This window comes from Acomys russatus, chromosome 19, assembly GCF_903995435.1.
Source record: "Acomys russatus chromosome 19, mAcoRus1.1, whole genome shotgun sequence".
In the NCBI taxonomy this organism is placed as follows: Eukaryota; Metazoa; Chordata; class Mammalia; order Rodentia; family Muridae; genus Acomys; species Acomys russatus.
In genome coordinates this window covers 37,493,573-37,633,886 of record NC_067155.1, presented here as the reverse complement: position 1 = coordinate 37,633,886, position 140,314 = coordinate 37,493,573, and the positions used below count along the sequence as shown (strand labels likewise).

The following is a 140,314-nucleotide window of genomic DNA, read 5'->3' as shown; positions in this document are numbered from 1 at the left end:
GAAAGAAAGAAAGAAAGGAAAAGAAAGAAAGAAAGGAAAGGGAACAGTCCTAGAGGGCGGTGCACGCCTATAATCCCAGGGTTGGGGAGGCTGAGCCACAATAGTGTGTTAGAGACCAGAGCAGGCTACCAGACCCGTGTAGATCACATAGAGATCCTATCTCCAAAACCCAGAACCTCTTTCCAAAAGAAGTGAACACACATGGGGCCCCTGAGGCCCTGGGATCCTGTTCCCTGGGGCTCCTATCTATGAGCCCCGCTGGAGTCAGGAGTGCTGCTGGGAGTGCAGGGGCATAAGAGGATGAAGAAGCCCAAGTGGGGGAGGCTGCCCACTGTGTTATTTCTCCTTCAGGGAGTCATCAGACCCCCATTTAGATGGCAGTGTCTGGCCCCAGGCAAAGGATGCCCCCTCCTCAGCTGATGGTGCTAGCTGTAGTCCAGAGCACAGGCCTGAGGAAGCTCTGGACCCCTGATGGAGGAAATACATTTTCCCCTGGTCTCCTCTGCTCACACCTCTTCCTTCTGCTCCTTAGTCCCTTAGTCAGGCTCCTCACTGCTGAATTCTGTCCCCCCCCCCCATTCTGCCAGCAACCCACCCCTCTGCCCCCAGCTGAGATGAGGGGTACACACAGTAAGTGCTCTCAAGGGCCATGCTGCCTGGCCAGGCCTAGCATACAGGATTGCCATGGCTGAGCTGTGTCTTCAGAGCCCAGTGTGCATGTGTTTGTGTGAGGGTGTGCACGTGCACACCACATGTATACAGGTGGTGAGCCTGGAGAGTCTAGAAGAGAGTGTTGGAGCCCCTGGAGCTGGAGTTACAGGCAGTTGTCAGCCTCCCAATAAGAGTGCTGGGAACCGAACTCTAATCCTCTGAATAAGCAACAAGTACTCTTAACCACTAAACCAGGCCTACTTTTTTTTTTTTTTTTTAATGTAAGTTCTGGAGATTGAACTCATGTCCTCACACTTGGAAAGGAAACACTTTTTGGCTGAGCCATCTCTCCCCACCCTCATCCTTGCTTTAGTTATAACACCGTAGCCCAGGCTGGCCTTGAATTTACAATCCTCCTTTGTCCTCCTGAGGGCTTCTCTGCTACACCTAGTGCTAACAGGATCCTGAGTGGACCTAGCCTGGGGAGACCCTGAGTGACCATGATGTCACCATCTCCTCAGCCCTATGTATAACCTAGAGATTCCCAGGCTTTCAGTGAACCTAAGTACTTGGCACCAAGACCTAACCAGCTGCAGCATGCCTGCTAGTCCTCCAGTCCGCCTTGGTTCTGTGGCCTGTGTGCACCCCACTTCTAGAATCCAGATCTCCATTCTGCCAGGACCAGCCTGGTTCCAGAAACAAGCATGTGACCTGGGCACCCCCATCTCCTCAGTCATGACAGGCAAACACCTAATCAGGCCAGTCTGACCAATGAGGTGAGACTTCCTGCTCTATGCGCTCTGTTCTTCCCCTCCTCCGAGCCCTTGGGAACAAGAGGTCAAATTTGGGCCAGTTAGAGCAAAGCTGCCCCTGGAGGGTTCAGACATTAGTCCAGAAAAGCAGAAGCAGAAGGCAGAGGCACCAAAGTCAAGTCTGACATGGCTGCTTAGACACTTAGACCAAGTTGTGCCTGTCGCAGCGATGCTTATGGGAACCTATCCATTCTCTTTGTTGAGCCGTCCCTGTTGATTAAAACCAGAGGGTGCGGGGCGTGGTGGCGCACGCCTTTAATCCCAACACTCGGGAGGCAGAGGCAGGTGGATGGCTGTGAGTTTGAGGCCAGCCTGGTCTACAAAGTGAGTCCAGGACAGCCAAGGCTACACAGAGAGACCCTGTCTCGAAAAACCAAAATAAATGAATAAATAAATAAAACCAGAGGGTACTGACAACAGCAGAGGCGATATATGCAGCGACATTTCCACTGTTTAGCCCACACCACCTGACATCAGGTTATACGCTGTTATAAACTGCTCACACGGGAGGGCGCGATAGCCCACACCCTTCAGTGCCAGCTTCTGCCCAGCAGAAGCAGGCAGACATGTCTGAGTCTCAGACCATCCAAGGCTACAGACACATGGAGACTGTCTCAAAACAAACAAATACAAATAGTAAATAAACAGCTAAGGTGCTTGTGATGAGGAGGAAGCACATGGGGCTGACTGGCGCTCGGTCCCTTTCAGAGACCCTGCAGTGTTACCAGGTGATGGAGATACTGCATTGAGGCCATGTGGGCTGAGCACTGAGTGGGTCGGGAGTGAGCCAGGGGAGGGGAGCCGGGCCCGACACTCTGTGGTGAGGGTGGGGGAAGGCTCCCACTGCCACACGCAGCATCCTCTTGGCCTCGCTGCTCGGAGGCCAAGGGCCCACCTCTAGAGCAAGGGAAGGGGCAGATGGCTTTTGGATGGACTGGCATGGAGAGGGAAGGGGAAAACTCCCACGTAGCCTTGCTCACAATTCACTTGTTCCAGGTAACACAAAAGGATGGAATCAGACAGAGCCTTGGAGAGATGACTGAGAGACTTTGGTGGTGGTGAGGGGGTGGGAGTGGGAGAGTGGGGGGCTCGGGGGGTAAAAGGAGGGTCTGAGCCAGCAAGCAATGAGAACCCTCCTGCACACAGCCCCTCTGCCTTCTCCCCGACAGTGCCAGAACTCATTCCTTCCCACTGACGTTCAATTCTTCAATTCCATCATGGGTGTGGCATTGTGGGATCCACACCTTTAGTTCTAGAACATTCTGCTCACCCCAAAAGAGAGCTTGTGACGGCACAGGATTGTCAAACCTCTCATTCTTGTGGCACGCCATTGTCTCACCCCTCACCGTGACTGACGCCACTCTGCCTGGATGGTGCTGTGAGATTTTTCCACTCCTGGGGGACAGCCACCCGGGAACTTCTGCCTCGTGGCTACCCAGCAGTTCCACTGTGGACACCTGTGCTCAGGGCTCCACTGCTGTTCCCAGTTCACTCTTCTGTGGAGGACACTGAAGGGTGAGGGAACTGTTGTGACACACGGCAGCCTGCTGCTTAGTGTTGTGTGTACCCCAGGTGGATACAGGTTCTGCAAGCAGGGAACTGTGCTTGCATCAAAGATCCCTGCGGTGGCTGTTCCTGGTTGTCCATCTGAATACATCTGGAATTAACCAAATTCCAAGCTGCTGAGGGCACCAGAGAGGGATTGTTCTTCACCGGATTATTCAAGGTCGGAAGAACCGCCCTAAGTCCAGACCTTTTAAGGTGAGAAGATCCACCTTAAATCTGGGCCACTCTGGAGCCGGGCGTGGTGGCATGTGCATTTAATCCCAGCACCCAGGAGGCAGAAGCAAGAGGACCGCCATGAGTTCGAGGCCAGCCTGGTCTACAAAGTGAATTCAGGACAGCCAAGGCGACACAGAGAAACCCTGTCTCAAAAACAAACCTTCACAGTAATAAAAACCCTAACTAAGACGGACAGGAACTGCTTGAGACGTGTAGAGCTGTCCAGGGAACAAGATGCCTACTACATACCAAATACACAGGCATCAAGATGGTCCCCAGCCATCTCAGGCTGGAGGACCCATGGAAGAATGCAAGAGGTTAGATGACACACATTTAATAAATAAGAACCTACTACGGGGTAATCCATCAACCAAGTGAATGATTGAGAGATGAACACCAGAACTCTGATAACCCTGCTCTCTGCAACATGGTTCCATCAGACCCTCTTTACAAAGCCCCAGAACCTAGTGGAACCAATAGCATTGGGCAGGCCCAGTGGAGGCAGTAGCCACTGACCCAGCTGTCTCATCTGCCAGTGTGGGCAGTCTGGCCCACAGCAGTCCCTTCTGTCTCCCCACATAAGCCCACAGCCCTCCTGAAGCCCCTCAAGGGGAGAAGGTGGTCTCAGACCCTCAACCTCCACAGGCCGACACTACCACAGGTGTGGAACACTGAGCCAGTCTGAGACACTGGGAAGGGCACAGCTCACCTGCGGAGTATGGCTCCTGCTTCTCCACGTGAAGGAATTCTTGCCTCTCATACTTGGCACGGATCCACTGCTCGCGTAGGAGTCTACAAAGAGAGAGGAGGCTCGGATGCCTACATGGACCCCAAGTATCTATGCAGAGAGCCACCATAGTCCTGGCTACCCCTGATAACTAGCTTTCAGGAGCCAGAGGTCAGCATGGGTGGCTACCTTTGTCAGCTTCAACTGTTCACAAAGGATGCTCTCCATTCTACTTTCAGGGGTCCCTACTACCCCTCCTGGCCCTGCTGGTCCTCCAAATCCTGCCTCTTCATCACTAAAACTATCACGTTGGCAGATGGGGAACCTGGGGTCTGTTCACCTGAAACACCCCCACAAGGGCCCTTACTTGGTTCTGATCCTGTGTGATGGTTAGTGTTTTGTTGTTGTTGTTTGTTTGTTGTTTCGTTTTTTTGATTTTTTTTTTCTTTTGAGACAGGGTTTCTCTGTGTAGCCCTGGCTGTCCTGGATGCATTTTGTAGACCAGGCTGGCCTGATGGTTAGTTTTTCTCATTGTCAACAGGACACACCTAGAATGATCTGAGAAAAAAGTCTTCATTCAGGGCTTGTCTAGATCAGGTTGGCCTGTGAGTGTGTCGGTTGGAGGGGCCTGTCTTGATGGTTAACTGCTGCTCGAAGACCCAGCCCACTGTGGGCGATACCATTCCCTAGGCAGGAGGTCCTCAGCTGTGTAAGACAGGAGCAATCAAGCTGAGAGCAAGTGAGCAAGTGAGCCTTTGTGCATCCATTTCTGTCTGCTCTTGACTGTGGGCATATATGACTAGCTGCTCTGAGCTCTTGTTGTGACTTCTGTGCTCTGGTGGCCTGTGACCTGGCCTTATAAGCCAAATGTCTTAGCTAGGCTGTAATGAAACATCATGACCACAAGCAACTTGGGGATGAAAAGATTTATTTGGTTATGCCTCCACATTACTGTTCATCATTGGTGGAAGTCAGGACAGGAACTCAAGCAGGGCAGGAACCTGGAGGCAAGAGCTGACGCAGAGGCCATGGAGGGGTGCTGCTTACTGGCTTGCTCCTCATGTCTTTCTCAGCCTGCTTTCTTTCTTTCTTTCTTTCTTTCTTTCTTTCTTTCTTCCTTCCTTCCTTCCTTCCTTCCTTCCTTCCTTTCTTTTTCTTTCTTTTTTGTTTTGTTTCGAGTCAGAGTTTATCTGTATAATAGCCCTGTCTATACTGGAACTCTCTTTGTAGACCAGGCTGGCCTCAAACTCACAACGCTCTGCCTGCCTATGCCTCCCAAGTGCTGGGATTAAAGGCGTGCACCACCATGCCCAGCTCAGCCTGCTTTCTTCAGAACTCAGGACCCCAAGTGGCCTCACAATGGGCTGGCCCTCTCACCTCAATCACTAAGACAATGCCCTATAGGCTTGCCTATAGCCCGATCTTTCTTAACTAATGTTCCCTCCTCATAAGTGGCTCTAGCTTATGTCAAATTGACATAAAAAAAAAAAAAAAGCTGGGTGGTAGTGGCGCACACTTTTAATCCCAGCACTCTGGAGGCAGAGGCAGGCGGATCTCTGTGAGTTCGAGGCCAGCCTGGTCTACAGAGTGAGTTCCAGGAGAGCCAGGGCTGTTACACAGAGAAACCCTGTCTTGGAATAAACAAAAACCAAAAACAAACAAATGACCTGGGAGCCGGGCATGGTGGCACAACGCCTTTAATCCTAGCACTCGGGAGGCAGAGGCAGGTGGATATCTGGGAGTTCGAGGCCAGCCTGGCCTACAAAGTGAGTCCAGGACAGCCAAGGCTACACAGAGAAACCCTGTCTTGAAAAAACAAAACAAAACAAAACCAAAAAAAAAAAAAAAAAAAAAAAAGGAAAGAGAAAAAAAATCAGCTGGCACACCAAACAGACCCGTTTCTCCCATAAGTTGTTTTCTGTCAGGGTATTTTTATCACAGCAACAGAAATGAAACTGGGATGCCATGTGACCCCCTGTGGTTTGGGCCACATCTCCACCTTCTCAAGCCTTGGCTCCCATGTGGGACTTCCCACTGTCAAGCCGGGCATCCCCTCACAGAGGCCTCAAGTACAGTGACTGTGACCATCCCTTCCCCCCACCCCAGTCCCTCATGGAATCCTCTTATCTGGCTGTGTGAAGGTGAGTTCCCAAGCTCATAGCAGGTACCATCCTGGCCTTACTGGGTGGATGGATGGCTCAGCAACACCCCCCGCCCCCCCGTCTCCTGCCTTCACTCCCTTTCACTAGCCTCATGAGTCAGGCCTTGAAAGTGGTCTCCCAGCCGATACAAGGGCGATAGTTCTCAGAAACACGGAGGACTGGGGAGATGGCTCAGTAGGTAAAGTCCTTGCCTTGCAAGCATGAGTTCAAGCCCCAGCACCCACCTTAAAAAAGTCAGGTATATCCCTGTAATCCCAGCATGAGGTGCTAGAAAACAGGCCCAGGCAGCCTAGTGGAACTGTTGATTCCAGGACAGCAAGAAACTCCATCTCAAGAAATAAAGTGGACAGTGCCTAAGGAGTGACACCCAAGGTTTCCCTCTGGCTTCTACGTGCATGAACACACAGAGACAGACAGACAGACAGACAGACAGACAGACAGACACACACACACACACACACACACAGTTTCTCTTTGTAGCCCTGGCTGTCCTAGACTCGCTTTGTAGACCAGGCTGGCCTCAAACTCACAGAGATCCACCTGCCTCTGCCTCCTGAGTGCTGGGATTAAAGGCGTGCGGCACCATGCCCCGCCTGGCAAATCCTTTCAACCTGAAACAAATCCAGAGGTGGACCACAGCTGGCTGCTGTATCTGGATCCAGAGACAACAGAGGGCTGGACCGATGCTTGACGGTATACCTCTGGGGTGGCTTGAATGAACATGTCCCCCATAGGCTCGAATGTTTGAATACTTGGTCCCCAGTTGGTGGAACTGTTTGGAAAGGATTAGGGGGTGTGGCCTTGTTGGAGGAGATGTGATATTAGTGGTAGGCGCTGAGGTTTTGAAAGACTCGGGCTATTTCCAGTTAGCTCTCTGCCTCCTGCTGGCAGGCACATTAAGAGGCAAGAGCTCTCAGCGCTGCCCCAGCTGATTACCACTGTGCCTTGGCTCTGCCCTCATAAACTCTAAACCCCTGAAACCAGAAGCCCAATTAAATTCTTGATTAAAAAAAAAGTTCACTTGGGCCAGGCATGGTGGCGCATACATTTAATCCCAGCACTCAGGAGGCAGAGGCAGGTGGATCACTGTGAGTTTGAGGCCAGCCTGGTCTACAAGCGAATCCAGGACAACCAAGGCTAACACAGAGAGACCCTGTCTCGAAGGGGAAAAAAAAAAAAGTCCTGCTCCTAAAGAGCAATAAAAAACCGGGTGCAAACATTATTCAAAGGGAGCCAGGGCCCACGGCAAGCAGGCAGCTGAACCTGGCAGTGTTGGCTGTGTGGTTCTGGCTTTAGAATCCTGAAGGATACATTGGTAAAGGGGTTGGGCCATGTTCTCCCATGGGTTTGGATAGCTACTGAAGCCGGCCGGAGTGTGGCAGGGGAGTCCCTGCACGGAGGCCCTGAGAAGCCATCTTACGAAGCTGTGAAAATGGAACCTGGATTGTGTTGGAGACCCCATGACGTTGGAGATTCCAGAGCTGTGGGACACCTGCCAAGGAGAGCTACAGACAGGGAGTGGAACCAGCTACAGGATTTGGAGTTTGCTCCGCTGTTGTGGTCTGCTCTGGGCCTTTGTTTCCTCGCTGTGCCCCTATTCCTCCTCCGTTTTGGAATGGTAACATGTAATCTGCGCCATGGTTTGTTGGAAGTACGTGCTGTGCTTTTGATTGCACAGGGGCTTACAGTTAAGAGATTGCCCTGAGTCTCAGAAGACATGTTGGCTTTGAACTTGAAAACGTTGAAGCCAGGCGTGGCGGCGCACACCTTTAATCCCAGCATTCCGGGAGGCAGAGGTCTACAAAGTGAGTCCAGGACAGCCAAGCTAGGCTACACAGAGAAACCCTGTCTCAAAAAAAAAAAAAATGTTCCAGCACTCGGGAGGCAGAGGCAGGTGGATCTCTGAGTTCAAGGCCAGCCTGGTCTACAAGGTGAGTCTAGGACAGCCAGGGCTACACAGAGAAACCCTGTCTCGAAAAACCAAAAAAAAAAAAAAAAAAAAAAGTTGTTGGGCCTGTGAAAAGTTATGCGGACTTTTGAAGCTGGACTGAATACACTTTGCATTATGATATGGGCCATGAGCCTGGGGCTAGTGAGGGACTGGTTGTTTGACTGAGAATGACTCCCACAGGCTCATATGTTTGAATGCTTGGTCCCCAATTGATGGAATTGCTGCCTGTGGATCAAGATATAAGCTCTTAGGTGCTATTGCAGTCTTTGCTCTGTCTGAAACTCTAACCCTCTGGAACCATAAGCTTAATTAAACGCGCTTGTTTATAAGTTGCCTTGGTGACAGTATTCTGTCACAGCAACAGAAAAGTAACTAATCCAACCTCCCAGGGTACAGGTCCAGGAGGGGACAAAGCCGTACATCCCTGCCAGAGATGTCCTGCTCAGAACCTGAAGGCTTGTCTCCTGTCATGACCCCCTCTAAAGCTCTTAGCTGCTAGAAACCTTTGGAGACTTTCACATCCCTAGGACACATCCCACCCTGGCCCTGAACTTGCCTCATGAATGAGGTGACCAATACAACTTTGCATCTCTTTGAGCTCCCATTTCTCCAGCGTTTGTTACCCTCCCAACTCTAACCCTCCTTGAAGAGGGATGAATTGTCAAAAACCACAGCTGGAAAGTAGAGCACACACTGGGAATGGCGCTTGTGTAGCTTCCTTCTCCAGAGCCCCTGCCTAGAATCCCCCAGTGAGGGGCTGGGGTATGGCTCAGTGGTAGAGCCCCTGCCTAGAATCCCCCAGTGAGGGGCTGGGGTGTGGCTCAGTGGTAGAGCACCTGCTTAGAATCCCCCAGTGAGGGGCTGGGGTGTGGCTCAGTGGGAGAGCACCTGCCTAGAATCCCCCAGTGAGGGGCTGGGGCATGGCTCAGTGGTAGAGCCCCTGCCTAGAATCCCCCAGTGAGGGGCTGGGGTGTGGCTCAGTGGTAGAGCACCTACCTAAAATCCCCCAGTGAGGGGCTGGGGTGTGGCTCAGTGGTAGAGCACCTGCCTAGAATCCCCCAGTGAGGGGCTGGGGTGTGGCTCAGTGGTAGAGCACCTGCCTAAAATCCCCCAGTGAGGGGCTGGGGTGTGGCTCAGTGGTAGAGCACCTGCCTAGGATCTCCCAGTGAGGGGCTGGGGTGTGGCTCAGTGGTAGAGCCCCTGCCTAGAATCCCCCAGTGAGGGGCTGGGGTGTGGCTCACGGGTAGAGCCCCTGCCTAGAATCCCCCAGTGAGGGGCTGGGGTGTGGCTCAGTGGTAGAGCACCTGCCTAGAATCCCCCAGTAAGGGGGTGGGGTGTGGCTCAGTGATAGAGCACCTGCCTAGAATCCTCCAGTGAGGGGCTGGGGTGTGGCTCAGTGGTAGAGCCCCTGCCTAGAATCCCCCAGTGAGGGGCTGGGGTGTAGCTCAGTGGTAGAGCACCTGCCTAGAATCCCCCAGTGAGGGGGCTTTAGGCTCAGTGGTAGAGCCCCTGCCTAGAATCCCCCAGTGAGGGCTGGGGTGTGGCTCAGTGGTAGAGCACCTGCCTAAAATCCCCCAGTGAGGGACTGGGGTGTGGCTCAGTGGTAGAGCACCTGCCTAAAATCCCCCAGTGAGGGGCTGGGGTGTGGCTCAATGGTAGAACACCTGCCTAGAACACCCCAGTGAGTGGTTTGAAGTCCGGCCTAGCAGTGAGTGCTTACTTATGATCTGCCAGTAAGTGGCAAAAGGTGTGGCTAAGTGTGTCTTCCCAGCATGTATGAAGCTCTGTATTGTGTTCTCAATAACACATGCGCACAAGCACACACACACAGGGGCCCCATTACCCAGGTGCTCTGCTAATTTAACAACCTGCCTAGGGAGCTCACATGTTCCTTTTTATTCTGGGAGCACAGCAAGGACTTCCTAAGCTTATCTCCACCCATCTTAAGTGGGCCAACCTGTGTGAATTACGAGGCTGTTGTGGCTGAATTCCCACCAAACTCCAGGTCTTACGGTATGGTCCTGAACCCCAGCACCAATGAATCTGCTTCACTTGCAAACAGATTAGACAAATCTCGTCAAGGGGAGGTCATCCTACGGCCTTTGGCCAATGCAGTACCACTGGTGACACAGACACCCACAGAGGGACCGTGTTAGAGCGCAGGGGCAGCTCAGGAGGAGCTGATCTGGATCTCAGGCTTGGAGCTGAAGGAGCTGGGAGAGTGGTTTTTTTTTTTTTTTTTTTTTTAAAGAACAGCCCTTAATAATTACTTTTTCTTTCTTTTTTTTTTTAAGATTTATTTTTTTAAAAAGATTTATTTATTTATTTATTATGTATATAGTGTTTTGCCCTGTGTGTACACCTGCTGGCCTGAAGAGGGCACCAGATCTCATAACAGATAGTTGTGAACCACCATGTGGTTGTTGGGAATTGAACTCATGACCTCTTAACCCATGAGCCATATCCCGAGCTGGAGTGAATTTTTTTTAATTTTCTAGGTGTTCGGCATTGGACCCAGTTCGCTAGGTAAGCACTCAGCCACAGCAATACCCCTGGGTCCCTGCTACTCTCACTTCCATGGTTCCCATTGCCGGTTCAAGGAAGCTGCAGCGGAACACTGCCTGGGTGCTGGGGGACACTGTTGGGGAAGCCGAGGATTTCACTGTGGCCACTGGTTTTCCCCGGCGTGTGGCTCCGTCTCAGCCCACACAGAAAGAGGATCTCGTTTCACACGAAAGTGTCAGAGGACAGCAATGTGCCTACTGACATTGAGATCAGAATTCAAGAGCACACGGAGCAATCACAGCTAGCGTGTCTCCGGGGATAACACGTATCATAGGACCCTCTACTAAGCTCCTGGTTCAGAGCCCCAGGAAAAAGGACAGGTGGAGGAGTCACCCTGGGCACACCTGGACCTCTGTCCTAGCTTATCAGGGACACAGTTTGAAGACACAGAATAACCTCTCCAGGCTGGCCCAGGAAAGGGTCCTTCCTTTGAAACTCCCGTCAGCAGAAGGCCACATGTCTTAAGACCTACACCTCCCGAGCAATGCGAGATGTAGCTCTATCTCCAAAGCCACCATGTGCCCTCCTGAACTGGGGAGGAGGCAGACCAAGGCTGTAGCTGGGGCACGCTGACGGCCCAGAACCTGCTCAGACAGGCCCTAAGGCTAGATAGAGCTCAAGGCTTCATTCTTGCACTAGATAGTGCCAGCCCATGGTACCCCCTCAAACAGCTACCCAGCACTCTACAGTTTACACACAGGCATCTCCATTCCGGCTTGCCATTCTGGAGAGTCACATCCTAGTCACACACTGTCCTCAACGGTGATCTGTGGTCAGATGTCCTCAGTGATTACTGTATGAGCCCTGCACTTTACGCACAGTCTCCCTGAGCCACTGGTGACCTCAGCCACCCATCACATTGTACATATCACACAACCACACGTGTCACACTTCACAGAGGCTTACGCATGGCATGGCCTCTTGTCACCGCACCCACAGTTAAGTTTTTTGTTTGTTTGTTTGTTTGTTTTGTTTTGTTTTGTTTTTTGAGACAGGGTTTCTCTGTGTTAGCCTTGGCTGCCCTGGACTCGCTTTGTAGACCAGGCTGGCCTCGAACTCACAGAGATCTGCCTGCCTCTGCCTCCTGAGTGCTGGGATTAAAGGCATGCGCCACCATACCTGGCTCACACCCATAGTTTGTACAAGGACTCATATACCACCTCTGGTTCAATGGTATTAAGACCTAAGAGGCTCAGTTTAGGATGCTCAGTCAGTGGGGAGGGCAGGGGCCAGGATGCTCAGTCAGTGGGAAGGTTGGAGGCCAGCACCAGGTAGAAAGGTTTTGCCAGGTGACCTTCCTGAGCCAGCGTGGACCATTTCAGCTCACGCCAGGAAGTGATGGCAGCAGAAAATGCAAATGACCCAGACCACAGAGCAGTTGGTGACAGAAACCAGACCTCAGAATAGCTAGTTACAACACGGGGGTTCCTGACCTGTACTGCGAAACTGGCAGGTTGGGGTCAGATCCCTATAGATGAGGGCTAGATTTCCCCCACCCACCTACCCCATCCCTGGGACAGCCCATGTAAAGGTGAATGCATGGGGTAGGGCAATAGGGCCTGAGGCCCAGCAGGGCTCTCTGTCTTCTCGCTCAGGAGACTCTCTCTGGTGAGATGCCAAAAGATGGCACTCGCGAGTGTTTACTGACGGCGCAGAAATGCAGAGGGGGTTGTCTGTCGCCTTGTACATCCAGCTTCTCTTCACAGAATGGTAGAAGGGTCCACATTGGACCCTTGGCATATGGCCCAGTGACTCTCCCTCCTGCGTCTCCTTCTCTCCCTCCTCCCCCCTTCCTTTTTTTCTCCTAACACTCCTGTCTTTTCCTCCCTCTCCCCCTCCTCCCTTTTCTCTCTCTCCTTACCCTCCCCTCTCTCTTCAGAGTCCTCCCCCTCCTCCTCTTCTTCCTCCTCCCTCTTTGCTTTCCTCCTGCTTTGTCCCTCTCCTGCACTCCTGCCTCCTTCTCCTTCCTTCCCTCTCGCTACCCCTCTCCCCTTCCTCCACCTCCTCCTCACACTCCTTCCCCTCCTCCTTCTCCCCTCTCCCCCGCACCTCTGCTTCCCCCTCCTCTCCTTTCTTTCCTCCTCTCTCAGCTCCCTCCTCCCTCTCCTCACACACCTGCCCCTTTCCTTTCTCTTCTTCTTCCCCCTCCTCCCCACACCTTCCTTCCTTCTCCTCCACCCTTCGCCTTCCTCCCTCACCTCTTCCGTCTAAGTCCCTGTTCCCCAGACACACCCCAGCCTCTCCTCTGCAATCAGGAAATCAGGACTGTGGCCCTCCCCCTCGCCTACTGCCCTGCAGCTTCTTCCTTTCTCCCTTCCCAGCATCTTCTCTTCTACAGATTCAAGGAGATCCCTCTTCTCTCACTGCCTCGGGTCAGACCCTGCGAAACCTAACACAGGAACGACCGAACCCCGGGGCAGCCATAGTTCCCACCAGCTCCTCCAGGGGCACATGAGGAGGGGGCGCAGGCTGCTGTGACCCCCCCCCACAAGTCAAGAGTTGCAGAGGTGACTCTGGGAACCTCACTGAGGAGCTGCAGCCTCCCCCCCCCCCAATGCCAAGTGCTTGGAGGTTCCTCTACTGGGGTGTGTTGGGTGACCTTGGGTTTACAAAGTGAGTCAATCCAAGAGAAAAAAAAAAAAAACGCTGAGCAAACACAGCATGTGGGTGGGGCTCAGGTAGAGCCAGAGCTAAACCACACCAGGCCTGGGAATGAGGGGGCAGAGGCAGGGTGCAGAGGGAGCTTACGGAGGGGTCAGAGGGGTCGCTGCACTCAGGACGGGTCCCCACCCTATTTCTATGAAAGGGAAAGTATCTCCTGGTAAGATCCAGAAGGGCATGCCCCTTGCACAGTCATGCAGCTGGCCCAAAGCTGGCCTCTCTCTGACCTAAGTCAGGGTGGCCTCTGCCTGCCCACAGAATGGGGATTTCCAGTGTGGATTCCTGCCCCCTTTGTCCTCCAGGAGCTCTCTCAACCACTCTGGGTCTCAGAGTCTCTCATCAGGGGCTACCATGGGTGGAGGGAAGGGCCTGTGCCTACATGTTGGGTCTCTGCGGCAGTACACCGTGGGTCATGACTGACCTCAGTCTCACTCTGCTTAGAGAATACAGTGAGCTAGCTACTGTGTGCTCTGCTGGGGGAAAGAGAGACAGGGAAGGCCAGGCCCAGAGGCTGTCCAGGGGTTGAAAAAGGGAGAGATGGCCAGTGTGGCAGTCAGCACCCAGGCACCCAGGTGTGCACAGCTGCCCCAGTGGCTAGGCTTACTTCCTGAACCTTCAGGGGTGGCTGTTTGTGCCAGGCACCCAGAAGACAGATATGGTGGGTTGCCCTGCCCCGAAGGGGCCCTGAGACCACTAGAAAAGTCAGTGAAGAATCGAAGGACTGTGACTCTAAAGGGCCCCCCAGCTCAGGGGGACTGAGGTGCCATACACAGCCAAGCCCTGGGAGCTGGAGACAGAACCAGACAGAGCTGGAAAGGGGCTCCATGGAGGTATATCCTCGGTGAGGGCCGGGGGGGGGGGGGTGGGGGCATACAGTTCCCCATCCCCTCACACATGCCAGACAGAGGGGTCTTACACAGACAGCTGAGGCTGAGAACTAGGAGAGAGGGAGGGAAGATCAAGGCCACAGTTGCCATTGCCTTATGATCACTGTCTTTGTCACTGTCCCTGCTAAGCTTGGAAAGATGAGGAATCCGAGGCTGAGAGAAAGTAGGTAAATAGCTCCTTTGTCTCTCTTCCTGCAATTTCTCAATACCAGGTGGCTGGCCTCACCAGGTCACTTCCGTCTTTATATCCTCCACCCAGGCCACTAGGAGCATCCATAAGGCCCCAAGACCCACTTAAGACTCCAAGGAGAGCCTCTGATGGCCCCCGGCGCACTCAGGTGCACTCAGCAGCTACAAGCAGTAACGCCAGGGTGATGGTTCATGCCTGTTTCTAGTACTCAAGAGGCTGACACAGGAGGATGAGGAGTTTCAGGCTAGCCTGGGCTACATACAGATCAAGACTCTTCCATGAAAGAAAAACAAACATAGATAGATATATAGATACATAGATAGATAGATACATATACATACATACATACACACATACACACATACACACATACATACACACATACACACATACACACATACATACATACACACATACATACATACATACATACACACATACATACACACATACACACATACACACATACACAAATACATATGCATGCCCACACACACACACATGGATAGAGGCCAGGCAGCGGAGACAGCCCAGGCTCCTGGGGACCTGTGCCATAGCTTTCTCCAAATACTCAAAGTCACAGCTCCCACTGACTGCCCCCCTAGACCCGCCCAGTGCCACCCGGGGCCAGGACCAGCGATGTTTACCAGCGCCCTGACAGAGCCCTTTGTGTACTCACTGACAATCGGAGAACGTAGGCCGGTAGTAGAAGGGCGGTACTTTGGACTCGAATGTGGCTCTGGCGGCTTCGTTCCCGTGGGATGCCATGAACTGCAAGAGACCGGGAAGGGGGGGGGGGCGGTAGGGTCAGAGCCAGGGAGCCTCCAGATCCAGGGACAGTGGTGGCTGCTTGGTAACACTACAAGGTCATCTGACCCCAGGATGTTGGGAGCTTAAACAATCCTTGGGATAGGACGCCTGGAACCCTCCTGTCTCAGAGACATGGGCTCCCAGGGAGCAGGGAAGGGCAGTATATAGAGGGGCACCCTAAAGAAAAATCCCTGAGGGGCCAGTGATGTAGCTTAGTAGGTTAAAATATGCTTTTCACACAAACCAGAGGAGCCAGCTTTGATCCTTAGGGACCCCCTGGTGGAAGAAAGCGAACTGAATCCTCAAAGTTATCCTCCAACCACCCACATGCACACCACGGCATGCATGGGCCATCACGTATTCACACATCACACACACATGTTTGCACAGACAATGATATAATAAACTAAATTTGGGGACCAATGATGTGGCCCAGTGTCACCAAGCCTAAAGACCTGAGTTAGATCCTTGGGACCTAGACTATAGAGAGGACCAGCTCCTAAAGGTTGTCCTCTGACCGCCACACACACTTGCACCTGCACACACATGTACACGAGGCGGCAAACAGCCAGCTCTCGAGTCTATCTGAGTATGCTGTAAACCACAACAACAAAAAAATTTTGAACAGTTTGACTAAGCCAAGATTTAAAAAAAAAAAAAATTTCCATGACAAAACCCACCATGAGTAAAACCAAGACACCCTTGAAAATCTATTTTCTCTGAGCTTGCTTCTTAGTGGTTGAGTTTCCTGAACACGTCAAGAAAGCCCAAGATGGTGAAAGCAGTGAAGACTGCGAGGCCACCAAGCAAGCAAAGAGAAGGCTGAGGTGAGAAAATTCTCTCGGGTCCTTCAGCTCAAGATGAGGGAATTCCCAGCCTCCTCGGGAAGATTGCCCACATTGTTCAGTCAGCATGGGCCAAGGGTCAGCTGGGGGCGTGGCTCAGTGTTAGAATCCCCCAGTGAGGGGCTGGGGTGTGGCTCAGTGGAAGAGCACCTGCCTAGAATCCCCCAGTGAGGGGCTGGGGTGTGGCTCAGTGGAAGAGCACCTGCCTAGAATCCCCCAGTGAGGGGCTGGGGTGTGGCTCAGTGGAAGAGCACCTGCCTCCTCCAGTGTTGCTGGAGCCCTGTAAGCAGCTATGGTAGGGACTGGCAAGTCTTTCACAAGCTGCCAAGCTGCCTAGCCTCTGACCTTCCACCTCCACCTCGAAGAATTTAGGCCACCAAGGAGTTTCCAGAAGCACAAATGTCAACCGAAGCAGCCTGGAGGACACACAATGATGACGGAGAGAAAGGACTAAGAGCATCCTGACGCTTACTCAGGAGGCTGAGGCAGGAGGATCCTGAGTGCAAGACTGCTCTGGGCTATAGAGAGCCACTAGGTCTGAAAAAAAAATGAAAGAGAAAGTGAAGAAAGACTTGCTGTTGCCTAGGTAACCTCAGCAGGCAGAGGTGGAGACAAGAAGATCTAGAGTTTAAGGTCATCCTTGGCTACATAGTGAGCTAGAGCCAGCCTGGGCTACATGAGACCCTCTATCTAAAAAAAAAAAAAAGTGTGTGTGTGTGTGCGTGCACGCGCGTGAACATCCAGAGGGGTGTGAGTAATGCCATGGTGGCCCACATAGTCTAGAGATCATGGTGGAATACAGGAAACAGGAAATAGTCCCCATTTTGGGGTTAGAGACCCATGCATGCTCAAACAGGCACACACCTCTCCAAAGAGACACAAAACACTGGTCCCTGGTGGCTCTTGGGGTGAGGAGGAGGTGAGAGGCCAAAGTCCGGGGTGGGGAGAGAAGTGTTGGGGGTGGGGAGGGACTCTCACTCCATCAGTGCTCAGCTGAACCTGGTGAACGTGCCCTGTGCACAATGGTAGCAAATAATTAAAACACACTTAATAGGGCTGGAGAGATGGCTCAGAGGTTAAGAGCGCTGGTTGTTCTTCCAGAGTTCCTGAGTTCAATTCCCAGCAACCACATGGTGGCTCACAACCATCTATAATGTGATCTATTGTCCTCTTCTGGTGTGCATGTGTACATGCAGGCAAAACACTGTATACATAATAAATAAATAAATCTTAACCCCCCCACACACACACACTTAATAGCAGGCTCAGGGGTGCATGCCAGTCATCCCGACTGTTCTAAAGGTGGGGGATAGGAAGACTATAAGTACCAGGCCAGCATGGGCTACAGCAAGATCCTGTCTAAAGAAAACACATTTCTTTTATGTTTATTTATTTTACTTTACTTCACTTTTTAAGTCAAGGTTGAGCCGGGTGTGGTGGCAGATGCCTTTAATCCCAGCACTCGGGAGGCAGAGGCAGGCAGATCTTTGTGAGTTCAAGGTCAGCCCTGTCTACAGAATCTAGGTAGCCAAGACTACACAGAGAAACCCCATCTCGGGGGAAAAAATAATAAAAATAAGTAGATAAGTAGATAGATAGATAGGTAGATAGATAGATGGATGGATGGATAGATAAAGGTCAGGGTTTCCCTATGGTTGAACTGACTGGCCTGGAGCTTGTTATGTAAATCAGCCTGGCCTTGAAGTCTGCCTGTCTCTGCTTCCCAAGTGGTGGGATCAAAGGCGTGCACCACCACATTCAATTACATTTAATTCTGTGTGTGTTTATTTACTGTGTGTGCGCATGCCCGTGTGCCACAACACACATGTGGAAGTCAGAGGCCAGCCTGCAGGAGTCAGTTTTCTCTTTCCACTGTGTGGGCTCCAGAGATTAAACTCACAGACTGAACTCATGGTACCAGGCTTCACAACTAGTGCCTCTTGTTTTGTTTTGTTTTTCTTTCTTTGTTTGTTTGTTTTTTGGTTTTTCAAGACAGGGTCTCTCTGTGTTAGCCTTGGCTGTCCTGGATTCGCTTTGTAGACCAGGCTGGCCTCGAACTCACAGCGATCCGCCTGCCTCTGACTCCTGAGTGCTGGGATTAAAGGCGTCTGCCACCATGCCTGGCTTGTTTTGTTTTTTTAAGATAAGGTTTCTCTGTGTAGCCTTGGCTTGCTGGAACTCTCTTTGTAGACCAGGCTGGATTCCAACTCAGAGATCAGCCTGTCTCTGCCTCCCAAGTTCTGGGATTACAGGCATGTGCCACTATGCCTGGCTAGCCAGTGCCTTTTTTTTTTAAACCAGTCATACCATGCTGGAGAGTGGCACAGAGGTTAAGAGCACTGACTGCCCTTCCAGAGGTTCTGAGTTCAATTCCTAGCAACCACATGGTGGATCACAACCATCTATAATGTGATCGGATGCACTCTGGCATGCAGATGTACATGCAGACAGAGCACTGTATATATAATAAAATTTTAAACCTGCCATATCATTGCACTGGCCACAGAAAGTAACATTTTTTTCCCCTCCCATGTGTTGGGATTAAAGGCGTGTGCCACCAAGCTCAGCTAGAAAGCAACATTTTTTGGTTTTGTTTTTTTGTTTTTGCTTTTTCGAGACAGGGTTTCTCTGTGTAGCCCTGGCTGCCCGGGACTCCCTTTGTAGACCAGGCTGGACTCGAACTCTCAGAGATCAGCCTGTCTCTGTCTCCTGAGTGCTGGGATTAAAGGCATGCGCCACCACCGCCCTGCTAGAAAGCAATTTTTTTACTCCCCAGAGGTTGGTACTCTCTTTTTGTCATGCACTCTCTGCAGTGCACTCTTCCACATCTCAAGGCCTGTACACCGTTCTCAGTGTTCCTTTAGTTGTTTGGTTCTCAGAGACTGAGTCTCGTGTACCTCAGGCTATCCTGCTGCTGGCTATGTACCCAAGGCTGACTTTGAACTCTGATCCTCCTGACTCTGGATCCCAAGTTATAGGATCCCAGGCATACATCACCACTCTTGGCTTAATTTTGTCAAGATTTTTGTACCTCCTTCTGGGAGGGCCTCTGTGGTCCAAGCCCAGATTCCCCACGAGCCTGGGAACCTGCTCTCTGGCCTAGGCTAATGCTCCCCTTCCCAGTTAGAGTCGGGAAGGGCCAGAGGCTACACCCTCTGCCAGGATTGCCCCCACAGAATCACTAGATCAAGGTCAACCTGCATTAACACAGAGTCTGAGACCTTCTAATTTGGCTGCTTCCTCTAGAATGGTGAAAAGGGTGACTTGGAAGCTGGCCAAATCTAACTGCCTAGACTCCTCCAGCAAGGGGTTGAAGTGTGGCTCAGTGGTAGAGCACCTGCCTAGAATCCCCCAGTGAGGGGCTGGGGTGTGGCTCAGTGGTAGAGCACCTGCCTAGAATCTCCCAGTGAGGGGCTGGGGTGTGGCTCAGTGGTAGAGCACCTGCCTAGAATCCCCCAGTGAGGGGCTGGGGTGTGGCTCAGTGGTAGAGCACCTGCCTAGAGTCCCCCAGTGAGGGGCTGGGGTGTGGCTCAGTGGTAGAGCACCTGCCTAGAATCCCCCAGTGAGGGGCTGGGGTGTGGCTCAGTGGTAGAGCACCTGCCTAGAATCCCCCAGTGAGGGGCTGGGGTGTGGCTCAGTGGTAGAGCCCATCATCACATACTGGGAATATGCTTCCCCAGCACATCAGTGTTTCTTAACACTCCATGTGGATCTGTCCTATGCTGGCCCCACACTCTGCCACTATGCCTGGCACCATCACACCAGCTGTCCTGTGTCCTGGCCTTGTGTTCACGATTTCCCACCCCTACTTTTTCAGAGGTCAGTAATGCCTCTGCCTTGCTCAGTCCCCCAGCCTGGCACACAGAAAGTGTCCGTGTGCTTTTGTGAGATGAGTGGATAGGTATATGTATCTATGGGTGGATGATGACTGGTTGGCTGGCTAAATGAATGGATTAGTGGGTGGGTGGGTAGATGAGTGAATGGGTAGATGGATGGAGGGATGAGTGGGTGGATGGATGGACGGATGGTTAGATGGAAGCGTGTGGGTGGACAGAGAGACAAGTGCTTTGATTTTTGTTACTGCATGGCTCCCCAGAAGGATCAGAAACGAAACTGTCAGTTTCAGCTACCTCAAGTCTCCTTGAGCAACGGAAACCCTCATAGGTCATTGCCCATGACAGCCCAGACTCCCCATGGACCCATCATCTGGAGAGGAGGGAGCTAGGGTCACCCCACACATGGACACAGGGTTGCCCACGCCCCTCGCTCCACCCAGCATCCCTCTCCTGACCCATACCTCAACTTGGGCCTCATCCCAGGCATCCAGGCGGACTGACTTCACCTTGCTGACCTGGGGGATGTTCCGGTGGATCCCAGAGCAGCTGAGACAGATGAACACACCCAGGGTGTAGGACGCCCAGTCAGGATCTAGAAGGGAAGGGCAGAGGTCAGGGAAGCTCGGCCATGATTCCAGAGCGTGCCCACAAGGAAAGCTCAGTCTGATACCAGGAGCGTAGACAGAGTTCAATGGAGGGCCATGGCAGAAGGTGGTGGGGATGGAACCCAGGGCCTTGTGCACACTAGGCAAGAGCTCTGACACTAAGCCACACCCCAGCCACTCACTAGGGCAGTGCTTCTCAATCTGTGGGTCACAAATGACCCTTTCATAGGGGTCATGTATCAGATATCCTGCATATCAGATTATGAGCCATAACCATAGAAAATTACAGTTATGAAGTAGCAACAAAATAATTTTATACTTAGGAGGGTCACCACAACATGAGGAACTGTATTAAAAGGTCACAGCATTAGAAAGGTTAAGAACCACTGCACTAGGAGATTCTAGGCAAGAGCTCAACACCTGAGCCACACCTCTTGCCTATTGCTGGGGCCTCTAGGTAGGTGCTCTACCACTGAGCCACACCCCAGACCCTCTAGGCAGGTGCTCTACCACTGAGCCTCACCCTAACCCCTCGCTGGGGGAGTCCAGGCAGGTGCTCTACCACTAAGCCACACCCCAGCCCCTCCCTGGGGGACTCCAGGCAGGTGCTCTACCACTGAGCCACACCCCAGCCCCTCACTGGGGGATTCTAGGCAGGTACTCTACCACTGAGCCACACCCCAGCCCCTCACTGGGGGATTCTAGGCAGGTGCTCTACCACTAAGCCACACCCCAGCCCCTCACTGGGGGACTCCAGGCAGGTGCTCTTCCACTGAGCCACACCCCAGCCCCTCACTGGGGGATTCTAGGCAGGTGTTCTACCACTGAGCCTCACCCTAGCCCCTCCCTGGGGAATTCTAGGCAGGTGCTCTACCACTGAGCCACACCCCAGCCCCTCACTGGGGGATTCTAGGCAGGTGCTCTACCACTGAGCCACACCTCAGCCTCTCACTGGGGGATTCTAGGCAGGTGCTCTACCACTGAGCCACACCCACAACCCTCTTCATTTTTTATTTTGAGACGAAGTCTCACTAAGTTACTGAGGTTCGACTTGAACTCACTCTGTAACCCAGGAAGACCTTGAACTTTTGACTCTCCCACTTCAGCCTCCCAGGTTGCTGAGATTACAGGCCTTCCCAGTCCTGTTGCTGCTGGGAGGAAGAAGCAGGCGGATTGCTGTGAGTTCGAGGCCAGCCTGGTCTACAAAGTGAGTCCAGGCTGGCCAAGGCTACACAGAGAAACCCTGTCTCGAAAAACAAAACAAAACAAAAAAAAGAATCTCTAAAAAAAAGTTTTAAATTATATTTAGTTAAAAAAATCTTATGTTTATGGGTGTTTTGCCTGTATGTAATTATGCCAAGTGTGCTTGTTACCCAAGGAAGGCAGAAATCAGATCCTAGAAGTGGAGTTGAAGATGGTTGCGAGCTCCCATATGGGTACTGGGAATCGAATCTGTGTCCTCTCGAAGAGCACCAAGTGCCTTTAGCCACTGTGCCATCTCTCTAGACCCTGGCTTATTTGTGTGTGTGTGTGTGTGTGTGTGTGTGTGTGTGTGTGTGTGTGTGTGTGTGTGTGTGTGTGTATGCACCATGGTGTAGAGTTCAGAGGACAACTTGTAAGAGTCAATTTTCTCCTACAATATTGGGCCCTGGGGAATTAAACTCAAAAGGTTTAATTTACTTAAGGCTTAGAAACAAGTGACTTTACCCACTGACCCATCTTGCCAAGGAAGAATTGTCTAATTATTAAAAAGACTGATGTGGCCAAGAGTTGACACGGGTGTAGAACATCTGGAATGATCATGTGATCTGGGTAGGAACATGGATTTTCTTGTTGCCTTGAACTCAGCTTGGCATTTCCTTCCTTTCTCCTTTTTTTTTTTTTTTAAACCAGGCCTCAGATAACTCCGGCTGGTCTCAGACTTGCTACATAGCTGAGGATGACCTTGAATTCCTGATTTTCCCAAATAACTGTAATTACAGGCAAGCATCCCTAGACTCACCAGCAGCATCTGCTATAGCTGAATGTGGAATGCTGATGCCATACTGAATATAATATACTGATATAGAATATTATAACCTGTATATTAAAATACATTATGTATTATGCATTATGTATTATTAATAAACCTGCCAGCTCACTACTAGGCCCTCACCTAACAGGTATTAAAAACGTGCCCATGAAGGGACACTTATCTGTGGTGCTCATGCTTTTAGTTATTGGTATATTTTGTTTTCCTATGTGTGTTGTTTGTATGACTATGCGTGTGCTTGGCTGCACACGTACATGCGGAAGCAAGAGCCTGACGTCAGGCACCTTCCCTGGTTCCATCTCCGCCTTGTCGTTTGACACAGATACAAGGTGTCTCACTGAACCTGGAGCCATTTCAGTTAAGACTGCCCAGGCATCCAGTTCCGGGCTATGTCTGTCTCAGAGGAGGGATAGCTGGACTGCTGCCTTGAGTAGACCAAGAACAGCAAGAGCGGGCAGCGCAAGGTTGCGGGAGTAGAGTCCTGTCTCGCTAAGGGACCAGGCTTTTACATGGATGCTCAGGATTCGAACTCAAGTCCTCATGCCTGCATACTTGTAAATTTTGATTTTTCAATTTGAGTTTGTTACTAGCCAAGTCCGCTTTGGTTTGTGTGTGTGTGTCTGTCTGTCTGTCTGTCTGTCTGTGTCAGCATTTTTAGGATCTTGAGGGCTCTGATCCAGGCAAGAGATTATTAGTTCCTTGATGGCGTTCATAACAGGACACCATTATTGGGAGGTAGGTAAAAGCAGGGAAGAGTCTGGTTAGAGGAAGCAGGGTGTGCTCTTGGGGACATGGCTCACTCTAGCCCCTTCTAGTACTTTCCTCCTTCCTTCCCATGGTGATGTGAGCTATACTGCGCCTTCATCCTGTCCCCAGAATGACGGACCGACACCTCTGACTTTCGCTGCTTTAAGTGAAATACTTTCTTGAGTATTTGGTCACGGTCACACAAAAGCAGTATCCAACACAGTATCCAACCATATATAAACGCTATGAACAACAGGGGCTTCTACCAGAAATTCAAAGCTGGTTTAACACTTGAAAATCCAGAAGCTATAGCTGGGCACTCCGGAGGCAGAGGTAGGCAGATCTCTGTGAGTTCGAGGCCAGCCTGCTCTACAGAGTGAGTTCCAGGCACAGGGAAATCCTGCCTTTGAAAAACAAAAAGAAAGAAGGAAAGAAAAGAAAAACCACAGGATCACCTCGATGCAGAAATAGCATTGGACAAATCCACAGGATCCTGATTTCAAACAAACAAACAACAAACAAATCTCTCAGGAGACTAAAAGCAGGGAGGCTGTCCCTACAGAGCAGGAAAAATATCTTTAGTGGGTAGCATAACTACTCCTTCTATGGCTAGGATTCTACTCTGCACTGTACTGGAGACCGTGGCCAGTGAAATAAAGCAATAGAAAGAAATAAAAAGTGCCAGGAAACTGGGCGCAGGTGGTGCATGCCAGTTTGAGGCTAGCCTGGTCTACAAAGCAAGTCCAGGACAGCCAAGGCTACACAGAGAAACCCTGTCCAAAAAAAAAAAAAAAAAAAAAAAAAAAAAAAAAAGTACCCAGATTGGGAGAGAAGAGATAAGCCTGTTTTAATTTAGGCAACACGAATCATCTGTGTATACTGAAAATCTAAGCCAGATCTGGCGGCTACAATCTCAGCATTCTGGGGGCTGAGGCAGGGGGATTATGAGTGCCAGGTAGCCTGAGTAGACTCCACAATAAAGTCTTGCTCCAAAACACAACATGTAAAATCTTCTGGTAAGATTTCTATTATGTTCTGTTTGGTTTTGGTTTTTCAAGGCAAGGTTTCTCTGTGTAGCCCTGGCTGTCCTGGACTTGCTTTATAGACCAGGCTAGTCTCGAACTCACAGCGATCCACCTGCCTTTGCCTCCCGAGTGTTGGGATTAAAGGTGTGTGCCCTCCCCCCACGCCCCGCCTGGTAAAATTTCTAAAACTAACACAAGTGTTCAGCAAAGTTTCAGGACATGAAACTAACACAAAAATCAACTGTGTTTCTATAAAAACTGCAAACAATTGGAATTTGAAAATTAAATTAAAAAAAACATTCATATGGGGCTGGAGAGATGGCTCAGTGATTAAGCGCACTTGCTGCTCTTGCAGAGGACCTGGGTTCAATTCCCAGTACTCACTCACAAGTGCTGCAATTCCAGTTCAAGGGGACCAGACACCCACTCTGACTTCCACAGGCATTAGGCACACACGTGGTGCTCAAACATACATGCAGGCAAAACACCCATACATATTAAAAAAATCAAATATGTATTTTTTAATCCTATTAAAACCCAGGCATGGTGGCATAGGCCTTTAATCCCAGCACTTGGCAGGCAGAGGCAGGCAAATCTCTGAGTACGAGGCCAGCCTGGTCTACAAAGAGAGTTCCAAGATAGCCAAGGCTGTTTGTTATACAGAGAAACCCTGTCTTGAAAAAAAACAAAACCGAGGGTGTGGTGGCCCATGCCTTTAATCCCAGCCCTTGGGACGCAGAGGCAGGAGGATTGATGTGAGTTCGAGGCCAACCTGGTCTTCAAAGGGAGTCCAGGACAACCAAGGCTACACAGAGAAACCCTGTCTCGAAAAACCTAAATAAATAAATAAATAAATAAATAAATAAATAAAAAGAAACTAAAACCCCCAAACCAAGCCAAAACAAAAACAACCCTCTCCCTCACCCCCCACCCTCGCCAAAAGAAAAGAAAAGAAAGAAAAATCCTACTGTTAAATCTCAAACCTGGGACAAGTGGCTGAGGTGCCTATTTAACATATCAAAGTGGACCTGACCTCTAGGTTCTCCCAGCATCCCTCAGTCCCTACCTGTTACAGGATATAGCTGGCATATCCTGCCCTCTACCCTGAACTTCCAGGCCAGGCCTGGGCCACCCTTTCCCCCAGAGGCTCTTCCTTACATAATCCAGACGTTTTGGTTCCCCAGCCCACACCTTCTTGTACTGTTTGTACCTTTGTCTCCTGGCTGCTGTCCCTTCTTCCCTGCCCGCACCCCCTTTTCCCCACATGGTTCAGGGTCATGACCACTCTGGACTCTCCCAGATGTGTCGGCCTCTGGTTATGTCTCCTCCATATTTATAATAAACTTTCTCTTCCATCATAACTAGGAGCAGCCATGTCCTTTCCTTTTTTTCTTATTTCTTTTCTTTCTTTCTTTCTTTCTTTTTTTTTCCTTCTTCTTTTTCTTCCCATCTATACACCTTTAATCCCAGCACTCAGGAGACAGAGGCATATATATCTCCGAGTTTGAAGCTAGCCTCGTCTACATAGCAAGTTCCAAGCCAGCAGGGCCATATAGTGAGAGTCTGTCTCCAAACAACAACAACAATAAAACAAAAACAAAACCCCTATAAAAACATGAGATACCACCTTTAATCCCAGCACTCAGGAGGCAGAGGCAGGTGGATTTCTGTAAGTCCAAGTCCAGCCTGGTCTACAAAGTGAGTCTAGGACAGCCCTGGCTACACAGAGAAACCCTGTCTCTAAAAACAAAAGCAAAACTAAAACACATGAAATACTTCAGGATAAATATGACAATAGATGTGAAATACAATATTTAGAAAACTATGAACTATTGTGCATAGAAATTAAAGATCTGTAGCGTGGAAAGAAGCCGTATCTGGGTTGGAAGAGGCAGGATTGTCAACACGTTTACTCTTGGCAAATTAATCTGTGGGCTCGCTGTAATTCCCACCATATATCCAACGGGCATCCTAATGAGGTAAAATTTCAAATGAGTCTAGAATTCATTCATGAGCTCAAAAGGCAGAGATACTCAAGGCTGGGGCATGGCTGGGAGGCTAAAGCCCTTGCAATGGGAGGGTGAGGACCTAAGTGTGGATCTCCAGGATACACACAAAAGCCATTGGCATAACATGAGCATCTGTGATCCCTATGCTCCTGTGGGGAGATGGGACGCAGAACCAGGAGGACCCCTTGAAGCATATGGGCCAGGTGTCTGATGTACACTGCAAGCAGCAAAGAAACCTGCCACAAACAAGGGAAAAGATGGGGAGTGACACCAGAGGGTGTCCCCTGACCTCCACAGGGACGCTGTGACATGTGCGCATCCTCGTTCACACACATAAACGCATCTCCATACATATGCACACATTCTGTACATAAACAAATAAACAGTATTAATAAATAGATAAGTCACCGGGCATGGTGGTGCACGCTTTTAATCCCAGCACACGGGAGGCAGAGTCAGGTGGATCGCTGTGAGTTCGAGGCCAGCCTGGTCTACAAAGTGAGTCCAGGACAGCCAAGGCTAACACAGAGAGACCCTGTCTCAGAAAGCCAATCAATCAATCAATCAATCAAACAATAAATCAATAAATGACACCAAATCATCAAAACAGCCTAGAAAAGAGACCAAGCCAGAACCCAACAGCATTTGTTTTTTAGAAGTTATCATTGAATTACGGTCCTCAGAACAGTGTGGCATTGGTGATAGAAACAGAGAAACAGACTGACGAGCCAGAATGGAGTCCCCAAGCAAACCTGCCCTACAATGGCTTCTGAGAACTGAGTCAGCCAAGAAGGTAGAATCTTCCCACTGGTGCTACTGATGTGAGAAAACGCCTGCAAAATACAATTTGCTGTGGCATCTACAACAAGAACTTAGCTGTGACTCTTGGGTTAGTCAAAGAGCTGTTGAGTGTGTATGTGTCTGTGTGACTGTGTGTGTGCAGACGCACATGCTCCTGTCAGACCAAAGGATGACATCGAGCCTCCTGTCTAACACTCTAGCCCTTATTCTCTTGACACGAGGTCTCTCACAGAACCTGGAGCAAGGCTGACAAGGTCTCTCACAGAATCAGCAAGCCCCAGAGAGTCTCTTGTGTCCCCACTACCGTCTCTGGGAGGGGACATGCATGGTTACACACCTGGCATTTTACATTGTATGCTTGGAACTCAAAGTCAGGTCCTGATGCTTTCCCAGAAAGCCTGCTGAACTCAGCCTAGGAGGAACCCCCCCACAAAAAAAACTCTATAATTTTGGTTTAGAAAAAGATGGAGGGTTGGGTTTTTGTTTTGTTTTGTTTTTTGAGACAGGGTGTCTCTGTGTAGCCCTGGCTGTCCTAGAACTCACTCTGTAGTAGACCAGGCTGGCTTCGAACTCACAAAGATCCACCTGCTTCTGCCTCCCAAGTGCTGGGATTGAAGGCGTGTGCCACTACTTCCTGGCGTGAAAAAGATGTTTGTTTGCTTTTTTTTTTTTTTTTTAATAAGCAGATGCACGGTTAGGACTGCAGAGATGCCTCAATGGTTAAGAGCACTTGCTGCTCTTGCAGAGGACACGAGTTTGGTTTCTAGGGCAGTTCACAATTGCCTGTAACTCTAGCTCACACACTACACACACACACACACACACACACAGAGAGAGAGAGAGAGACCACACCTGTAATCCCAGCACTTGGGAGGCAGAAGCTGGAGGATCTCTGTGAGTTTGAGGCCAACCAAAGCTACATAGTGAGGCTCTGTCAGTCAAGCAATCAATCAATGTCAACTTTAAAAATTTTTTTAAATCTTATTTTATGTGTATTGGTGTTTTGCCTGCATGTGCATCGATGTGAAGATATTAGATCCCCGGGAGCTGGAGTTACAGACAGTTGTGAGTTAGCATGTGGGTGCTAGGGACTGAACCCAGGCCCCCTAGGAAGAGCAGCCACTGCTCTTAACCGCTGAGCCATCTCTCCATCCCAAGTAAAACACTACTAGAGGGTCTAGACTGATAAATGTGGTCCTCACCCTTCATTAAGATGACTTCTCTCTGCAACAGATGGAGACCATTACAGAAAAACCACAGCCAATCGAAACGCATGCAGAGTGGCAGAGCCCAGTCCCAAAGGATATGTCTACAAAACAGTCATCACCTAGGGCTCAGGGGACAATGCAGAAAAGGGAATGCAAAGATCGGCAAAGCCAGATGAGCAGGGGGTCTGCGGTGAGATCAGGCTCCTTAGTAACATCAGGAGCTACACCCATGACAGTCTCACCAACACGACCGTCCAAGCAAGACCATGCCAAACGGGATGCGGGGAGGGGGGAGGGGACGGGGAAGCCCACAATGCCTCAGTCAACCCTACACAAGGAACTACAGGAAACTGAGGAAAGCTGGGAGTCGGAGGGGTGGTCCTCTCCAGGGAAGAACGCTCCAATTGGCTGTCCAGTGCCAAACAGTCAGCCCTGAAAATATACCTACAAATAACAGTATATGGACTAATATGTCTAATATGTCTATATAAATGCATATGTGCACGCAGTAACAACTGACGGGAAGGGGATCCATGCATTTCGAGAAGAGTGGCAAGGGCTATGTGGGAAGGCTTGAAGGGAGGAAAGGGAAGGGAAAAGCGCTGCAATTAAATTACAGTCTCAAGGCCGGGCATGGTGGTGCACACCTTTAATCCCAGCACTCGGGAGGCAGAGGCAGGCGGATCGCTGTGAGTTTGAGGCCAGCCTGGTCTACTATGTGAGTCCAGGACAGCTAAGGCTACACAGAGAGACCCCCGGCTCGAAAAACAAAACAAAACAAAAAAAATAAATTACAGTCTCAAACTAAATAGCAGAAGACGCGTTAACAAAAGCAGACTAGGGTCGGGGGGGGGGGGGGGAAGTGGTCGAAGTAAGTTATCCCGATGAAATTAAAAAGATCTGCTTGCTCTTTGAAAACTCCTGTCAAGAGAAGGAAAGGTGAAAGGGCGGCCACGACTGGAGGAGACCAAGTTGATGAAAACAGGGCTGGAGCTCAACCATACGACAAAGAACAGAGGACAAAAATAGGCCGAGCAGCAGATGCTTGCCCAAGGGGATTCTGTGGGCTACAGAAGGGCCCTCAGTCACGGGGGCTGCAAAGGGGCTCGGACACTGTGTTTTGGTGTGTGTATGTGTGCACGCGAGCCTGCGTGCGTGCGTGCATGTGAGTGTGTGTGTGTGTGTAAAAGCCTGCTCATATGTGTGCATCTGTGGGAGTGGGGCAGAGGACAGCCCAGAGGGTCATCCCTCAGGCCCCACCCACCCTTGATTTGGCTTTTGAGGCAGGGTCTCACTACGTAGCCCAGGCTGGTGTCAAACTCAACAGAACGTGTTTGCTTCCCATGCGCTGGCATTAAAGGTGTCTCTCACTTGAACTGTAATCAGCTAGGCTGGGTAGCCAGAAAGGCCCAGAGAATTCTCCTGTCCCCACTGTCATGTTCTGGGTTACAAGTGCCTGCTGCCACTCCTGGCTTGTTTTTGTGTGGGCTCTGGGCATCGAAATCAGGTCCTCGCGGTTGCCCCACATCGGCTCGACTAACTGAGTCGCTGCCCCAGGCCCTGAGGGTTCTGTAAGATCATAAAAATTATCAGCAGCTGAACTGTGACCTTAGTCACTTCCTCCAGCTGTCCACGACAGACTCACTGCGGTGGTGCGTAAAGTCTCCACAAGGGCACCCGGTAGGGGCAGCAGGAACACATAGCCGCCTCCCTCCCTCCCAACCACCCGCTCAGGGCAGCCAGCTTGTCCAGGTGCTGGCACTGGGGTCCAGCCATAGGTTGGGCTTCCCGTGGAAGAAAGACTACTGGCGTGACCAGTAGGGCACATGCGGCTTGCCTGCACATCCAGGCTGCTCCAATATAGCATCCTCAAGAATTTTGGGAAAAAAAAAATAATAATAATAATAAAATAAAAAATAAAAAAATAAAAAGAATTTTGGATACAGCCAGCACCCTCCTCCCCACAAGCCTGCCCCTCCCCCACCACATAGGCCAGATGCTCAATGGAGCCCAAGACTGAGCCACGGGGTCTCACTCCATCTCCATGTGACCGCCACGTGCACGCAAGCATGTGTTCCCACATATGTGCATGTGTGTGTGTGCGCATGCGTGTGTATGCATGTTTGTGCATGTGTGTGTATGTGCATGTAGGGTCCAGAAGTTGATGCCAGATGTCCTCCTCAATCACGCCGCCTTATTGAGACAGGGTCTCTCACTAAAACATGGAGCTCACCAATCCAACTAGCTGGCTGGCAAGCCTCAGGAATACACACCTGGTGTTTCGCTTGGGCTCTGGGATCTGAAGTCAGGCCCCTCCTGCTTGCATATTCAGCTCTTTACCAAGAAAGCCAGTTCCCCAGACCCATCACAGCCCTTTAAAAGTGAAATTCCGTCACTGGCTCAGTTTATGGAATAAAAGAAATATAACTCAGCTAGGGGTCAGACACGTGCCCAGAGTCATACTGTGGTAGATCTGGGCCTCGTGAGCCAGGACCCAACACTGTCCTTGGGTCACCTTCCTGGTACCTGCGGCTGACCCTATTGGGACTGGGGATGGGGGTGGGGGTAGGAGTGGAGAGGATAGAGACCCGGAGCAGAAGGAATTCCCTTACTGAGACTTTTGGCCTGGTTACCTGGAAGGACTTCCTCTCTCACCTATGATCTCACAGGGCCCCCGTAAAGGCCACCAGCACCTGGCCAAGAGGCAGATCTCTTGCTTCAGGTCTGACCCCGAAGGCTCAGAGATGGATGACCCCCAAGGCTCTGAATTCTTATCACCTCAAAGCATCTAACCAGGAACTAACCAGGTAGTGTGTCCAAAACCCCATGCTTGGAAATGGAAGGTGACAGGGCCCAGGACTGGCTGCAGGCCAGGCCCAGTTGGAACTCCAGCCGAGATATGTCTACTCCCTGCCTTTCCCTCAGGCAGACAGGGCTCAGCGTAGTGCGGGAACACCAGTGTCTTCCCTGTCCCTGATAATACTATCCTACCCTGAACCTCTGGCTCCCTGGAGTCTGGGAAGTAGGGGGAAAAGGCAGAAGGAGGCGGCGCCCTGACCTCTGCCCCTTCCTTCTGTATCTAAACAGTCCCCAGTGTCACTTGGTGCCAGGACACTCATGAACAAATGAGTCCCAGCTGGGAAGGCCTGAGCCTTAATCCCAGAAAACTACATTGATTTACACCAAGGAAGCGTCACAGAATGGTAGCTGTGGTATGGCCAGGAGCCAGCAGTGGGAGGCAACTGTGGGCAAGAAGCCAGGAGGCCTTCCTGGAGGAAGCGCTCTAGCGGTGAAGATGGGGTGGCAGTGGCTGGGTGGCAGGAACAGCAACATGCAGAACCTGGCAAAGGACAGAGCTTAGCCAAGCCCTGCCCCGCCCCCATCCTGAGATTCCCCGGCAGCACTGACCTTGTACTATAAGGGCTTGCTAAGATTCCACCCAGGCGAAACCTTGTAGGCGAGCAAGCGGCTTGGCCTGAAGCCAGCCAGGCCAGTGAGGTCGGTCAGCTGGGTTCCAGCCTCCAGCGAGTGGTTGTTAGGCTGCCCTAAGCTCTGTTGCAAAGCCATGCTTTGCCTTGGAAACTGCGGGGAGAGGCAGAAGCAGCTCCTAGGCTGGCAGCCCCGGGCTCTGCCCAAGCCCTTCAAAGTCCCAGCCTTGGACACTTCCCGACAGAGGCTCTAATTGTTTTGTTACTTCTGGGAAGGGGCCTCACTATGGAGCCAAAGCTGGGACTTATGGGTGTTCTTGTCTCCCTAATGGCGAGATCTCAGGTGTAAGCAGCTGGTTTTGAGGCTGGTGTGTGTGCATGCGCGCATGCGCGTGTGGGACCATAAGCGCTTATGCAGAAGCGAGAAGAAGACACTGTTCTACCACTCTCTACCTTATTCCCTGAAAGCTGGGTTCCTCACTAAACCTAGCCCTAGGCTGGCAGCCAGCAAACCCCAGAGCTCCTCCTGTTTCTGGATTCACACACACCAAACTGGGGTTACAAGTATCATGGGTGCTGGGGATTTGAACCCGGGTCCATGTGCTTGTGCAGCAAGCCCTTTTACCCATCAGGCCATCTGAGGGTAGGTTTTAAAAGGTCCTGAGCATTGTGGGTGACTCTGGGCAGCACAGTCCTAGAAGCTGCTGGTACAGAAGTGGATTCCAGCCAAATTGCACCCAACCCAGCTCTAAACTCAATGGCACCAAGAGATGGACGGCTCCTGCACAGCCAAGTGTGTAGATACCAAGTCAGCTCTTGATTAGCCGTGTCCCGACCACCTTAGGCCTCAGGTGCTCACCCTGCAGACTCTTGGCCACCAAAGGCCACTTTGGCCTGTCACTTGAGATTCTTGCCCTCCAGGGTGGACCAATGAGTAGAGGGAAGGTCAGGTTAAAATCTGCACACAGGGCTGGGCATTGGGGCGCACGCCTTTAATCCCAGCACTCAGGAGGCAGAGGCAGGCAGATCGATCACTGTGAATTCGAGGCCAGCCTGGTCTACAAAGTGAGTCCAGGACAGCCAGGGCTACACAGAGAAACCCTGTCTCGAAAAAACGAACAAACAAACAAGCAACAAAAAAAAACATGCACACAGAACAAAAACTACCTAGGTCCTTTAGGAGAGCAAGCCAAGGCCCCATCAGGCCCTCGCTACATGAGTCCTAGCTCCAACAGATGCACTTTCCCCACAGGGGCTAGTAACCACCTGCTTACTGAAATCTCACTGCTAATGTCTGGGCTACTTCTTAGCCACCCAGGACCCCAGAATACTCTCTCCAATAGCTTGGAGACTGTTCTAGAACCCATGTCATCCCAGGACAAGCAACAAAAGTGCCCTGGGTCAAGAGTGGCCAGGGGTGTGGAACGCGAATCAGAGATCCCAGGTAAGAAGCTGAGTCCTCGCTGGGCAGTAGTGGCACATGCCTTTAATCCCAGCACTCAGGAGGCAGAGGCAGGTGGATCGCTGTGAGTTTGAGGCTAGCCTGGTCGTCTACAAAGTGAATCCAGGACAGCCAAGGCTACACAGAGAAACTCTGCCTCAAAAAAAAAAAAAAAAGAAGCTGAGTCCTCAGCACCCACCACCTGATTGCTCAGTTCTCACTCCAGCTGAGGCCACCACTCTGACTGCCCAAGGCCATCAGCCTCTCACTGGGCCCTCCTCTTCCTGGCTCCCTAAAGGCTAACGCACCCACCCCCTGCCCTGCCTCTCCTGGTCCCTTCAAGGTGACTCAGCCCCTTGCTGCTACTTCCGGGAGCAGCTCTCAGGCACCCGAGCAGGTCAGGCATGTACTGGGGCTGAGCCAGGTGGGGCAGGTGTGTCCCCCTTGGCCAAGGCCTAGGCAGGAGGGGAGGAGTGGAGCAATGGGCCCTATTGGTGGAATGTGGCTCTGGCAGAGGCCTGTGGCTCAGCTTTAGAGACCTTTGCTCTTCCAAAGGCTGATGCACAGCTAAGAAGGTGGCCAGAGCCTGTTTGCTACCCAGGCTGGAGGCAAGTAGGCAGCTCAAAGCTGAAAGGTAGAAGCCCTTCAAGGGAGATGGGATATAAACGTCTCTGGAGGTGGGACGTATGCATAAACAACCCCCAGCAATCTACCCATATGGAGGTCTCTTTTCCTGGCGTATCATTAGCTGGGTATTTTCCCCTATCTCATCGGCATGCGAACCCCATCTTTTTATGTAGTTGGTGTTGTCAGCTTCAGGACCCTAGATGTTGGAGGGGCTCAGATTCTCCTTTAGGCAAGGCCCTCCATACCCAGGAGTAGGGTACCCCCTTGCCCTTGTACCCCCCTCCCTCCCATTCAGATGAAAACACAGTGCCTGCCTCCCCACACGGCACAGTTTCTTCCCTGACACCTCTCCTTTGGGCTATTGACATCTTCCCCGCCCCCCCCCCACTGCCTCAGGTGCTCAGGCTCCCCTGCTCTGCACCTCATCTGGCCTGATGGATGGGAAACGTATTTTAAGAACTGTCTAGGAGCCAGGTGGTGGTGGCATGCGCCTTTAATCCCCGCACTCGGGAGGCAGAGGCAGGCGGATCGCTGTGAGTTTGAGGCCAGCCTGGTCTACAAAGTGAGTCCAGGACAGCAAAGATAACACAAAGAGACTCTGTCTCAAAAACAAACAAACAAACAAACAAACAAACAAAACAAAAACAAACAAAAAACCAAACAAACAAACAAAAAGGAACTGGCTAGGAGTGATAGCTCCATAAAAGACTGGGATTTAAACGCCACTGCATTTTCATGTAGTCGGTTAATTTTATCATATGTGGATTGTGCTGGGAGGGCTCTTAAGAGGGAGAAAGGACCATTTACATGCCAGTGTGTCCCAGTTCTGTCTCTCCTCAGAGCTACACCCAACCCCACCCATGAATCACAACATCCCAAGTCCTTAGTAGCAGCCTGTTCACTCTCGGATTATTAATTGATTGGGGGGGGGTTGGGTTTTTTTTTTCGAGACAAGGTCTCTCACTATGTAGCTCTAGCGACCTGAAACATACTATGTAGATCAGGCTGGCCTTGAACTCACCGAGATCTGCCTGCCTCTGCCTCCCAGGTGCTGGGATGAAAGGCCCGAGCTAACTACACCCAGCTCATTATATTTTTGAGACAAGATCTCACTTTTGTGACTCACATCGGCCTCAAACTCATGGTAATCCTTCTGCCTCACAGCATCCCGAGTGCTGGCATACAGACATATGCCACCACACCTGGGTTCCTGGAGGCATCCTGTCTGCAACAGTAGCAGGTGACGCTTCTACTCAGTCGAAGGCTGGGACACTTCCTAGTCGCTGTGCTTCGTGGGTCCCAGTCCCAGGTAAAGCGACAGTGTTGACTATATCACTTCATACGTATACTGGTCTGGCTTCTCCGACTCAGAGTCCGGAATACGGAGTAGAACTCAAGGCTAAATCCCAGCCGTCTTTTTTACTTATTTGGACACAATTTCACTAAGTCCTTTAGGTTGGCCATGAACTTGTTCTGTAGCCTCTTTGCTTAGGGCTGAATTTGTGAATCCTCCTGCCTCAGCTTCTCAAGCGTCTATGATTATCAGCCGGCGGCACCGGCTACATACCATACAGCAGAGACTCTAGGCCACTTTGTGTCACATCCAACTCTCTTTAGGCTATGTAGTCCCTGTGAGCTCCCTATGTCCTCCCTCCTTTCTGATCTTAAGTCCTCTGTACCTATGGCAATGCTTGAGCCAGCACTCCTTGGGAGAACCTCTATGGTCCTTCCTATAGGTGGGGTGCTCCCAGAACCACGGATTAGTGTTCTATGGGGGAACTCTTCGAAGACCGTCTTTTTTTTGGGGGGGAGGTTCGAGACAAGGTCTCTCTGTGTTAGCCTTGGCTGTCCTGGACTCACTTTGTAGACGAGGCTGGCCTCGAACTTACAGCGATCCGCCTGCCTCTGCCTCCCAAGTGTTGGGATTACAGGCATGAGCCACCATGCCCGGCTCAAAGACCATCTTTAAGAGGTAGGCATGGCTGAGTCTGGTGGTGCACACCTTTAGTCCCAGCACTCAGGAGGCAGAGGCAGGCGGATCTCTTTGAGTTCGAAGCCAGCCTGGTCTACAAAGCAAGTCCAGGATAGCCAGGACTACAAGAGAAACCCTGTCTTGGGGGGGAAACAACAACAACAACAAAAAAAAACAGGCATGGTGACACAGGCCTCTCATTCCTGCATTCAGAAGACTAAAGCAGTAGGGAGCTCACCTACCATGCATAGTGCCCTTGGTCCTATCCCCAGCATTCATAAAACAAGGGTGGTGGTGCATGCCTGTAATCCCAGCACTCAGGAGGGGGGCAGAGGCAGGAGGATGAGAAGTTCAAACTCATCCTTAGCTGCACAGTGAGATCCAAGCCAGCCTGAGCTACATGAGACCTTGTCTATAAATAAATAAACGCCAGGCTGGTAAGATGGCTCAGAGGTAATTGGCACATCCTGACAAACTTGATCTGAATTCGATCCCCATGACCCACACGGTAGAAAACAGAGAGCCAACTCTTGCAAGTTGCCCTCCGACCAGCACCCGTGTGCTGTGACGTGCATACACACGCGCACTCATACACACACAAAACAAATGAGAGTGATTAAAAAATGTAATGCAGCTGGTCGCTAGACTTAGCCCGCCCTACATCTCTGCCCTGTTGCTCCAGAGCCTTCCACACACCCAACTTGCCTTTTCCTGGTTGCTCTGCCTCTCCGAACCCAATAGCCCCCTCCACCAGCCATCCCAGCGGCAGCATTCCTCCCTAGCTTCTATTAGATACTGTTGGGTAATATCAGGGTGTTGGCTCCCCCTTACTCCCTGCCAACTATGTGGTAGTGGCCATCTACCACCAGCGAGCTGCCAACTCCGCCCATATCACCTTCTGCCTGCCTGCCTCTCTGTGAAGGCCCTGCCTGCCTCAGTCTCCCCGCCCTGGGCGCTGCCCATGCACACAGAGCTAGGGGGCGGGGAGACTGATCAAAGGCTCCATCCAAGAACTCTTTGGCCTCCTCCCCTGCTGTGGATAGCACGTCTCCCACATCCACAGCCACACTTCTCATGCCTTCTAGCCACGCTGCACCCTTGGAGGACCTTCCTGCCCGGTGCCAAGTAAGAATTAGCAAATGACCCTAAATCTGAAGTTGCCAGGAGCCTACGAGCCAGGGGCTTGGGTTGGAAGCAATGTCATCCACACTTAACATCCGTGTGGGCCTGGTCACAGTGCCCGCACGCAGAGAGAAGCCTGCAGGCCTTGTGGCTGGCCCAGTGACCCAAGGAGTTCACTCTGGGGTAGGCACAACCAGCATATTTCAGGGATGGAGGGCAGAGGACACTGTTTAGGTCCTAAACAGGGGTTCTCAATCTTCCTAACGCTGCCTCCCTTTAATACAGTTCCTCCTGTTATAGTGATCCTCAACCATAAAATTATTTCGTTGCGCCGGGCGGTGGTGGAGCATGCCTTTAATTCCAGCACTCGGGAGGCAGAGGCAGGCGGATCGCTGTGAGTTCGAGGCCAGCCTGGTCTACAGAGCGAGTCTAGGACAGCCAGGGCTACACAGGGAAACCCTGTCTCGAAAAATCAAAACAAAAAACAAAAACAAAAAATTATTTCGTTGCTACCTCATAACTGTAATCTGGCTACTGTTATGAATTGTAATGTAACTATCTGATATGCGACCCTCCCCAAAGAGGTCATGACCCACAGGCTGAGAACCACTGGTTTAGGAAGAAGGGAGGCTGGCTGGCCAGAAGTGGGCCAGAGGAACAGGCCCCTAATCCTTGACCCTGAGTGCAGACTGTCTGCCAGCACTGAGCCACAGCGGGGCCGGCCTGACAAGCTCACACAGGGAGACAGTGGTTCTTCAGCCAGCAGCGTTCTCAAAGGCAGGTGAATGGCTAAGCACAACTGTGTCCATATCAGAGTGTGATACCCCTCCACTCTAAAAGAGGAGGCATCCTGACACCTGCTCCAACACAAAGGGACGCAGTGCCATCAGCACACGGCCAAGTGAATCAAACCGGACCCCAACCAGACAGCTGTGGTGTGAAGGCTCCTTGAGAAGTCAAGCAGGATGGCGGATCTCAGGAACAGGGAAGTGGAGGGACAATCACTGCTTCATGTGTGAACGAGTTTCAGGTTGGAAAGATGAGAAAGTCCTGCTGGGATGCTGGTGGCAGGTTGCATAGAATTGTGAGTGTGCTTCATGCACACACGCGCGCGCGCGCGCGCGCACACACACACACACACACACACACACACACACACACACGTAGGCCTGATGCTGGCGGCACATGTCTACCATCTCAGATACTTGGAAAATTAGCCAGAAGAATCACAAATGCAGGCCTGAGCAGCTAGATTATAAAGCAAATTTGTGGCCAGGCCAGGTAACTCAACGGACTGTCTCAAAACAAAAGGTTAAAAAAAAAATAGGGTTATGGATATAGTTTCATGATAGATCCCTTGCCTAGAGTGCCCCAGTGAGGGGCTGGGGTAGAGCACCTGCCTAGAATCCCCCAGTGAGGGGCTGAGGTGTGGCTCAGTGGTAGAGCACCTGCCTAGAATCCCCCAGTGAGGGGCTGGGGTGTGGCTCAGTGGTAGAGCCCCTGCCTAGAATCCCCCAGTGAGGGGCTGGGGTGTGGCTCAGTGGTAGAGCCCCTGCCTAGAATCCCCCAGTGAGGGGCTGGGGTGTGGCTCAGTGGTAGAGCCCCTACCTAGAATCCCCCAGTGAGGGGCTGGGGTGTGGCTCAGTGGTAGAGCCCCTGCCTAGAATTCCCCAGTGAGGGGCTGGGGTGTGGCTCAGTGGTAGAGCACCTGCCTAGTATACCCAGGGCCTTGGCTTCTATCTACAATACTACAATGGGGACACAAGGGGGAAAAAAAGAGCCTTCTGGGCCACTGCTCCAGACATAGTGTGCTCTGCCAGACCCAGTTCTCAGGCCTGGACCATGCCCCCCAATACATCCCCAGGGACCCTCTCCTAACCCGAGCCATATTCCTGAAACCTTTTGTACTGGGGACTGGACCAGACGCAGTTTCCGAGTGCCCCGAAAGCCTCCAAGTGTAAAGAGGAGCCATGCTGTTTCGTCAGGTCTGATCCTAGGCTCATTTCCCCTAGCCTATGCCTGGAACGTCAAGAAGCTTGGGGTGTGCGGCCCCAGGGGCAGTGTCAAGCAGCAGTTCCTGGCCTACCTAGTTAGATGCCAGCACTTCCTTCCTCTTCCTCACCCCTCCGGAGCTGCAGGTCAGGGCTCCTGGGAGTGCGGGCTTGGCCAGCATTGAAGCAAGAGTGAGTGACTCTAAAACCTTCCAGGCCATTTACTGGTCAAAGGCTTGCAAAGAGAGCCTGCCGCCTTCATGGACAGCTTGGGGATGCACCGAGCACCTCTCCCTCTCGCATAGCCCTTGACAGGGCGGGACACCAATGGAGTGCTACAGGGGTAAAGATCACATTCTGGCAAAAGCCCACTATAGCTGGGGTGAGAGGGCATCTGTGCCGGGTGGTAGATGGACCCCAGGTTCAAGATGCAGACCTGTCTCCCTTCCTGGCCTCCTACAGCCAGGTGAGAAGTGCTCAGGGCTGCCCCAGAGCCCCCAGGCCTGGTGGTCAGAGGTGACCTAGGCCCTGGCCTGATGCCCTGCTGTGCAGGGAAGATGTCATCACTTCCCAAGTACCCTTTGTCCCACTGGTGTGGTCAAGAAAAACAGCCATGGGGCTGGAGAGATGGCTCGGCAGTTAAGAGCACTGGCTGCTCTTCCAGAGGTCCTGAGTTCAATTCCCAGCAACCACATGGTGGCTCATAATCATCTATACTGGGGTCTGATGCCCTCCTCCGGTGTGCATGCATGAAGATAGAGCATTCATAGACATAATAAATAAATAAATAAATAAATAAATAAATAAATCTAAACAGAGAAGAAGAGCCATGAGCCAGTTCACATGACAACATGGAACACACATGTCTCCGCCCTCAACAAGGCCACCACAAGACAGGAGGCTCCAGAACCTCACAGCATCTCAGGACACAGGAAGTCCCAATTCCCGACTCCCTACGGAGCGTCAGAGGCCTGTGTGGGCATGCCATAGGGGGTCACAAAGCAGGCACTGTGGCTGAGCCCAGGGTCAAGACAAAGATGGAAAGTTTGCATAGATAGTGGAGGCGGGTGGGGGGGGGGGGGGAGGGGGGCCCAGACTGGGCATCAAGAAACCTGCTCAGCCTTGTGGATGCTCAAGACAGTTTGTTGAGGCCTCAGTTTCCCTGCTTGTAAACTGAAAACAAGCCTCAGACCTTGTCTGCCTCACATGTAAGGGGGGTGGGGAAGCAAGCTGCTGTTAGAGGCCAAGTCTGGAAATGGGTGGCTTGGCCTATAGCCAGCAAGGGCTGGGCCCTGAGAGGGCAGCAGCTGAAGCAGCCAGTGCCCTGGGACTAAAGGCCTGCCAGGAGACTCCATAGGTGAAGGGCCATAGGGCGGTTTCCACTAGAGTTTAGGAAGCCTCTTCTTCCTCCTGCCAGGCCAGGAGGTCTAGGAGTGTCTGGAAAGCAGCTGTGTGTTCTGAGAAGCTCATCCTGGGCTGGGTGGCCAAAGAATATGAGGACGGGCCAGCCTTTCTCCTGGGGTTCACCAACCCCCCCTAAGTCAGGCTTGGAGGCTGAGCAAGCCGAGCAACCCATTGGCCTCTTTTTTTTTCTTTCTTTCTTTCTTTCTTTCTTTCTTTCTTTCTTTCTTTTTTTTTACCACCGGCTCCAGCCCAGCTTTCCTGAACAAGGCTGGCCTGAGAGAGGGAGGTGGGGAGACTCCACCGAGCCAGCCCAGCTGGCAACAGTACCACATAGCACCAGGGAGCCACCACCTCACTGCAGCATCGGCAGGGCCCTGCAGTGCCACAAGAGACCCAGGAAAAGGGCTACTTCATCTTGCCTAGCTTCCCACTAAAGCTCCATCAGTGTCTCCTCTCAGGGACACCAGGGCCCTTGGGGTGGCACGCACTTACTATTGACAGGCACTCTTCAGGCCAGAGGCGGGGATGTGGGGGAGAGATGGGAAGGGAAGTCCTATTTACAGGCTGTGGGCCTTCAGCCTGCATCTCAGGGAGGCAAAGTGATATTCCCCAAGGAATTGGTATGCTCTGAGGGGCACGGGCTAGACCTTCTATATCCCTGAAAGCTCTTGCGGGCCTCTACCCACCTGCATACCCAGATAGGATCAGCCTAGGAGTACCAGCTCTAGGAGACCACCAGCTGGTAAGAGAACTCCTCGGCCCTTTCTTCATAGCCAGTCGTAAGACCCTGTGTTCTGGCCCCTACAAGTCCCTCCAAACCACCAAGGGACAAAGTCTGGAAGATGTCTTGAAGATGTGTCTTTGGCTCCCACTGTCCCCGCATCGTCCTGGTCCCAGAGAAGCTAGGCACATGGCCAGCCTGTCCTCACAGGAGCCACCCAATGCTCGGCTTCCTCCCCCAGTTTTGAGCCTGTAAAAGACGGTGTCCCCAGGCAGGGATGCCATGACGTCACCTCCAGGTAGCTGAGAATCAGGTGGACCCCATACTTCCCGGCAGACACCTCCCCAGCTCACTGGCCGCTTTCCCAGCAAGCCAGCACCCCAATGATTTCCTCTTTTTTCTTTTTCATTTTCTTTCTTTCTTTCTTTCTTTTTTTTTTTCACCCCCTGAGACGCCAAGGTTTCGCAAGGCTGGGGAGGGGAGGCGACCGCGGTTGACAGCGTGACACGCAGCCCAGCGGGGGAGGGGAGGCGGCAGCACAGGTCGCGCGGAGCCCGCGAGGTGCCCTCCGGATGCTGCGCCGGGCCACCGCCACTCCCGGCCGCCGGCAGGTGCACCCGGGCCGCGCCCCAACCCAGCCAGGACCCAGCGCGTGGCGCGACCCCGTGCCCCGCTCCCCACGCAGTCCGGTCCACCCGGCCGCACCCCGCGCCTCCTCCGGTCCCGCACCTACCCGGGGCTCCGCAGTCAGCGCAGCGCGCGTTCCCCGGCCGCGTCAGCAGCTCCAGAAGCGCCCGGCGCCGCTCCCCGGCCATGACTACGCGGCCACCGCGCCGTCCCGAGCGCGCCCGCCCCGCTAGGGCCCCGCGCCGCGCGCCCGCCGCCCGCCCTGCGCCATCGCCGCCGCTCAGCCCGCGCGCCGGCCTCGATCGTGTCGCCGCGCGGGGCCGCCCTGAGCGGAGCTGCGCGCGCGGGGACCGGGGAGCAACGCACGGCGCGCTCGGGGCGGCGCGGCCCGCGGGCGGCCCCCAGCGGCGCGGTCAGGGAGCGGCCTCTTCGAGAACCCGGCCTCACCCGGTCCACCTGGGGCGGGGTCTCATGCAGCCTGCGCTGCGGAAGGACGGACCACCCTACACGCCAGCCGAGCTAGCCTGTTGGGTTGAAGCTGAGGACTTGGGTAGCTCAGGCCAGCCCTGCCTAGGAATGACAAATTCCAGTGCTCAAAGGATCGGAGGGCTCCACCCTCACACGTGTCCAGGTCCTGTACCTTCATCCCCTAGAGAGAGGACAGGAGCTGGCCACACCCCTCCTGATCCCCTGCAGGCTCCGTTCCAGAACTGGGTGCCTGCTTCTTTGCTGGCCTTAGCACTTGTGTTCAAATTCCATTTTCTCCCTCAATTATAAATGCAATAACATCTGTTTAGAAGCCAGTTGCCACACCCAGCTGAAAAATGAAAGCCTTTCCCCCTAAAGCCTCTTGAGAGTCTGAGGACCCCTCTATGCCTTCCAGCTGCCTTTGGATACCCCACCCCGTTCCCTACTCCTGTTAATCTACTACAGCCGGGGTGATTTGGCCCTGGAGTGTTCCCCGCCTCCAAAAGGACCCCGTGTTAAGGGCTCTGTCTCCAAGGAGGCGCTATAGCGCTGGAACCTTTAAAAGGTGAGGCCTATTGGCGGAACTTAAGTCACTGGAACCCCAGTCTCTTTCTCGTGCTTTCTCTTGTTTCTTGGGGAGGGGGAAGTCAGTATTGTCCCACCACATGTTTCTGTCATGATGCATGACGTGCAGTTTCTACTGCACGTTGTCTTTGTGAGTTTCCAACTTTACGTCATGGACATTTGCAATCCTTGCAGACCCCACCTGGCGGCCCTCTGCTGAAGCTGTACTGTAAAGTCTGCCAGGTGCACCTGTCCCTCGGGCCCTGGCCGACACCCATTGCAGATCTGCCTTGAGATCCGAAGGCAGAACATGCAACCGCCCCAAGGCACATCTCAGAGGTCACAAGGCCAGTGGCACTGTAGGCTTACTCTTTAACCGATATTATGTCTTTCTCCTGAGGCCCACTGGAGACTGGGTAGGGACAGGTGGCATTTCCATCTCTGGGCCTTCTGCCAGGCTCCAGAACCGGCACACGGCAGGAGCCTGGAGAGTGTGAATTGCCAAAACAGACTGATGGGAGCTGGGGACGTGGCTCTGTTGGTAAAGAGCTTACCTAGCAAGCACAGAGTCCTGGACTCTGTCTGCAGCACCACAGAGACCAGGTGTGCTGATGGATGTCTCTAATCTCAGTGTAGAGAAGATTGAGGCCCGAGGATCAGCAGTTCAAGGTCATCCTCCGCTACACACTGAGTTTGGGGCCAGCCTGGGATATATGAAAGCCAGTCTTTAAAATATAATAATAAAAGTTAGCTGGGGGGTGGTGGCACATGCCTTTAATCCCAGCACTCAGGAGGCAGAGGCAGGCCAATCGATGTGAGTTCGAGGCCAGCCTGGTCTACAAAACAAGTCCAGGACAGCCAAGGCTACACAGAGAACCCCTGTCTCAAAAAACCAAAATAACAACAACAACAATAATAATAACAACAATAATAAATAGGTGGGGCTAGAGAGACGGCTAAGTGATTAAGAGCACTCACTGGTCTTCTGAAGGTCCTGAGTTCAATTCCCAGCACCCAAAATGGTAGCTCACAACTGTCTGATGCTGTCTTGTGGTGCGCAGATGTACATACAGACATAAAATAAAAATAAATAACAAACCAACAACAACATCAGAATCAAGACACAAACAAACTGATGTCCCAGGCATTAGATAAAACACCTAAACAGATATTTTCATATTAGCCTCATACTTAGCCCTATGCTTCCTTTTTTTTTTTTTAAAGATTTATTTATCATGTATATAGTTTTCTGCCTGCATGTGTGCCTGTGCGTCAGAAAAGGGCACCAGATCTCATTATAGATAGCTGTGAGCCACCATGTGGTTGCTGGGAATTGAACTCAGGATCTTTGCGAGAGCAGTCAGTGCTCTTAACCTCTGAGCCACCTCTCCAGATCCCACCCTGTGCTTTCTTATTCAATCCTCATTTTATAGTCAAGAGAAACTGAGTCATACAACAGCCATGTATTCACAGACACAGAACCCCTTCTCCCTAAACAGAATAAATTGCCCTCTGGAGAGAGAGAGGCCACACGGAGGCCCTGAAACAGAAGCAGGTAGCCAGAAAAGTGAGGTTTCCAGACAGAGGGAGAAGCACCTACTGTCTGATGGCAGCCTTCTGGGTGTGGCATGGCAGTCACCCTCTTTTTTTTTTTTGGTTTTTTGAGACAGGGTTTCTCTGTGTAGCCTGACTATCCTGGACTCACTTTGTAGACCAGGTTGGCCTCGAACTCACAGCGATCCGCCTGCCTCTGCCTCCCGAGTGTTGGGATTAAAGGTGTGTGCCACCACGCCCGGCTCGGCAGTCACCCTCTTGATGCAGAGCAGCTGTGATCGCCTGTACCCGGTTGACTGGAAACACTCCTTGGCCTCTCCAAGCGACTCTAACCATTGCTCCCTCTTGCCCCGGCTGCACACGGTCTTGGGGTGGCAGGTGGAAGGTTGACTTGGGATGGGGACTCTATCTGTGCAGCCTTCTATGAGTTGTCCCCCACGCTGGGGCATGGAGGACTTTGGCTACGGGGATGCCTATGAGTGGCCTGTGCTTCTATAAATGACTCTAATAAACTCATTGGCTTACCAAGACATACTCAGATAAACTCGTTTCTTTGGTCTATCTTGAGTGTGTGTGTGTGTCTATGTAAAGTTGCTCCGCACTCATGGACTACTGACGCAGGAAAGAGGATAAGAGAATAAGGCTTATTTAGTGGGCAGACCCCTGGATATCAGCTGCTGGGCCAAGACCTTCAGTGGCTTCTTGGACAACAGGACCAGAGGGCACAGGCATCCTGGAGATCCCAGTCTGTCCCTACTAGCTGTGGCCAGTGAGGGCGATGGGAGCATCACTCACAGATAACCCTGACAGAGAGCCAGGCTAGCCTTACTCCCTTGCTCGGGCCAGACCAAGGCCTGTCAAGGGCAGCTCAAGGGCAGCTGGCCAGAACTGCCACCTTATGTTCATGGTGCTTGCCAGCAAAGATGGTCTGCCCATCTGATCTGTCTTCTGTTCTGCCCTTCCGGTCCCTTACACTGCAGTCCCCCGTCCTAATTCCCTAGCATTTCCCAGGCTTGGGAGTCTAACCAAGCCAGGCATTTGCCTCCACAGAACATATGGCCGGGTAGGGAATTACCTCAGGCAGGGCTTGCCTCCTGTAGCATCATGCGAGTGCAGGAATTTCTGCACAGTAGGTCTGCAAGCTGCTGCCCCCAGGGCAAAAACCAAAAAAAAAAAAAAGATTTATGAGGCTGGGAATTGAACTCAGGACCTTTGGAAGAGCAGCCAGTGCTCTTAACCACAAAACCATCTCTCCAGCCCCTAGATGGTTGTTTGTTTGTTTGTTTTTAAGATTTAAAAAAATTTGTGTGTATGAGTGTTTTGCCTACATGTATGTACGGGCACTATGTGCATGCTTGGTACTTGTGGATACCAGAAGAGAGTGTCATGTGCCCTGCAACTGGAATTACAGTTATGAGTTCTCACATGGGTGAGGGAAACTGAGACTGGGTTCTCTGCAAGAGCAGTAGGTGCTCTCAGCCACTGAGGTGTCTCTCCAGTTCTGGCGGTTTTGTTTCTGTTTCGTTTGTTTATTTGTTTTTGTTGCTTGGTTTGGTTTGGTTTGGTTTTTTGAGACAGGGTTTCTCTGTGTAGCCCTGGCTGTCCTGGAACTCACTCTGTAGACCAGGCTGGCCTCGAACTCAGAGATCCGCCTGCCTCTGCTTCCGATCACTGGGATTAAAAGTGAGTGCCACCACTGCCGGCCTGAGACAGGGTCTTATTAGGTACCCCAGTCTGGCCTCAAAGCTACAGCCTCCTAGATATTAGAATGGAAGCCGTGCTATAGCACGCCTGCTTTCCAGGTGCTCTTATTGGATATAAGCTGTTGACGTCCTGGTAATAGAGCCTGTGGCTCAGGTGCTTCCGGGAGCTGTAACCTCCTTGGGGGCAGGAGGTCAGCATGGTGAAGGCCTTGTCATAGGAGCCCCTCAAGGGACAGTAGTTACTGGATAGAGAGCCTGTGGCCTGGGCAGGAAGGACAGTCAGATGGAACTCAAGTCTTGGGCCAGGATAGAGAAAGAAGCTTCTGAAGGAGGTGAAGGTGAGGCTAAGACATGGAAGAACCTAATGATGAGCATCTGGTGGGCACCTTCCCTGAGAGGGAAGGAGGTTTTCTGTAGGGCAAGAGGGCATGTCAAGAAGGCTGGCGATGGATTCTGGAGAAAGAGAGAATTCAGGAACTCAATGCAGACCCCCCAGAACTGCAGGAGCAACCCCATAGCAGTGCCTGCACCAGTTGACTTACGCCAGGAGATAAATTGTGCGCCCCCAAAACAAATATCAGAGTGCCTAATCCGGGTCCCTGCCGATGTGGCTTTCTTTGGAAACAGGATCTTTGCAAGTGACATCACATTTGACCCAGGGTAGAATATGTCTGGAGTCCTCATTCAAAGGGGTCGTGTGGTCCCAGATGTGGAAGACCACCTGGCAAAGATGCACACAGATCAGGGGGTGTGTCTGCCAAGCAAGGGTGGCCAGACTGTCAGGGACACTCCACTGGAGGAAGGGCTGGAAAAAAGGCTGCCAGGACCCAGCAGAACTGCCCTGATGGCACCTCGACGGCAGCCATGCGGCCTCCTATTTGGAGATGGAGCAGCCATCCCGGCCTTGACTTTTTTGTAGTTTCTCAAAAGAGGCAGCAATCCACAGGCAGGTGGGGCTGGGGCAGTGGGTCGCTGTCCCAAGTGACCTGTCCTCTCTTCCCTCCCCTCACCCTGTCCTGAGCTGTCTGGAGCTTCGGCAACAGGGATGGGCATCCAGGTGGTCAGTACAGGCCAAGAGAGAAGAAGGCGAAAGAGGTGAGACTACTGGGGTATAGGGGTGGGGGCAGTTAGCCCAGATCTGATGATGCACATCCCTGGCCAGAGGAAGCTGGGACCTACTTCTGGAAAAGACCATTGGCTTAGGAGCTGCACCCAGGTGCCTCACAGCTTAGCCAGCCTTGGCCTGTCTTTTGTTTTAAAACTTGGTCTCAGCCAGGCAGCAGGCCTCTCTAATCCTAGCACTCGGGAGGCAGAGGCAGGCAGATCCATGTGAGTTCGAGGCCAGCCTGGTCTACAAAGTGAGTCTAGGACAGCCAAGGCTACATAGAGAAACCCTGTCTCGAAAAACCAAAAAAAAAAAAAAAAAAAAAAAAAAAAAAAGAAAGAAAGAAAATCCAAGGGGGTAGGAGGAGGAGGAAAGAGAAAGGAAAAGGAAAGAAGCTACATGATTTCCAAAGCAGCTCCAGCAGCCACTGCCGCGTAGCTCAGCCCCACCCCTTACCCCCACAGACAGCACTTTGTTCTCACAACAGAAACAGAAAAATCAAATGGAAATATGATCCTGCAGCAAGAAGTGTTTCCAAGGAGCCCTGCTCAAGAAGCCTTAAAGGAGACAGCACGTGTGCTACTGAGAAGCAGGCACAGGCCGCCAGGGTCTGATGGCCCCACAGCGTAGAGGCCGGCCCAGGGGTCCCCTGATGTCAGGCAGGAGAAGCACCTCACCTGGGACCCAGCTGGCTTGGACATCACGTCCAGAAGAGGGGAGAACTTTGGAGTCTCCCAAAGGATAATAGCTAGAAACTTGGGGAGGAGGGGCCCATGGTAGCAGTGAGTGTTAGGGTTCACGTAGTGGGCTTGATGGAGTTGAAATTTTTCCTTTCAGACTTGAAATGTAGCCTACTCGGTAGAATTCTTGCCTAGCATGCGAGAAGCCCTAGATATCACGCAGCACAGCATAAAACGGGCATGGTGGAAGATCCCAGCAATGCCAGTACTGAAGAGATGAAGAAGAGAAGATCAAGGGTTCAAGGTCATCCTCAGCTGCATAGTACATAGCAAGTTTGACCAGTTTGGGCTACATGAAATCATAGATAGATAGACAGATAGACAGACAGACAGACAGATAGTATTCTTGCTTACTTCCCAGGTGAGACATGGGGAGGGGGTGCCTCATAGGAAGCAGCAAGAAGATTGACAGATAGACAAAGGAAGTGGGGGCTGGGCATGCATCCCCTAAAATGTCCTTCCCTCCTCAGTCTGGCAGTGGGAGGCGACCTCATGGCCTTCAAAGGGACAAGGTACGAAGGGCCTCTGGGGCTGGGTGCACACACCTGGTCTGGAACCACAGGCTCCTGACAAAATGCCAGAAGACCCTCTCCTTCTCCTGGTCGCAGCAGCGACTGCCCCAAAGTAGCAGATTTTTAGGTTTCATACAAACTGACTGAGCCTCAAGGAAATGTTGAAGTAGCTCATACCAAAGCCGTTTGTCCTCCAGATGACCCTCTCAGGGGATGCAATGCCACCACTGCCCAGCAGGGGGAGACAAAACACAGCGTTTTCTTTCTCCAGGTGCCAGCACCGCAGGTGAGGACAGTTTCCCAAATGCGGCTTCCTCCTTGCCTGAGGATTTTTGGTTTTTTTTTTTTTTCCCCCGGTAGGGGAGGGGGCTTAGGAAGAGTTGAGACAGGGTCTTTCTATGTAGCTCTGGCTATTCTGGAGCTCATTATATAGACCAGGCTGAGCTCGAACCACCTGCCTCTGTGATCACAGGTGTGTAGTGCCACGCCCCACCCTCGACTGCTGCCCATCAGCGCCTGAGGGTGCACTCCCAGGTCCTCACGTGAGGCTTTACACCCTCTGCTGAGAGAATGTCTCTTCTCAGCATTCCCCTCCAGCTCCCCCAGAGGTTCTGTGGAACTGTCCCAACTCCGGACCTAGAAAGTCAGTTCCTGGATCTGACTGCATTGCTGGCCTGAAATATCCCATAGAGTCCAACTGGGCCAATTCCCACAGGCCAGTCTGATGCAGTGTCTCTCCAATCCTTTAAATCCAAGGAAGTTGTGGTTCCAATGCAGGGCTGTGAGAAAAGACACAGGACAGTGCCCTGCAGCCCTTGAGTCTGGACTAAACACATTTGGGCCTGACTGCTGCTCGGGACTTAGAAGTATGTGGTGACAATTCTGAGTGAGCTAGTTGGACCCAAGGAAAGGCTGGTGGTAGATGATCCTGTGCTGTGGGGTGCAGACTGCTTGGTGTCACTATGACCACACACCCTCCTGATACCTACCCGGCTAGCTTTGTCACTGTGTCCCAGGCAGGCTTGATGGATCTCAGGTATCCTGTGCCTCTCCCAGTCTCAGCTGTGACCCTACACCTACCCAGGGTGGGGCATGAGGTTTCCCTCCCCACCCTAGCCTTAGCCTGGGGGGGGTGGTGGAGGAGGGTGGTGATCATGTGCCTGTCTGCTCTCCCTCCACTCTTATCTACTACGTGCTCCACACTGCCCCCCAGGCCAGACTGGGCCCCTGCTCCCCTGTCCTTTGGACTGGGGTGGGGACAGGCCTCTCTCTGGTACAATAGAGGGTGGTACAGGGCCAAGGAAGGGTGATCTAGGCCTGGTGAGGGGAGCATGTTCTGTTTTGTTGTTTTTTTTTTTTTTTTTAAAGATTTATTTATTTATTATTTTGTATACATGTTCACCTGCACACCAGAAGAGGGCATAAGATCACATTATAGATGGTTGGCTGGGAATTGAACTTAGGACCTTTGGAAGAACAGGCAGCACTCTTAACCACTGAGCCATCTCTCTAGCCCTGTTTTATTGTTGTTGTTGCTTTGCTTTGTTTTGTTTTTTTCTTTTTTCTTTTTCAGGACAAGGTCTCTCTGTGTAGCCTTGGCTGTCCTAGACTCACTTTGTAGACCAGGCCTGCCTCTGTCTCCCAAGTGCTGGGATTAAAGGCGTGCGCCACCACTGCCCGGCTGCTTTGTTTTGTTTTTTGAGACAGGGTTTCTCTGTGTAGCCTTGGCTGTCCTAGACTTGTTTTGTAGACCAGGCTGGCCTTGAACTCATATCGATCCGCCTGCCTCTGCCTCCCAGTGCTGGGATTAAAGGCATGTGCCACCACGCCCAGTATGTGGAGCATGTTTTTAAAAGCCCAAGGGTGCAGTGGAGGCTGGAGGCTCTTTCAAGGCTCAGGACTGGTTCCTCAGACCCAGATAGCAGAGCAAACATCAGTGAGATATTGTCCCACCCGGGAAGGGCACAATGGGGCCTCAGGCATGGGCAAGGACCTTAGTCCTCAGTCTGCACAGGGACAGTGCCATCTATCTGGCTGGACAATTTACACTGGCTCACACCTTGGTGGCCAGAGGCTTGCAGCTCCACAGGACACTGGGTGGGCATCCTTTCCCTGAGTGGAGTCACGTTCTCATAGCTCTTTCTCTGGCTAGGCTCATGGATTTGTATGTGGTGGCTGTGGCTCTGTGTGGTCAAGTTCTGTGATGGCTGCTGGCATCTTGGGTCTGTGGCTGCATGCCAGCCCTGGGCTCCTCCAGAGACACACACGCAGGACGCACCCACCGCAGCCGAGGTGGAGCTTGCCCTCATGCAGTTATTTTCTGCTGTAGACCCTGATGGGTTATCTCCACCTATGAAACAAGCCAATTGAAGCCAGATTAAACCTATAAAAAGGGCAGGTTTATTTGGGAACTAAGGCTCCTGGGCAAGTTCAGCAGCCTCAGGAGACCTGGCCTATGGCAGGAGGGCAGGGTGGGGTTAAGTGTGTGTTAAGGATTAAAGATGACATAGGAAGATGACAAGTCTGCCACCCGCTGGGCTTGGAGAGCTGGTGGCTCCAGGGGAGGGGGTTGGGGCAGTCCTCAGGAATGCCAGGAATATGGAGGCTTTCCTTCCAGGGGCCAGGGTTGGGGGAAGGAGTGGGGTTTACCATTTACCGGGCCCTGTGGGGAAGGGGAGGGCAACCAGCGATGCCAACCTAACAGACTCCATGGACCATGGGCAGAATCATTAGTTAATTGTCAGTGACCATTTAGGCACTGGGGAGGCTGACTACCAGGGGCAGAATTCTCTGTGGTGGCCTTGCACCTAATGGCGGCTGGCTGGCTGCTCCATGGTTGGTGGCTGGCTACTCCATGGTACCTGGCTGCTCCATGGTTGGTGGCTGGCTACTCCATGGTACCTGGCTGCTCCATGGTATGTGGCTGGCTGCTCCATGGTTGGTGGCTGCTACATGGTGGGTGACTGGCTGCTCCATCGTTGGTGGCTGGCTGCTCCATGGTGCCTGGCTGCTTCATAGTGGCTGGCTGCTCCATGGTTGGTGCCTGGCTGCTGCTCCATGGTTGATGGCTGGCTGCTCCATGGTGGCTGGCTGCTCCATGGTGGCTGGCTACTCCATGGTGGCTGGCTACTCCATGGTGGCTGGCTACTCCATGGTGGCTGGCTACTCCAGGTATGTAGGCTAGTAGAGGGAGATGGGAAGCAGGATCAGAATCCAAGATCCTGGAGCATACGCTGCCCGCATCTCCCCTCAACCCAGCAAGCTTCTTGGATTCCTAGCCTCCATCCTTCTGCAAAATGGTGGCCACTGCAGGTTCCTAGTATCTCAGCCATCTCACCTCTCAGGACTCCCCGGGTACAATTTCACGATGTTTGATGTTTGCATGGCCAGAAGAAATTAAGTCGAGGGTGACATTTGCCCAGGCTACCAGCAGGAGGAGGGGCTTGGTGGAGACATCTGCTCCAGGGCCTCCACTTTATAACAGCAGCTGAGCAGGGAGCTGTGAAATTTGATTTCCCTCCTCTTCTGGAACAGAACAGGGGTTTGCGATTTCATTCCCAGTATTATGACAAAGCCACTTGTTCGGTGGCTTCATAGAAACTTCTCTAGTTATCTCTGGCAATAATAAAATCCCTGAGTTCTCACTTGTGCAGGCATTTGTCTCACTAAAAAGGTTTCATCTGAGCACAAGGTGGGGCTTGCTTTTCAGAGCAGACAGAGGGAGGCTAGAAGGGACAAGGAAAGAACCTTGTGGGCTGGTCCAGCCCTAGTCACCGGACCCCAGATGAAGGCCGTACATCCGGACCCAGGGTGCCTCTTCAAATCCAGGACTTCCTCTGGCTGGATGTGGGAGCATGGGCCTGTAATCCCCGACAGCCTGGAGTCAGAGGCAGGAGTTCAAGGGCAGCATGGGCTATGAGACACTGTCTCAATTTTAACAACTTAAGAGCCTACTTGCTTTATCATCATATACACTAAACCAGGACAGGCACCGAGGTTAGCACGCACCTACACAGGGTGGAATGCAAATTTCTGCAGTGTTCTATATTTTGTCTGTGTGGTGTATGGGCCTGTTCATGCATGTGGAGGCCAGAGGAGGACATCAGGTGGCCTGCTGGACCAATCTCTGCCTTGTTTTCTCAAGATGGGGTCGCTCACTGAGTCTGGAGGCAGGCTAGTGACCAGCAAGCTCCAGTGATCCTCCTGTGTCTGCCCCTCAGTGTTAAGGCTGCGGGGGCATGTGTGGCCACATCTAACTTCTTATGTAGGTGATGAATAGTTGAACTTGCATAAGTGCTCTTCACCCATCTGAGCCATCTCCCTAGTCCTAAACTTTCCTTTTATTTATTTTTATTTTTTTATTTTATTTTATTTTTTGAGACAGGGTTTCTCTGTGTAGCCTTAGCTGTCCTCTCCTTACTTTGTAGACCAGGCTGGCCTCGAACTCATAGCAATCCTTCTGCCTCTGCCTCCCGAGTGCTGGGATTAAAGGCGTGCGCCACCATGCCCAGCTTAAACTTTCCTTTTAAAAACAAAAAAGAAGCCAGCCTGGTCTACAAAGTGAGTCCAGGATAGCCAAGGCTACACAGAGAAACCCTGTCTCAAAAACTAAAAAACAAAACAAAACAACAACAACAACAAAAAACCAAAAAAGAATATAAGGAGGAGGAGAAGGAAGAGGAGGAAAAGGAGGAGGAAGGACCAGTACTGGCAGCACAAGCCGTTAATCCCAGCACTTGGGAGGCAGAGGCAGGTGGATCTCTACAAGTTCAAGGCCAGCCTGGTCTACACAGTGAGTTCTAGGCCCGCAAAGGCTACATAATGAGGCCCTGCCTCAAAAAAAAAAAAAAAAAAAAAAAAAAAAAAAAAAAAAAAAAAAATTCACTCATCCAACCAATACATAAAATAAAAAAGAAGGGTTAGGTGCTTGCCACACACGCATGAGAATCGAGTTTAATCCCCAGGACCCCGTGAAAAGGCAGGCGTGGTGATGCACACTTGTAATCCTAGTGCAGAGGCAGGCAGAACACTGGGGGTCACTGGCCAGCACAAGCTCCAAGCCAGTAAAAAACCCTGTCTAAAAAAAAAAAAAAAAAAAAAAGTGGATGGCTCCTGACACCTGATGTTGACCTCTGGCCTCTGACTACACACACATGCATAAAGACAGGCCATAGATTTCCCCCACCCCCAAAAAACTGCACCCATAATGTTAGAATGACAAGGTGCTCCCTCCAATTCTGCAGGCAACAAACAGTTCTAAGGTGACTTCAAGGCAGCCTCGGATGTTCAGGGAGCCTTGTGGAGGACTGACAGGCCCATACTGCGCAACACACACACACACACACACACACACACACACACACACACACACACACACACACGGTACAGTGTACCACCAGGAGAAATAGGCAGTTGGGTGGTATCCACAGGGGATGAGAAATTACACCTAACCTGTAATTTACAGAGGGTATAAAAATACTACTCAGCACAGTGAGTTCCCTTCAAGTCAGGATTTTATAGTTTCTATAAAAATGATGCACACTTGTTATAAAATATCATCGTGAAAATTCCAGGAAGAAACCAAGTAGCTTCCAACATCAGGTCCCAAAGCTGTCAGCGTTGCTATGCTGTGTTCCTGCCGTCTTGGTGGAGGTGGACAGTGGAGCAGTTGTGGATGGAGCCACCGTGATGTGTCAGAATGTTTAAACTCTGCAGCTCTTGACTGTGAAGTGTGTAGAGGTGCATTTTGTCATGTGACAGCAAGATACACCAGATGACAAGATTTTGTTTTTGTTTTGAGGGGGCTTTGGAGACAGGGTTTCTCTGTGTAGCCTTGGCTGTCCTAGACTCACCCTGTAGACCAGGCTGGTCTCGAACTCACAGCAATCTGCTGGCCTCTGCCTCCCAGAGTGCTGGGATTAAAGGTGTGCGCCACTACGCCCAGCGACAGGATTTTGTAATTCCGGCATTTGGGAGACTGGACCAGCATTCAAGCCAGCCTTGGCTATAGAGTGAGACTCTCTCTTGATAAATGAAAAACAAAATGGCTGAGGAGATGCTCAGTCACCACAGTGCTTACCACACACCTTACACTCTGGTGAGTGAGCTTGGCTGCTCTCTGAGGATGGCCTGGGGTAAGCCACACAGCTCAGCACTGCTTATTGCTCACACCACAGGGCCACCGCTCGACACCCAGGGGTCTCATGCCGGGTGTCCACAGATACAGAATCATGGTGTGACTGTGACATCGAGAGAGAAACAGACACTAGCCCCCGTTTCTAGTGTGCTGCTGACCTGCCCTGTGGAGGTGAGCAGGTGGGTTGCTGAGGGGAAAAGCTGGTTTCAGAAGCAGTTTGGAACTACCAGAAAACAACCCTCAGCATAAAGATAGCTGCTGCTAGACTAGAAAAATGAAGTTGAGCTGGTGACATCTCCCAAGCTTGGCGACCTGAGTTCAGTCCCTGAGACATTCACACATGCGAGGAAAGAAATGACTCCTATAAGTTGTCCTTAGATGTACCTACACACACACACACACACACACACACACACACACACATGCACACACAGAGTTCCTAAATAAATAATATGCAATTTAAAAAGCAAGAAATTGTGCTGAGGACATGGGTTCGGGTGGTAGAGCATTTGCCTAGCACACAGGGAGCCCTCGGCTCCATCCGCCAGCATCATGAGAACCAGGTGTGGTGGTGCACACCTGTAATCCCAGCACTCCAGATGTGGAGGCAGAAGGATCAGGAGGTCAAGCTCATCCTTGGCTACATATCTCAAAACACTTAAAACAAGAGGTGGTTTTAATTCTAGTACTTGGGAGCAGAGGATGTAGGCGTATCTCTGTGAGTTCGAGGCCAGCTTGGTCTACAGAGTTCTAGGGCAGCCATGGCTACAGAGAAACACAGAGAAACAAAAACAACCCACAACTTAGAGAGGCAGAGGCAAGTGAATCTATGTGAGTTTTAGGCCAGTCTGGTCTACAAAGTAAGTCCAGGACAGCTAAGGCTACACAGAGAAACCCTGTCTCACAACAACAACAGCAAAGCCCGGCAGTGGTGGCACACGCATTTAATCCCAACACTTGGGAGGCAGAGGCAAGTCGATAGCTGTGAGTTCAAGGCCAGCCTGGTCTACAAAGTGAGTCCAGGACAGCCAAGGCTACACAGAGAGACCCTGTCTCAAAAAACCAAAAAGGAAAGAAAGAAACAAAGAAAGAAAGAAAGAAAAAACAAAAAACTCCCAAATATGTCAAATATGTCAAAAGGCAAATAGTTCCTCACTTCCTATTTTGTATTGCTGGTTTGTGCAAAGAAAAGAACAGAGGCGGGGAAAGAGGCTGGTGTGTGGCCGTGAGGACAAAAGGTGGACATTTGCTGCCGCTTGCTTTCACTGACAGGTTCTGTTGTGAGGACTCAGGTCTGTGACAAGCTGAATCAGGCTGAAAGCTGTCCAGGCTCCGTGGTGTGATGGCCATACTGGGCGGGATATCCTATCACAGGGGCGTTCACCCCTGAGGGAATCCTGTAATATTTACAGATGAGGAAGAAGAACAGAACCACTCTCTGAAGGGAAACAGATCAGCAGAGGAAGCATCTTGGTGTGCGCTGCAGGGCTGAGCCATGTTAAAGTCCCCCTGGGTGGCACAGAGTCTCAGGCAGGTCTCCTTGCCCTGTGGGCAGAAGGGCTCAGCTCTGCTCCACGCAGCTGGAGACTCGGCCCTGTGGTTTTCTTCTCAACTTTTATCCTCTGCCTCTGGCTTCCCATCCATTACGTCCCTAAAGCCCAGCTTCTCCAGAGGTTCCGGTGCCATCAGCTGCCTGAAAGAGAAGGACACTGTCACGGGGAAGGAAGGGCAGGAGGGAGAGGGCGAGACCACCTGCCCAGGCTCCCAGCACCCCACCCGCCACCCCTGTTCTAAAACAGGAAAACAGACTAGAGAGTCCTCCCCACAGCGCCTGAAGCCAAGCAGCCATGCTGTCAGCCCAGGCTCACCGGGCAGGGACTCAGGATGTGGGCAGGGACTCAGGATGTGGGCAGGGCCAAGTATTTCCACTTGACCCCACAGAAGAGAACAGGGCTGGAGAGAGCTAAGGGTAGGTTATATGTCCTGATAGCTGTGTAGGGTGGGAAGAGCAGGAATGTCTGGAGCTAGACCACTTGCCTGTGCAGACTTTAAGGGGTGCATGTAGCTGGGGCCACGGCATTGAGGAGGCCATGTCCACTTTGAACATGGCCTCTAGGTCATTGTGAAAATGTATTCTGGGAGACAGAAGGCCAGAACTTGGTACCAGATGGCCCAGCCTGGTCACAGTGTCATGATCCCGGCACTGGTAGCTCCTGACCTCTCTATGAGACCTAAGGCCACCACCTCTACAGCTACCTGGAATACAGCTGCCCTGTAAAGATGTACGGAAGCCTGGCACAGAGTGCTCCAGCCTGGCTCCCATCAGCCATCCACACGCAAGGGCCCCCATGCTGTGGCTGACTCCAGCGCATCCCTCCTGCGCCCACACTACACTCTTCACAGGCCACCCCATCACGATCCACTTCCCACGGCTCAGAATGCGCAGGAGAGGCTCATAGCGAATCTGGTCACCATCTCGACCCAGGGACTTCTCTGCCTCCTTAATCAGTGACAATGCCCAAGGACAGACACTCCTGGGGCCCACAGCCTGTGGGTGCCAGGGTCCTGATGTGGGAGGAGAGGAGTGGCTTGGAGGTCACACTCTAACCTCAGGGACACTGAAGATCAGAGTCTGCCTGGCTCTGGCCAGACAGCAAGCATCAGGAGGAAAGTGGTCCAGGGTCTGGGGACGCAGATGCCCCCACACCTGCCCCGCCCAAAGCTCTGCAGAAGGACAGGACTCCAGCTCTGGGAGGCTAAGGTCTAGCCTCAGGCCGTCTGCCCAAAGGTTGCAGGGGTGTACGTGTATGCTGAGTGTGAGTGGCTTGTCTGTGGTTTGAAGCCACAGGTCACAAGCCTAGTGTTGCTGGCCCTCACTGCCAGAGAAAAGTTACCAGCCAAGGAGGACATAGTTCAGGAGGCAGCTTCCGCTCCCTGCAGGTCTCCACAGGCCTGGGCCCAGCTCTCGGAAGACCAGAGACTTCAGTGCATGGTGGTTTGTGTGAGCCCAGGGGTCAGGGGCAGAAACAGGCTATAGGCCAGACTGGGCTAATCACAGACCATGTCCTGAAAGAGGAATAAACAAAGGGCCGGGGACATGCCTAGCTTGGATGCCTAGGACTTATGTCCTGAAGCCCATTGGGGTGGCTTGTGCTTGTAACCCAGTGCTGGGGAGGTGAAGAAGGGAGGGTCCCTCGGGCTTCGCAGACTGCCAACAGGGCTGATCAGTGAGCTCCAGGCCACTGGGATGGGTGGCCCCCAAGGACAGAACCCAAGGTTGACTTTCACATGCATGAAAGGTGCACATCCGCACCAAAGGAATGCTTTCAATGTCCCTCTGCCATCTAAGGGGACACACCTAGAAAGATGTCTTTGGGATTTCTAAGGCTGGCATCACTCAGATGAGCCTGGAGCTGTTTTCTGGAGCCTTCCTGAGGGCTTAGGCATGCCTACCTGTCCCAGCACCTCTCATTCCATCCTCCTGTCACCTTCACCTCTCTAGAGGTGGGGGCAGGAGGGCTACAAAGGCAGCAAAAGTCCCTGAGGCTCCCCATTCCCAGGAGGACTAAGGAGAGATATTTTAATTTCATTTTTTAATTGCATTTACTTATTCATGTCTTTTCTCTGTGTGTGTGTAAGTGCGCACCTCTGCTAGGTCTACTTCCACTGTACAGTTGATAATTTCATTAACAACCAGCCAAACAAAATAATGAACCAGCCAAGCATGGTGCCATACACCTGGCACCCCAATACTCAGAAGGCTGAAGCAGGAGGATTGCTGTGAGTTAGAGGCCAGCCTGGTCTACAAAGTGAGTCCAGGACAGCTACACAGGGAAACCCTATCTCGGAAAAAACAAAAACCAACCAACCAAACACACACACACACACACACACACACACACACACACACACACACACACACACACACAAAAAAAAAAAAAAAGAAAAAAGAAAAAGAAAAAGAAAGAAATTCTTATCTGTCTTCTGAGGCCAGAGGCAGTGAGAGCAGGACAGACCCAAGCGCTGTCATGATGGCAGGGCCAGGCCTTGCAGCCAGCCGAAACACCTACACTGTAAGCCCTGCATGCCTACACCTCAGGAACTTGTCTGGGTCTGCCAAACACAAAGAAAGGAGACTTAAGTGGACCACTGAGGTCTTCCTCATCTTGAGAGACAGAGGGGCCTGAATTCCTGTGTGAGCAAGGGGACAGGCCCCCTCCCCCTGCGTAATGACATGCTATCTGCTCCTTCACATTTAGTCAGAATGGCTCTTACTCATTCTCAGGCAAAGCTCAGTAGAGTGAGGTTTCTGTTGTGTTTCAAAGTAAACTTGCAGGGACTGTAGGCATCACCATCCATCACTGCTTAAGTCGCCTATTGTCCCTGTGACATTCCAAACAGCTTTCAGTGGAAGGGACTATTGCAGTGCGTGTTCTTACGGGCTGAGAACGTGAAAGGCATGAAAACCTGTTGGCTCAGTCGGCGCTGCCGTGATCTATGATTCTGAAAGCTTAATGACAGAGGGACAAAGCTCTGAGGAATGGGGGGGGGCCACTCACAGAGAGGTTCCCAGGGTATCTTGGCAGCCCTGTGCCACCTCAGTGGTTAAGCTGTGATTTCTCCCCCGCTAACATCAGCCACTCTGATGTGGCCGGGAAGGCGGCTGGGTTGCTGAAACGGACCTGAGTTCCCTAGCCAGAACCCACATAAAGAAAGCTGGGTGTGCTTGCAATCCCAGCACTGGGGGGGCAGAGATGGGAGGATCCCTTGGCTTGCCTGTAGCCAGCTTAGCCTAATTAGTGAACCCAGGGCAGCGGCGACAGACCCAGCTCCTAGCACCCATATGGTGGCTCGCCACCCACCAACTCAGGTAGGAACCATCAATGGCGTACTTGCCTTTGCATCCTGCAGACTAAATATTCTTTAGATTCATTTCGGCACAGAGTGTTTTCGTAATTCTTGTCACGGAGACACTTCATAAACTTTTCTTTAAAGTTCTTACATTCACCTAGGAAGAAAAGAAACACAGCATCCTATCTGTGAAAGGAAGGCCTGACCTGCTCACGTCACGGCCTTAGGAGCAGTGCTATGGTTTCCCTCAAAATTTGTGCCCTTCGTGAGGCTGGAGGTGCGGCTCTGAGGTAACGTGCACGCTTGGCATATAGTACCCCTTGTGTACTTCAAAACAAAACAAAAACAAAAACAAAAACAAAAGCAAAAGCAAAACAAAGGAGCTGCAGAGATGGCTCCCTGGTTACGAACACTTGCTGCTCTTGTAGAAGACCTGAGTTTAGCTCCCAGCATCCAAACTGAGCAGCTAACAAATGCCCCTAACTCCAGCTCTAGGAGTCAAACACCCCCTTGTGGCCACCAACGGCACCTGCACACACATGGTGCATATGCATACGCTCAGTTGCACATGCATACACGTAAAGTTAAAAAAGTAAAATAAAACCAGGCATAGGCCGGGCAGTAGTGGTGCACACCTTTAATCCCAGTACTCGGGAGGCAGAGGCAGGCAATCACTGTGAGTTCGAGGCCATGTTGAGAAACAAAACAAAACAAAACAAAACAAAAAGCCAGGCACAGCGGTGCACACCTTTAATCCCAGGACTCTGGAGGTAGAGGTGGGTGGATTTCTGTAAGTCTGAGTTCAGCCTGGTCTACAGAGTGAGTTCCAGGACAGCCAGGGCTACACAGAGAAACTGTCTTGGGGAAAAAAAAAAGCAAAATTAAGTAATAATTAATGAATGAAAACAAAATTTTAAAATGGAAAATTTCCCAATGAAATGTTGGTTAAAAAAAAAAAATCACAATTTAAGGATAGTGAGATGGTTCAGCAGGTAAAGGAACTTGCTACTAAAACTGACAACCTGAGTTTGATGGCTAGGACCCACATGGAGGAAAAAGAGACCCTGCCCCCTGACCTCCACAGGTTGTCCTCCATGTACACTGTGGCACATCTTCAAACACGCTAAATAAATATAATTTTAAAAAACAAATGATCTTTGGGCTGGAGAGATGGCTCATAGGTGAAGAGCACTGACTGCTCTTCCAGAGGTCCTGAGTTCAATTCCCAGCACCCACATGCTGGTTCACAAACTCTATAATGTGATCTGGTGCCCTCTTCTGGCTTGCAGGTGTACATGCAGGCAGAGCACTGTATACATAATAAATAAAATCTTAAACAAAAACAAGCCGGGCATGGTGGTGCACGTCTTTAATCCCAGCACGTGGGAGACAGAGGCAAGTGGATCGCTGTGAGTTCAAGGCCAGCTTGGTCTACAAAATGAATCCAGAACAGCCAAAATAACACAGAGAAACCCTGTCTCAAAAAACTTAAATACAAAACAAAACCACCAACAACAAAAACAATAACCTCTGAAGCTGTCCCTGGCACAGAGTTTCCACAACATTGTACCCAATGCTCAGTCTACACTAACACGCCACCATAAACAGGAGCATTTCTCAGGACTGTTTTGTTTGTGGTAGGTTTGGAAGAGGGTTGTGTTTTTTTTGTTTTGTTTTTTGTTTTTTCGAGACAGGGTTTCTCTATGTAGCCTTGGCTGTCCCAGACTCGCTTTGTAAACCAGGCTGGCCTCGAACTCACAGCGATCCACCTGCCTCTGCCTCCCGAGTGCCTGGATTAAAGGCGTGGGCCACCATGCCCGGCTGAGTGTTGTTTTCTTTTTTTTTTTTTTTACTGTAGCACTGAGGAATGTGGAATGTGTGTTAGGCATCTGTTCATCTGAGCTACAGCCCCAACTCTCTCCAGGTTGTTTCTGTTTGTTTGTTTGTTGTTGTTGTTTTGTTTTTCTTTTACATGTTTCAGCTTTCCAAAAGGCGTGCTAACTGTAAACTTCAGCACTGCGAACTGTAATGCTCCGGGGCTGGGAGTGTGGCTCACAGGCGGAGCCTGGCCCAGCATATGCCAAGCCCTGAGTTCCAACCTCAACATGAGATGTCAAAAAGCTTTTCGGAAATATTTCTTTGCCCAATGTTCACTGCAGACCCAGAGCCTTAAGCTGGGGAAGGCGGGTATCTCCTGCACTGGCACCAGGGGAGCCTAGCATCAAGTCGCACTCCAGGAGTCCTGTCGCCATTCTGTCACATTAACCCCGAGTCTGAGCTCTCACTTGGAGGGACCATGCATGGCAGGTGGCTCTCTGAAATAAGGATCCTCAAGACTTAATTTCCCTACTTGCGTCCCCACGGGGCTCCTCAGATACTGCACCTGAATCCAACAGCTCTGACCCTGCCATGCAGAAGCAGTATCCCAGATCCTGCCACCCACATCCAATACCCCTGACCCTGTCACCTGTCACCGAGAAACAGCCCTACCACTCAGGCTCAGCACCCCAGACGCTGCCACCCAATGCCAGGCCGCCGGCAGCTTGAGTCTCGCCTCGCCTCACCGAAATGGTCCAGCGGAAAGCTGCCTTTGTCGGGTGGCCGTGGCTGGAAGCTTTTGGTCCCGAAGTTCATTGCGGTCGACATGACGACGGAATCCAGAGCAGAAAGAGCAGAGGCGACGCAGGGCGGGCAGTCGAGCACCGAGCAGGCCCAGGAAGCGCAGAGCTAGTCGAGCGGTAGGCCGGGCCCCGCCCCGCCCACCGAGGCCCCGCCCACCAAACCCCGCTCCACCGGCCTAGCCCAGGTCCCTGCCGTGATATGAAAGGACCCCCGCCCTTTGTGGCTACAATTCGGTGTTTTCCAGGCAGCCATCTTCTGGTACGGATGAGCAAAGCAAGCCCACAGAGGTGCAGCCCGAGGACACCAGTTCGTGCTCCGAGATCTTCATCCTATCCATCTGTCTACCAGGGTGTCACCATCTGCTCAGAAGGTCTAAACAAGGCGAGCAGCTCACTAAAGAAGGGATGGGTGTTGTGACACAGTGCCACAAACAGAGGTTTTACAAACAGAAATTAAACCAGGGTATAGTGCCTCACACCTGTAGTCTCAGCACATGGGACTGAGTCTTAGGCAAACCTGGGTTATAACGGCAAGACCCAGTTTTACAAGACAAAACAAAATCGCTCCAAAGGGCATCTTCTATGGTTCAAGACACGGGAAGTCGGAGCCTAAGGTTTGGGCCATTAGCCCTAATGTGGGCTGCTGTCCCTGCTGTCTGCTCCAGGGAGCCCAGGTTTTTCCCCAGCCTCTGAGGTGAGTAGTGGGTAATTCTCGCTAGAAACAGTACCCCCGCATTCTCTCCAAGTGTCTGTAACCCTATCTCGAAAAAACAAAAACAAACAAAAGAGCATTGCCATATTGGAGTAGGGCCAACCCAACAATTTATTTTTCTTTCTATTCTTTTTTGTTTTGTTTTGTTTGAGACAGGGGTTTCTCTGTCCTAGAACTCTCTCTGTAGACCAGGCTGGTCTCAAGATCCACCTGCTTCTGCCTCTCAAATGCTGGTATTAAACATGTCCTCCACAACACTCAGCACATCCTAGCAATTTCAACCTCAGCTGCTCATGTCTGCCACAGCACTATTTCCTGTTGTTGTGTTGTGTTGTGTTTTGTTTTTTGAGACAGAGTTTCTCTGTGTAACCTTGGCTGTCCTGGACTCACTTTGTGGACCAGGCTGGCCTCGAACTCACAGCGATCTGCCTGCCTCTGCTTCCCGAGGGCTGGGATTTAAAGGCGTGTGCCACTACGCCGCCGCTGGGCCACAGCACTATTTCAAAAGAGGCCTGGGGGCTAAGATCATGACACTTGGATTTGGGAGAAATATTCTGTTGGTAGTGAGATGCAGTCTACTGGCTTGTTTCTATTGTTATGGCTGCACCCCTGCTTTTCAGCCTGGGACAGAGAAGACCACTTGCTCCCCACCTCCCTGCACTGGCTAGCGTCCTAGGACGTGTCCTACATTCCATCTGAGCCACAAATGGTCCCTATGTTCCACACCATGGCAGGCTCCAGCGGTGAGCAAGAGGGGAGCATCAGTAGGCTCATAGCAGCTCCTTGGAACCAGCTCTCCCTCTGCTGTCCTCTGACGGACCCCAACATCACTAACACATCCAGTGTTGGGTGTGTTGGCAATTCCCAGGGGCTACAGCAGATGCACCCCTATATCTTCTACCTTGCTGGACTCCTCTCCTCCACAGGCATCCATTGGTCTCCTTGCTGCGTTCCACCCTGGCTTCCCGTGTGGGAGGCTGGATTTAGCTTCCTGTGTCCAGACCAATTAGGCTGCCTTACAGAGGGATACCACCTCCCTACCCAAACCTCCAGAAAGCCTGTTCCGGGCTCTAGTTCAGCTTGCCTCTCAAGAAGGAGCCTGGGGAGATGGGCTTAGCAGACAAGAGCACTTGCTATACAAACATGAGGACCTAAGTTCAAATCCTCAGAGTCTGCCCCTACCCCCACTCTCCCCACCCCCACCCCTGACACACACACACACACACACACAAAGGCTAGGTGCCATGGGCCTGTAATCCCAGCACTGTAAGGGGTTGGGACTTGCTGGCTGCCAGCCTAGTTCCAGGTTCAGCAAACAGCCGGTCACAAGGGGATAAGGTGGAGAATGTTAGAGCAAGATACCTGACTTCCTCCTCTGGTTTCCACTTGCATGGGGTACACACACACACACACACACACACACACACACACACACGCTGAGGGACGGCTCCAGGAGGAAAGCTGTACTTTGTCCTTGTCATATATATAAACAGCCCTTTCCCACCTTTTCCATGCCTGGAACCAGGGGCCACAATCTGAGTTACTCATTAATGGTTTTTTTTTTTTTTTTTAGCTGTGAACAATGGTAGCTTTTATAGCCCAACAAGCAACCCTTGCCACTTAAAATGAAAAGGCATCTCTGTCCCTGAGGTGGCAAGATCTCTGTCAGGCAGTCCCAAAGAACCAAGAAAGCAGCAGGGGCTGGAGTCTGGGCTGTGAAAAGCAAGATTTTAATTCGCCACTCCTAGGAAATGGTTACTGCCTTCTATGAGCCCTTGTTGTTGGTGGTGGTGGTTGTTTTGCTTTTGCTTTTAGTTTTGGTTTAAGACAGGGTCTCACTCTGTAGCTCTGCCTGGCCTCAACCTCACAGAGATCTGCCACCTCTGCCTCCCGAGTGCTGGCTTTCCAAGTATTGTGATCAAAGAGATCAAGGATGTACACCTCCCTGCCCAGCTGTTTACTTAAGGGAGATGTGTGTGTGTGTGTGTGTGTGTGTGTGTGTGTGTAGTTGGATGCACCTGCGTGTGCACATGGAGGCCACAGAAGGATGTCAAGTGTCTTTTCCCATATTGCTTTGAGGTGGGGACCTCTTTTTGAATCGGAAGCTCACCATTTCTGGCAAAGCTGTTGGCCAACAAGCTCTCAAGATCCACTTGTCTCTGTCCCCAAAATGGAGCTGCTAACATGTATAGCCCTGCCTGGCTTTTTATGTGGATGCTAGAGATTCAAATTCAAGCCCTTGTGGTTGTGCAAAAGAACTCACAGCTTTGACCTGATTTTATACTACACCAGCCCACTGAGGCTAATGATGGGAGCATGGCTATGTCCTTGGACTGTTAGTGTTCTACACCTGGGCTCTAATACCTGCCTAGAATCCCCCAGTGAGGGGCTTGGGGTGTGGCTCAGTGGTAGAGCACCTGCCTAGAATCCCCCAGTGAGGGGCTGGGGTGTGGCTCAGTGGTAGAGCACCTGCCTAGAATCCCCAGTGAGGGGCTGGGGTGTGGCTCAGTGGTAGAGCACCTGCCTAGAATCCCCCAGTGAGGGGCTTGGGGTGTGGCTCAGTGGTAGAGCACCTGCCTAGAATCCCCCAGTGAGGGGCTTGGGGTGTGGCTCAGTGGTAGAGCACCTGCCTAGAATCCCCCAGTGAGGGGCTGGGGTGTGGCTCAGTGGTAGAGCGCCTGCCTAGAATCCCCCAGTGAGGGGCTGGGGTGTGGCTCAGTGGTAGAGCACCTGCCTAGAATCCCCCAGTGAGGGGCTGGGGTGTGGCTCAGTGGTAGAGCACCTGCCTAGAATCCCCCAGTGAGGGGCTGGGGTGTGGCTCAGTGGTAGAGCACCTGCCTAGAATCCCCCAGTGAGGGGCTGGGGTGTGGCTCAGTGGTAGAGCACCTGCCTAGAACCCCCCAGTGAGGGGCTGGGGTATGGCTCAGTGGTAGAGCACCTGCCTAGAATCCCCCAGTGAGGGGCTGGGGTGTGGCTCAGTGGTAGAGCACCTGCCTAGAATCCCCCAGTGAGGGGCTGGGGTGTGGCTCAGTGGTAGAGCACCTGCCTAGAATCCCCCAGTGAGGGGCTGGGGTGTGGCTCAGTGGTAGAGCGCCTGCCTAGAATCCCCCAGTGAGGGGCTGGGGTGTGGCTCAGTGCTAGAGCACCTGCCTAGAATCCCCCAGTGAGGAGCTGGGGTGTGGCTCAGTGGTAGAGCGCCTGCCTAGAATCCCCCAGTGAGGGGCTGGGGTGTGGCTCAGTGCTAGAGCACTTGTCTAGCAAGGCCTTGTGTTTGAGTCCCAGCACCACAGGAAATAGTAACAAAGTACAGAGTGAAGCAGGCATCCCTTTTCTCAGGTGTGTGTGCGTGTGTGTGTACTTCTACACTATATCTCTTTTATGACCTAACCTCTGGAGTGCTGCAGTATCCCCACAGTGTCCCTAGATCCAAGTGTGGGAAATACGGGCCCCTTCTGATAGAAAGATGACAACAGCATATTACATGAAGGACACTTGATGGGGAACATTTATGTGGCCATGTTTGGTGGTATTCACCCACCTCCACATCAGGTCGAGGCTAGATGTAGCCCGAGCCAGCCAGCCAATCAGAGCTTTGCATACAAGGATAGCCCAGGGCATCTATCAGCCTGCCCCTACCAAGCAAATCTGATGAGAGCAGACCCTTGGCGGATTGAGCAACCACACTGGAGACAGTTGGTGACACACCTTTGCTGGGTGTGGGGGAAATTCCATAAAAATTAAAAAAGGGAACAGCCCTGGGGCTACTGGAGATGTAGCTCAGTAAAGCTAAAATTTAATCCCCAGCACTGGAAAAAAAAAAAAAAAAAAAAAAAAAGGAGAGAAGAAAAAAAAAGGAACAGCTACCAGGCATATGGTGCACTCCTTCCTGCAATGCCAGCCTGCACTCTGGAGAAGGGGTGGGAGGAGGAAGAGGAGGAGGAGGAGGAAGAAGAGGAGGAGAAGTTGTTCCAGATCAACCTGGGCTACCCAAATAGACCCTGACTCAAAAAAAAAAAAGTAGGACTGGGGATGTAATTGTGGGTTAACTGAAGTGCCTATTTAACATATCAGAGCAGACCTGGCCACGAGGTTCCCCCAACATCCCTCAGTCCTTACCTGTTATAGGTAAGTATGGTTGGTGTACCTACCCTGTACCTACTCTGCCTACCCTAAACTTCTCTTGCCCAGCTGGGCTGCTCTGCCCCGCCCCCCACCCCACCCCGACTCTCGCCCTTCCTTATATAATCCAGCCTCTGTGGTTGCCGGCTCTTGTCCTCTATCCTTCCCCCTCTCCTCACAGTGCCCTGCTCAGGGTCATGTTCACCCTGGGCTTTCCCAGATGTCCCTGCCTCTGGCTCTGCTCGCCCTCATATCTCCAATAGACCTTCTCCTCCCCCATGCCTAGGAGCAGTCATGTCTTTCCTTTTTCTTTTCTTTTTTTTCTTTCTTTCTTTCTTTCTTTTTTGTTTTTGTTTTTCAAAACAGGGTTTCTCTCTTTGTAGTCTTGGCTGTCTGCCTGCCTCTGCCTCCAGAGTGCTGGGATTAAAGGCATGTGCCACCATGCCTCTTCCTCCTCCTCCTCCTCCTCTTCCTCCTCCTTCTTATTTTATTTTATTTTCCATTCATAGAGCACCTGCCTAGACTCCCCCAGTGAGGGGCTGGGGGAGGGCATAGCTCAGTACTAGAGCACTTTTCTTTCTTTCTTTCTTTTAAATTAATTTATTATGTATATAGTGCTCTTCCTGTACACCTGCACACCAAAAGAGGGTGTGCAAATTATATGTGGTTTCTGGGAACTGAACTCAGGACCTCTGGAAGAGCAGTCAGTACCCTTAACCTCTGAGCCATCTCTCCAGCCCCCTTAGAGCACTTTTCTAACAAGGCCTTGGGTTTGAATCCCAGCAGCACAAGAAATAGTAACAAACGCCCAGCACCTTCGCGCAGGCATCCCTTTGCTCAGAGTTTATTTCGCAACGTCTCCTGTGGGTGTGCACAGCGTCAAGTCTTACCATATAGGACAAGCTGGTCCAGAGCTCCTGAGCCTCCTGCTTCAGCACAGGTGCGCTCACCCCCTCTCTTCTACCCTCGTATCTTTAGCAGACTGCCTTTTGACAGCTCAAGACTGGGAACAACGTGAACACTCACACCCACCACGCCCAGCACAGCAGAGGAGGCCCGTGTCTAATTCTGGGTACACAGTGCTGTTAAAAATAGCATCAAGCGATGTATGGCAGGGGACACACTGGGCCCAGGAAAGCTGTGGGGTGATGATGTTTGCTAGTGTAATTGTGGTAATGGCCCAGACACATGTCAAAACTCATCAGGGTCTATTTTAAATTCCTCTCCTCTCTCTCTCTCTCTCTCTCTCTCTCTCTCTCTCTCTCTCTCTCTCTCTCTCATTCTCAGTGCTGCTGGAAAGAGCCCTGGTGCTGGTGCATGCTCAGTGAGTGCTCTGCTGCTAAACCGTACCTATCTGCAGCCCAGATTGCTTCACCGTGTGGTCTAGCATGTGCTAATAACGTCAAAAGTGTGGAGAATAGATGGGTAAGCCGTGCAAGCACAACACTTGTGATCGATCCCCGATACCCAGGCGAAAAGCGTGTGGTACACACTTGCAATCACAGCGCTGAGGAAGCTGCGACCAAAGCCCTTGAAGGCTAGCTGGGCAGCCAGCCTAGCAGAATTGCTGAGCTCCAGGCCAGTGAAAGATCCTGTCTGAGTGAGCGAAGTGGGGCTGGGGCCGGGGCTCGGGGGGCCAGGGCTGCGGGGGGGGAGGGGGAGGGAAATGCTTGCTGTGCAAGTCTGAGGATGCCTGATCCTGTGTAAAGCTGGATGTGATATCCTGGGTGCCTGCAATCCCAGAGCTCCTACAGCAAGGTGGGAGGTGAGGAGGGGAGAAATCCCAGAAGCCCTTCCGCTGGCTTAGTATTTCATAGGCAGCTGCAAACATAGATCCTGTCACAAACAAGGTAGAAGGAAAGAACTGACAGTAGAAGTCAACCTCTGACCCTTTACACAGGCGCTGTGGCATACACGTGCTTGCACTTAAACCATCAATATGCACATATGGACATAACAGTACAACACACACACACACACACACACACACACACTTCTTTTTCCCAAGACAGGGTTTCTCTGTGTAGTCCTGGCTGTCCTGGACTCCCTTTGTAGACCAGGCTGGCCTCGAATTTACAGAGATCTGCCTGCCTCTGCCTCCCGAGTGCTGGGATTAAAGGCGTGCATTATGCCCAGTTCATACACCCATTCCTTCTTTTTTCGTTTTTTGTGGGTTTTTTTTTGGGGGGGGTTGTTTGCTTGCCTGTTTTTGCCTTTTTTTTTTTTTTTTTTTTTTTTTTTGAGACAGGGTTTCCTTGTGTAGCCTTGACTGTCCTGAACTTGCTTTGTAGACCAGGCTGGCCTCAACTCACAGCCTGCCTCTGCCTCCTGTGCGCTGAGATTAAAGTCATGAGCCATTACGCCTGGCCACACATACCCTTTGAACTGGGCAAGGTACACTAGTAATCTAAGACCTAGGGAAGAGGGGATGGGGTGGGGGTGGGTGGAAGATTAGGAGTTCAAAGCCAGCCTCCATTACTTAATGAGCTGAGCATCAATCTGAGCTACGTGAGACCCTGTATCAAACAGACAAATCAACAACAGTCCTTTACCAAAATAGTCCCCATGCTAGCTGGGTAGTATTACCTGTAATCCCAAACAGAAGCAGGGGGATTTGGGCTACACCAGTCATGTCACAAGCATGGATGCTGCGGGAGGAGAGCTGTTCACAAATGCCTGGATATCAGGACACTTAATTCACCCAGGCAACTGTGGGGTGAGCTTCTGTGAGTCTTTGCTGCAGCCATAGGGACTCTCATGCTGGTAGGGGAGCTCTTGGCTGCTGCTGGAGGGGCTGCAGACTCCAGCCATGATCATCCTGCGCCAGCCCACCTCCACATCACATTGTCCCTGACAGCCAGGCAAATCTCAACTCAGAAGCTGCAGTGCAGACTCCACAAAACACCGTCTGCCTTGACTTCTCCCTTTCCAATGCACGTTTAGTGGCAAACGGGGTTGTATCAGTCTTGCCCTGGAATTGTGATGGCAGAATCCTATCGGTCCCTCTGCCGCTGATTTCCATAGCCCTCATTCCTGGCCAAGGCTGGCACACAGCGAGCTCTGTGCAATTATGTAGATGTACGTGGCTGGGTAGGATCCCTAGCAATGGATGCTCAGTAAGTGGCCTTGGTAGCCGCTGTCTACAGCGGTGACAAGAAGCTGTCCCAGCCCAGGCTCACACTGTTCCAGGAAATGGAAGTGCTAGGTTCCCCTTACAGGTGAGATGTGGTCTAGAGGCTGGCCTTTGTGCCACAGGCAAAACCTGGCTGCGGGAGCGGGGATGCCTGCAGCTTCTGCCTCACCTCAGCATTTGTTCAGGGTGTGGATGACACCTGAGGGGACAGGCCCCATGGTGAGGGGGCCCTCCTGGAGGGGGGACAGGACTCCTGGTGCCTCATGTTGAAACAGGCTGCAGGAAGCAACTCGGCTACTTCTGGTGCCAACAGCCGCCCGCCCCGCACAGCCCTTCCTTTCTCAAAGGGACACCTCCTCCCCAGGGAGGCCACCAGGATTTAAGAGGCAGGAGTAGAGCCCAGACAGCAGGGGCTGTAAACCGAGCCACCTGGTGTGTCTGTTACGCAGTCTGCTGGATGGCCCCTCAGTGTCTGGGTGGCCCCTGCCCCTTGCTCCAGGCTGCTGGGGGGAGCTCCCTTGACTTCAGCAGACACTGGCCACTTCTGAAGGCCATGGCCTTTGAGGCCCTTGTGATTAGAGAGGCCTTTGGTGGCTGCACAGGGCTTTTTGTGTTGCACAGAGGTTCTGTGCCTGCTGGGTCTTGCTTCTGGAAGCTACAATCTGAGGACACGGGGGCGGGGGGTCCTTTCTTTCAGGATGAGGACCCAGTCTCAAAGTCCCACAGATTCCACTTTGATGGGGAGATCTTGTAGAACTAACAGGCTCTCAGAGTTAGGGGACAGAACAGACAATGGGCTCTGACTATGTCACTAGAGCCCCAGGGGGTGGGGTGGGGGCGGTGGGGGACACACAGAGGGATGGGGATGGGTCTCGTGGAAGAAGACCCTACATGGCCCAGGCTTGGACAACCTGTGACCAAAAGAAAACCTTGGCCCTGTACCTCCTACAGAGAGAGGTCCTTTCAGCCCCCAAACCCAGGCCCCCTGCCACAGAGGGGACCCCACATACCACACAGTCTGTAGCTTTAAGCCTCCTCCTGCTGGGCTGTCCCCTGCAAACTGCTCGTTCCACATTCTCAGGGTGGTGGGGTGGGTGGGGTGCCGGGCACGCCCTGGGGAGGATGGCTATAAGGCGCAGGGCTCTCTGGGCCCCTGGAGTGAGTGCTGAGGATTTGCCATCCAGCTGTTTACATGGCTCTGCTGCTCCTAGGTGTCTGGGGGATCTTGCTGCTTCTGGGGTTGTGGGGGCTGCTCCGGGGCTTTGCCCGGGACCCCTCCCTGGCCCCTCGGTGGCCCCCTGGGCCTCGCCCTCTGCCGTTCCTGGGGAACCTGCATTTGCTGGGTGTGACCCAACAGGACCGGGCCCTGATGGAGGTAGGGTGGGCAACCTTATGTCATGTCACAGCCTGGATGGTGTCCATGTCCCAGCTGCCAACAGGGGAAGACAGTAGGGGGATACAAGAAGTCAGCTGGGCTTGTCCCCAGGGAACAGATTTGGAAGTGTCCCCAGGCTGGGGAGGTAGTTCATCGTAGCGTGCTTGCTTTATATGCATAAGGACCTGGTTCTATCCCAACATTGCAAATAAAAGAAAGAAAGAAGGAAGGAAAGAAAGAAAGTCAGGAACAAAAGTCCAGGGTCAGGGTTCAGGAGTGATGGGCAGGGTGGGCTTCCCAAGGTATGGATGGGAGAAAACCTGAGGGTTCTGGGACAAGAGGGAAGAGACTGGCAGGTGTGTCTAGAAGCGACTGAACTGGGGTAGGGCTGCAGATTGTACAGAGGAGTCCTTGTCTGGGTAGGGTGTTACTAGGGTATAGCTCTCCTCAGGACCCAGAGGTGAAGGTGTGTTGGCTGCGCTGCCACTAGCCAGGGCTAACTGGCCCAGTGGGGTGGAGGTCCTTGCACATGGATCAGGGGACTTGTCTTTGCAGAGAAGTCTACACAGCTGCAGAGTTGGCTTCAAGTGGCTCTGCCCCACCTTTCCTAGGGTGGATCAGGCTAGACTCCAATGTGGCTGCAGGCACTAGGATCAGGGCTGAGCCCGAGGAGCAAATATCTGGCAGGCCCAGCCATGAGACCCACACAAATAAAACTCGCATTCCCGTTTTTCAGGGTTTTTTTTTTGGTTTTTTGTTTTTTGTCTTTGAAGTGAGGAGATGGCAGTACGGACAAACGTGCCCTCCTGGGGAGACTGGAGGGGCTCCTTGGGTCTCCTCCAGCTCTTCAGCTTTCAGTGTACACCCAGTACCTGTCCTGCTAACCCTGGCTCTTGGAGGGTGGGCGGAGGCTGCCTGCCTGACGCCTGTTTGTCTCCACCAGCTCTCAGAACGCTACGGGCCGGTGTTCACAGTCCACCTGGGATCTCAGAAGACCGTGGTGCTGTCGGGCTACGAGGTGGTGAGGGAGGCCCTGGTTGGAACTGGGCATGAGCTGGCCGATCGGCCCCCAATCCCCATCTTCCAGCTTATCCAGCGAGGTGGGGGTAGGTGGGCATTGGGGTTCCCTGCCAGATGGGAGGGGACTTGGCCTCTTGGACTGGTACTGGGGAGGGACAGGATCAGTCCATTGCGAGCCAGGAGAAGTATGACCCAGGGTAACCTCCGAATGGGAGGGGCCTGGAGTTGAGCCTGGGGCCCCCCCAGAGCGGGGGCCCCCCTGTTCCCCGTATATGCATCATCAAGATGGGGAGTGGTTGGCACTCACGACTCATGTCTACCCGACAGGCATCTTCTTTTCTTCTGGAGCTCACTGGAGGGCAGCTCGCCAATTCACGGTGCGCACGCTGCACAGCCTGGGTGTGGGACAGCCACCCATGGTGGGCAAGGTGCTGCAGGAGCTGGCCTGTCTTGAAGAGCTGCTGGACAGCTGTGGAGGTGAGTGGGGGACCGGGATGCCCCTCCCCCGCATCCCTGCCCACCTGAGGCTTGTCTTCCTCCATGACCTCCAGGCCAGCCGTTTCCCCTGGCCCTGCTGGGCTGGGCACCCTGCAACATCATCTTCACACTGCTCTTTCGGCCAGCGCTTTGACTACCGGGACCCCGTGTTTGTGTCCCTGCTGAATCTCATTGACCAAGTCATGGTCCTTTTGGGGTCACCTGGCATACAGGTGAGAGGTTGCCACCCCCACAGGAAATTAAGCCCTGGTTGAACTAGGGTGTGAGGGCCAGCTCTGGCCCCTGAAGCCAGGGACCTTTGCCACCCTTGTTACCCTTGGAACAAGGAGCCCTGGGGATGTGGTTTCATTGGGAGAACACTTGCCCAACACGCATGAAGCCCTGGGTGTCATCCCCAGAACTACATAAGCCGGGCATGTGGTACACACCTGCGATTCCCATCACTCTGGAGGTGGGGTCGGGAGGATCATAAATTCAAGATCATGAGCCGGGACTGGTGGCGCATGTCTGTAATCCCAGCACTTGGGAGGCAGAGGCAGGTGGATCTCCATGAGTTCTAAGCCAGCCTAGTCTACAGAGTGAGTACAGGTCAATCAGGGCTACACAGAGAAACCCTGTCTCAAAAATTAAAATAAAATAAATTCAAGGTCATCCTCATAGTGAGTTTTAAGGACAACTGGGGCTACACGAGACCCCGTTTCAAAAGACAAAACAAAAATAAAACCAACAAAAAGATAAAAAAAAAAAATAAAGCCAACAGAGAGCATGTAACACTAGCTAAAGACAGACATCGGCTGGCATGGTTTGCATGCGAACCATCTGCTCTCTGGCAGATGAGACATCTGGACCAAGGAGTCCCAGCTTTCCCCATGCCCCCTACAGTAATAGATGCAGGTGCCAAAGGTGTGTATGTGTGTGTGTGTGTGGGGGGCTTTTATAGTATTGTGTAACCCCTGTCCTGAAGTCCCCCATCCCCAGGCACCTTTTCTTTTATTTATTTGTTGAGAGAGGGTCTCTTTAGTCCTGGCTGTCCTGGAACTGTCTACGTAGATCAGGCTGGCTTCGAACTCCCTGAGATCCATTTGGTTCTGCCTCCCGAGTGCTGGAACTAAGAGTGTGAGCCACCGTGCCTGGCTAAGCACCTTTGTGAGGACATACCCCTCATACAGAAATCATTAAAACCAGCCCTTCCGAAGTCCAGTGCCCCAGAGTTTTAAGAGTCGTGGCTTTGGGCTAGACACTCAGCATCTAGCCCTTACTGTTGGGCCCTGGCTCAGGTTGAGGCCCCACAGGACATTAGGGGGAGCGGCCACTATGGTGAGCGTGCCCTTTGGCTTGGGTTTTCCACTCACACGTTGTCAGAGCAAGCAGTGAGCTCAACTCCAGAGCACCCCCTGGGGGATGGAGGAGGGGGTCTCCCCCCCATAACCCCGGCAGTAGAGATGGTCATTGCCACTTTGGAGAAATATTTGGCATTTCTCACCAATAATTACCAACACAGAAGCAGCTGGAATTCTGAATACTTAAGGGCACCGGACCCACTCTACTATAAGCTACACGTTGCCCCTCCCAGTGAGATCTGTGCGCTCCCATAGCTGTGATTTCTAACTCCATAGTAACCATCCCTCTTCTGCCCTTCCTTTTAAGCACAGAGCCATCCAAATGTATCAGGTTACCTGGCTCCTTCCTAAACACCCCACCATATCCTCCTGGCCCCTGGATTCCCAGGAGGGTGACAAGCTTCCAGTACTGCTAGCCTGGTGCCCCCTTGTGGCCGGGGGCAGCATTGCCCCGATACGTTTGACCAGAGCCTGGAGCCAGATGCACCTGCTTCTGGATGGATATGGCTTACTCACAGGAACTGCATCTGTCACTCACCTCTACTCCACCTCACTGTCCCGCCCACTTTCAGCTATTCAACACCTTTCCGCGGCTGGGGGCCCTGCTGCGGTTGCACAGGCCTGTCATGAGCAAGATCGAGGAGGTGCGCGCCATCCTGAGAACCCTTCTGGAGGCTCAGAGACCACTCTTGCCAAGTGGCGGCCCCGTGCGGAGTTACATGGAAGCTCTGTTACAGCGGGGCCAGGTGTGGACAGGGCCAGGGTTTCCTCAGAGACCTAGGGGCAGGGTGTCAGGGGTGGGTGTGGAGTGGTGTTGGCGGCGGCAGCTCAGGGGAGAGGAACTACGGAAGGGCTCTCTCCCATCTACTGGGGGACCTCTGGGAGTCTCGGTATCCTCTGTGCGATTGGACCCTGTGAGTACCCAGAGTGAGCAGTGGGGTTGGGTGAACCCTGGGTAAACGCCAGTTCTCTTTCCATCTGGCCTGACTCCCTCCGGGGCATAGGACCGGGCTGGGCCCATAGGTTGGGGGAATCCTCAGAGATTCACCCCCAGTTCTGCCCACCTGGCCTGCAGGAGGAGGACCCCGAGGATATGTTTAGTGAGGCCAATGTCCTGGCCTGCACACTGGACATGGTTATGGCTGGAACGGAGACCACGGCAGCCACGCTGCAGTGGGCAGTCTTCCTGATGGTTAAGCACCCACACGTGCAGGGTGAGAGTCACTCCACGGTAGGGGGCGGGACCCCTTAGGGGTTAGGGATGGGCCTTCACTCCCGCACGGTGCCACCCTCCCTCTCTCCTAGGTCGTGTGCAGGAGGAGCTAGGCCGAGTGCTGGGCCCTGGGCAGCTACCCAAGCCAGAGGACCAGCGAGCCCTGCCTTACACCAGCGCCGTGCTGCACGAGACCCAGCGGTACATCACACTCCTGCCCCATGTGCCCCGATGCACAGCTGCTGACGTCCAGCTGGGTGGCTACCTGCTCCCCAAGGTGGCATCTCACGTCCTTCTTCCCTTTGACTTGGGGTGGAGAGGGGACTTCTTGGGTCTCATATTCACCAGTGAGAGAGGCTAACACCATGTGGTGCAGGTGGGAGGCAGGAACCGCCCCTCCCTCCCCAGCATTCTGTCCCCCTCTCCTCTGCCCTACAGGGCACTCCTGTGATCCCTCTGCTGACCTCCGTGCTCCTGGACAAGGCACAATGGGAGACCCCAAGCCAGTTCAACCCAGACCACTTTCTGGATGCCGAGGGGCGCTTCGTGAAGCGGGGGGCCTTCCTGCCTTTCTCCACTGGTAACTTGCATTCAGGGTGTGCCTCTCTCAGCTCCCCGCTCCCCACTCTGCCCCTCCAGGAGCAAGCCCGGGACCCTACATGGTGCTTTGATTTCTCTTGCAGGCCGCCGGGTCTGTGTTGGGGAGAGCCTGGCTAGGACCGAGCTCTTTCTGCTCTTTGCAGGCCTCCTCCAGCGGTACCATCTGCTGCCCCCGCCTGGCCTCAGCCCTGCAGACCTGGATTTGCGACCTGCCCCAGCCTTCACTATGCGACCACCTGCCCAGACCCTGTGTGCGGTGCCTAGATCCTAGGGTGCTCACACACAGGGGGGGGGGGGGACAACCTACCAGAGCCTAGCCTACCTCTCCAGTGTGCACTGCAGGTGGCTGTAGTATCCCTAGCAACAAACCATGTGCAGACAGTGCCTGTACCATCCATCTGGACCACAGCTTCTGTGTCAGTGTACAGTGGGGCTGGGATGCCTGTCCCTCCACACTGGAGGCTGGAAGCTGGCCTTTCATCTGGGCATCATAGGCAGCAGGCGTATCTGCCCATCCCAGCAGTCCTACCCTGGCCTGCTATGGTGTTTCCAGGAGCCTTAACCCACCTTCCAGTCTCCTACACCCCAAACACTACACACAGCTCTCCTCTCCTCTGGTCTCCAAGGCAGCCAAACTCCCAAGAGTACAGACTACTTCATCCCTCAGTCCATTCACTGTTCTTCCCCTCCCCCTACTGTTGGCTATATCCAGGCTCTCCACCAGGCATGGGGGCTCCCTTGTACCCAGATGCCTGGCCTATAGCCCTTCCATAACCCACAGTATACCCTCTCACCTCCCTACCTGGCAGAGTTAACTAGCCAGTCTAGGGTGCTCCACCTTTGACTAGCGCCAAGGGGATTCCAGGGGCTACCCAAGCTTGACCACAGGTGACGTTTCTATTCCTTTCTTCTACCTCTTCTGACAACTGACACTCTCTGGTCACCTGGGGCAAGAATGATGGGAGGAAAAAGCCACTTCCAGCTGATGTCCTAGGAACCTTCCCCAGGTTTCAGATGCCAGCTGTCACCGACAGCGAGGAACCTACCATGTTTCCCTTTTCGACTTGGCTACCAGGAAACCCAGAGCTATGGTTCTTGAACCGCCCGCTCTATTCCTTTGTGTTGCTTGTGTTCCTTGTTTCCCAACGTGCTCACTCAAGACTTTGAAACGCTCGGGCGGATGACCCGAGCTGCGTGTGTCTGTCAACCTGCCAACTCTAGCAGAGCCTTCCTCAGCAGCATCTGATATGGCTGGGCTGGCCGCAGGCAGCATGGGGCTTCCCCGTGAGGAAAGGGTGGGGCTAGAAGCCACCATGAATGGCAGGAGCCAGCTGGAGTGCGTGTGAAACCCAGATCATGGGACACTTAGGTCCCTCCTGGCACGAAGAGTCTGGGAGTTGGTGGTGACAGGTTGGTGAATGAGTCCCCTGCTTTGGTGCTTTAAATGTAATTAAATCTGCCGGGCATGGTGGTACACGCCTTTAATCCCAGCACATGAGAGGCAGAGGCAAGTGGATCGCTGTGAGTTCGAGGCCAGCCTGGTCTACAAAGTGAGTCCAGGACAACCAAGGCTACACAAGGAAACCCTGTCTCAAAAAAACCAAACCAAAACAAAAAGTAATTAAATTTGAAGTGATGGAAATGTCTGAGGGACACAGGACAAAGATGGGGATAGGAATTTGTAGCTGAGGTTTGGATCTGGCTACAAATGGCCAGATTACAGGAGACCCATGACCAGGGAGAGGCCCACGCTTTGGCTGGCTGCCTCTCTCCCCACTGTACCCTTGGCGCTGGGGAACTGCGCCAAGACCATCACTTTTGTTTTTTGTTTGTTTGAGAACAGCCTTTTCTGTGTAACCCTGGCTGTCCTGGAACTCACTCTGAAGACCAGGCTGGCCCTGAACTCAAGAGCCCTGCCTGCCTCTGCCTCCCGAGTGCTGGGATTAAAGGCGTGGGCCACTCTGCCCATCTTAACACTTAGAGACACCCAGGGACAGCTCAGCTCTGCTCCACTTGAGTGAGCTGGCATGGTTTGAAGTCTGGGTGCTGGCCCAGTGTGCAGCCTCTCTTCTGCCACGTGGCATGTTGTTCAGGGCGGGTGGGAGGGCTAGAGAGTGAGATGACTTGCTTAAGTGTTGCGCGGATGTGGGGACGACACTCTAGTGGCAGTTGGATCTGGACGGCCTGCCCTTGGAGGGACCCCAGCTGCTCACACAGGCTCAGGATGCTGTGACCACCTGGGCCTCCAGGCAGCTGATGGCAGCCTGGTTTCAGCCCAGTTGGCCCTGGTTGCCCATCTCTTCACTGTGACACATTCCTTGTCCATTTGGAGCTGGGAATGGGTGGTGGGACTCTGTCCCCCAGGCTTTGGATCAGAGCAGCCCAGCACCCAAAGGAGACCCGTGAGGGACTGGGTCTGCTAACGTTCCATGTAGGAGAGAGGTATGTGGCTAGGAGGACCACCTGATCCATCTGAGATCCCAGCCACCATTCCCTCCTGCCTATTCAACTGCAGGCTGCAAGCCTACTTGGCAAGTCAGTCATTTGAAGCTTTGTGGTGGTGGTGGCGGCGGCGGCGGCGGCGGCGGCGGCGGCGGCGGCGGCGGCGGCGCACGCCTTTAATCCCAGCACTCGGGAGGCGGAGGCAGGAGGATCCCTGAGTTCTAGGCCAGCCTGGTATATAGAGCAAATTCCAGGACTGCCAGGGCTACACAGAGAAACCTTGTGTGTGTGTGTGTGTGTGTGTGTGTGTGTGCACGAGGGAGTTAAATGCCTAACAGATCCTGGTTGTTTCCAGGTGTCCCACAGCCCAGCTTATCTGCAGTCTTGGGTCCAGATGTTATCAGTCTCAAGGCTTTATTCTATTTTATTTTTTTTTTTTATTTTGAGACAGGGTTTCTCTGTGTAGCTCTGGCTGTCCTGGAATTCACTCTGTACACTAGGCTGGACTCGAACTCTGAGATCCATCTGTTTGCTTCTGCCTCCTGAGTGCTGGGAATCCAGGGCTTTAAATACAAAGGCTTTTTTTCTTTTTGGTTTTTCCTTTTGTTTTTGTTTCTTGAGACAGGGTTTCTCTGTATAATAGCCCTGGCTGTCCTGGAACTCTCTTTGTAGACCAGGCTGGCCTCAAACTCACAGAGATCCACCTGCTTCTGCCTCCCGAGTGCTGGGATTAAAGGTGTGCACCACTACACCCAACTTTTTCTTTTTGGTTTTTTTCCAGACAGGGTTTCTCTTTGTAGCCTTGGCTGTCCTGGGCTCCCTCTGTAGACCAGGCTGGCCTCGAACTCACAGCAATCTGCTCTGCCTCCACGCCTGGCTTTTAAAGTTTCTGTTCTTAAAACAGTTTACGAAAAACTGGCTTTCAGTGTTCTGTCACCACCTCAGCTTCTCAGCAACGAAGCCATGTTATCTGCGGATTGTGCTGCAACAGACCGTGGTGAATAGGCAACTGTGCTTTCATCTTTAATAAATGGCAACCTCTATGTATTAGAATTTTAAAATAAATTTGTGATCTAGTACATATTTGATCTGTAAGCCTCTTTTATATACCTCTATGCCCAGGGGTGTGTAAAACTTACGCTGATACAAAAGGGGTGATGAGTGAGTTCAAGAAGGTGAGGGCCAGAGGGCACAGGGGACAGGAGGCGGACGCTGCATGGCTCCCGCGCAGACCCCAGTGAACTCACCGTGCCAGACCTGTGCCCAAACCTCTCCGGCCAGTCAGCACCCTCACTAGGTGGCATTATGGATGATTCTTTAGGGTCTGAAGGAAAAGTTACCCAGTGGGAGTGGAGTATGTGTTCTGAGGGCGACAAGGGTCCTGACACAAACGCTCTGTCATTTGTCATGAAGGCTGAGACCTTCAATGAGAAGTGAATGCTGCTGACACTGAGGGAGAGCACATTGGTTGTTGGAAGCGAGCAGGGATCATGAGGCAGCAGCCTCTAGCAGCTTGTGGCCCAGGGTCCTCACTACAAGCAGATGGGTAAGTTACATCCAGGCTGTACTGCAAAGGCCCCCAGATTGATATGTAGGAGACCCCACCACCCCAACACCAGGGAGTCCCAACTGATAGAGAGAGCCAGCCAGGGCCAATCTCTACGATATCCTTGGTAGAAAAATAGAATCTGTTCACAGCCACTTTGGGGCCACACACGTGAGAGTGGCACCTTGGAGCTCTTTCAGGGAGATCATGTCCAACTCTCAAGGCACCAGGACCTGTTACAGCTTATAGGGAGGGAGATAGAGGGTCCTTCCCAGGACTTTGGAAGGAAGTCCTCAGGCCAGAAGACATGCTTGCTCCCACAGCCACAGGAGGAGGTAGCCAGTGTGCTCTCGGGACCCAGGGTTGCCTCAACCACTAGGACAGTAGTTGCAGCACCTGCCGGAGGCGGTTCGTCTTTCCCTGGGTGGCGTCTCTGGCCTCGGTGTCAGCCTTGTCCAACTCCTGCATGAGGGCCTCAGCCTTCTGAACCGTGAGCTCTCGGGCACTGCCCTTCAGCCCCTCGAGGTAGTCCAGCAGGGTAGAAAAGTGCTCATCAGGGACCTGGGTGGGAAAAGAAGGCAGTGGTGAGGACCAGGGCATGGGGACACCCAGCACTGGGCAGGCAGGGTACTCACACAGAGACCAACAGCAACAGGAGACTGGGATTTTCCCCTGTGCTTGCTTGGGGGCCAACCTACGTCTCCCAGCAGAGTTGTGTGCAAGGGACCCCAGACCACCCTGTTTTTACTTCATCAGGACAAGTATTAGGGACATAAGCCAGGCATGATGGCACACACCTTTAATCCCAGCACTCAGGAGGCAGAGGCAGGCAGAGCTCTGTGAGTTCGCAGCCAGGCTGGTCTACAAAGTGAATTCCCTGTATATGGAGTAAACAAAAAAATCTTAAATTTTTTTTTTTTTTAAGGACTGGAGAGATGGCTCAGTGGTTAAGAGCACCGCCTGCTCTTCCAAAGGTCCTGAGTTCAATTCCCAGCAACCACATGGTGGCTCACAACCATCTGTAATGTTATCTGATGCCCTCTTCTGGCCTGAAGGTGTACATGCAGTCAGAGCACTGTACAAATAATAAATAAACAAATCTTAAAAACAAAACAAAAAACAAAGTGAATTCCATGACAGCCAGGGCTACACAGAGATACCCTGTCTTGAAAAACAAACAAACAAACAAACAACAACAACAACAAAACCCAAAACAAACAAAGGAAGTGGGGACATGGTGGAAGAGGCCAATATTCTGGCATGACCCTCCTGTGCCTCAGACATTCCCTACATAAAATTTAAACTTTTTTTTTTTTTTTTTTTTGAGACATCTCTTGCTAAGTATCCAAGGATGACCCCACATCCCTTATCCTCCCTTTCCCACAGCTGGGATTACAGGTGTGTACCACCACACCCAGTTCATACAGTGCTGGGGATGGAACCCAATGCCCAGTGCCCACTGGGCAGGCCCTCTAGCCATTGAGCTCTAGGCTCAGCCTTTGACTTTGGTCCTATTCCGAGATCATCTAGTTTCAGTGCATCCACCTGAAGCCTGCATACAGAAGAGAGCCCCATGGAGCAGGTGCCGGGCGAGGCCTGGAAGTGGGTGGAGTTGGCAGGCACGCCTCTCACTGCCTACCTCTGGAAGGCACACATAGAGTACCCTACACCCTGCGTGACAGAACAGTGATGCTCAGGGAGCTGCCTGAGCTGCCCTGGTGGAGAGGTGTGAAGACCCAGCAGGAGCAGGGGCTTATGGGAGCTCAGCACTGATGGGGCAGCTCCAGCCGCCTAACTTAGCTGTGAGGTTCTGCTTCCAAATCCTACCGCATCCCAAGGGACCAAATCCTGACTTGAGAAGTGCCCAGCATGGCATCACCCTTGCACAGGTGCATAGGCAGCTGACACTGAGGACAAGGAAGGGATGGGGGGGGCCTGGCAACGGGTAGAGGGAAGACTCCACGATGTGTGGGAGCACACGGCATTCGTGTGCACAGAGTCCCTCACCTGGCTCCTACCTGCTGTATATGGACCCTGGTACCTAGGTGGGCTGCCCTGTGTGTGAGGACCCCATCCATGTGCCCGCCTGCCATGCATGGACGCTGCCGCCTGCATGTCCCACTGACCACAAAGGGCCCCACCTTGCCTATCGTGCACAGACCTTGTCCTCCTCGTACATATTAAGCAAGAGCCACGTCTGCCTCGTCTTCTGGAATCTCCAGCTCTCCTGCTTCTGGGCCCACCTGGAAACCAAGACAGACACCTCAGGGTATGGAGGACAGTCCCAGGGGCTCTGGGGGGCCAGATCACCTGAGAGCATGTGGTGGTAGAGTCTGGCTTAGGATGATGGGGCCCCTCAGCCTGCCCACTGGGCGGGCGTGTGCTCAGTTTACCTGGAGCGCCTACATCTGTTAACATTCGGGATACAAGGTCATTTTCCAACTCTGCAATTCCATCATTTTACAACATTAACGGAACATCCTCAATCTCTTCAGTTCATTTATTCTTTTTGCTGTTGTTTTTGAGACAGTCTTATATAGCCAAGCTGGCCTCAAACTCACTATGTAGCCAGGCTGATATCCTGCCTCAGTTTAAACGCTAAACTTATAGAAGTGTGACAACATGTCTGGCTGCATCAGCTCCTCTCTGGATACAAAGGGAGAGCATCCCGGGGAGCTCGGCCTAAGCACACACAGGGCTTGGGATGAAATACAAAGACCTGTCAACATCCCAGAGGCTGCAACTGCCACCTGAGCCTGGCCCACAGTCCTGCCAGAGACGCGCTACAATGGAGGCAGAGTTGGCCGCACTATACTCGGTTTGATTCCTGGAGGGTACTGTGCTAAGGCCCACTGTCCTCTGTGATCCTGCCGAGTCTACTGGGACCGAGGCTTCCTTTGGCATGTAAGCCTATGGGTGGGACTCTCCTACCCCATGCCCCCCTCCTGTACCCTTGCCTGCTATAAGTCATCCTTATGAGCCTCAGGTCCCAGACAGCAGGGCCAGGAGGCACACTCTGGATATAATGGCATGCCACCCTCTAGTTCCTGGTCCCAGCGTCCCCCCATCCCAGGACACCATCCCTGAGGAGGCCTGCTAGAGCCCCAGCTTCAGACTGAAGGACAGCCTCCCGCCTCTGCAGCCGGCTCCTGCCAAACCACCTCTCCACAAAGGCTCTATCTGGGTCCTAGTAATCTGCCTAAAAGCTGAGCTCACTCAGAGATGGGCCATGCTCTCCGCTGCCAAGCCTGCCTGTGAGCAAGCCTCCTGTGTGGAGGCCGCTGAGCCGGAACTCCCAGGCCCTGGGTGGAGCAGCTCCCTGAGGACACATGGTTGGGAGGCTCCAGCTGCCCGCTGTCATGAGGCAAACTTCTCTTGGCATCTGTTGGTTGGTACAGTCAACCTGAGAGGATACTGATTTGCATAGGAGACAAATCACTGGGCACATCTGTGAGGAAGGTGGAGGCAGGAAGACCCACGCTGGGTGTGGGTGGCACTGTCCCACCAGCTGTGGTTCTGGACGGAATAAAACTGCCGAAGCACCAGCATTCTGCCTCATGTGGACCCGATGTGACTAGCTGTGTCACCCTCCTTTCATCATGTCTTCTCCACCACAGTGAGCTGCACTCCCGATCCGTGGCCCCAAACAGACCCTTCCTTCCATAAGCTGCCTTTTGTGAGATGTGTCTCACCAACAAGTCGGCCTGGGAAGGGGCTGGAGCGACAGCCCAGTGAGTGGTTAAGGGCATGCACGCTCTTGTACCTGATCTCCAGCTCCAAGGTCTCTGACACTATCTATCTTCTGGCCTCCGTGAGTGCATGCATTCACACGCACAAGTGCATAGAGTTAAAAATAAAATTGCCCGGCATGGTGGCACACACCTTTAATCTCGGCACTCTGAGAGGCAGAGGCAGGCAGATCTCTGACTTCAAGGCCATTCTGGTCTGCAGAGAGAGTTCTAGATCAGCCAGGGCTGCACAGAGAATCTCTGTCTCAAAAAAAAAAAAAAACCAAAAAACAAAAACAAAAACAAAAAACCCCCCAAAAAAAAAAAAAACCCAATAAATAAAATGAATGTGAAACAAAACACCTGGAAGATTCCAAGCTGCAGAGCTGTCACAATCCGTAACACACCATACACAGTCCAGGGACATGTCCTTCCTGCCTTCTAGAATACCGGTTTTCAGTGCTCAGCTACATTGGGGTATGTCTGCAGGCTGGGCACACAGTGGGCACAGGACAAAAGGGTGAAAAGAAGAGAAGTGGGCAGGAAGTGGGGGGAGGCAAGGGCCCCCCAACACCAGTCCAAGAATGACTGGGCTGGACCATCTACCCTTCCCCACCTGCCATGACAGACCAGCCTCTACCCGGCAACATGGCAGTGGTAGAATGTTCTGGATTTAGCCCACAACACTGCTTACCCTTGGAGGTACTCCAGGGCCAGAGCGGCAGCTGAGGGCTTGGTTGGCAGGGTCTGGACTTTGGCCGCCGGAGCCGCAGCAATGCCCGCCTCCCGTAGCCGCTTCTTCTCTTCCTTTTTCCGTTCTTTCTTCAGTTTCCTTTCCAAGACCCTCCTCTCTTCTGGGGACAGCAGCTCCGGGGTGGCCTCTTGTACCTGAAAGTCAAGGACAGGCTATTAACCTGGGTGTGGATGTGGCCCCGGGGCAGCACGCCTGCCCACTCTTCTATTTACAGTCCACAGGAGGTACAGAAGGAGGCAAGTGTGGCAGGATCCAGCTCGGGTCCTGGATCCATCTGACAGGTGTCAAGTGGACTGATTAGGGTCCCATTCCTTCTGTGTTTCCTGAGCCTTGTGCAGTGACCACAGCAGCCACCAGAGGGCAGCAGTGCCACGGGCACCTTGTCTGTTCTTTTCTGGCAAGCATTTGGCAGCAGGCTCCAGCCTGTCTTGAAGACCAGGTGGGGGGCTGGCATGGTCTCCGTTGGTAGGAACACCTCTCCATGAAGCCCCACCCCGACCCCTGCAGAGTAGGAGCACAGCTGTGGTGGGGCTCTGGCCTCGGGGAGTACCGCTTCTGGAGGCACCTTGCCAAGGAAGTCCACGCCTGCCCTCGCAGCCCCTCCCCTAGCATACCCGGAGGACAGCACTGAGAAGGCATATACGGCAGTGTCCAGTGTCGGATTGGTCAACCTATTTTGCCTTTCCTGGAAAAAGCAGAACCAATGTTGACTCTGAAGTAGCTGGCTGCCCGGAAAGGGCGTGGGGACATGGTGAGGAACCCAAGTACACCACCCCAGCCTTTCCAGGAAGGGTGAGCTGCACCATGATCCCAGGTTCCCAACGGTTCCACCCCCAGGGCAGAGTAACAAGATACAGCAAACACAGGAGCTCTGACTCCCTGAGAAACCCAGACCCACAGTCCAGCCACAGGACACTCACATCTGCTCAAATAAGAGCAGTTCTTCCTCAGACCTTGCTCCCCGCCCCCACCCCACCCCATCTCCCACAGTAGCCTTTGCCTAGGGTCCAAGGCAAACTCCAGAGTGCTTCCTTCCCCCCACGGTCGGCCTGTATTCCCTTAAATTGGGGAGGTCCCAATTTGAGGAGGCATTCTGGGCAGGGTGCCAGAAGGCTCTCAGGGGACTGCAGGAGTATGGCATGGGGGTGCGGGGGTGGGGGTGGGGAGTTAACTTAGGCCCTGGGGGTATAAAGGGAGTCTGGTTGCCTTGGCTACCAGCGCCACAGAATGGTTCTGGCCAGGTCCCAGAGGCTGTGTGGCTGAGTGTGGTATAAACTGCAGCACTGAAAAAAGCAGAGGGTCTTCCCTGAGGAGGCCTGCCACAGACCCCATGCCACGTGGGCGGCACAGCACCACCAGGTCCATCAAGGGAACAGGTAGGGCAGTGGGGAGCAGTTAGAGGAGCTGGGGAGGGCGGGAAACATATGCCTCCTACTGTCTACTGGTCTCTGGGCCTAGAGATGCTGCCTACTGACACTGGGCTGGGAGCCCGTCAGGAGAGCCATGGTCCCTGAATTGAACTGGTGCGACATGGTGCCACTAAGAACATAATGCTGGAATCCAGTCTGCTCAGGAACCCGACGCAGACACTGTCTGCATGAGGCCCTGGTTGGCAGGCGATCCCGGGTGTGGAGACCTCTCACCAGGGGAACTGAGTGCACACGGAAACACAGAAGCATCACACTTCACTTCCCTACCCCTGCCCCTGCCTGGAAATCAGCCACACAGCCTCTTGTTATGCAACTTCCCCTTCCTCAGAAAGTATGAGTGTGATTTCCCTTGTCAGCTGCACGGGCTCTGACTTCTCTTTTCAGATGACCTCCCTCACCCACCGCCATGCTCCTGCCTGTCTTGAACATAGCCCTTCCTCTACAGCACTGGTTCGCAACCTGTGGGTCCAGGACTGACAGGAAACACAGATATTTATGTTACAATTTATAATAGTGGCAAAATTACAGTTTTGAAGCAGTAACAAGAATAAGCCGGGCGTGGTGGCGCATGCCTTTAATGTCAGCACTTGGGAGGCAGTGCTAGGTGGATTGTTTGGAGTTTGAGGCCAGCCTGAACTACAGAACGAATCCCAGGACAGCCAGGGCTATACAGAGAAACCCTGTCTTGAAACCCTGCCACCCCCCCCCCCAAAAAAAAAACCACAAAAAAACCAGTGGCTGGGGACCTTAGATTTCTCATGCAGTGTCTTGGCTAAACATCTCCTTATGCAATGCTTTCTGGTCCTATATTAAGCCTTGTATCTTGTAAGCTCCATTTCCCTTGAGAAATGACACTAATTTCACTTGAAAGCACCCTGTGCAAGATCCCCAGAAAGTTGATTTGACCTCTGATTTGGAGAACTGGGAGGTGCTGTCTATCCCAAGGTACAATGGGGACACGGGTGGCCAGAACAACCAGCGGACGCCGCATCCTGTGGAGGATCCTTGTGTGGACGATGAGCCGCCCACTTTGTCATCCCTACCAAAGCCAACAGGCAGGGAGAAAACCAGTTGGACTTGGTAGGCTCACACTGGGGCCACAGCAGAAATCAGCAGTCTTCTAAATGGTACACATTTGGGGTTCCTCCACCCATATCTGCATCGATGCTCATGGTTTGCAGCTCAACCAGCCCCTAACAGTGTGGTAGCTAAATTCAAGATTGCTGGTCCCCACTATGCCCTGGAGAACCTGGAAAGGTAAAGGGAAAACAAAGGGCCCATGGGATGGCCAGTCCTAGCCTGAGGTGTGAGAGCAGGTCCTCAGTGGTTTTGGTTTTTTTGTCTTTGTCTTTGTGATTTTTTTTTTTTTTTTTTTTTTTTTTTTTTTTTTTTTTTGCTTTGTTTCTGGAGACAGGGATTCTCTGTGTAACAGTCCCGGGCTCACTTTGTACATCAGGCTGGCCTCGAACTCACAGAGACCTGCCTGCCTCTGTCTCCTCAGTGCTAGGATTAAAGGCCTGTGCTACCACTGCCTGCCCGGCTGCAGGTCCTCATTATCCCCAAGGTTTCAGACCTCATGGATTTGAGGATAGGTTCCAGGCACACGACTTCGCACAGCTGAGGTGCCCCAGTCCATCTGTGTGCTGACTAGCAAGATGGGGGCGGGGGCTAGCTGGCAGGATCAGCCTCAAGCTGACCTGGGATTCTAAAGCCCTGGGTAGCCTTCAGTCAGAGGCACTCTTGCCTCAGTGTCCCTGAGTTCTGGAAGCACATATACACACTCTAACCAAGGATGTTCAAAAGAGTGATGGCCAGCCATTCCGGGCCACACAGGTAACAGGAGCCTGGCCTCTGTGTGCCTGTTGCAAGGCGAGGCTGCTTTACTCCATCGCCTGTGAGCAGGAGCATCCAGGTGACGTGGTGTTTTCTGCCAGCCCAAAGACTCTGGGCGGCATTTTTCTCCCATCATCATCAGTGCTACGGCACATCCGCTCTGCCTCAGGGCCCTCTCTTGGGTTCCATGGGGGTCAAAAAAGGATTTCTGTGTGGAAGGCAGAAAAAGGGTCCACTGTCCTTCCCAAAGCTCACAGGGTAAAGAGCTGCTCTTCCTCTCCACAGAGCTAGAGGAAGGGAGCTGCAGGCCCTGGCCATAAATCATACTCAGGAGGATTGAGAGTCCAAGGCTAGCCTGAGCTCAGACCTCAGAGGTGAGTCACATGGTGCAGTGGTAGCCGGCCTACCTACCAGGCCCAGTGCCAGGAACACTGTGCTGTAGGGGCCTCTTTCTTGGAGGGACTGAGGTCAGGTGTGAAGATGAACATAGGTAAGGGCAAAAAGACCCTCTCTTGTCCCCATCCCATCTACATGAACAGGGCAGTTGCGCTGGGCACACACCTGAGTGGCAGGGAATCCAGTCATTGGACCAAATTCCCACACAGGACAGAGTCCCGGAGGCACAGCAGGTGGGCCGAGTGACAGAGCCCAGCAGCCGGCTTTACTTCTACTACACACCCAGGTGGTGCCTCTTTGGCTGGAGGATGCTCTCTGATCCCTAACACCCCTGTATCCGGTCACCAGCCGCTAGGGATGCTTAAGTACAGCCTACGAGAGAAGAGATGTTTGACAGGAAGACCAAGAGCCCTGTAGAAGCTGAAGGAGCCGGATTCTGGTCCTGAGACCGGAGGCCTGTGCCCGCTCCCCAGCCCACACAGTCATCCCTCCACCACTCACTCGGGGTCCCCCTCAGAGCTGCGCAACCTTGAGGGTGCCCGTTCCAGTTCACAGACCTCAGCTGACTACTGTCCGACGGGTGTGCACACCCGGCTGCAAACTTTCCTGAAAACAAAACAAGCACAACAAAATAACGAAGAATGAGGAAGAGTGTGTTTTCCATGAAGCTTTTTATTGGGAGATAATTACTGACACGGGGGTGGATGTGGGAAGTGACCACAACTGCCAGGCCACATGGCCACACGCATACGGAAATACCTGGAAGGCTCACTCTCTCCCAACCCTCCCTCCTCAGTGTTTGCTTAGATTAAGACAATTAAGACACTGGCGGTATTGGTGCTGCACGGAGGAACCACAGTCCCCTCCCACGGAACAGCCTGCAGAGCTGCACACCCGAGCTCAGGACGGTACTGCTTGCACAGGCTGCACCTGTAAGCACCCGCTGGTCTGCAGGCAAGCGTCTGCGGGCAGTGCAGGGGTGGACGCCGGCTCTGTCGTCGAGGAACTCACAGACAGGCACACGTGAGCTCCTGGAGGACAGGGACGGTGGCCACCCCGTCCAGCTCTGCATAACTGTCCTCTTGCCACCTCGGTGCCAAGGCCAGGGTGACACCCACCCAGGGATTCCCTTCTAGAAATGACTTTTTAGATGCCTAAAGCGGCGTGCAAAGGTGACTGCCAAGGAACCCTTGCTTCCTCGATGAACTGAACAGTAATTTTCAGGCTCCCCCTGGGAAGTAAAAATGGAGACTCAGCTGCCACGGGACACAAGAACCCTCCAGAGGTGATGCTGTCATTGACACTGGCCCAGGTCCTGTCTACAGTCATGGCAGAAACATCATGTGTCACTTAGGGGTTAAAACCTGACCTTGACCTCAGACTGAAGAGAGTCTGGACCCCAGAGACCACTTTTGTCCCATCTGCAGGACAGACCACATAGCCTCTGGGCAGGGAGTCCTCCACTGTAGAAGGCTTTCTTGAATCTCTGACCTCAGCCCACCTGACTCGGGCTGACCCGGCCCCACTGACAAGTTTACAAAGGTCCCATCAGTTTTCTAGGTACTTAACTAACCTGTACGACTGCCACCCCATGGCCTGTCATTCACTTGTCCTCCACCACTGCATGCCCAGACCCCCACCACAGGAGCACTCAGACCCTGGGAGCTTCAATAGGTGGGCAGGAGCGGAGATTTCATTGGCTAGGATGAAGGGCTGGACCCGGAAGGTAAAACCCACAACCTCTGTCCCTTTGCATGCAGGTCACAGGAACTGGGCCCAGTAGCTCAGCCCAATGTGTCCATCAGGGCAGCTCCTGGGCCAAGAGCAAGGCCAGAACCAGAGACCCAGTCCCTGCCACCTGAATCACACACGCGGTGGGTCGGGGTGGGGCTGGGGCTGGCAACAGGACAGGCTCACACCCAGGTCTACCCAGAAGCAGCAGAAAGCAACCAACAGGCAGGGCAGGAGGCCAGGAAGAAAGGGAGACCCTGAGGTGAAGGAGTGGGGCTCCGAGACAAGGAAGCTGCACAGCTTTCCATACAGGCGAGCATGACAGGACTCCAAGTAGACTGAGCGTTCCCGGCCCAGGAAGAATCTGCTGGCACCGAACCTGGGCACTGGTGCAAGAGGTCACAATGCATCCCCGGGGCCGAGGCTGTCTTCCTTCGCCCTAAGAAATGTCTTGAAGAGGTGACACTCAGGCCCTGTCCTTCTGCAGCCCCCTGGGTGGTGGGCACCCACTTTTCCTTTTCTAGAGCATCATAACTTGCCCACCACACTTAAATGGTTGCTCCCACATGATGGCCTGGAGCTCCTGGTTTCCACAGTCTCCCAACCCCCCCACCCCCACCCCCCGCATCCCCAATTCCAGTTGAGCCTGTGGGTAAGACGGTACGAGGTCTTTGATTCTGGATTCCCCTGGGACTGCAGCTGTGTCCACATGCAAAAACTGCCTGGTGGACAGACTCCCAAGGGACAGACGGCTTGTGGAAATTTTCTTGCTGGGTCCGAGAAAGGCCAGCCACACTCCACAAAAATCAGATGGCTCTGTTCATCTGTGGAAAGTGACTCGCTAGGAATCCAAAACTGGACCGTTTGTACAGCAGAAATGTGAAGACAGCTCTGGGTCAACAAACAAACACAAAGGCACAAATGGCACTCATAGGATCCTGGGCAGTTGTTACTAACTTGTGCTGATCTTGCTAATTTAATGCAAACTGGACTCCTAAAGCTTTGAAAAGCCCGTTAGGCAAAGTGCAGCGTCATCCACGGTATGGGAGCACACAGCTGCAATTGTGCAGAAAACGGTGTCTCACTGGGGGGGGGGGGGGGGATAAAACGTGCACAGTAAGACTATCAAACACCAGGCTCCCGAGTTAGGGGGGTGGCCTGTGACCTTGTTCCTTCTGCGCACAGCCAGGCGATGTTGCAAACGGCCCGCCTGTGAGCACAGACTGCAAATTTCTCACCTCAGGGTCCTAACTTCACTACTTTCCCCCAAGACTGTAGGAGTTCCTGCAGAAAATCGCACCAGGGCCATGAGCGGGCTACTGGGGCAGGCAACAGCGAAATCAACAGTGCACAGGGACTTCATTAAGTGCCCATAAAGTTGTTATTAGGCCCCTCCCACTGTTCACATGCAGTTTTTACTTGAGTCGCTATACTTGGGTTAGGGCTCTGCACACACCAGACACTCCCGATTGTCCACACGTTGGGCTGGTTAATCGGGCAAGTGATCTCAAAGCCAGCCGGCCAGTATGGGTTCCTGGCTGCGGACCGGGGGGGGGGGGGGGGGGGGGGCAGGAAGCGGCGGGGACACCAGGACGATCTCGCGTGGCCATAGGGAGAGGCTGCCACCCGAGTCTCTGGGCCACCAGGCACCGGCCGAGCACTGACCTCGCTTGCTCGCTCGTAGGCAGAATCAGAATCGCTGGCGCTGGCAGCCGAAACCCAGGACGCTCCACAGCAGCCAGCCCCTTATTTGGCCGGAACAGATCTAGCTGGCAGGACAGTGACGCAGGCGCGTTTGAGCCCACGGCGCGTGGGCGTGGCTTCTGCCGGCACACGTGCCCACACAGGGGATGTGGGTGGGCATATCCACGGTTAAGCGAGGCTGTGGCTGGGATGTGCGTTGCGGTCACGCCTCGTTCCAGCTCGCTGGGGACTTGGGTTCCGTAGTCCCCCCTCCCCCACAAAATTTGCAAATTAAAACAAGGTGGAAGTGGAGAGGCTCTCAGCAGTTGGGAGCATTTGCTGATCTTGCAGAGGACTGGTGGCGATCCCAGAATATACAAATGTCTGCATTTCCAGTTTCAGAGGGCCAAGCGCACGAACACACACACACACGCGCGCGCGCGCGGGGGGCCGGAAACCCCAGCAATCATTATGCCTCAGTATCCAAGTGCTGTCATTACTGGAATAAGGCACCTTGCCAGAGTCCCACTCAAGAAGGGCAGTAGGAAACGACCTATGGTTAAGAGAATGCTGTACTTTCACACCAAAGACTCTTGATCTTGGCAGTGAAGGCAATATGGGGGGCGGGGGTGGTGGTGGTGGTGGTGGTGGTACACCAAGGTTGACCTCAGGACATGTGGTGAAAGAAACCAGCCTGCTCCCAAGGCCATGAGGCTGTGCTCTCTCTATTCATAAAGCACTGGGAGGTTCCCCCCCTTCGGCTCCCCCCCCCCCCCCCCCCCCGGCCCCCTCTCCCCCCTCCGCTGGAAGGGCTGCCAGGAAGCAGAGCTAGGTAGCATATCTGGAGAGATGCAGGAGGAACTTGTGTGTGGCATCAGAGCTGGCCACAGACAAGGTACAGGACACACAGCACCATGCTCCTGGGGGGAATACTGGGAAAGTGAGATACTCTGTGCCATTTTTCCAACCGGGCAACCCCTTTTTCAAAACACAAAGCTGAAAATAGCAAAAGTAGAAGGAGCGGCCTCCCAGGAGTGTCTTTTGTGCTTTGGTTATCCTAACTAGTTTATTTTTTGGTCAGCTTGACAGAAGCCAGGGTCATCCAGAAAGGGGAGGAGCAACTGAGAAAACGCCTCTATTAAATTGGCCTATAGGCAAGTCTCTGGGTGCACTGTTTTTTAAAAAAAGTTTGCTAGTAATTGATATGTGAAGGGCAGCCCACTGTGGGCAGTGCCATCCGTGGGCAGGCCACAGAGATGATGCCAGCAAACAGTTCTTCCATGGTCTCGGCTTCAGTTCCCTCCTGAGTCCCTTCCCTGACTTCCTTCTGTGTGACCTGAAAGCCCTGAAAGGAGAAATAAACCCAACCCGTCCCTTCCCAATTGCATTTGGTCATTGTGGTTTGTTTGTTTCTAAAGTTTTTCGAGACAGGGTTTCTCTGTGTAGCCCTAGCTATCCTGGAATCACTCTGTAGACCAGGCTGGTCTCGAACTCACAGAGATCCTCCTGCCTCTGCCTCCAGAGTGCTGGGATTAAAGGTGAGCACCACCACCGCCTGGGATTGAATTTGGGCTTGGTGCCAAGAGCCTTTATTGGCTAAGCATTCTTTGCTGACCCCGGCCTTACTCTTTAGCTCAGGATAGCCTTGGACTCATAGCAATCCTCTTGCCTGCACATCCAACTGGGAGTTGAGCACAGTGAAACTCTCTGAGTACAACCGAGTGCTGCTGAAGGGGCAGTAGGAGCAAGCTGGGTTGAGCTTTCATTGAGCCCTTTTACAAACCCTTTCAGGGCTTCTGAGAGAGGTGAGAACCGTTGGGGTGGGGTCGGCGGGGTGAGGATGGCTGTCGGGTACAGCGTTCCATTTGTAGATGTGAAGATGCAGGTTTGGGTCCTCAGAGTCTTAGTTACTTTTCCTGTTGCTGTGATAAAATATCCTGACAAAAGCAATTTAAGGGAGAAAGGGCTGATTCCGGCTCACGGTTCTGGGTCAAGCCCACCGCATCACAGAGGTCAAGGCAACTGGAACTCAAAGCAGCTGATAACAAGGCGTCAGGAAGCAAGGAGACACGCACACTCAGCTCCCATTCCTGGTTTACACAGCCAAGTTTCCAGCCACGTTAATTAACATGCTCAAGATAATCTAGAACAGGAATATCCGGAGGTCTGTCTCCCAGGTGACTCCAGGCTCTGTCAAGCTGACAATCAACAGGAGCCATCACACCTGGCACCCAAGTAAAGAGCCAGTGGGGTTCTGCTCTCCTTAATCCAGGTCCTATGGGCGGGGACAGGAAGCTCCCTGGAGATCTCTGGCTGGCCAGCCTAGCCTAATTAGCGCGCTCCAGGACCAGGGAGTGAACTGGCTAGTTTTATGTCAGCTTGGCAGGAGCTAGACTCATCAGAGGAGGGAGGCTTAATGGAGAAAATGTCTCCAGAAGATTGGGGCTGGAGAGATGGCTCAGCGGTTAAGAGCACTGGTTGCTCTTCCAGAGAACCCAGGTTCAATTCCCAGTACCCATATGGCAGCTCACAACTGTCTCCAATCCAGTTCCAGGGGAATCTGACACCCTCACACAGATATACATGCAGGTAAAAGACCAGTGCACATAAAAATAAAGTTAAAAAAAAAAAGATTGGGCAGCCTGTCGGGCATTTTCCCTGGGCTGGTGGTCCTGAGTTCTATAGGAAAGCAGGCTGAGCAAACCATGGGAGCAAGCCAGTAAGCAGCACCCCTCCACGGCCTCTGCATCAGCTCCTGCCTCCAGGTTCCTGCCCTGTTTGAGTTCCTGTCCTGACTTCCTTCACTGATGAAAAGTGATGTGTGCTATAAGCCAAAGGCGAGGAGCATCACCACTGCCTGGCTTTCTCGACTGTTTTTGAGCATTAGTAAAGTGGACAGGACTGATAACATGAAGAGAAGACAGGACTGACAAGAGATAGACTGAGGCACAAACAACAAAAAGAGGTGGCAGAGACAAAGAGAGACCTCAGAAAAACAGAGGTCGAACTAAAGACAGACAGGTGGCTTTGAAGAACAAGGGTTAAGAAACAGCAGGCTGGGGGGCTGGGGAGATGGCTCAGAGGTTAAGAGCACTGTCTGCTTTTCCAGAGGTCCTGAGTTCAAATCCCAGCAACCACATGGTGGCTCATGATCATCTATAATGTGATCTGGTGCCCTCTTCTGGTGTGTAGGTGTACATGCAGGCAGAGTACTGTATACACAATAATAAATAACTAGCTGCCGCCATTGCTTTGCTGATGGTTGCTTCTGCTGCTTCCAACAGCTTCTTGACCTCCGTGGCTCAGTGGACTGGCTCTCTGCTGTGCACTGGAGGCCTCTTTTTCCTCCTTTTAGTGTGTGGACGTGCACACGTGTGTTCGTTTATGTTGTGTGTGTTACTGTGTGGGCCTGAGGTTGACAACTGGAGTCTCAGATCGCTCTCCATCTGACTACTGGAGTCAGGGTCTCTCACTTGGGCCTACAGCTGACCAACATGACTGGTCAAGCTAGGCAGCTTGCCCTAGAAATCCCATCTCCATGTTCTTAACACGCCCACCAGGCCACGCCCACCAGGCCACGCCCACTGGGCATTTGGTGGGTGACGGGGATCTGAACCCAAACTTAGAGATCTGCCTGCCTCTGTCTCCTAAGTGCAGGCATTAAAGGCAAGTGCTACCACTGTTCGGCTCCTTGCCAGCCTTTTATTGGGCCCAATGCCACAGGACTAGGGGAGCAGCTGTCTCCCAGCAGAATGCTTAACCTGGTTATACAGTTAGAAAAGAGCACAGGCCCCAATCACAGCAAACCTACCATGCAAATGCTTCTATTTGCACTAACCACAGGCTAGGCGAAAGGGAAGATGTGCCCTCCCTCTGGCTAAAGTGCAAACGGTTACAGAGTCATCTTGCGTTCACTTAGGCTTGTCCTAGCAAAAGGTGTGGTATAAGCTGTTTGCCCCAGTCTTGCTTCCAGGAGCCCGGAGCAAACAACTTCTATCATTTCAGAGTTTAAACTTAGAGCAGCTGCTGCCTTAAGGATCATTCACTGGACCCATCTGATTGGCAGTTCTTCTGCTCGAGGCAACCTGGCAAGCAAGGGAACACCCAATAGCTGCTGGGTAGGAGTCTCATTGCCCATCCCCCAGTGTCTTTGCTAATTACGGGGAAACGAACATCTTATTAGATTTAAAGAATTCGGCTGGGTGTGGTGGCGCACGCCTTTAATCCCAGAGCTCGGGAGGCAGAGGCAGGAGGATCTCTGTGAGTTCGAGGCCAGCCTGGTCTACAAAGTGAGTCTAGGACAGCCAAGGCTACACAGAGAAACCCTGTCTCGAAAAACCAAAAAAAAAAAAAAAAAAAAAAAAGAATTCATCATTAACACTATTAGTGTTAGGATTTTGGCAGTGTTAAGACCTCACCTACCCAGCAAGAGGAGAGTGCCTGTTTCACTGGGGTCAACCCAGAAAACCAACCAGACAACTCCTGTTATACATGGAGGCCAACTCCAGCCACTGTGCACAGGAGTGGAGTTTTCCATGTACTGTTCTAAGGGCACTCTGAAGGCCCCACTTTCTTCTAGGACAAAGTGGTGAAGGGGGTTAGCCTGTGGCCCGGGGTGGTTTTCACCGACAGCTGTCCTTCCCCTGCTCTGCTGACTCTCAGCTGGAATGTGCCCTGTCACTCAGTGCAACAGAATGGCCGTGAGTGACAGGGGCCCAGGCAGCAAAGGAGGCCCTTTGTGGGTGGATCTGAGCATCAGACAGAGGCATGTGATGGCAATTGATATCCCCCAGATGAGGAGGCAGTGTCTGTGCTATGGTGGTGTCACTTCTCCTGGCCTCCTACCTAGTTAGCCGTGAGAGTGGCCCGAGTGGCAGCTGGGGGAACAATATGTCTGGCACACAGACCAAGAGAGGGCAGGCTGGGGGCGACGTCAGACGCATACATATCTATTTTTAGCACCTGCCAGCCGGAAAACCACCTCCTTCTGTTTCCCTTCTCTCCAGCTGCCACTGCTTGTGCCCGCAGGGATCTGCGTGGGGCTAGAATTTCCAGGTGCAGAGTGCCAGCAAAGGGCTTTGGCAGGCTTGTCCTGGTGCAGAGCTCCCGCAACCTCCAGCTAGAGAGGGTGAAGGGGAGGCTATGGGAAGCAAGGCTCCCGGGGCTACAGGAGAGACTAGGGCCTTGGCGTATCCTGTCAGGGCCCCCGGGGCTGGTTGTTCCTACCATACGTGCAGGCAATTCCTGCCATTCCTGGAAATCTCCCTGAGGGCCTTGGCAACTGCTCATATGCTGGTGACTGGGGCTCGGAAGAAGGCACTTAGTCAGGACAGATAATCCATGAGTCACTAGCCTTGGATACTGCAGCTTGTCCCCAACAGAGTCCCACAGCATGGTCTTCTGAGTGTGACCTGTGTTGCTGCAAGCCAGGCTCTCCTCTGCCAAGAGCAACTAAAAGGGACACGGGGATCGTCTTGAGGTCAGAGGCCTAGCTACAGCTGGAGACACATCCTGGCCCTTCTTGTATTACTAGTGGGAAGAGCTGCTTCTGCTGAGGCCAGAACAGGAAGAGGACTCGGATGAGAAGAAACAGGAAGGGTGTCCCAGGAAAGGGCATCTGTGCTGACAAAGACGAGGCATGAGGCTGACCACGCCGGAAGCTTCCAGTGAACTCAGACCACCTGCCCTGCTCCCGGCTCAACTCCTCCACCTTTGCTTATCCGGTCACTCAGTCAGGTGTGATGGCTTTTGCCTGTCACCCAAACACTTGGGAGGCTTCGGGCAGGAGGATCACAAACTCAAGGCTGGCCTGGGGTATAGAGCAAGACCCTGTGTCAAAAAAAAAAAAAAAAAAAAAAAAGGCCCTTGATGGCATCCACCACCATACCTTGCTTATGTGGAGCCGGGGATGGACCCGAGGCTTGAAGCACGTGAGGTAAGCACTCTAGCAATGTAGCCACACCTTCTATTAACTTAAAAACATTCCTAGCCCCGGCCAACGTGTTCCCTGGAATCAAATCTACCCAGCAATGCACAAGAGCACAAGAGAAAGTGGGAGGGGGGGATCAACTGCTCTCCGGTGAGGGCAGATGTAACCCCAGCACCATCCACCCCAGACCCCAGAAAGACCAAAGGCAAAGTCTTGGGAAACAGGGCCACTCTCGGGTCTCTCTGCCCGGCAGTCCTAAGTGCCCTGGTTGCGGAATGCAGCTGATCTTATCGACTGCCACTCCAGAACAGCCAGGAAGACCTGCCAAGTTCCAAGAATGTGGCCCGGGAAGGGAAGTTCCGGCGTTTCCATGGTGCTTGGCCTCAGCAGGGCACTGGGCTGCAGGGTTGCGATGAGACTCGTGACCACAGCGTACATGGCACGAAGGAAGCCTGAGCAGGGAAGTGCCTGACCCTTAGGGGCCTTTCCTGCGGCACAAGGGAGGCAACTCCGTGTGGATTTTCAAAAGCAACCCCAGAGCATGAGGTCAGCCACAGCCTCACACACTCCGACCACGTCTAAGACGTCTAGCTTGGTGACTGGCTTGCACAGTGCGAGGATGCTCACTTTGAACATCTGTATTAAGCTTCCTGTCCTGCAGAGCGGGCAGCCAGTGCGGGCCTTCTGCACTGGGAGGCCCAGTTAACCCACAGCTCTCCTTAGTGGTGGGTGAACCCTCGCAGGCACCCCTCTGGTAGCTCCCTGGAGGCCTGACACTTCAGAGATGGGTAATGCAGCCCAGGCTCTGACCAGGTTAGGTTGTTTATTTATGGTTCTTTTCGTTTTGTTTTTGTATGTATGCCTATGGAGGTCAGAGGTCAACCTCAGCTGTCATTCCTGGGGCACTGTCCACCTTGTTTATATAAGACAGGGTTGTTGGCCCCCCCTTGGGGGGTATGTGTGTGGCCTGAAATGTGTAAGTAAGCTAGACTCTCCTTTCCCTTTTTGACAGTCTTTGCTTTGTAACCCCAGTTGACTCAGAATTTGCTATTTAAGCCACAACAGCCTTGGATTTCCATCTGTCCTCCTTGCTTCTGCCTCTTGAGTGCTCAGATTATAGAAGGGCACCACCATGACCAGCCAGGCTATCTCTTGTGTTTGTTGTTGTTTTTTTTAAGGACAAGATCTCATGTATTCCAGGGTTGCCCTTCAAGTCGCTATGCAGCCAAAGACAGCCTTGAACTTCTGACTCGCCCTGCTATGCCTCCTGAGTGCCGGGATTGCATGTGTGCGCAATAATACCTCTGGTTTCGTGGTGGAGGATGAAACGCAGGGCTTCCTGAATTTAGGCAAATGCTTTAAATGGCATCCTTTCCATTTTCACATTGGACAGCAGTTTCACGTTGGAAAGCAGCAGTCAGGTTGCTTTCCAGGGACAGCTCCGTTTAGGCGCCTCTAGGACCCGGGAGCCACGGGTTGTGGAAACTACAAACTTGGATGAGGGCAGGTGCGCCCCTCCGTTAAGGCGGCCCTGGCTGGCCAAGGGGACTGTCCTTTCGGGCTGGGGGCGGAGCCTGAGGGAACTAAGCATCCTCGCCAAGAAAAGGGCGGAGCTACAGGCGCTGTGGGTCGGGAGAGGGGGCGGGCCTAACGGCGGTGCTCGGCGCAGGCGGGGGCGGGACTACAAGAGCAGCCCCCAGGGGCGGGACGGGGTCACGTGTGTACACAGCCCCTACGGCGTGCGCGCCGTGAGCTCCGCTACCTCCTGCGAGCCTAGCTGCCCGCCCGCGGACCGTGCGCGGGCCGCCGCCCAGCGAGCGGTGAGTGGGGCTCGGGGCGGGGAGCCTCGAGAGCTCCATCCTGGGCGGGAGGGGACCGCGCCAGGCTGCGCTGGGCGGGCGCCAGGGGCCGGGCGCGCGGTCCGGAACCCCCGGCGGGCGGCGGGTTTGTTGCCCGCATAGGCAGACTGGCTCTCCTGGGACGCTAGGGTTACCGCTTTCGTCTCTTTCGATGGTTTTAGAGCGTCAGGAGGTTTGGAACCTGTGCGTAGAGATAACGGAACTTGCGCCATGCGCCCTGGACAGTCACTGGGCACGGGAGGCAATGCCAGCAGCTAGAAACTTCAGGTGAAGGGTTACAGCAGGCATACTGACTAGGGCTAACTTAGTACCCGCTGTCCAGAACAGCACCTGCTACTTTAGGGCGCGTGCCCCGTCTGTGATTACGTCCTTGAGAGTTGCATTCCTGCTCCTGTCCTGACCCAGCAGCTGGACATCTATGTCACCCCACATCCTCGAATGTATTAGAGGCATTGATGACCCGAGGGCAAGCTGGCTTTAAAGAACTGTAAATTAATACCATCGAAACAGTTCTGGATATGTCCCGAGGCCAGTCATGCACAGGGGACCAGACACTATCACTGAGAATACAGAGAAACTATTAATGATTATACCAAGGGTACGGTCACATTACCCATGACCTGTCATGTAGCTCTTTGAAGAACTACCACAAGGTCCAGAGTAGACTTGGTGTCCCTGTGATCCCTGAAAGGGGTCATGAAGAAGGGTGAGACTCGTCCACCCAATCCAATGTGAAGGAATATGGGGACTTAGGTCAGGATGTGTAGGCTGAGCAGATCTACACGGTACTGGGTATAAGTGATAATGTGCCAAGTTGGTGGGGGAGGGACGCCTGTGTGGGTCACAGGCTGGAGGGAGTGGCTTGCTGCTCCCTGGCCTTTCTCTCCTCACCTGGTGATGTCCCTTGGAATTCTGAGGTGCTAACGAGTCCCTCCTTTAATGACCCAAACATCCCAAGACACGTCAAGACCATGCGTCCTGGGAGTGGGCGTCCACAGGTCTACATTGTAAGTGCTCATGACTGAACTGGCTTTCCTTAAACTTCCTCCTGCCTGTGGGCTCTTAGCTTCCCTATAGCCAAAGCTGGGCTTTCTCTGACCTACAAATCTGACTGGCCAGCACTGGGTCACATCCGTCCAGGGCCTCTCAAAGGCCCAGGACTCCAAATACCACAGAGGCTTCAAAAAGTAGGGGTGACTCAGTTTGCAGAGAGAAGTAGTGAGTTTTTTTCTGGTTTGAGGTGTTGCTGACAGGGTCCCCCCACTACTCCCCTTGGAGACAAGGTCTCTCTGTATTAGCCTTGGCTGTCTTGGGCCTTGCTTCGTAGTTCAGGCCGGCCTTGAACTCACAGAGATCCGTCTGCCTCTGCCTCCCGAGTGCTGGTATTAAAGGCATGCACCACCACGCCAGGCCCCCATCCCCATCTTAAGACAAAGCAGAGGGGCAGGGTGACATGGAACAGACAGTCTGCACCCCAGTGTCCACCGTGGGGGGCCCTCTCATACATACCAGCAGGAGGAGTGCCTAGGAGTTTCCCCATTTGAGTTAGGACCAGTGTAAACCCAGCAAACAAGCGACTGTTGTGATCAGAGCAAATGTGACATGTCGAGCAAAAATAACCACCAAAGCCATGATAAGATCTGTGGCTTTGAGCGCTTCCCTGCAGGTGAAGCCACACCCAGTTCTTTTAAAAGCTGAGGTTATTGGGAACCCAGGCGGGGGTGGGTGTGTGTGCATGCCTACCTAGTGACTGGAATGGAGACTTTATCTGTTCTGAGTTTTCTCCTTGCAGTTCTGAGGATGCCTCTAATTTATTTTGTTGGTGCGCGCGCGCGTACACACACACACACACCCGTCTTATGTCTAAAAAGGCCTCAAATCATGTCCAAGTTAGTGAGTAAACTGTGAGCAAAAAAAAAAAAACGGGTTCTATATTCCTCCAGGGAAAAACGAAGCCCAGGGTCTCACATAGGCATCCTGGCTGCTCCTAGGCAGGAGCAGTTTGGTTTCAGCCTGACTGTCCCCCACCCAGCTTTCTGGCAGCTGGCAGAGACAGGGTGCTGTGCTCAAGGCACATGAGGCAGGCTGCCTGGTCCAGGGCATCTGAGCGACGAAGCCTGGCCCACTCTCCTTCCTCTGCATTGTCAACTGTTAAAAGCAAAAGGCGATGAGAATCAAAACCACTTGTGTACGTCATTTGGCTCTTATCACATGCCAGGAAGGCACAGGGGCGGATACAGGAATCAGCCTGCCCAGTCCACGTGCACAGAAAGCCTGTCACGGCCTCTGCCTTCCTGACTTGTGAGTTCCTATGGCTAAGTGTTGTTTGCCAAGGCTCCTGAGTGTCACTACAACGGGAAACGAACGCCTAGAAGTCAAATTTTGAAGCACTTTGTTTTAAAACATGCAGCTGAAGTTAAGAGTCTCCTGCTGCACAGCAAGCGGGTCGCCTTCCAATGACCCATCAGGCCCACAGTAGCTGAAGGCGTGCTGTGATCTTTCACATAGAAGTCGGAATGACGGAGTTAGGGCCATGAGTCCAGTCTGCTGTCCTTCCGTTTACATTATCTCCAGCCAGGCAATGGGGCGTAGCAGAGAAGCCACCCATCTGCAAAGGCGCCACAGAGTGGGATGGGAGATGATGTCAGCCAGTGCCTGGCTGAGGGCCTGTGGGGGACAGGGGTCGCAGAGGTGTTCCTAAAGGTACACTCAAAGATCCACCAGATGGACAGGGAGCAACGACCTGGGTAGGTCAGGACCCGTAGTGAAATATATAGAATTCTTCCTCCTTCCCCACCTTTCTCTCAAGACAAGGTTTATCTGTGTGTAGCCTTGGCTGTCCTGGACTCATAGATCAGGCTGGCCTTAGACTCACAGAGATCGACCTGCCTCTGCCTCCCGAGTGCTGGGATTAAAGTGCACCACTATGCCTGGCCTCCCTCTCTCTTTCTGATGGTTGGGGATGGAATCCAGGACCTCACTGAACATTGCAGGCAAGCAGTCTACTGCTGAGTCACCCCCAACCCCTCACTGGGGGATTCTAGGCAGATGATTTCCTGACAAGCCACACCTCCCAGCCGTCTTTTTGCTTTGAGACATGGTCTCTCCCAGACTGACTTTGAACTTGGGACTCTTCCTCCCCTAGCCTCCCGAGTAGGTAGGATGTCAAGCTTGTACTGTGGCACCTGGTACACAGATGGTGCCAGCCCACATCATGGAGCAGTGGGTCACAGTGATGCCCATAAGCAAGAGAGGCAAGAGATGAAACACGGAGGATTGAATGAATCTGCTCCAGCCACGTGGGACCAGGAAGACCCTCTGGGTCTGGGGCCACTAACACTGTCAGTCTCCTCTGGGAGCTGTTGCCTCTGGCCGCTAGTGTCACAGGAGATCACTATTTTCCACTCAGTTTGGTCATGTTATTGCTAGGGAAACTGACTAGTAACAAGCTAATTTGGACCCCATGGTCAAAAAAAAAAAAAAAAAATTCAGTGTCTGGCCTTTAAATGCTTTCAAAGGCAGCTAAAGAACGGACTCTTGTCCTTGTCGACTGTGACCATGAGCAGGGTCAGTGCTGTACCTGTGCTGAGCAGGGGGCCCACGAGGGGCCCAAGTGGCTCAGAGCCTCTAGAATTTTAAGTTTGGAGCATAAAACAACCCTCCCCCACCCCCCACCCCGCAGCCACTTCCCTTCCCAGTTCCACATTCCTTGGAAAGCAGTGAATATAAGCCAGTGAAGCCAATTATTTACACTGTAGTTTAATACTAGACAAACATCAGGAAGCTCGCTGTGCCATCATCAGGCCCCAAGCCAGAGCAGACTACATTTGCAGAGCCTCTGCCACCTGACGGCCATGTAGGGGTAAGCCGGGGCCCCACAGTGAATTCTGGAAGGTCTTTCTTGACATTTGCCCTAGTGGCTGCACCTCCCATCACCCATGAAGGCTCACACGCAGAGTGGGGCCACGTGCTCTTATGCCTGCCCCCCCTTCCTCTTCCCATGTGTCAGTTGACAGAGTCTGAGGGAAAGGTCACAGACCAGCTTCTGTTGCTCGGATGACAGCCAGGGGGAAAACTAGAGATCTCCGTCCAGTGTTTCCTGGGTTTAGCAGGCTCCATGGTTTCTTATATCCCCCCTTCTCGCTCCCCACCCGGCACCTATATGCTTTGGAGGAATTTCCTACTCTAAATCTGGGAAAACCAAGGGACAGGATGGCAGTGACCTTCCTAATCAGAGAGGCACAGTCTGTAGGCGGGAGGGCTGGCAGGAGAGCCTCAGCTTCTGTTCCTGCCTGTCACAGGAAGAGGGGCTGAGCTCCCAAGTGCTGTGCACAGGCTTGTAGCAGAGGCTCACAGCCTCACTACCCCCATGCCCATTTTCACACTCCATCCTATAGCACAGCATACAGCAATCAGGCCTGGGGTCTAATCAGTGTCTGTAGGTAAGGATGCTATTTAGGACTTGGCATAGTGGCTCATGCCTGTAATTCCAGCATGCAGGAGGCGGAGGCGGAGGCAGGAGGATCATGAATTCAAGGTAAGCCTGAGCTTCAGAGTGAAACCCTGTTTAAAACAACTACACCATCCCCCAAGCCTCTATTTAAGGCCAGCACAAGTGTGACTGAAGCACCCTGATGTGACAAGGTAGGGACATAGAGGTCCCAGGTTCCCTGTAGGGACAGCACCCACTGTGTACCTATTCCTGTCCTATTCTAGCACTCAGGCCCAGGGGCCACTCCCGTTGGCATAGTTAAGGAAAAGAGCACCCACACTGTGGTTTCTCTGGTGCTCAGGACCCCAGGTCCCTTGCTGTTCCCCACAGGTGCTACAGGGTGGCTGGGCAGTGGGGCCAACATCACAGGGTGGTGTTCCACTCAGACTTGCCTGCATCCAGCTCTAAGCAGGGACCTGTTGATTGACAACATAGTACCGCAGGGTGCCCTGAGCTACCTACTGAGACTCTAGTCTCAACAAAACCCAAGACTCCCAAGTTTTGTCCTCAGGACCTAGAGTGAGGTGGGACAGTCTTGACCTGGACAGGTACTTCTTAGGAATTGCCAGTCATCAGAGAAAAACCCCATCTTGCAGGTCTGTGTGGGTGGGAATCCAGATGATGGACGGATCGAATCTTTCCTTATGCTAACTGGGCTTCGGGAAGACATTCCTGCCTTCCATTCTGGGGGGGGGGTGTGTGAGGGGGGGTGGCACTGGACATGGAGGACTGCTCAGCAGGACACCCATAGCCAGGCCCTCAGAACCCCAAGGGTGGTATCTGAGGGAAAGAGAGCCACCGCCTAGGCGCCCACCAGCCTGCTCGGCTCCACGCCCTAATTAGGCCTCACCCCACCCAGATGGAGGCGGCACTCATTATCCGGCCTTTCTGTGGGGCTTGGAAGGGTGATGAACAGGTTGGCTGAGGTCATCCTAGAGTCAGCGAGGCAGCTTGGGCAGGAAGCAGGAATGCAGTGCCCCGAGTTCTTCTTTGGTAGCTATTCTGAGCTGCCACCCTGGCTGGGGCGAGGGACAGCCTTTGTGACACCCACTGCCATTCCCTCCAGTCTTCTTTCCACACCTTGCTCAGGCCCCAGGGCAAGTCTCAGTGCCGGCTAGACTTGTCACTCACAGGAAGAGAAGCCTCCTTGGTCCTGAAGCCTGGGTGGGTGGGTGGGTGGGTGGGTGGGTGGGTGGGTGGGTGTGTGTGTGTGTGTGTGTGTGTGTGTGTGTGTGTGTGTGTGTGTGTGTGTGTGTGTACAGGAACATGAGAGCCAGGGATCATTACTCATGTCCTCTTTCTTTTTGGTTTTTCGAGACAGGGTTTCTCTGTGTAGCCTTGACTGTCCTGGACTCACCAGGTTGGCCTTGAACTCACAGGGATCCACCTGCCTCTGCCTCCCGAGTGCTGGGATTAAAGGCGTGCGCCACCACGCCCGGCTCCCATGTCCTCTTTCATTGTTCTCCATTTTATTTTATTTATTTATTTTACTTGTTTTTTTTGTTTTTTGTTTTTTTTTAATGTACATTGGTGTTTTGCCTGCATGTATGTCTGTGTGAAGGGTGTCAGATCTTGGAGTTACAGACAGTTGTAAGCTGCTATGTGGGTGCTGGGAATTGAACCTGGGTCCTTTGGAAAAGCAGTCAGTGCTCTTAACCCCTGAGCCATCTCTCCAGCCCCCTCCATTTTATTTTTGAAGACAGCCTCATGGAAGCTGGAGCTCACCAGGTCATCTAGATGGGCTGACCAGCACGCTCTGGGGATCTGCCTGTCTCTGCCTCCGCAGTGCTAGCGTTTCAGACATGTATATGTCAGGTCCTCGTGTTTGCACAGCAAGCGTTTTACCAACTACTCCGCCCCACCCCCTTACTCTTTTATGAATGTAATTAAGAAAACAAAAGCAAGTATGAAAGAGGGCAGGTGAATCACTATATCATTAATGAACTTGCTAACTAACTGCAGTCCTCTTGGGTAGCCTTAGGCCTGTGCGGCCCTAGCTCCTTTGCCCTTGTAGCCAAGGTTCCCTAGGCTTGGGTCAGGGGATGGCCAGAACGAGTGCCACCAGAGACAGAAGAGACCAGGAGCCCCACTGATGGTGTGGGGGGCCACTCAGAGCTGGCAGGAAGACCGGGCAAGGCTGAGCTGTGATTGGGAGGAGCCTGTGGCTGCCAAGCCAAGACTGGCAACCAGCAGGAGTGACAGGGCATTGAGTAGGAGACAGGGTCAGGGACTGGCCTGGCTTGAGAGGCGTGACTTGGTGCTGTGTCTGAGGGGTGTGGGAGACCTGAGGACAAGTGGCAGGAGTTGTGGGGGAGGGTTTCGGGGATGGGAACAGTCAGAAGCAATAATGGAGGGAAGGTGTGATTAGGGCAGGGTCTCGTGGAATCACGGGGTGGGGGGGTGGGAGGGGGGAGGAGGAGGTCAGTGCTGGCAAAGACAGCTGAACGATGAGGGGCAGGTAGGGTGTGCCTGGGCTGGGCCGGTGGGCAGTGCTTTGTGACTTGAGGAAATATTTGCTCCCTGGTCTGCTAAAGAGGCCCTGGTAGCACTTGGCAGGACCCCAGGCGTTGGGTTGGGAATGAACATTGCGCGCTCTCAGGCGGCTTGCAGATGAAAATGGACAGTATGTAACATGTGTTGGGAGCACTCTCCTGGCTGGGCCTCTACCTCTGCTGTCTCCATATCGCTGCATGGGGTGGCACCTCCCCGTCGCTGGACAGAGTCAGACAGCACTTGACAGGCACAGAGTACCCCTCTGTGGAGACCACCAGACAATTTCTCCCCAGCCCCTTGACTGGTTTGTGATCCAGTTTCTCAGGAAGGAAATTGCCAGATGGCCTGGCTAACTGGAAAGACAGCTTAGTCCAGGTGAGAGGGTGGAAACCCCAATTATTGTTCCCTGGCTACAGGAAGTCCATCTTCTCCAGCAGCAAGGGGAACAGGAAGGAAGCCAAGATGCAGGGAGACAGGAACCCCGAGAGGCTGTGAGTTCATCCACACCCACACACCATGGGGGCGAGCCCTCAACCCCCACCCCAGTGCCCTTCTGTGGCTAGGGAGGGTTGTTGGCAGAGACCACTAGACACACCGAGACACTAGTGTTAGGTGCCCACAGCCTCCACAGGTGGTGCCCGACTGTAGGATGCCCCAAGAGGAACTGAATGGACTCGAGGTCCCAATGGCCAGAGCTCTACAGCCAAACACAGAGACCAGCTGTGGTGCAGGGGCCTTGCCTGCTGCTCCCAGCATCATTTAGGCCATCCCTAGCTGTTCCTCCCCAGGCCGCAGCCTACACCTTAAGGTGGGGAGGGAACACTCTCAGGGTGGCCACAGGGACATTCCCAGGGCAGAGAAGATGAGATGAAGGCCCTAGTGATACTCTGTCAGACCTACGCCTCTGACGTGGATGGTGCAGCCCACACAGCCGCTATGCTCTTGGGATCTCCCAGTTAGGCCTGCTGGGAGGAAGCACCTCCCAGGAGCAACATCAGGGCAAGCAGCAAAGAACAGCATTTTTAGAAAATAAATGAAAGCAAGCATTATTATGGCTTTTTATTTTTCATTTGAAAAGTTGTGACGAATAAGAAAATTCCAAAGAGCAGTTAGCCCCAGCTTCTAGGCGAAGCTATCAGCTGGTCAGCACCCACAAGCTGGCAAGAAGCACGCCCCTCTGCAATGCCTTGCAGGCTGGATAAACGGCACTGTGCAGCTCTCAGACCCAGGGGCCGGGCTGTGGCAGGCAGCATGTGAATACAGAGGGAATTCTAACCAGACAGACACTGGTCCACACGTTACTTTCCCTGAAGCCCAGCTCCTAGCCGAGCGAGGGCCCTGAACCCTACCTCTTGCTCCACTTCTTGCTGCAAGCCATTAGCAGTCTGGGCCACTGCTGTGCCCACGAGGATGCATGGGGGACACAGTGGGCCAAGCAGCCCTGCCAGGCATGCATTCTGTTGCCAAGTAGTAGCTCCTGTCTGCTCTTGTGCCACCCCCCCCCAACAGGTCACATGCACGCACATCTGGAAATGTGCGTGTGGGAGGTTTCGGACCCCCTGTCCCAGCTCTGATGTTTTCAATTCTAAGCCTGCCCTGTGCCACCGCTGTGCCTTCAAAGAGCCTTGTGTGTCCCTGGGCCTGCAGTGAAAGCAGCCAGCATCTCTATGGCGGAGTCTCAGTGAGGTCCAACTATTCTGTCCTTAATTCTGTGGACAAACGTCTCTTCAGTTCATTTCCTCAAGGGAAAAGGGAACTCAGGAACGAACTAAACTGTTCTGGACCTGAGCTGCCTGGACCCAACAACCTGCCAGCCCGCCCTCCCTGCCCAGGGGCTGGATGCTGTGTACGGCAGATGCAGAGTCTTCATGCCCCCCCCCCCAGCCCCCCAGCACCCTCATCAACACAGAGCAGAGGATGTGAGCACACTTGATCTACAGGGCAGACTGTGCAAGTGCCGCCTCTCCTCTCGAAACCAGCTGTAAACACAGATAGGGAGGGGCCTCCGTGCCTGCCAAGGGAGGCAGCAACTTTGTGAGTAATTGACTCAAGGAAAACAAGTGCAGCAAGAGCGTGTGTGGCGCTCACGCGCGTCGCTGGCTGCTGCTGCTGTGGTACGGTGGCTGGGGTTCCCGAGAGAGGTCCCAGCCCTGCCATGCTGCCTGCTGCTAGCCTCTGGAGCCCACAGTACAAAGGAAGGAGGGACTTGAGATAAAGGTAGGAGCCTGGCAGCACTCATTGCTGCTGCCTGAGCGGGCCGGGGATGAGGAGGCCAGGGAGGGCAGCTGCGTGGGAGGAGAGAACTAATGACCCGCCACCACCGACATGGAGGGACGGAGCAGGATCTGAGTTCTTGGACAGGTCTAGTCAATATATGAAGTGCTGTAGATGCAGGGTCTGAGTGAGTAGGGCACAGTCCCCCGTCATCGGTGTTGAGGAACTTGCTCTCATCAGAGGACCCTGTGGGCTCTCACAGCCTCTGTCTCCACGCTGAGGAGGAGGGTTAAAAGGGGACCAGGTGGGAGAATCTCCAGAAAGCCTGGGTCCATAATGCTACACAAGACCAGGTCAGCAGGAATGTGGCAGTGGGCTGGTGGCCAGGAGAGGACAGAATACTTGCTAATGTCCACCCACAGTGTCCCCAGAACACCCGCCGTTTCCTGAGGACTGGCATGGTCTGGTGGATGAGGCACATGGATGTGTACTCCTGTTCATCCACCATTTGCCGTCAAAGCCAGGCAGCCTGGGAGACACTCCTTTGGGAGTTGGAACGACCCTTTCACAGGAGATAGCAGATATCTGGGCCATCTGTGCTCAGTGCTCAGGGGAGGCACCACAGACCAGAAGGAAACAGAAAAGCAGACCCCGCAGAGGTGACCAGCAATGACAAGAGATGCCACAAAGAGGCACGTTTCAGGAGTGGGCCGGAAGGCTGGTGCTGGTGTATGCTCTAGGCCCCCACGAAGCAGGCAGGGGTCAGCAAGTGAAATCCATGTCTGGTGGAGGATGCAGGGAGCAGCACTTGTCCTTGAAGGAGGGCAGGGCGCCGCCCCACCCCGCCCCACCCCACTGCCCTAAGCTGCTGGGGGCACAGGCGACACTGCAGTGTCCTTACTTGGTGGCCTTGCATGTGTGTCTGAATGAGGGTTTCAGCATCACCTGCTGATGTCCAGAATCCTGTGATACACCTTATCATCAGGGGGGTGGCTGCCACTGGAACAGACTATAGAGTGAGACTCCCAGTTTGCTCCTATTGAGCCGCCCCACCCCACCTGCTGTCAGCCTGTGCACCTGTAGTGTCCCTCCGCTCACTGCCTTGACCCACAGCACAGTCAGGACCCTCCTGGAGGCTGTGGAGAACAGGCCTGAGGTCACATAGCTTCCTCCCAGGGGGGGGGGGACCCAGGGCATGTGGGACCAGTGCCAACACCAGCAGCCCGGTTTCCTAGCTTTGTCCCCGCACTCTGGGAAACAGGAACATTTGCTTCCAGTGTGTCTGTTCGGGGTGCTCTTTCATTTTTGATTTTATGGGCAGGAGGTCTGGTTGGGCTGAAGTACAGTTTGAATGTAAAGCCCTCCCCCCAGCTTCCCCCTGCCCCCCACCCCCACTAAAGAACTGGGTGTCCCTGAAGAACAGTCACAGAGGAGTGCTCTCTATAGATCCACTGGCCAGACTCCTGCTCAGATTGACAAGACTGCAACACAGGCTCTGTGCTGCCCCATGGGTCAGTGACCCTGGGGGAGGAAAGGAATGCCTGGGCTCACCCAGGCCTCCCACATGTCCAGGCCCTGGTGGATTTGGGTGCCCACAAACCCAGCAGGCTTTAAGAGTCACTATAAAGGGGCGAGCCCGTTTGAGGAAAATTATGTGGGCATAATGGAGCGAGTGTCTGTGCTCAGCTCCCAGGCTGCATCAGCCTCAGAGGCGCCCGGGCCCTTCTGCTTCTACACACTTCCAGGGCGGTAGCTCCCCCAGGCTCTGCTCACAGGCTACAGTCAAGCGCTACAGGTGTACGACACTCGCATCTCATGTTTGCATAGCTTCTGCTGGTACAGCCTGCTGGGGGGCGGGAAGGAGGGAGGGAGGGAGTAGACATCAGGTGGGGAGGATGGTGGCTGGGGCAGCCTGGGACTGCCGAGTGGTTTGGGGTTCTGTGGGCTCTATCTCCAGACAGTCTCCCAACCAGTGCCAAAAGGCAGCAGTCAGTAGCTTTGCTGGTGGTGAAAAGCCATGGGCACAGCTGGTATAGTCATGGCACAGGAGGGCACATGTAATATACTTCTAATCGTTTCTGCTAAAGCCTCTCTGATGGGTCACCCAGGACTTTGATTTCCTTGAGAAACAGTTCAGGAGTCTCACCATAGCTATGAATGTCCTTGAAGTCTCTGAGACCTGGCTACAGCAGCCTGGCTTGGAGTCTCCTGCTTGCAGAAAGATACATGCACGCGCGGCGAGTGTGACTAACTCTGTCCTTTCTCTTTCAACAGAGCTGCAAAGCTGGGGTGAGCTGCCATGTGGAGCTGCGGCCCACTCAACAGCACAGCGTGGGGTGATGAGCCGCTGTGCCGGAACCTGCGCCTGGGGCTGTGGGTCCTCTCGCTGCTCTACCTGGGGGCAGGTGTCCCCGTGGGCTTAGGCTACAATGCCCTTCTGGTGCTGGCCAACCTGACCAGCAAGAACACCATGACCATGCCTGACGTGTACTTCGTGAACATGGCCGTGGCAGGGTTGGTGCTCACGGCGCTGGCACCTGCATACCTGCTGGGCCCCGCCCACTCCAGGTGGGCCCTGTGGAGCCTCAGCAGCGAAGCCCACGTGACACTGCTCATCCTGTTCAACGTGGCTTCCCTGGTGACCATGTATTCCACCGCACTGCTGAGCCTTGACTACTACATCGAGCGTGCCCTGCCTCGCACCTACATGGCCAGTGTGTACAACACCAGGCACGTGTGCGGCTTCGTCTGGGGAGGGGCAGTGCTCACCAGCTTTTCCTCCCTGCTCTTCTACATCTGCAGCCATGTGTCTTCCCGGATCGCCGAGTGTGCCCGGATGCAGAACACGGAGGCTGCTGACGCCATCCTTCTGCTCATCGGCTATGTGGTGCCAGGTCTGGCCGTGTTGTATGCGCTGGTGCTCATCTCAAGAATCGGGAAGGAAGACACGCCCCTGGACCAGGATGCCAGCAGGCTGGACCCCTCGGTGCACAGGCTGCTGATGGCCACTGTGTGCACGCAGTTTGGGCTCTGGACACCTTACTACCTAAGCCTGGGGCACACGGTGCTGGCCTCACGGGGCAGGACCGTAGAAGGGCATTATGTGGGCATCCTGCAGGTTGCTAAGGACCTGGCCAAGTTCCTGGCCTTCTCAAGCAGCTCTGTGACACCACTGCTCTACCGGTACATCAACAAAGCCTTCCCCAGCAAGCTCCGGCGGCTGGTGAAGAAGATGCACTGTGGGCACCGGCACTGCTCCCCTGACCCTGGGGGGATACAGCAGGTGATGGCACAGGCGTAGTTAACCCCTCCCCGGTCCTGTGTCCTAGGAGAGGACCTGACCATGAGGAACACTAAAACTCAACTGGACGCATAGCACTTTGTTCCCCGCGCACAATGGCGCTTCTGTCCCCAGGACCCACGCTGGAGCCAGGATGGCGCAGGGGGTGCATTTCTCTTGATGTTTTGTGTTTCCCCCTAAAAGGCCAAGGTTTCCACTTTTAGCCTTAAGCTGCATTGTGGACAGCGGCAGTGCTCCGTGTGAACAGGCTGCTTCTAACTAACCTTGCCACCCTACCCCCCAGGTGTGTGCCTTTCTCCCAGGGATAGCGTCAAGGTCGGTGTCCTCAAAAGCAGGCTGACCTTTGGCCCCCCTGGTATTTGGGCTTTTTAAATGAAGTGATGAAATCTAAAGCCAGTATTTATACTTCGTATTGACACAATACTTGATTCTCCTTTTTTTTTTTTTTAAATAAAAAGAAGTGTTAGAAAAATGCCTAGTATGCAGATGAAGGCAGTACAGGGGAATGTGGCTGTCGCCGTTGCCGGTACCAGTGTTACGGCTTGAGGACAGGACAGTGTGCCTGTCGAGCCTGCTGTGGCTACACAGGCATTGCGGACAATGACAGCTGTGGAGCACTGGATCTCTGCCCAGCCACACATACCTGGTGCCTCTCCTCTACTGAGAAACGATCTTAGTATAGGCCTCAGCGCGTGCGCGTAAATAAACCGAAGAGAGGAAGTACTCTCTTAGTGCCAAAGCTGGAAGACCTCCCCAGGTCACCCAGAGATCTGGATGTGGTAAAGTGCTAGCCAGGCACGGAAGGGCAAGGCAGGCTGGTATGAGGCCCGGTGCTCCAAGATGACCAGGGACTGGCATGTGGGGTAAGGGCCCTGCCTGGCTGGTTTCACACAGCTGTGAGGTGGTACACAGTAAGGCTCACCTCCCACGGGTGTTTGGGTCCAGGCCTCACCCATGTGCCTCTGGGGCCTTGTATCATCCTTGTATTTGGTAATTATCTACTCCAACGCGAGCATGAAAAGAATTCCCACCTGTCCCTCCCCCATTCCATCACTGTCACCACCCCATTCTCCAGGCTGACACTGCAAGCCCACAACTCCCTGCTCCCCAGTTCTAAAGATCCCCATATGATCATCTGAGCTGCCTAACTCTGCTGAAGGCTGGGGTGATCCATACTCACTGGACTTCCTACATGGCCCCAAAGGCTGGTCCTGGCTGCTTGGCAACTTCCACTACGAGTTAGTAACATTGGTTTTATCGATTCTGTGCAAACTACATCTCCTCAGATGGAGACTACCCAAGTTGGTCCACCTTGAGGAGAATTAGGGAGATACATGAGGTCCTTAGCCCTGGCTGTAATCCACTGGGCATGCTCCGTGGGGTCCAGCACCTCCTGAATAAACCACAGGCCCAGATAGACAAGAGTCCTCAGAGGTGCTGATGACTATAGAGTTTTATTTTGAGGTCTTTAAAGGGGCAAGCCTGACTTTCCCTGCCCTTCCCTGCCAGGTGCACAGGTTGAGAGAAGGCTCTGAGACTAATGGCTGCCAGGCTTCCCGTCCTGATGGCCACACTGACCACCTTAATGCTTGCTGAGGAAACAAGAGCCCTCGCCATGAAGGTTCTAGCCAGGCCTGGCCTCCTGGCCAGCTGCAACTCTCCTGTGGGTGAGAGCAAGCCCAGGGACCAAGGTCAGGGCAAGCAAAGGGCAACCTGAGCTCTTTAGGTCATAGGAGAAAAAAGATCCGGGTGGGCAGGGCTCTGTGACCTCAGCGTCCCGGTTTAAAGCGCTCCTTGCTGTTGCCGACCATTTTGCACCCTTTGCTCCAGGGAGAAGTCCTTGGAGGGGCTCTGTACCCTGGAACCACCCCCCAAGGTCATCCCCGAACAAGGCAGGGAGAGGCCCAAGTCATATTCCTTTGTTGCACTTCCTCAGTGGCTTTGGGTACAGACTGGCTAGGTTCTAGGGGGCCCTTGAGGGACTGGAAGCCAGGACCCTGTGACTGGCATCAACTGTATAGCCACTTGTCCTGCAGGGATAGCTCAGTGGACACCCTTTTCCTGTAGAGACCCCCTGGAGTGATGCACCCCCCCTACTTGGGACCCTGCTCCCACCACCCGCCTCCCCCTTGCCCCATCCTTCCATCACAACCACCCAAGCGCTGAAATTGACCTTCAAGCATGGACATCTGCTGTCCATGATCCTAGGCTAAGTTCATCCTTGGGGTCCCCAGTGTCTGTGCCCCAATTCTTGCACCTTCCAAAGTAGGAAAGAACCTAAACCACAGAGAGAAGAGTTCACTGCAATAGTGTGTGTGGGGTGTAGTGTGTATGTGTGTGGGGTGTAGTGTGTATGGTGTGTGTATGTGTGTGGGGTGTAGTGTGTATGGTGTGTGTGTGGGGGGGGTGTAGTGTGTATGGTGTTGTGTATGTGTGTGGGTGTAGTGTGTATGGTGTGTGTATGTGTGTGGGGTGTAGTGTGTATGGTGTGTGATGGTGTGTGGGGTGTCGTGTGTATGGTGTGTGTCATTGTGTGTGGTGTTTGTGTCTGGTGTGTGTATTGTTGTGGGGTGTAGTGTGTACTGGTGTGTGTCTGTGTGTGGGGGTGTAGTGTGTATGGTGTGTGTATGTGTGTGGGGTGTAGTGTGTATGGTGTGTGTATGTGTGTGGGGTGTAGTGTGTATGGTGTGTATGTGTGTGTGTGTAGTGTGTATGGTGTGTGTATGTGTGGGGGGTGTAGTGTGTATGGTGTGTGTGTGGGGGGGTGTAGTGTGTATGGTGTGTGTATGTGTGTGGGGTGTAGTGTGTATGAGCTATAGTGTGTGTGGTGTATGTGTGTGGGGTGTAGTGTGTGTGGTGTGTGTATGTGTGTGGGGTGTAGTGTGTGTGGTGTGTGTATGTGTGTGGGGTGTAGTGTGTGTGGTGTGTGTATGTGTGTGGGGTGTAGTGTGTATGGTGTGTGTATGTGTGTGGGGTGTAGTGTGTATGGTGTGTGTATGTGTGTGGGGTGTAGTGTGTGTGGTGTGTGTATGTGTGTGGGGTGTAGTGTGTGTGGTGTGTGTGTGTGTGGGGTGTAGTGTGTGTGTATGTGTGTGGGGTGTAGTGTGTGTGGTGTGTGTGTGTGTGGGGTGTAGTGTGTGTGGTGTGTGTATGTGTGTGGGGTGTAGTGTGTGTGGTGTGTGTGTGTGTGGGGTGTAGTGTGTGTGGTGTGTGTATGTGTGTGGTGTGTGTGTGTGTGGGGTGTAGTGTGTGTGGTGTGTGTGTGTGTGGTGTGTGTGTGTGGGGGGTGTGTATGTGTGTGGGGTGTAGTGTGTATAGTGTGTGTATATGTGTGTGTGACTCAGTGATGCTTTCTTGCATGATTTTAAGACACCAGGCAGAGCACACTTTCCCCCAAGTATCGTTAATTTGGCTGTCAGCACTTCTTGATGGTTATAATTTACAATGAATGCTCTTATTTTCATTAACTCACAAGAAAGCTTGCTGTGTGTCATTATTTGGGATTCCAGAGAGTGACCTTTCCTTGGGTTTCCTTCACAAAGCCACATGACACACCACAGGAAACCGGACCCGTTGCTGGTTGGGGCAGATATACCCAGGAACCAACAGACACCCTTTCTGTTAGAGAAAGCGTTCGGCAAGGGTGAGACCAGAGGGACGTTATGACGTTAAACTGCATGTCCGGTTCTTGGGTTCTAAGCCTGTGGGAAGATGTGAGCGTTCTCGTCCCTGACCTACAGGATCCACCCCAGGGGCTGAACCCATTTGCCGAAATTCTGTGAATGTGAAAAGGAAACTACTGATGAGATAGATTCACACATCTGAAGAATTAAATTATTTAACACTTAACACCCTGTTTCTTTTTTTTTTAATGGTGGGGGGAATCAAACAGCAGGGTTTTGCGCCAGCACCTGCTACTGAGCCACGGCCAGGCCCAATGTCTGAATTCCTAAAATGTGCATTTCTAGGGCTCTGTGATGTGTGTCAGGAACCAGCAAGCAAAGTGTTCTAAAACTGGTTGTTTTAGGTAGAGAAGATGGCTCAGCTGTTACGGTGCCTGCCACCAAGCCTGAAGACCTGCGTTCAATCCCTAAGACCCACATAATGGATAGAGACCAGACTTGTGAAAGTTGTCCTCTGGCCTCTACATTCTAACACACAAACACACACAGATAAACATAATAGAAAATAAACAAACAAAGCACCTGACTGAGATGTAACCCAGTGGTAGAGCACACACAAAGCCCCGGGGTTGGTCTCTAGCACCTGCATGACCCTAATGTGGTGACATATGCTTATAAACCCATTATTTGGGCAGTAAGAAGGAGTTCAAGATCATCCTTGGCTACAGGAGACCCTGCCTCAAGATAAAAGAAGGTTGCTTCAGGGTTGGAGATGGCTCAGAGGTTAGGAATGCTGGCTATGAGCCAAGTTTGGTGGTGCACGCCTTTCATCCCAGCACTCAAGAGACAGAGGCAGGCAGATCTCTGAGTTCGAGGTCAGCCTGGTCTACAGAGGGAGTTTCAGGACAGCCAGGGCTGTTACATAGAGAAACCTGCCTCAAAAAAACAAAACAAAACAAAACAAAACAAAAAAAAACACTACCACCACTGGCTGTTCTTCCTGAGGACCTGGGTTCAATCCCCTTACCCAGAAGGTGTACATCTCCAGCTCTAGGGATCTGACACCCTCTTCTGGTCTACACGGGCACACATATAAACAACACAAATCTTTCTTTAAAAGACTGTTTCCACTCATACCATAAATCTCAACATTTTTACTTTACTCTGTAGTTTGTCTACAGAATTACATTAGGCTGATAAACCAACAGCTGCTCAGATGTCACATGCCCCATGCTTACAAACTTTATGGGTGACAAAGGGAAGTGGGATATTCCCAAAATGTCACTCATCTTTAGGGACGGGCTGAGGGTCTCCTCGTGACCTAGCCACTCCACCAAGGCTCCTGGCACACATAGGAAGGTCCGTCCCAGCAGCGGCTGACCTCACTTTGCACACAGTGTTGGACGACAAGTGAAGGAGTGACAACCTCCGAATGGTGTTTGTGAGAACAGACCCGGTGCTACCAGTGAAGAGCTTGCAGCCCGGAGTCTGCTGTGAGCTTCCCTGATTTTGCTGGCTGCATGTGTGAGTGAAGGCGCATTGGGGGCATGCTTTTCCTGGTGTTCTTAGGGTGCAGTTGGCAAAACCAAGAGCTAAGGTCACAGGAGCCCAAATCCAGTGCCTCAAGCTAACTCAAGGCAAGGTCACTCCATTTGGAGAATCTCCATGGTCTCCACTGTTTTGGGGTACACTAGGGTAGTGTGAGGACTGCGCTCCCCACAGTTGAGTCTCCTGAGCATCCTATACTGTTAGATGTACAACAGGCAAGGACCCTGAAAGATACACCACTGAGCCTCTCAGGTGACAAGGAAAATTCTCTGACTGCCCTCAGTGAGTGAGACATCCTGCTGCCATAAGGCCAGGGCACACAGCCTCTGACGCTGCCTAGCATGTCCCCCAGTCTGTAGTAGGGACATGATCATGGATACACAGGGAGCTTCTTAAGGTGGCAACGCCATACTTCGCCATCACATGCACTTCAGACCTTAAAAGGGAGGGCAAGTGTGGACACAGCTTGTTCTCTGAGAGGCAATGGTGACAAGACAGGCACACACAGACTCTCCAGTACAGGAGGGCTGTTCGGCAGAGAAAGGATGCCTACCTCACCCAAACAGCACTCAGATCTCAACAGTCTCCCTGACACCCAACAGCCTGCCTTGCTGGGCCAGGAAAGGACACACTATCTCTGGGGCCCTGCGGAACTTTCTAGAATGATGGGAACAGTCTCTCAAGGGGCTGGATGCACCTGTCAGAACCCACCAGCCAGGAACCTGGTGATCTGGACTGACCCTCAGTGTCTCAAGAGGGGACAAGGATGGCCAGCCCCATGCCACCGCCATTATGGATGACATGAGCCCGGGAGACATATACAGAATGCTATAAAGTGAAAAGTGCTGTGGCTTTCAAGCTATGAGCAGCACAGTAGCTTGACTCAGGACTTCTCTGGGTTTGTTTCTTGTCTCGGAGACAGGCTTGTTTCCAGAGCTCCACCCAGTGGCCATCGATGGACTTGCCACCTGTGCCTTCAGGGCACTTCAAGCCTCCACAGGCTGCACAAGCCAGGGGCAGGGGGCCAGGTGCCAGGAGAGGGCATGTCAGGCAATCGCTATAGGCTTGCCTAGCCCAAGGCTCTCCCACAATGGCTTTCCTCCCAAACAGATAGTGTGGGCAATCCCACTGATGTCCACTGTCCCCACCACTGTATAGATTTACAGGAAGAAAGACTCTCATTTCTACAATTTCTGACTATAAACTTGGAGTCTTACAACACTAAGGAGTCCCATGATCCTTAGTACACCTGTCCGGGGCTAAGAGTTGGTCTTTGCCACACCATGGCTAAGCTGAGGGGTGATGGTCTGGGATGCAGCAAGGCTCCCAGAGGGATGGACGCTCTGTCACAGGGCCATTCCTTCTGTCTGCTGTGGAGGATACTGGCATCCGAGAGAGCAGGATAAAGGACACTGCATGCTATGTGGTAAGGCATGGCGGTCTGTGCGCAGGCTTATGGGTGGGGCTGCTAACTACCATGTGGGGCTCCCAGGTCACACCTGCTGTGCCAAGCACTGCAGTGGATGTGGGGGACGTAGATAAGGCGCTATCACACAGCAGTCCCACTGCAGGGGCTTATGAGGCTCCACTCTCCAGTGGCTTCTCAGGAGGAGCCTGGCTCACTTTCAGGTGTCCCCTCCACTGTGCCTTCAGGAAAGCCCAAGTGACGCCCTGTTATGGGTGCCCAAGTCCTGTGTGTGAGACACAGGCAGCTGGGAAAACAGGGATCTTCTCAGGTCTTACAGCTCCCTCACGCTCTCTTGGTCAGCCACACACACAGGTTCAGGTCTAAGTAGGCAGGACCTGGGCTCTCTGCGGCCACAGGACTAGGACCAAGCCCAGTGTCATGGTTCATATCAACGTGATAAGACCCAGAATCGCCTGTGAGACACACCTCACATGTTGGTCAAAGATTTTCTAGCTTCCGTTAACTGAAGCGGGACCTCTCTGTAAATGTGGGCAACTCCATGCCATAGGCCGGCAGCCCAGACAATAAGGAGAAAGCGAACAAGGAAGTATTGGCATTCGCCTCTCTCTGCTTCCTGACCACAGAAGCCCTGTGGCCAGCAGCCTTCCCTACATGCCTTTGCCATTCCTGCCATAATGAGCTGTAACCTCTCAAACCAGGGGCCCCAAATCAAAAGTAACTTTTATTCACCAGCTTGAGATTGTCATCACTGAGGCTTACTGCTGAGTCAGCTCACCCTTTCTAGTTCTTTCTATTTTTTTTTTTTAAAAAGATTTAATTATTTACTTATTATGTATGCAGTGTTCTGCCTGCATGTACACCTGCTCGCCAGAAGAGGGCACCAGACTCATTATAGATGGTTGTGAGCCACCATGTGGTTTCTAGGAACTGAACTCAGGACCTTTGGAAGAGCAGCCAGAGCTCTTAACCTCTGAGGCATCTCTCCAGCTCTCAACTCTGGCTGGCTGATTCAACTCAGCTGTTCTGGCTCAAACTCCTCTCCTAGCTGACTGATTTGAACTGGCTTCTCTCAGTTTCTCAATGAATTGCTCTGCTTGGCCTCAAACTAACTCTAGCAATTTGTTCTAATCTTCTGGCTCTTATTCTCTGGCTTGCTCTGTCATCTGTTGCTGTAAAAACAGTCCCAGTAAAAACTACCTCTGACCTCCACGAACTCCACTCCCCTGCACTGCCTCTCAACTGACTGAACTCCACTTCCCTGCCTCTCCCTGCGCTCTCTTAAGTAGCCTCTTTCTGGTGCTGTTCTCATGAGAGTTGGGCGTACCCTATTGTGTCAAATCTTTCTTTGATTCAACACTTTGTCTGCCCCTCAACTAGACAGTCACTTTCAAACATGGCTGCTTCCTTCTATAAACTAACCTTACTTTCACTGTTTGGGATTAAAGGTGTGTGTTTAGGGCGTTGTCTGCACTCCAGACAGATTGTAGTAGCCTTCCAGTCAGATCACATAGACCTAGAAGGCCTTTGCATGTGATCCCTTGCCAGAGCAGCCATGTTGCTGGATTAAAATTGCCCTACACCCTTCTTCCCTTAAATTGCTTCCTGAGAGACAATTAGGGCACATCCGTGAAACAGTAGCTGATACGGTCGACACAGCACAGGAAGGGCTGTGCTGCAACTACACACGGGGACACGACATGCAGCTACAAGGCAGCTTTCAGCACAGCAAGCTGGAGGTGGTGAGAAATAGCCATGGGTGCAGACAACTCAGGATTGTGGGCTCTGCATGCATGGGCTCACACCGTGGCTTCACCCTGAGTTTCCCTGTGTCTGACTCAGGCTGCATGGCTGATGCAGGCATGTGTTAGAGGCCCCTGGCCCACAGCTAGGAAGGGAGGTGGACAGGGAAAGGTGACACAGTAGCCCCACGTCCTTTCACTAAAAAGGAGGGAATGGCGAAGGGTGACATCCTAGTCAGGGTTACTACCACTGTGAGGATACAAAGCAAGTTGGAGAGGAAAAGGCATTATTGGGCTTACACTTGCACAGCGCTGTCCATCACTGAAGGAATTCAGGACAGGAACTCAAACAGGGCAAGAACCTGGAGGCAGGAGCTGACGCAGAGGCAGTGGAAGGTGCTGCTTACTGGCTTTCTCTCCATGGCTTGCTCAGCCTGCTTTCTTATAGAACCCAGGACCACGAGCCCAAGGATGGCACCGCCCACAGTGTGCTGGGCCCTCCCCCATCAATCACTAATTAAGGAAATGCTCTACAGGCTGGCTTAGAGTCCAATCTTTTGGAGGCATTTTCCCAGTTGTGGTTCCCTTCTCCCAGATGACTGGCGCCTGCATCAAGCTGACATGAAATTAGCCCACGAAGGTGGAGTGGCAAGATGGGCCCGGGTCCAAGTAGCTGGTCTGAGACTCCAAGCTCAGTACAAGCTGAGCAAAACCTGTACGGGCTCTTGGGGTTGGGGAAATGGCTGTTTGCAAAGCACTTGCCTTGCCAGCACAAAGACTTGAACTCAGTTTCCAGAGCTGACATTAAAAATACCAGGAGTATCTGGGTGGTGGGTAGCGCATGCCTTTAATCCCAACACTTGGGAGGCAGATGCAGGCAGATTCTGTGAGTTCGAGGCCAGCCTGGTCTACAGAGCAAGTTTCAGGACAGCTAGAGCTGTTACACAGAGAAGCCCTGTCTCGAAAAACCAAACTAAAACCAACCAACCAAAGAAACAAACAAACAAAAAACCCCAACATCAGCTGAGGTAGTAAGCACGTGTCTTCCCTCCCAATGATAGGGCCGAAGAGAGAGTTAGATCTCTGGGTCTCACTAGCCTAATGAACGACCCTGTCTCAAAGGAAGAGGATGGAGCTCCTCACGGTGACACTGGAAGTTGATCTGTGGTATCCATGCACATGTGCACCACCATCACCGCACCCCCCCAGCCCCCCCCATTTTAAATAATCCAAAAACCTGAACAAGCTTTCTCGGAAAACTCAGAGTTCCACAGGGAAAGCTGCGCATCCTTGGCAGACCACAACATCCCATGACAGGAAGCAGCCAGGCAGAGCTGGAGGACCAAATCCACATCCACAGCACCCAGGAACTGGCTCAAGCTCCCCACTGCCCTCAGCAGCAGCATTAGGGGAAGACGGAACAATTACAACGTACTGCATTAAAACCCCCAAATCACCCAGGAGTCCATGGAGATGTGCACCAATCAGAGGCCGAGGGAGCGAGAAAGGAGGGTGACGGTGGACGCCCTACTTCTGGCAGTGAACACTCACTGCAAATAGCCAAGGGGACAGCTGGCATGATGGCACACGCCTGCACAGTCCTCTAAGAGCCTGAGGCAGGAGGATCGAAGTTCCAGGCCATCCTGGGATATCCTGTCTAAAAAGAAAAGAAAAAGAAGAAGAAAAAGGAGAAAGAGAAGGAGAAGGAGAAGGAGAAGGAGAAGGAGAAGGAGAAGAAGAAGAAGAAGAAGAAGAAGAAGAAGAAGAAGAAGAAGAAGAAGAAGAAGAAGAAGAAGAAGAAGAAGAAAAAGAAAAAAAATTGGGTTGCAGAGATGGCGCAGAGGCTAAGAGCACTGTCTGTTCTCCCAAAGGTCCTGAGTCCAATTCCCAGCAACCACATGGTGGCTCACACCCATCTATAATGTGATCTGATGCCCTCTTCTGGCCTGCTGGTATACATGCAGACAGAGTACTGCATGCATAATAATAAATAAATCTTAAAAAAAAGAAAAGAAAAATTAAAACTGGGTGGTAGTGGTGCACACCTGTAATCTCAGCACTCAGGGAGGCAGAGGCAGGCGGATCTTGGAGTTCAAGGCCAGCCTGGTTTACAAAGCGAGTCCAGGACAGCCAGGGCTACATAGAGAAACTGTCTCAAAAAATAAAAACAAAACAAAAATTACAAAACCAAATAAACAATTATTGGGACATGGCTCAGTTGCCGAGGGCCCGCCCGGGATGCACAAAGCCAGGAGTTTTAATCCCAGCACCCCATAAGAGAGGTGTGCATACCTCCAACCCCAGCACTCGGAGCAGAGGCAGGAGGACTGGGAGTTGAAGGTTATAGACAGCCAGGTGTTGTCAGCCTCAAATCTGTCCCAAAACTCCTAGGAAGAGCCTGCAGCTATCACCATAGAGCCAGCCAGATGATCACTTGGTATTATACTGGGGCTACAACCCGATGTGCGCAGCACTCCCTTGGGGATCCTCGGCAGGTTCAGTCTACAGCACTTGGTGGGAAAGCCACAGTGGCCCAGGACAGACTCCAGGCCGAGCCTGCACAGACTGCACCAGGCAAGGCCTAGCTCCAGGTACGCAAGACACAGGATAGCTTGTTCCCCCTAAGTGTTGAGTACTCGGGCCAAAAGAGCCTGTTAGGCAGTGTGTCCGAGTCACTGTAAATGAGGACAGATGCCAGACAGACAGCTAAGACACTAGAGACAGACGAGGGGAGGGGGCAGGGGGGAAGCAGGGATGAAGAAGAGTCAAGGCCAACACAGTGAGGACAGATGTCCCACAACAGACAAGTACTAGGGACAGAGCCCTGGTACCTAGCAGGAGCCAAGACCAGATGGACACTGGCCTTTCAACCCTCAGTCCCAACTCCAAGCCTCACCATGAAAAAATTTCATACAGGCCGTTCCAGGAACCTGTTCCCCTGACCATTGGCCCTCACCTTAGCCAGCATGACATAGTGTGGCAAGCTCACCCTCCATCCACCCCAGGCCAGCCTCTGGATCACATACTGAGTTCCTTCCATAGGCTCCCGGATGGCAACGCCCGATACCCATCAACTCTCCAAACTGCAGGGTCATAGAAAGAGGCACTGAAGAGGGGTACAAAGGGGGGTCACTTAGAGCTGTTACCTAAGAGACCTGTTTGCTACCAGAGTTTCAGGGACACATGTTGGCAGTGTGTTCTGCAGGAGGTGCCCACAAGGCGGCTCAGACACACGGTATCCCTGCCCACCCTGTACACCCACAAGACCAACGTTGCAGCTGCCTTGGGGCTCAGAGGGTTGGGGTGAGCCACCGGCCAACTACAAGACTTGACAGTGTTCCTACTTGAGCCTGGTGACGTTGCCCAGCCTTGTCCATGTGCCTCACATAACCAACCTAGCGGAATTATAACACCCCTCCTCCGCTGCCCCCCCCCCGCCAGAGAAAGCTGTGCTTAAAATGTAAAGATGTGGCGGAGTTGAGAGGATCAGAAAGTCATCACTGTGGACGCAGTCTGAAGTGACACACGGAGAAGCCTTGTCTGCTTTCTGTCCCTGGGCTGTCTCTTCTCAAGTGCAATCATTTGGCGTGTGGCATTTTAGGTCCCACTTTTCCCACTGAGTGTGATGTCTCAAGGACCACCCACATTGCTGTGTGCTAGAACCTGTTTCCTCTTCATGCTGACTGATGTCTGGCTGTACAGACACACAGGGGTGCTGTTCTGGTTGCTCCCACCACCTAGCTGTGTAACTGACCTGCTGAGTCTCTGTGGGAAGGAGGGCCATCCTGTAAGCTCCCCCTCCCCCACTCCCCCAGCTCTTGGTGCAGTCAAAGAAGCCTGAGGTCACCTTGCTGCCCAGGTGGCCTGTGGTCTGTGGCCACGTGATCACAGTACAAGTGACACGGAAGTGTATCCTTGCTGGGGGTGGTGGCACACGCCTTTAATTCCAGCTCTCAGGAGGCAGAGACAGATCTATCACTGCGAGTTGGAGGCCAGCCTGGTCTCCATGGTGAGTTCCAACGCAGCCAGGGCTGTGTTGTGAGACCCTGTCTCAAAAACAAAAATAATCAACTGAACAAAAAAAACCCAAGGTGTATCCTCAAAGAGGAGACAGGGAGGAAGGCGGAAGCCATCATGCTCAGCACAGGCTCAGTCAGGGAAATGAACAAATGAGGGAGGGGAGGGGAGGGAAAGGTCACGAGGGTGGGGGGGCACAGAGGGAAGGAAGTACACCTACCCACTGCCCCCTCCCACCCTATGCAAACCTTCAGTGTCCCTCCCCTCCTGATGACCCAGCAAGACTCTGCCCTTGGTGCTGGGGGCTCCTGGTGAGGCAGGCCTGTGGGCTGTGTGGGTCCTCAGCACAGCAGCATGTAACACGTAACCTGGGTGCTACGCCTTCCTGTATTCCCACAGCAGCATGAACATGTGATCCGGGGCCACATCTTCCTGAATTCTGAATTCCCACGACAGCCTGCACATCTTCCTGAATGTGTGCATCAGCAAGAGGCTGTACTCCGGAGCCACATCTCCCTGAATTCTATTCCCAGGTCAGAGCAAAAGTTCAGATCAGAGCTTTAGGGCTCCATCCAGGCAATCAGAAGCTTAGGCAAGGTTCATAAACTGACACAAAGGAAGTGGTCACTGAGCTAAGGATGAAAGTCTGACGGGGAAGTGGTTCATGCCTGGGGGCCCTGCAACACCCATGGGAACCACAGTTTACTCACAGAACCACCCAGGGGAACCAACACTGCTTTCCTCTGTCACACTTCTGGGGATGCCAGCTCACCCAAAGCCAACCTGAGCATGGGTGCTATCATCAGTCATTTTGCCAGAGGAAACTAACTCCTGGAAACGGGGTGCCGGATTCCAAAGATCACACGACCGTCAATGCAAAGAGGGGCTGCAGCAGGTCTTTGCAGGCACACACAAAAGCCAGGGTTGTCCCACATCTCTATGCTCATCCTAAGAATCCACTTGCATGAGGCAGGAAGCATCGGCACCTAAGGACACGCAGGTACAGAGGCTTGGGGCGCGGCCTCTGTGCCCTGCAATCCCCATGAGATTCCAGTGCCTGGGCTGTTGAGCCTGGGGCAGGCTAGCTGGCCACTACCTCACCTTAGCTCAAGCCGAGCTGCAGGACCTCCTCCCACTGGGCCTGGAGGTGCTGCCAAGCACCTCTCTGTGACAAGTAGAAGATGGTTCTGGAAGAAGACTGACAACACAGGGTTGTCCCTTCATCAGGGGACAGGGTGTATGACATGGAGAGGGCACATCAGCGGGTTTCAGAGAAGTAGGAAAACAGACTATGGGAAAGGGGATGATCAGCCCCCCAGGGTCCCCACCTTAGCTCTATCTCCTGCCTAGTCCCCAGGAGGGGGCCCAGGTGTTCACACAGTGGGACAAAGCCCAGGGACTCCACATGCTTTTCCTGGCTGCATCCTACCGAGGAAGCGAGGGACCACTCTCAGGAGTGACACAATACAAAAGTGCTTTGCAGAACTGCCAAAGGCCATTAGGAAGGACACAGTCAGTGGCCGCATTGAGAACTGGAGTCAAATACAGAAGTACCAGAAGTGGCCCCAAGAAAAGCAGTGGAGGGTGGCCCTCTGAGGCGCCACCAGCCTTAGAGTCCAGGAGCTGAATCAGTAGAACTCATGGCCAGGAAGGGAACACGGGAGGTCAGCGCAGTGACATGGGTTGACAGCTGCCTTCATCACACACCAGGTAGGAAGGGGGAAAGGGAGGGGGACTGACTGTCCTAGAGGAGAGAGGCCATTGGGGTGAGGCCTCGGCCATTAGGGCCTTTTCAGATTTCTCTCCCACTAGGCTCTTCCTCCCTGGGGCAGTATCTGGCATCCAGGGCTGAAAATGCACTTGAGAAGTCTAGGTCCCAGCCGGGCGTGGTGGCTCATGCCTTTAATCTCTGCACTTGGGAGGCAGAATCAGGCGGATTGCTGTGAGTTCGAGGCCAGCCTGGTCCACAAAAATGATAGCCAAGGCTAATACAGAGAGATCCTGTCTCAAAAAACAAAACAAAACAAAACCCAAAAAAACAAAGAAGTAGAAGAAGTAGGCCAGGTTCCCAGTTAATGGCTTCCTAACCCCCTTCAAGTCAAACAGCAGTAGGCAATGCAGGACCTAGCCAGAGGCCCGGATACAGCGCTGGATGGCTCTTAGGAGCACTCAGGAGGCTGACGGAAGCGCCGAGACCAGGGCAGCTTGTGACGGATGCCACGCGCGAACAGTCCGCAACACTGCAAATGTGTGCATGCACAGGGGTGGGAGTGCAGGTAAAGACCACTGCATTTTAAGATTTTAAAGCAGTGCCCCTAAGGCTGTTTACCTCCATCTGGCTGGGGTCCTCCCTTCTGAACTTGGCATCTCCGCTCAGGACTCCTCCCAGCCAGCATCATGGCATCCAGGCCAAGGCCTGGTGGAGAGGACGCTGGACACCAGCAAGCCGACGTGCCTTCTGGCATCACGTCCAGCCACAGCCCCTCTCAGTGCAACCCCAAGGTGTAGCTATAGCCACTGACACGCAGGGTAGTAAGGGGTGCTTGGTGTCACCTGCCATCCAGGCCGGAGTGTTCAATGTCCTGAGTTACCCGGTGTCGGGGACAGAGGGGGAGAGATCCTCAAGCATGTGGCAAGGTTCCAGGCGCTGGTTTGCACTGGTTGGGAGGACTTTTCCTCGCTGGGTGGGGCGTCAGCTCCTATTTTAGGTTGCAAATGTCTTTGCCTTCTGGGAGGAACCTCCTGCTAGTGGCAGCACACTTCTGCAAGAAAGCTCTGGAATCCCTCAGACTCACACACGTCACTCCTCCACCTCAGACATAGGTCCATTTGGATTCTTCTAGGTCACATGGTCCAACCATAGCCCGCTTAAACATAGTGTGTGGCTTGGACGACTCCAGGCCGAATCCTGTTTTTCCTTAGGAACTGTGGGCGTCTGTGCCAGCCTGTCTTTGGCAAGAGTGGAGCAGTGGAGGGGAGACTGGATGAACACAGAGCATGCCCTAGCCTCGTGGCAACCTCCCATTGCTGACGGAGACTTGTGTGGACCCCAGGGCCTGGCACAGGTGAGCGCTTTTTTTTTTTTTTTTTTTTGAGTGTCCTGGGGAGATAGCAGCCTCTGTCTACCCAGCTTGTCCTCCTGTCTCTGACTTGCCAGTGAGTGCGCCCAGGAGCCATTCACAGCGGTGGGAAGTTTGTGACACCGATTCCTCCATGGTACAGGTCAGTGCCATTAAGTAAAACAGAATTGCAGCCTTTGGTATGGTGACCTACCTTCTTTCTGAAGGAAGGGTAAATGGCAACTCCGGTCGGCTCCCACAGTGAAAGGGGAAAGGTCCGAGGACAGTCAGAAAGGAAAGCGAACGCCAGCAGAGCCGTCCAGTCAGGTTAATTGCTATGCGGGGGACTTTCAGCTATGGGGGGGGGGATGGGGGTGGGGGGGGGGGCGTGGAGCGAAGCTGGTGTGGCAGAACATGTACAGAGAAGGCGCTGTAGTAGGCACATCCGGAATGTGTGTTTGCACGGGGGCATGAAACCCAAAAACAGAGGACTCCTTTAGCTTGACTGCAGCAGGGTGAGGCGGGACAGGAAAAGAGACTTTGGAAACTGGAGCGATCAGGCTCGCCACCTCCACACAAGGTGGGCTTTGTACATGTCTCTGTAAGCCAAGGCAAGGAGAGTTGCTGGTTGGATGCCTTGCCAAGCGCGGCTGGTCGGTCAGCTGACTTCCTAAGACCTCATATTCTCCCAGTGATGCTCTACGGTGCCTCCGTGGGGCCAGTTAGCAGAGCCAAGACCACAGCCATGAAGGGGAAGCCGCTGCATCGCCTGCTCCCCTGAAGATACATGTGGACACAGCTGTAGTGTTGATGGCTCACTGGGCCCCGGAGACAGCTGCGCCTTCTGAAGTGCTGATTTGGTCAAGCACTCCACTGCCCTCCTGTCCCCTCGGCTGGGCCTCACCTCTTTGGCTATGGCTGGCCGAAGACCTTCCTCCTGCCATCAAGCAGCTGGCCAAAAGAGCCTGGAGGACATGCCGCTGGAGGAAGGAGCAGCAAGGAGGGACCACGGAGGACGCAGAGAGAACCCACCAGGATTTCCTCTCAGAAGCCCTTGCCACTACGGTGCAGGCCAGATTTCTTTGCCATCCCTGCTAGGGTACCAGGTATTGCAGAGGAAGGGCAGGAAAAGGGCTGATCATCTGACAATCCCCCCCCCCCCCCCCCCCCAATTAGTATGAAGGCACCCTCCACAGTGGCTGTGCACATTCTCACAGAACCACAGCGACTAAAGCCACAAAATATCAAACCCCTCTCCTGGTGACCTCTCAACTACTTCAGCCCTGCCCTCTAACACAGGAAGGCTCAACCCCTTGCTTGGCATCTCAGGCAAATCCTGCTTCGGGGGAGGTGGGTGGGAAGTCTGGATCATGCATTCTAGCCCCAGGCATCGCGTGGGTTTCTACTCAACAGCCCTAAGTAGCTATTTAAGCTAGCGGATCTCAGAACAGCTGAAGGCCTCAGGTGGCATGTGGGGTCAGGGACGGTCAGCTCCAGTGCTCAGGGCTGGCACTTTGTGGTGAGCTTGCTTCCTAGCATTCCCCAAGCTCGGCCTTGTGGGAAAGGGGCCCACACAACTGTGCGTAAGGCAGAAGGGAGACCAATGGCCAGCACATGCAGAGGCCTTCCAAGAGCCGCAAGGCTCCCCCGCTCTGGGTCCATCTCTCTGCTGTCCTCTCTGGTCCTCGTGGAGGAGGAAGCTGGGAAAGCACGGGCCTTAAGTAACCAACCACAAAGAGTACCCCCATTTAATATGCTGCCAGGGAAGAAAGTGCACGAGGGTTCCTGGAAAGAAGGCTGAGGGGCATGCTGGGAGGAGGCCCATGGGGAAGCACAGAGCCAGTGTGAGGCCAGGCAGGTCTGCCCAGCTGGGCCGCACTGGTCACTGGCCCACAGCACACGGGGGCCAGGAGGTGTGCTGAGGCTCCTAGAGGCCAGTGTTTGTGTATATGTGTGCACGTGTACCCACAGTTTATGTTGGTATGTGCCCATATGCATACCTGTTTGTAAAGATGTGCCTGGCTGGGTGTGTGCACACATGGGGTGTGCCTGGTATGTACATGTTTGTGTTTCTCTGTATCCAGATGCATATCTACCAAGGTATGTGCACATGCACACTGTGTGTTAGTGTGTGCGTGGATATACACGTGTGTATGTATGCATGTTTGCATGTTCATGTGCCTGGTGGTACATGTATGCACACACATCTACCCTAGACAAAAGGCACGTGGTACCTTATCTGGAAGATTCGAGAAAAGCAAACAGGAGACTGCGTCTATCCTTAGCTTAGTGAGGGTAATTTTTTCAGTTCTTAAGACATATATAGAAACAGACAGCCTTGGAACCACTAGGACAAAGACAGACAGGCCCATGCTGCTCATTGTGACAGTCAATGTGTCCTGTGCTGCCTTTCCAGATCCCTGGGCTGGAGGTCTGAGGCTGGTGGCCCCTTGCTGGCTCTACACACCACCATGCTGTCAGCTCAAGCTCCCCTCCAAGGCCACACCTCCCGTGCAAGGCTGGCGAGGGGCTGGAGGAGGACATCAGGCCATGTATGCTAAACAGACACAATGACTCACCAGCGGGTCCGCCCTAGTCTGCAGAGCAGGAGATTGGAATGGAACCGTTTACAGAGCCAAGGCTAGAGTGGCTGAGTCCTGCCAGGAGGAGGAGACAGCTGAGGGGATGGAGCAGGGCGGAGCACAGTGGGGTCCCTCACAGGAACCCATATCTCAGGGCAACTCCGGCTTTCTGTGTAGCAGCTCAGGACTCAGTTCCCTCAACCCACTGTCCACCTCAGAAGTCTCACACACTGTGTTTGCAGGCTTCCTGTGCCCTTGGCTGGCAGTCTGTGGGGTGTCTCAGCAAACCTGGGATTCCTCAGAAGGCTCCGTCTGAGACTGACATGGCTGTGGAGGTAGCAGGGAGCCAGGAAATCCTTATGTGACCTGTGCCTCTGCCCAGTATGGTAAGGCCGCTTCACCAGCTGTGTCCTACAAATGCATGAGGCCACCTACCCCACCTGTGGGTCACACAACACAATCTCATATTTATGTCATACCTGCGCTGTTTCAAAACCAACGTGTGAGCCCCACTGGAAAGATCTGTAAAGAGAGCGTTGTGTGCCCGAGTGGGGAGGGTTTAGTAAGTGTTCTCATGGCCTTTAGAAAATGCCCTGTGCTGTGTCCCCTACACTCTTCTCCCCACCAAGGCAGCACTGGGTGAGGGGCCACACTGCCAGGAATCATTCTAAAGGGCTATTTCCAGAGTGGTGGCCAAGAGCCACTGTAGGAACACAGCATTCTCAGACGCTAGCCACAGGGAGCTCCCAAGGGACACAGAGCTGACCTTGGCAGCCCTTCTGCAGGGCTCTGGAGGCCCTCGGTTCTCAGCCTGAAATGTGTCCATGGAGTGTCTGTCCCTCATCTGTGGCGTTGTTCTAGGTTCTTCTAAGAAGGTGGGTTGGGCAGCGGTAGGAAAGTAGGATGCCGTGGCTACCCTGGAAGATTGGTGACCTCATCTGACCCTAGAGCTAGCCACCCCATTCTCAGATCTGCGCCCAAGAAGAAAACAAAAACAAAAACAAAGTGTTTACACTGGAGAGCTGAGAGCTACTATGTAAGGGCTGCGGTCTAACAGGTTCTTAGCGACAGGAAGAAACTACTAGTGGGGCAGGCAGGGACAACTTGGACACACAGTGCCAGGGAGGCAGGCACCTTGTGTGCTTGAGAAATCAAGTCCTGAAAGGTCCACACGGAGACCTACCAAGCACTAATGGAGACATGTCAACGTTGCAGGAGATAAAGCAGACAAATGGCTGCTGGGGCTGGGTGCCAAGGGCGGTCAGTGACGAAGCTGTGTCAAGGGCTGTGACCAGATAGATCCAAGGTGGTGCCTGCCAAGAAGAGTGTGTGTCATTTCTACAGATTCTTTAAAATGGCCTCAGGGAGAGGTTCAAGTTCTCAGCCAAACTAGGCTCTGATGTCAGTGGTGTTAACTCCCAGGCTGTCCCAGGCAAACTAAAGCAGGGCATGGCTGTCCTACCACCTATGAGCCGAGGGAGGTCCAAGTGCATTGCCAGACAGAAGTACGACAAATCACTAGTGCATAGCATTACCCAGTGAGAGGACGCTGGGAGCCAGCCTCGGGCTGGGCGCCCTGTGCAGCCCCACTGGTGCCTCTCTTGCCCTCTCTCCATCCCATCTGGGTCTGACTGTGGAGGAAGGGGAATTGAGGAACTGTCAAGGCTACACACAGAGAAAGCCAGGACACAGGGTGCTAGGAGAAGGCTGGGTAGAGAAGAGCAGATTGTGGAAGGTTTGGACAGGGGGCTTCAGTGGCCTTGTCACTGGTAGAGGGGCCAGGTGGTCCCGAGGTGCTGGCAAGGTCTGAAAGTATGTGACTCCGGGCTCCCAAGAAGGGCTGGACCCTCCTGACATCATCAAAGACAAGGCTGCGGATGGTGGCAGGGCATTTAAGTGTGCCAGGATGTGTTATGCACAGGGACGTCGCAATGCATGGAGTAGAAAGCTCTAGGCTACTCCTCCCCTAGCTGGCCTCTACAGGACAAGACTCTGAGGGCCAGCGAGGGAGACATGCTCGTCTAGTCTGCATGGGTTTCCACCTACTCCCAAGGGACAAAAGCATACGATAGCACCTTTGTGAAACCTTCAACTTGAGCAGGGCTGGTACAGGAAGCAGAGCTCCCAAGCATGGCTGTGTAACACCAGTGTCCACCTCTCAGGAATCAATACTTTTCTTTCACACTCCCAGCCGGGAAGGGGCGTTGGTACCCAGTACATAGTTAGAAGGCTGAGACACCCAAGAACTGAGGTGATGAAGCCAGAGTACCACTCTCTGTGGGCCCGGATGGCACTAGAAGATGCCCTGGCTACAGCACTTGGGACTTGAGTAAGGCCTATCCACCATGGGTGGCAGCCTGCATGCAGCCTCTTTCTCTGTGAATGAGATCACACAGTCTGTGGTGAGGGGCAAGTTCAGGCACCACCCTAATCCAGCAGCTGGGGACCAGAGATAGGCCACAGCCAGAGAGAGGCAGAGCCAGAGGGATGCTCGGTGATGGATGTCAACAGACGCGGTACCCAGCAGCACACCGCGCACATGAGGCATGGAGTGGCTGCAGAGATACATCAGATGTCTGCTCAGCAGCTCTGCTTCCTGACCATGGTCAGAGATCACAAGATGACTTCCCATTCCACCTGACAAGACAGACTTCAAATTGCTTCCTCCCGGCCCGGCCGTGACTCTTCATTTCCACGCCGCTGGCTCTGTAAGCACTGGCAGCTGGAAGCCATCACAGTCACTGCTGTGTCTTTTTAGACTGAAAGAGACAGATACAATGAGGAGCCCACAGGCCCACGGGGAGTAGCAAAGGCTGGCTAGTGGCAGCGGTGCCGTAAACATCCGAACACACCTCAGACTCATCAAAGTCAAGTCCAACGCGGCATCACGGGGCCAGGGATGGTCACCCAGAGAGAACTGTCCTCTGGGTCTGAAGATTGACCGAGTGAAGAGGATGGCAAGGTACAAAGAGTGACCTGGTGGCTGGGGTGGGATCCTTAAGCTTCAAACCTAAGAGGCCTGTGGACGGATAGGGCCTGGCATGGACTCTAGAGTCTATAATAGTATGCACTGGGAAATGCTCAAAATTAGTTAATTAACAAAAAAAAAAAAAAAAAAGACAGGGGCTGGAGAGAGGGTTTGCTGGCTTAAGAGCACTGGCTCCTCTTTCAGAGGACCTTGGTTCAGTTCCCAGCAGCCACATGGGTGGCTCACAACCGTTTGTAGCTTAAGTCTCAGGGGATCCGACACCCACTTCTGACATCAGTGAGCACTAACCACACACATAGTATGCAGACACACATGTAGGTAAGGCAACCACGCACATAAAAAGAATAATAATTTTAAAAAGTAAATGACAATGAAATTATAAAAGCAAAGAACTTGGGGCTGAGAGTGCTTGTTATTTTTCCTGAATAACCCCAGTTCCAGGGGACCAACGCCCCCCGCTCGCCTCTGGTCTCTGCAGGCACTCACATGCACACACCCACAAGCATAAAGCATTCCCAGGTCTGTGCACTCTTGCCTATAAATGCATGCTGGGAGAAGACCCGCCTTGCCCATCTCCACCCCCCTCCACACACGGCGCCTCCCCTGCTGCTCCCACCTTTTCTGTCTCGTCTCTCTGTCTGGTCAGGAAGCTGCAGGCAAGGGAAGCAGGATCTCCCTGCGTGTTTTGTATACACAACAGCTATTGTAGCCTTTGGTTTTTGTTACTGTAGGAAAACACAGCTTCTTTAGATATCATAGTGGGGAGGCATGGCAGCAAGCAGCAGGCACCTTGAACCCCAAGCGTGAGACAGGGAGAGGGAGAGGAAAAGCGAAGTGGAAGTAGGGCTGGGCTTTATACGCTCAAAGTGAGCCTTCCATGATCTACTTCTGCGAGCAATGCCGGAACTCCTAGACCTCCCGAGTCAGACAGCATTACACAAAACCTCGGTCTGGGTACAGAGCAGGTACACCAAGGCAAACTGTAGACACACTGTGTGTATCAGCCAGCCCAGGCCAGCACACACACACACACACACACACAGATACACACACAGATACACAGAGACACATGCACAGAGACACACACGCGCGCACACACAGACACACACACATGCACACACACAGAGACACACAGATACACAGACACACATACACACAGAGACAAACACAGACATAGACACACGCACATACACAGAAACACAGACACACATACACACAGAGACAAACACAGACACACGCACATACACAGAAACACACAGACACACATACACACAGAGACAAACACAGACATAGACACACCTACATACACAGAAACACACAGACACACATACATACAGAGACACGCACACACAGACACACAAAAATGTATGCGTGTGGACCGTTTTCAGAGCAAACAAAAGCAGACTCTGGAGCTAAGCCAGTCTTCAGGAACCCCATTAAAATTATGGCTCCACTTTTATCACCCTTCATTTCCTTTGAATAAACAGCAATACTATTTCCTAGCCTCCACTACTATTTGGTTAAATTTTAAAGGGAGGAAGGGGCCATTTGTATGGAAACAAAATTATTTCATTTACCAAAGATGGGCCGGCAGAGCACTGGGGCTGTCAGCATCCTTATTTAATGGCCTGCCCAGGAATTTACAGCTACCAAGTGATTTCTGGCCAATAGGGCAGGAGGTCTGGCCACCCCAGGGAGCTTCCACGACATCTCTGCCTCCACAACACCCTACCCCGGTTTTTAGAACAAGGTCCCTTCAAGGGTCAAAACTGGCTGGAATCTTCTAGAATGTCTCAGAATCTCAAATACAAAGGCCTGCCTGTCTCCAGCAATGGCAGCAAGTGCTGGGGGACTCAGTGCTGGGGCCCCCTAGAACCCTGTTCCTGGGAATCACTAGCTGAACCCTTCAAGAGAGACAGACTGCTGCCAAAAGCCATGATCCAAGGCCACAGTTAGTTGCTGAGCGGCAGTGGGGTCCTTGTGGGTCAGCGGTTAGGGTGCCTGGGGTTTCTCATGTTTCATCCTGCACCTTTTAACACCAGGCCCGCCGGAGATGTCTGAACCTCAGCCCTTGCTCTTGACACCAAGACTGGGCCCTTACATCCTTCCTCCATCCACACAGAGGCTGACACTAGGCCTGCGTAGCACAGGTATCTCCTGCTGGGTCAGTCATGTGGGCCGGTCATGTGGCGACAAAGCATATGCTTCTGTTGCAGGTCTGACAGCTCTCCTGAAGATGGACCGTCACAACATGTCCTGGGTCCGCTACCCGAGCCATGTGTCCCCAGCTGTGGAGGACGTCATCGCAGCACAGAGCGTCATTTCTAGGTGCACGCATGTGTATGTAGCAGTGTGTGTCCCACTGAGCCTAGTGACTGGGCTCTTCAGTCTGAGTGTGTTCATCCGGGGCTGTACTCGGCTGGGGGTGCTGGACAGGTTCCTTGCGGGCCTCACGGTCACTAGCATCTTGGCGACTCTACTGTCCCTCAATGCTGCTAGCCGGCCCGACTACATGTACACGACACATCTGGGCTGCGGAGCGCTCTCTTTCTTCTCCAACGTCTGTTACTTCACAGCCCAGCACCTGCAGGGAGCCATGCTCAAACTGTCCCTTCTGCCGGGATCTTCGGGCTGCCGGCTCTTGGCGAGGCCTGTGGTGAGCCTCGCTGCCATCGGGGGCTGTGCTGTCTGTAGCTCACTCATCCTGGTGTCCCTGCTGGGCACATTTGGGGAATTGCACACAACTACCATGTGCCAGGCAGATCCACTGACTGCATGGCCCGAATACGAGATTGTCAAGTTCAGCCTGGGCTTCGCACTTGCTCTGAGCTTCCAGATGGTTCTCTTCTTCCTGCGTGCCACACAGCCAGCCTGGCGGGTGGCACCTGCTCAGAGGGATATTACAGACTCTGGGCGCTGGGTGGTACTGGCCGTGGCTCTCAACATGTTTGCCTGTAGACTCTTCTTCAATGCGGTCCTCCTGCATCGGGCCCGGCTGAAGCTGTGGAAGGATGTGGGTTCCCCAAGGGATGAACTGCTCATGAACCTCGCAGAGCTGGTCCTGTCCGGAGAGAGCTGCATCAACTCGGTGGCCATCCTCCTTCTCCACACACCGTGCAGACTCGGGTTGCTGGGCCTCTTTGAGCACCTCACACAGCGATGCAGGCAGGGGCTGGACAACAGCATGCCCTTGAACAGAGTAGGGGGCTAGACAGGGCCTGCCTGCTGGCACAGGCCACACCCCTTCCTGGTGTTCAGGGAAGACTGCCTTCGCAGAGAGCTTGAACCGGGTTCAAGTGTTTTGGAGGGCGCTTACGGAACATTAACTTGCCTGTATTCACCTCAACCTATGCAAAACAAGACAGTTTCTCTTCCGAGACCCACAGTCACAACTTGAGGGACACAGTGACATGGGTACAGAGGCTGACCAAAGGTCTGTTGGAGGATGTCCTGACTATAATGGCCACATATTACCACCTTGCCCGCCTGGGCGCCATCCTCCATTCAATAGTCCCGTCTGATGGCAAGGAAAGGCGTTGTGGAAATAAAACACTGTTCTCATCGAATGTTTTCGTTTCTTGAGACAGGATCTCACTTGACTCTCAGTCTATAGCTATGTTACATTCTAGTCCTACGCAGTTGTTGCCAGCTGGCTTTCAAGTGCCAGAGAATTTGGGCAACACAATTCCTGCCAAAAAATCTGCTTTGGATTTGCCTTTTTTAAAAAAAAATCTGTCAGCCAGGCATGGTAGCACACGCCCAGGAGGCAGAGGCAGGTGGATTGCTGTGAGTTTGAGGCCAGCCTGATCTACAAAGCGATTCCAGGTCAGCTATGGCTACACAGAGAAACCGTGCCTCGAAAACAAACAAACAAACAAACAAAAATCTGTCATCACTGGGGCTGGAGATAGATGGCTCAGCAGTCAAGAGTGCACTGGGTACTTGCAGAGGACCTATGTTCAGTTCCCAGCAGCCACATTAGATGGCTCACAACCACCTGCAACTCCAACTCCAGGGAGATCCAATGCTTTCTTCCATGGGCACCTGCACCCATATGCGCGCGCATGTGCACGCACACACATACACACACACACACACACCACACATGCACGCACACAGTTCTAAAGAATACAAATACACCTTTTAAACATCTGCCATAACCATGGAGTGTTGAGAGATTCTCACTCATCAGTGGAAGTTCACAGAAACAGCTGGTTTCTATCCAGTGACAATGGTGTCACAGTAGCTGCTGAGAGCTCCAGTATGCTCTGTGTTGGAAGCCTGGTCACCAGTGGCCAGGTTGTGTTAGGGGTCTTTAAGAGGAGAAGCCCAGTAGACAATGACCACAGGCCCCTCCCTGGCCTCTTTCAGACTTTCTGTATCAGCATGTGATCTCTTATGTCCAGTGTGCTCTCACCGCCAGCTCCTCCCATGATCCCATCCTTTCACACCACGGTCCATCTCTTCATCCTTTCGTACCATGGTCCCATCTTTTCAGCTCCCACTACTCCAGCCACAGTTCTACCTGCCCCTGCTAGGCTTTCATTGGCTGTGATAAAACCCAGCAAGGGCCTCTTAGAGGCTCAACTGGCAGGACTGCCTGTACTGTGAGCTACAAACACCACCCTTCTCTATGAAGTAAGTCGCCAGCCTCAGCTATGCTGCCACAGCAAAGACAAACTGACTACACATCCACACTCCAAGACATCTCTGGGCTCAGCATACAGCCAGCCATCAGCTGCCCCTGGACCAGCCCTGGAGACCAGCACGTACATTGGATGTAGGCAGAGTTGAGCTGACTGCCATGCAGGCTCTGGGGCACTCTCTCCATGTGTTACCCTCTTCCCCAAGTGCCATATCCCAACAATACTGATTCTCCTGCCCTTCCACAAATCCAGTCTTCGTCCCTTCCACTGAACACACACAGCCTGTCCTGCTCACCTTAAGATGCTCTTCTTGTGCTGTGTGGCCCAGAGGATGCCTCAGGCAGGAAGCTGGTAGATGCTGTGCACTACCCTGTCAGGACCAAATTCTGCACCCTGGGTCTTCCTGGTGTCACAACAGTCATCTCTTACGTTTGCCCCGGTTTTTAGTGGCTCATGGTTAGTTCCCTCAACGTTCACACCCATGGCAGATGTGGAGGCTGCTAAGTTAGCTTATAAATACCTGCCACGATGGGTGACCACAGCACGTGGCTCAGAAGAAAAGAGCTGTGTGCTCAGGCCACTGGGAGCAGAGGGTCCCAGGACAAAAGCAGGAAAGAAGACAAGCTGTAGCTCTCAACTTGCAAAGCCCCTCTGCATTCCAGGCAAGGAGTGTATTTAGAAATCCGACCACAAAAAAGTGCATTGGAGGCTCTCAGGTGGCCACATCCTGGGTTTTCAGCTATAGTGTGTAGCCCAGAACACAACCTCAGGGTCATTTCTCAGGAAGTGTCCGGTTTGTTTGTTTTTTTAGGTTTATTTATCTTTATTGTCTGTATCGGGGTGTTTTGCCTGCCTAGGTGGCTGCGCATCACATGTGTGCAGTGTCTGAAGAGGCCAGAAGAGGACGCTGGCGCCCTAGAACTGCAGATGGCTGTAAGTGGCCATTGTTGGTCCTGGGAATTGAATCTGGGTTCACTGAAAGAACAGACAGAGCTCTTAATATCTGAGCCATCTCTCCAGCTCACTACCCCTCCCTGCCCCCCTTTCCCCTGGAATTCTATTAGGCTATGTTGGCTGGTCAGTGAGCCCCAGGGATCCATTGTCTGTTTCTCCTTAACACTGAGACTACAATTGTAGGCCACTACGTCTGACTTGATAGCCAGGGTTGTACCAAGAGAAACTCTGTGCGTGTGTCGGTGTGGGAGGGTCCCAGGGTAGCCAACACCCTCTTCTGGCCTCCTCAGGCACTGCACACATGTGGTGCATAGCTATGCATACAAGCAAAAACATCCATATGCATAAGTAAATAGTTATTTACATATTTCTTTAGTGTACACACACACACAAACACACAGAGCATACCTGTGAAGATATGAAGACAACCTGTAGAAGGTTGTCTTCTACCTTGAGGACCCAGGGATTTAACTCAGGTCATCAGGCTTGGCGGCATAAGCTTTTGCCTACTGAACCCTCTCCCAGCTACACCTGATTTTTGTGCGTGGGTTCTGGGGATCAAACTCAGGCTTTCCTTGTAAGTACTTTACTGACTGTGCTCTCTCTACAGACCTAGGCTTTTGTGGTTTAAAAAGACTCTGTCTAGGGCTGGAGAGATGGCTCAGAGGTCAAGAACACCATCTGTGGCAGACAGGCACACATGCAGGCAGAATACTGTATAAAAAAAAAAAAATCTTATTTTGTTTAGTTTGGTTTGGTTTGGTTTTTTGAGACAGGTTTTCTCTGTGTAGCCTTGGCTGTCCTAGCACTTTGTAGACCAGGCTGGCCTCGAACTCACAGAGATCCACCTGCTTCTGTCTCCTGAGTACTGGAATTAAAGGCGTGTGCCACCACACCCAGCTAATAAATGTTTAAAGAAAAGAAAAGACACCTCCCTTGTCTTAAACACAAAACAAATGACAACAATAAAAACAACAAAAATGGAGTAGAGGGGCAAACAATTAAAACCACTGAGCTCTGATTAGGGGAGGGGCTTTAGTGACTAGGGGAGGTGCTCCAGTACTTATGGGAGGGGCTTCAGTGGCTAGGGGAGGGGCTTTAGAGACTAGAGGAGGGGCTCCAGTGCAGGAGCAGCAAGAGGCCGCAGGCTGCCCCAGGGCCCTGTGGGAAAAGACCCTGAGCCAAAGTCCTCCCAGCAGGCCCTAGGGCCTTAGGATTCTGTCTCTGTCTCTAGACCTGGCCATATATACCCACTACATCATAACCTTTTGATAACTACTAAGAGTAAGGAAATGTCTTTCTACCGAAAGGAAAATCTAAAGCAAAAGGGACACCTCAGAATGCAGGTCTGAGTGCTCCGACCCAGGGCAAGGGCACAGGAACTCTCAGTGTTGAAAAGGAGACTTGGAACTAACTGATCATGCGAGGGGAGAGACTCCTGCAGAGCCCAAGGGGCTTGTGACTTGTGAACAAGGACCCACCCCCACCAGTCCTTACAGAGTCTCACTCCACTACCACTCCCCACTGTCAGCGGCAGCCCCCCTGAATACACTCAGGGCCCCCCTCCACCCTCATCTGTACCCTGAGCTGCACACACTCACTTCTGGTTGCCAACACTCTCCAGGAATCAAAGGAAGCAACCGGAGTGCTCCCAGCAACCGTAAAAGGGGCCCAGCTGTCAACACTGTGAAGCTACCGAAACCGCTCCCTACAGCCACGTGGCTGTGTGTTCTGAGTGCTGGAGGGGTTGGTGGGGGTGGGGCAGCTGCAGGGCAGGGATAGGACACTCTTCCTGGGGCTGTAAATTCCTTCCCACATTGGAAGATAAGGGGACGGAACTGCCTTTTTTTTCTGGGAAGCAGCCCCAGGTCGATCGGGGTGGCACCTGCAGTGTGCACCTGGGATGCTTGTCTGTACGAGGACGCCCCCAAGCACGGAGATGGCCACTCCCATGGCCCCAGGCCAGGCCCTCCTGGACCTTGAGTGAGGGGGTC

The 140,314-nt window shown here is 52.9% G+C and overlaps 6 protein-coding genes across 8 annotated transcripts in view; 3 read left to right on the top strand and 3 right to left on the bottom strand.

The window, feature by feature from the left end:
* Positions 1-41,868, bottom strand: part of Adap1 (ArfGAP with dual PH domains 1) — a 57,365-nt gene extending 15,497 nt beyond the window's left edge. The window contains exons 1-4 of the mRNA XM_051161137.1: positions 41,746-41,868; positions 20,341-20,471; positions 15,068-15,159; positions 3,955-4,037 (exon numbers count right to left, since the gene is read on the bottom strand). Coding sequence (XP_051017094.1) covers positions 3,955-4,037; positions 15,068-15,159; positions 20,341-20,471; positions 41,746-41,827 — 388 coding nt within the window. The 5' untranslated portion in view covers positions 41,828-41,868. The remainder of the gene's footprint in view (positions 1-3,954; positions 4,038-15,067; positions 15,160-20,340; positions 20,472-41,745) is intronic.
* Positions 41,869-55,835: 13,967 nt separating this feature from the next.
* On the bottom strand, positions 55,836-62,004 carry LOC127202533 (cytochrome c oxidase assembly protein COX19). 2 transcript variants are annotated; one of them, XM_051161170.1, is made up of 3 exons: positions 61,837-61,995; positions 59,314-59,429; positions 55,836-56,110 (listed from the first exon to the last, which is right to left on the bottom strand). In XM_051161170.1, exons 1-3 carry the CDS (start codon positions 61,916-61,918, stop codon positions 56,030-56,032), a joined length of 279 nt encoding a protein of 92 aa, XP_051017127.1. In that variant the 5' UTR covers positions 61,919-61,995; the 3' UTR covers positions 55,836-56,029. The 2 variants fall into 2 exon arrangements, 1 of the variants encoding a protein (XP_051017127.1); XR_007832341.1 differs by lacking the exons at positions 55,836-56,110; positions 59,314-59,429 and adding an exon at positions 59,987-60,130 and having other exon boundaries at positions 61,837-62,004.
* Positions 62,005-71,049: 9,045 nt separating this feature from the next.
* LOC127202530 (cytochrome P450 2W1) lies at positions 71,050-76,176 on the top strand. The gene is given in 10 exon segments (XM_051161167.1): positions 71,050-71,232; positions 72,176-72,338; positions 72,580-72,729; positions 72,804-72,865; positions 72,867-72,962; positions 74,663-74,836; positions 75,166-75,304; positions 75,396-75,580; positions 75,742-75,883; positions 75,987-76,176. Coding segments are annotated over 10 exon segments (1,482 nt in total). The 3' UTR covers positions 76,175-76,176.
* Positions 76,177-80,187: 4,011 nt separating this feature from the next.
* On the bottom strand, positions 80,188-96,675 carry C19H7orf50 (chromosome 19 C7orf50 homolog). Its single transcript, XM_051162115.1, has 4 exons — positions 96,409-96,675; positions 84,314-84,507; positions 82,053-82,134; positions 80,188-80,452 (listed from the first exon to the last, which is right to left on the bottom strand). Exons 1-4 carry the CDS (start codon positions 96,673-96,675, stop codon positions 80,267-80,269), a joined length of 729 nt encoding a protein of 242 aa, XP_051018072.1. The 3' UTR covers positions 80,188-80,266.
* Positions 96,676-99,082: 2,407 nt separating this feature from the next.
* Gpr146 (G protein-coupled receptor 146) lies at positions 99,083-112,010 on the top strand. Of its 2 annotated transcripts, none has more exons than XM_051161141.1 (2): positions 99,083-99,195; positions 110,708-112,010. In XM_051161141.1, the coding sequence occupies exon 2, from the start codon at positions 110,733-110,735 to the stop codon at positions 111,732-111,734; it is 1,002 nt and encodes a 333-aa protein (XP_051017098.1). In that variant the 5' UTR covers positions 99,083-99,195; positions 110,708-110,732; the 3' UTR covers positions 111,735-112,010. The 2 variants fall into 2 exon arrangements, with proteins under 2 accessions (XP_051017098.1, XP_051017099.1); XM_051161142.1 differs by lacking the exon at positions 99,083-99,195 and adding an exon at positions 108,319-108,436.
* Positions 112,011-126,578: 14,568 nt separating this feature from the next.
* On the top strand, positions 126,579-136,148 carry LOC127203336 (uncharacterized). The gene is made up of 2 exons (XM_051162114.1): positions 126,579-127,155; positions 134,843-136,148. Exons 1-2 carry the CDS (start codon positions 127,075-127,077, stop codon positions 135,929-135,931), a joined length of 1,170 nt encoding a protein of 389 aa, XP_051018071.1. The 5' UTR covers positions 126,579-127,074; the 3' UTR covers positions 135,932-136,148.
* The last annotated feature ends 4,166 nt before the right edge of the window (positions 136,149-140,314 follow it).

Bases quoted from the DNA above. Each gene is read 5' to 3' on its own strand.
- C19H7orf50 (XM_051162115.1), bottom strand. From the start codon at position 96,675: ATGGTAGGAACAACCAGCCCCGGGGGCCCTGACAGGATACGCCAAGGC. The intron at 82,135-84,313 runs GTAAGCAGTGTT...CTTGGTTTCCAG, and splicing joins GCCCTGGAGTACCTCCAAGG to GTGGGCCCAGAAGCAGGAGA. The intron at 80,453-82,052 runs GTCTGTGCACGA...TTTCCCACCCAG, and splicing joins ATATGTACGAGGAGGACAAG to GTCCCTGATGAGCACTTTTC.
- Gpr146 (XM_051161141.1), top strand. From the start codon at position 110,733: ATGTGGAGCTGCGGCCCACTCAACAGCACAGCGTGGGGTGATGAGCCG.
- LOC127202533 (XM_051161170.1), bottom strand. From the start codon at position 61,918: ATGTCGACCGCAATGAACTTCGGGACCAAAAGCTTCCAGCCACGGCCA. The intron at 59,430-61,836 runs GTGAGGCGAGGC...TTTTCTTCCTAG, and splicing joins CTTTCCGCTGGACCATTTCG to GTGAATGTAAGAACTTTAAA. The intron at 56,111-59,313 runs GTACGCCATTGA...TCTTTCAGGCAG, and splicing joins TCTGCAGGATGCAAAGGCAA to CTGATGGCACCGGAACCTCT.
- LOC127203336 (XM_051162114.1), top strand. From the start codon at position 127,075: ATGAACACAGAGCATGCCCTAGCCTCGTGGCAACCTCCCATTGCTGAC. The intron at 127,156-134,842 runs GTGAGCGCTTTT...CCATCCACACAG, and splicing joins GACCCCAGGGCCTGGCACAG to AGGCTGACACTAGGCCTGCG.